The sequence below is a fragment of the Dermacentor andersoni genome, chromosome 11 (genome assembly GCF_023375885.2).
Source record: "Dermacentor andersoni chromosome 11, qqDerAnde1_hic_scaffold, whole genome shotgun sequence".
Taxonomy (NCBI): domain Eukaryota; kingdom Metazoa; phylum Arthropoda; class Arachnida; order Ixodida; family Ixodidae; genus Dermacentor; species Dermacentor andersoni.
This window is the reverse complement of record NC_092824.1, coordinates 28,324,009-28,468,187: the sequence shown is the minus strand read 5'-3', so window position 1 is coordinate 28,468,187 and position 144,179 is coordinate 28,324,009. Positions and strand designations below refer to the sequence as shown.

Here is a 144,179-nt window from a genome sequence, read left to right as displayed (position 1 = left end):
CAGCCAACAGCTCTTCTATCAACCCATATGGCCAGCGCTCTCTTAACATTGACTCGGGCCTTCGGCGCACCTTCCGATGTGTGAATTGTTGCACACGTGCGCAAGGCCATATCGGCGGCGGATTTTCTAACTTACCTCACCTTTACTGTTGACTTTCGCGCTCGTCACCTCGCGGACACGACGACTAGGCTGTCTATACAAGGCATTCTCGCGCCTATGACATAAACGACTAGAATGGTACGCCATATACGCCTCGTTCACCGCCTATAGAGGCGCCACTGAAAGCCACCTAGCGGACGCTTCCAACAGTACACGCGGGAGCAGTAGCAGACGACAACCCTTTGCAGCAAGGATGGCTGAAGTTCGCAGCTGCGATTTCTCCTTTGTTCGGGTGCCAGGCTGCTTCTTCTGCGGTGACAGCTGTAGGGAAGATTCTGACATCTGTGCGAGCGGGTAGGAACATGATGTTACCGGTGTTTGGGACAACATGGTCCACATACGTGCAAGGTGTGTCTCGCAGACAAACGCCATTAACCCCATTTACATGACGTGGAGCTCATGTTCACTAGCCGATAAATTTTGTTGAGTGATGCGATCTCTCGATGTTTTTTTTTAATTTTTATTCTACCCTTGCCGCACTGCTACTTCTGTAACTGAATAAAAAGCACCCGTTGTTAGTGCAGAATTATATCAAACAAATCCGCACCGTGCAATCTCTGCATCTGCCGTTGTGATTTTTCTGCCGATGAATACATGTGACATCGCCGAATAAGTGCAGTCGAAGTCGCCTCAAGAAGAGTAATTGCCAATTTATAGATGGAAACGCGTACACTAGTCAACGAAGTCACCAAACACACCGGTTAATAAAAGCGCGTGTTAGTGCTGTACCTTGTTTTGTTATAGTGCAAGCTTGACACGGACAACAGAAGGCACATCTGACACACACAGCGCTGTATGACGGGTCGAGGGTGTATATATAGCAACGAGAACGAGAAATAAATCTGTCGTTGAAAGTAGCGCTGTGTGTGTCAGATGTACCTTCTGTTGTCCGTGTCAAGCTTGCGCTATAACAAAATAAGATATGCCGTACCAACAAGCCCCTATTGCTATCCTCATCGAGTGCTGTACCGCCGATGCAATTCTGCTGCATACGCCGATGAACTACCGTTCCCGCTACAGTTTGTGCAATTTTAAATTCCCCAAGGGAGCTGCTTGGAAACGTACAAAGCTAAAGACTGACTGACCTTTCAGTACTTTTTTGTATTACTAGAGAGAGGTGGCACATGATATATTTAAGGGCAGAGCAGCGCCAGTCAAAGTAGATGAGCGCTGGCGGCAAGGCCCGGTTTAGTCGTCTGCAGCGTAAGTATAAGAAAGAATTCAGTTGAGTACAAAACTCACATGCAAGAAGGGACTACGTTGTGAAACAAACAAATCACTCGGCGTGTTAAGTTTGCTCAGGCAGCATCGAGGTGTGATGACTTCCCAAACGGGACGCGAACTTTTCAGCGAGAAATGGAACAAAAATACCGTATGCAGCAGCTATTAGCGATTCTCGCCCTGAACTACCTATTTTCTAAACACATTTCCGAAAAACGCAAACAATATCTAAGAGGCCCTCGGGCGAAAAGAATAAAGCTGTTAAAGAAGCACTTCCTTGGTATCATTCCGATGAGACACAGCGTGATTTATACCCTTTACAAACAAGGCAGTGTGAAAACTTCGCAGCTCAAAAGCATCGACGAGAGTTACGCATGGAGCAACTAACAACAGTTAAACATGTGCGAAACCAAGCATAAAATAGATGTAAAAACATGAAGTGCGCGACAACTGGTGCGAGGATTTACCGCGCCACATGAAACCAACAATTTCGTTCTTGCAAACTTCAGTAGCTTTAACATGCAACGCAATGCGCTCGTGCAGTCGTGCTGCCTAGCTAGCGCGATGCGGTAAAGAAGCGGAAAACAATATAAGCGGCAAACAGCATTCCGAACTTTAGCGAAATGCCTTTAAACCTCATGCTGCACTGCAGATAAATTTCCTTGCTCACGCGTCTAACTACGATCGAGTGGAAAAAACACCGCCGAGACAAATGAAAGGATGAGAACAAGAAAATTCCCTTCAAAGCGACGATCCATTTTTGCTAGCGTTGCTCCCGCTGATGAGGCTTTGCCGGGAATGATTAGAACCGTATCGCCGGCACGTTTTCACCTGTATTTGAGCCCCCCACCTTGCAACAATTCTTCTTCGACATCCCCTGAAGCTTTGGCCACCCCACACGTGCGAATGGTGTTGCTTATCTTGCTCTGAAAACGTGAATAAAACAGAGAAGCACGATTAACGACACAACAAACTACAGCGCGCGCCAGGCTCCTCTCCCGCGTATTCTGCGCAAGGCCGCCACCAGTGGCGCGTCCGTCGGCGTGCAGGGCGCGTATACCATTATCTGCGTTCGCCTCTAATCTGTCAGACTCCCCAGCCACCGTCCAATCTTGCGCTACCAGTGCGTCACAACGTCACGCATCATGTTGTCACCGCAGCCCCGCAGTGTTCTGTCAGCCTAGACGCCTGGCTGCTGACCACCTTGCAGTCGCAAGTAGAGAAACCGACTACATATTGCAACTGCGAAACATCCGTTCTTCGTCGAGCAGTTGGTCTCCAGCCCTCCACGTGGTACAAAAGCGTGACGCGGGGGATCGGCGCCTGTCCGGCGACGGCCGTGCCCTCAACACGCGCACCATCCCTGATTACCATGCACTACCACACATTCTTGACTTCATAGTCAACCTAGCTGGAACGTATTATTCAGAAAGATAGATTTAGTGAAGACCTACCATAAAATTCCTGTTGCGCCAGTGGACATCCCACAAACAGCAACTGCGACAATATTTGGTTTTTTCGAGTACGTCCGCATGCCGCTCGGGCTGAGATACGCTGCTCAGCCGTTCCACAGGTTTATCAGCGAGGTCACCCGGGCTCTTTGCTTACCGTGATGTCTTCCTGGTGGTTAGTATTTCGCCCGAGCAGCGTAGCAACCTTTAGCGCCTGCCAACACGGCTTCTCATCAACCCTGCAAAGTGTGTCTTTCATGTCCACGACATTAGTTCCTCGGATACCGCATTGCTTCCAGAGGAATCAGACTGTTGGAAACGAAAGTTCAAAGCTTGCATGGCTTCCCTCGCTCAACGGCACGTCGAAAACTCCCTGAGTTCCTTAGGCTGCTCAACTTCCACCGCCGTGTTCTTGCCAGCATCACAGGGCATGCAAGCCTACTTCTTGGCCACCGCTGCTCTTCTCCTAATCAGGAAGAGGGAGGGGGCCTAGCCTTCATCGTCATTCTCATCGGCTGCGTATTATATACAGCGCGCTCCGGCGCGTGTGTCTCGTGCATCGTGCGGCGGGCTGCAAGGTCAGAAGAAGAAAAAGCGTTTACGTTGGCTCCTGCCAGCGGTCCGAACGGTCCTCAGGCGTTTCGTGCACTGACCCCCACTTTGTTGTAGGGGACCCAACCTCAATTCGCATAGTGTATAGAGAGAACATATTTGCAAAGCAAGGCGCATAGCCCTTCAGCCATTTATGCCTAGCACATGGACGCCATATACAATACCCGCTGGCGGAAGAAGACCGCCCCGGTGCAATCGGGGCTCAGGGTGTGACTGATACGGTTTAAGGTTGAAGAGATGGACCATGTCACTCGTGATTTCTGCAGATGTTCACTTAGATTTAGCGGAGCCGCCTTACGGGTCACATTAGTGACTTCGCGTATGACGCGGTTGCGGCAAGCATAATGTTAAACGAGTTTTCCGCATAGGCCAACGCCACATGACGGTAGCCACAGGAAGGTTCGCTAACCTGGAGGGGAGCTAACCTCCTGGTGTCCGCACTCATAATGATAGAATTAGCTAACCTGTTAAGCCGATAAAGGTCGCGAGTAACGTGGCAGCCAATTTCGGCACGGGCAATAGCATCCCGAGCATAGGCAGTGGGTGCATCTGCATGAGCATGGAGTACAGTGTCCTGCGCAATGGAGGGTAATAGGCAAACAGTAGATACAAAAGTGACAGCTATGTCGTACCCGAAAGAGTTGCAGACGAAGATCACAATCGGTAGCATGATTCCGAATGTCCGCGTGGTCCTCAGTCACGTATATAGCAAGCGTATATCTGAGGGTACGGTTAAGCCGTTCAGTAAGGCCTTTGTTTGTGAATGGTACGCTGTGGAGAACTTGTGATTGGAACGAAAAATGTCATCGAATACTCAGATAGGACGCAGCTGCCATGGTGCGTTATTAACTGACCGGGAATACCGAGACGTATGAATACATAATCGAGAATGAAATCGGCTACATCACAGCTGGTTACAGGTGCTCGTGTCGCTACGTACCGCGCTGCGTAGTGAGCAGCGACTGCGACCCGTTCACTGCCAATGGTCGAGACATGGGAAGGCACTTGAAGACCAACTTCACCCGAAAAGAATTATTCATCAGAGATTTTAACGCGCTGAAGGCTGCCTGCAGGCCGTAGCCAGCGGTCATGCATCTCCGGCAGAAGTAACAAGCCGCAACATACTGCCGAATAGAACAAGAGAGACCCGGCCAAATGAAGTGCCTACGGATGCGATCGCACGTGCATGATGCGCCTAGGTGTCCGTTGGCCATTGCACTCTTAAGCTTGTCCAGAACAGCCGAGTGAAGATGCGCGGGAACAGACAAAATCTCAGCACCGTTAAAAAGGGTGCTGTAGCGGTGTAAGGTCGTGAGGCCCAAACATCCGCAGGAAAGGGTCAGGCTGTGGAGTGTTATGATCGTCTATAATAAGCCCAAAAGATGAGTTGCGGCGCTGTTTGGCAGCTATATGGACAAACTCCGTAACGGAGAGAATGAAGGCTTCAGGCTCATCTTGTAGTATATCTTGCATTGCCAACAAGGTAGCCGATTATCTAGATTTGACCCTGCCCAAAGCGACATTTGGATGAGTTACGCTGAATGCGAGCAGGGCGAAAAGCGTGAAGTACTGTCAACAGGCGAGTGACTTGGTTGCCAAAATAGTTTACGCAGACATCGCTCAGGAAACAAAGGCTCATGGACCACTTGGCAGAAGAGACCATTACACCGTTGACAGTAGCCCGAGCTTTACATAGGCCAAAAGGCATTACCTTAAAGTGGTACAGGCCTTCAGGCGCAGCCAAGGGGCTCTCTAGGCGGTGTGGGTAGTGTACAATGATTGGCCAGTATCCTGAGCACAGGTCGACTGAAGATAAAAATCTGGCGCCATTCATGCAGTCAAGAACGCCATCAATACGCGGGATAGGATACAGATCTGTCTTGGTAATATGGTCGAGATGGTGTTGGAGTACAATATGTTCAGCTAATGTCCTTCTTTTGAACAGCACGACGGGTGAAGCCGAAGGACTGCACGATGGCGTAATCTTGCCGTTGCCAAACATTTCGTCGACATCCTGTTGCATGACAGTACGCTCCGGAGCTAATACACGGTAAGGCCCTTGGCGTAGGGGACTCGCATCGTCAGTATTAATGCGATGGGCGAAGACACATGTCTGCTCCAGAGGACAGTAGCCAAAGTCAAAGATATCTTGGTAGGGAAACAACTGCGCGGCGAAGGGAAGCGGCCTCTGCCAGAGCGAGGTCTCCTGATATCCTGCGTCTGACGTGGTCGCTGGACAACAGCGACGGCGGTGGCGCCGCTTAAAATACGGTGGGGCTTCTGTGGTAAGGGCAGAAATCGTGTAGCCGGCCAATGGGGTCAGATCAGCGAGTAATATTCCGCTATCAGCTTCGTCCAGAAGCTAAAATTGAAGATGATGAAAGGGGTTCGCTGGGTTGGAACTGTCCCCACCGCGTTGGGTTGCACTATGTGGCGTGTCACGACTATTAAGGAAATAGGCAAGGCAACATTGTCGCGATTGAGTAGGGGGTAAAGGATGTGAGCTGGACGTACAGTGCTGCTTGCAGCACCAGTCGAAGAAACTTGACGGAACGTAGGCGGGATGGGCTGGCAGCGACATTGTCGGAGAAGTATGGTAGTTCTAGCGGGAGAAGTTAAATTCAGAAATTCAGTTCCAAGGATGATATAATTAGGGCAATGTATTAGGACAGCAAAACGAACAGATGTGTGGTGAACACAAATGATTATGCATGCAGCGCGCATTACAACCACGACAGGTGTACTACCGTCGTCTACTCGGTCGGTAGATGAAGCCACGGGCGTCAGGATTTCTCGAAGCGGTGGCGGAGTTTCGAGCTCACTACAGAGATTTGTGTGGTGGTATAAAAAAAACAGTACCTGCCACACCATCAACCAGAACTTCAATGAAGTTGCCTCGTGTGCGAGGGACAATCAGACAATATTCAGGCTGCGTCGTAAATGCAACGTACCCTGCGGGGGCTGCACTTGCCAGTTCACCGAGAGGGCAGCGAAGGGAGACCAAGAACGGTGAGGTTGGTGTGAGCAGGACTGACGATGCTGGGGCGATGGCGAATGACTGGTCCGCTGTAGAGATAAGCTGTTTACGTGTTGCCCCAGTATGCATCGTCTTTGTGCGCTTCCAGGGAAGTGCCCTGTGCGGCTTACTCCTGTATCATAGCACACGGCGCATGGACAGGAATGGAGAGGGGTAGCGGACGGGGGGCAATAGTGTGGTAACAGCGCTGCAGCAATGGAGACAGGTAGAGGGAGGGGGAATGACTGTGGCGACGGTGCCTGTGCACGGGGTCAACGCGTCTGTGGTTATACCGTCACGTACTTCAGAGGTGCGGCTGCAGTAGCAGTTGAGGCAGATGCGTGGGATGTGCGGTGACGGCGGCGGCACTTGTGTCGCCGTAGTGAGGTGTCGTATGAAATAAATGTTTGATTTCACAATGTATGCGGTCCATGTATGTAGCCTAAACAGCTTCGCTGGCAATCCATGCCCATATGAATGTTGCGGTCCCACGAAATGTTTTCCTCTGAAGGACGTATAACACACCCCGCCTCAGGACGTAAAGATGGAACATATGGTGCTCTTGAGGAAGACACCGATTTTAGAGATTTGGTTGGTATGACGGTGACGAACGACTGCTGCCATGGCGAGCGATGTGTCCAATCATAACACCTGTGAAGCAGAGGTCATTAGGCGTGCCGCAATCGGCTGGATTTCGAGAACGTGGCTTAAATGTTGTTTCGGTGAAGCAGTAGCGACAAATGGGGAGTCAGAGTTTGGAGCAGCCTCACTGTTAGAAAATTAGGGTATAGGGTACAATACTCATATTGGTGACTTCTTAGTGAACCATGGCCTGGTTTAGGGAAATAGTAGGCTGGTTGTAACCTTCCCTACCATCATAAGGAGTTACGGGGGCTATGGCTTAGAGTTCTGAACGAACCATCCTGGCGACTTTTTCTGTAAGTCGTGATTGATGTAGCGTGGGTAAACCTTCGTATGGGAACGTGGTGCCCATATTGGGGATCCGGAAGAAGCGGTGAGTGATACGCTGACTTTCTAACTGCTGAAAACGAAGACATTCTGCGATGACCGACTCCACTCTGGGGCAATTCTTTTACAGCAGGGCATTGAAGGCGTCATCGGCTATGCCTTTTCAGTACGTATCCTACTTTGGCCACTTTAGGCACGTACTTGCCGACCTTGCGGCACAGGATGAACACGTCCTGAATATACGCGATGTACAACTTGTGGACGTTAGGACACGAATTGCGAGTTCTTTCTTGGCCACAAGTCATCTGATAGGTTTCCCACATAGACCGCGTAATTTCTGCTTACACACGTCCCAACTTGTCAAATCTTCCTCGCTCGTCTGGAACCAGAGTCGCACATCCTCCAGAAAATGGAAGATTGCATTTGCCGTCATTATGTACGGTCCCACTGGTTATTGTTACTGGCGCGCTCTCACTTAACCGCCACTCACCACGTCCACGCCGCTTGTGCGCTTGAATGTCCCGGGATCACGAGGGCGCAAGAAATTAATTTTTAATGTTGAAAACCAGGACGCAGAGCCGAGGTAGAGAACGTCTCATTATTCGACGCTTGTAAAAACAACTAAATAAATACAGGCGCGCGCTCGGCTCTACGCTAGTTTCTAACTTCGGCTTCACTTCTTTTTCGGAGCATGATATTTACCAGCTCCCGGCCAAACGATTTGCGTGTGCTTGTTTCTCTTCAAGACGGAGCTTGGCCGGCAGCTTCTAAGTGCTACAGCATCTGTACCGGTCTCCGCAACGTGTTGCCCTTGGAACTGCGTACTTTGCATGAGCGAACTGTGCCGTTGCTGCCCGGAAATAGTTCAGTCGCTTGACCAATCTGCCACAACAGTCTTGGCGAGCCTAATTCTTTTATGAGTACTGACTCCAAGCTTCGCTAATTCTGAGTGTCTAATCTCATTAATGTGACCTGAACGAAGTTCTTGGAGGTACTCTCGTCGCCACCAGTTCCAGAGATTGTTTAACACATGTTCTCTGTGTTTCCATCTATGCGAAGGTTGTGGGTTCGGTTCCCACCTGCGGCAAGTAGTTATTTCATCCACTTTAATTTCCATTAATTTGTCGTTTCATTATTTCTTTTATAAAGCACAAGTAATTTCCCCGATGTTGTCCTTCGTGTCAGTGTTTGTTGGCTTCTTATGATATGACTAATAAAAATCGGGCCCCTCGGTCAACTCCATTTGTTCACGTTTATTACATAACGAGGGTCTCGAATCCGGCTACATTGTTGCCTTCAGGTAGCATATGTGGGTTTACTGACCAGTCGCCTTCACCCAAAAAAGATCACGTTCTCGTGACGCCTGAGGCAAAAAGGACGTTCCACGTCCGTTGTCATGGTCTGTGAGTGGTGGCGCTGGTTACCATTCCCAGTGTTCTACTAGGACACATAAATACCCAAGAAAGTGGATGGGGAAAAAGCGCCGCGGTAGACCAATTGGTCGAGCGTCGCACGCGAAATGCGAAGGTTGTGGGTTCGGTTCCCACCTGCGGCAAGCTGTTTTTTCATCCACTTTAATTGACATTACATTTGTCGTTTCATTATTTCATTTATTAAGCACAATTTCCCCTATGTTGTCCTCGGTGTCAGTATTTGTTGGCTTCTTATGATACATCTTCACTGAAGTAATTGGCGTCAGGACGGCGTCTTTTTTGATGCTGTGCTCAACAAGTCTGGAGGAAGCATAGTCAATCTTTGGCCTATGACGAAATGGCTTGGCATGAGCGGCATTGGTTCAGAGGTTTCTGCATGCACAAATGTTATCGGTCGTGAATTTATCATCGTTTCTACTTGATAGAGCGGGGTCGAAAGTTCTTCATAGGTAAAGAAACTGTTTCCGAATGTTTTGTTCAATGTCGACTTCACAGATGGAATCAATCGTTCCCAAAATCCTCCCCACCAGGAAGCTTGTTCGGTGATAAATTTCCAAATAATTCTGCGACTTCAGAAATGCGATTGTACTTCCTGTGATTTCAATAACTCATAAAGTCGCTGGATCTTCCTTGAGGCCTTTCTAAATGTCTTGGCTTTGTCGGAATATAAAGTCGTCCCACAAGTCGTTTAAATGCTAGCAGGAATTTGCCGTAAGTAAGGCAGGTGACAAGCTGCAGATGAACCGCTCTGACGACTGCATGTGTGAAGATGAGTATGTAACACTTCTTCGTTGGTCCTCCATTAGTTTTGTGTAGAAGCGGTCCGGCAAAATCGATACCACTGACTTCGAAACGTGCAGAGGGTTGAACATGTTCAGCTGTCAGAGGCGCGAATGACTCCGGTATGGCTTACAGGAATATCGTTGGCAGACTGTGCATTCATGAATGACTTTCTTTACAACCTGCCTGGCCATCAATATCCAAATGTTTTCTCTCAGTTCAGTCAAAAGAAAACTGAGTCCAGCGTGCAAAAGTCGTTGGTGTTCTTTCTTGACCAACAGCTTTGTGAATGTGTCTGACGCAGGAAGCAGAATAGGGTGCTTGGAACTTTCCCGGAGGTTGCTGAACTGAAGACGACCTCCCAGGCGAAGAAGCCCTAGTTTGTCGTGATATGGTCTGAACCGCTGGCGCGTAATGTCCATTCTGCTGACATCCGGTACAAATGCTATATCTTGTGTTCAACGTATCCAATAAATATCAGCCTCTTGTACTTCAGTTGCCTCTAAAGGTCCCTTCTTCCAGATTTCTGCGTACATGCAATTTCTAGGAAATCGTTGTATTCACGCAATTATACGCATCAGTCGGTTATAACAGCTGTAGTTGTTGATGTTTACAGTTGTAAGCACTGGTCCAGCAGCTGCCTTCAAACACGCACTTTCCTCTTCTAGGCCGACTGTATCCTGAATTGCTGCTGTTGTGCAGGTAGTTTCTTCTATTTCGACTGTATCCTCGATGTAGCAGGGCTCGTTGATTTTTGTCTCAGTGTAGAGAAAGGTTGGTGCTTTCCACCAAACAGAACTTTGTAAGAGTTGCTCCGCAATGGATCCTCCTGACAGTAAATCGACTGGATGTTGATCACTCGGACAATGTCGCCATATGTTCAAATCATTTAGGGAGAGTATCTCTGTAACTCGGTTTGCTACGAACTGTCCCCACGGCTTCGCTGACCTGCGCAGCCAATGAATCACGATCGTAGAATCTGTCCACATAACTGTTTTAACGCCGTCGAGATTTAGGGCACGTTTTACTGTTGCAGCTAGGGCTCCCATCAGTTCTAATCCTGGCACAGTTAGCTTTTTTATAGGTGCGACTCATGAATCGGCTAGTAGTAGCTGAACTGTTGTGGCTCCCTTGAAATCTCGTATCTGAAGGTAAAGCACAGCGCCGTACGCAACTGGGCTAGCGTCACTAAGAGCGTGTGTTGTAACCTGCACATTCTTGCCCAGGACTGTTTCACCAAAATATCTCTTGACTTCTAGCTGATTAACAGTTCTGAGGCCTTTAGTCCGCGCTGTCCACGCTATAAGAATAGACTCAGGAAGTGGCGCATCCCAGGTGTATTTCTCTAGCCACAGTCTTTGTATAAGTAACTTGACTACCAGCACAAACGGCGCTGAGAATCCAAATGGATCGTACATGAGTGAGGCGAAGCTTAAGATCTGTCTCTTTGTAACCCTTTGTTCGCTCGATGATTCAAGCATCTTCGTTAGTAATGGCTTTAAGATGTCTTTGTCGGTATCCCAAACGAGACCACGAATCTTCTTTTCTTTTTCTACATCGAACTGTACCTTTAAGTCTCTACTATTTTAAAAGTTTCGTAAGTGTCCATCATTTGTCATCCACTTTGTGAGATGCATTCCTGCTTCTTTCAAGATACTGAAAGAATAACTAACGACTTGCTGCGCTTCTTTTTTGTTCTGTGCCCCGATAACCAAGTCATCTACATAGAAATGATCTTTCAATAGTTTGGCAGTAGAAGGGTATTTGTCTTCTACCAGTTGGAAGTGGGGTCGCAGAGTTGCAGCAAGGAGAAATGAACTGCAGCAGGCGCAAAAAGGACCCTTCTCATGCGCACTTCTTCAGTATTGGAAGACCCTTCTTCAAACCAGAAGTAACGAAACGCGTCTCGGTCTTGTTCAGCCAGCAATATTCGAAGAAACGCTTTTTCGATGTCGGCGGAAATTCCAATCTTGAAGAAGCGAAAATTCAGCCTCAAGTCGAGGATGTTGGGTTTCGAATTTAGCCCTGTCCACAAGACGTCGTTAAGTGAAGGCCAGTCCGAAGCATGAAAAGAGGCGTCGAATACCACCCGTACTTTAGTCGTAGTTCTCTCGCTTCGCACTACTGCTCAGTGTGGCATATAGTACGTGATGTGTTCACTCATATGGTCCATTGTGACCTTCTCAGCGAAGTCTTTGTTATAGTAGCTCCTAATGGCAGTGTCATATTCCTTCTCAAACTATGGTTCTCGATGTAGCGTTCTCTGCAAAGACTCCAGTCTCTTTAGCGCGACATCCCGATTATTGTTAAGCTGGGAACATTTGCTGCGAACCGGCAGTTCAACTTGATAGCGACCATTGTTTCTAACAGTTGTTTACACGAAGTTCTTCAGGACGTATTCGTCATCTTTTGAAAGTTTGTCTTCATTAGTCAGTCCTAGGTGTTCTACTTCCCAGAAAGACCTCAGTTGCTGGGAAACGTTGGCTTCCATTAGGCATATAGTGAAGTTCCTTATAGTTTCTGGCTTGTAGAACTTAGGTGGACTTCTCCTATCTCCATTAAGTGTCCATCCTATGATAGTTTCGATAGCGGCCAAGGTTCGTCCAGTCGACGAATTCTACCGCTGACGAGCTGCCAGTAATACTCTGCACCTATAAGGACGCTTATTCTAGGCTCAGGCGAGACTTGAACTGAGCTGACGTCAGCCAAACGTAAGTTCTTGCTTTTCAACTTTGCGAGTACAATTGGCTCTGTTAATGCTGACAAGTCACTGCATATTTCGGGAACTTCGATAGCCTCTACTTCAAGTGAGCTTGAGTTGTAGTGGCTATGCAGCGTGACTCGTACTCACCGATAATATTTCTGCGGTGCTGAAACACTTCCAAATCCCGAGATGGTGATCTGCTGTTCGGCTAACACATTGGCTTTCAGCTTCCCAGACAATTCTTCCGTGATGAAGCTGCGTTGACTGCCACCATCAATCAACATTCTTACAAAGGATTTGCTTCCAGTGCCTAGAGCCCAAACTACTGCGGTCTGCAGAAGAACTGTGTAATTTAGCGAGTCTGTTGACGAGCCGGCAACGGCGAGCGGAGACCTGCGCCGAGTAACGGCAACTTCGAGGGTGACGTAGGCCCTCGTCGGGGCGCGCGAGCGCCCAACTGCAAGCATAAATAAAGTTTCTCCAATCCAATCCAATTGACGAGCTGGAAACAGTTGCCTGCGTTTCCGTATCCTTCTGCTTTCATTTTGGGTCAGACATCGTGGTGATATGTCACCACTGGCATTTCGCACAGCTTAGTCTCTTCCAGTTCCGGCATTCCTTGGCTTCGTGAAATTGTCTAGCGCAGCGGAAACAACATCCTAATTTGCGTAGTTTCCCTTTCTTCTCGTGTAATGTTAGTTTCGTTGGGCAGACATCCACCGAGCGATCTTTCTCTCCGCATAATATACATCTCTCTGGACTCAGTTTCACGGTTAGCATAGAAGCAGAACCTTGGAAATACTCATTAGATTGTCGTTTTGCGGTTGAGGCTTGTTCTCTCTTGTAAGAAGTTATCATTATAGTCTGTTCCCGGCTTCTTACATCAAGGATCAAGAAGTCTAGAAGAACAGACATTTCATTTAGCCTGTCACTAGCAACGGCTGTATTTGTCGAAGACAAGATACGGTGAGTATAACGGAGTGCCACTTCTTGTGGAAGATTTTGCATTATAGCACTTTTGAGAAGCACTCCATATTCTTTTTCTTCTACGTTAAGGTTGTGCATGCAGGGATCTCAATCATGCGCGTCTGCACTTCTTTATGCAACCTTTGAAACCCTTCTAAATCTTTGCATGAACGAACTTTACGTAGGCTTAGAAGATGACGCATGTGGTCATCAACAATCAGTGACTTCTGACCGAATCTTTCTTTGAGAAGTTCCATAGCTGTGCTATAGCTTTCGTTAGTTGTCGACAGGCCGCTGATGACACCTTCCGCTTTACCCATCAGGTAGCCCCGAAGATATTTCAATTTGTCTACGTCCGTGATATACCGTTTCTGGTGAACAGTAGACTCAAATGGATCCCAATATTCTGGCCATTTAATGAGGTCACCATGAAAATTCGGCACATCGAGCTTAGGTAGCTTAACGAGAGCGCGTGCTTGATGCAAGTCATCGTGAGATGCATGCGTAGTCGTTGTTTGCTGAGCGGATAAAATGCGTTAAGCGCGGAATTTCACGAGGACGATAGATTCTTGATTATGTCCGACGCTTTGAAGCTCATCCTCAATATTAGCATCGGCAACATGCTCTCCTACTTGGTTATCAAGGGCCGTAAGCATAGTTTCATTTATCTTTAATAGGTTAAGATGGTCGGTCAGCTCACCAGATGGTGTTGGTTCCGTCTGCATAAGAGTTGTCACGTCGTTGATGATCCTGGTGACCGCCGCTCGAACTGTAGCACGCTTCCGTCGTAGTCTTTCAATGTCGTCACGTTGGGAAAGGTAGGCCTCGTGATGACGTTGATAGTTTGTCGATTCTGTCGCAGCGTCGTCGCGTTGATCCCGTCGGTCGGTCGTCCTCTTCAGGTAGCTCGCTTCATCGTCCGGGGTCTTCAACTATACTTCTGATATCCTGGTCACGGCACCATATCTTGAAAACCAGGAAGCGGAGCCGAAGTTGAGAACGTCTTCTTTATTCGACGCTTGTAACAAAACAAAAAAACTAAATAAATGCAGGAGTGCGCTCGCCTCCACGCTCGTTTCCAAATTCGGCTTCTTCACTTCTTTTTCGGAGCATAATGTTTACCATTTAAAGCGCCGTGTTCCCAGTGGGCCGCTTCGTCTTTCATCGTGGTGGCAGCAACGTGCCGTCATCGGCTGCGAAGATTCATTTCTGATGTTGCAGCGGCTTCACCTTGCACCTGCAGTAAAGTTGTAAGCGGGAGAAATATATACAGAGGATATAGTTACAACGCAAGGTGCACAACGCTACAGTGGTAGTGGGGTTATTGCGTGCAGACCAGATAGATGGACTATCATCGTCATCATCGTCTAAGCACCGATTTCAGGATCGCCGCTCCTGACAATATGAAATACATTATTTCAAGGGACATTAATACCTCAACGCTGTAGATTAAGTGAAGTAGCCTTTCAGAACAGGGCGCGTTTTTGTTTCACTGCCCTCAATTAGGATTTTCTTTTCATGAATGCCTTGATTAGTAACGACTAGAGCTGAATGATTGCTTAACCACAATATATAATCCCACTAAAATGGCAAATAAAACTACATGACGATCGTGCCTTTCTGTTAACTATTGAAAAATATTACTTTTCGTTAAATGTTAGAAATTTTTATACACAGATCAGATGCCATTTCATTACCCGGACTTAAGTGTGTAAAGAAGGACTTCGCTCAACGTTAAGTGAATGTTGAATACGCCTGTTCTAACGCCTTATGGTATTACTCACCAAATTGTAAAGTCAGCTCGTAGGAATTTTCACTCAGAACCCAGAGCTTCATTATCTCATGTACAGAGCATTTAGACGCCATAAAGCACATGGAATTATGCTGATGATGTCAAATGCAGCCGGTGTAGCTTCCTTTCAAAAATAATTTCTTTACTTTGGTAGTGGCGCTGTGAGCGAAATGAAAAATTTGGTGCAGTAATTTTGAAAATTATGTGGCATGCGGTGATTATTACACATCGCAGCTCTTAAAAGGAGCGTATAAAAATGCACAGTGTTTTTGAGCTACTGCTCGGAAGAAAGCGTGTTACTATTTAAAAACTGTCTCGCCAAGTTATGAACTCTTCTAGGACGAGCGTGTAAATTCGATTAGGTTAGAAAAGTGATTCTAGGGGCATCAGCCTATGTTGCTGTTTTCATTTCCGTTAGGAAACCCGATAGCCCTTTTTTTTCAGAACAGATGAGCAAGTGGAACTTCATTACATTCACTAGAGCACGAGATCCGATGAAACATAATAGAAAAGGGTGTCAAATTGCGTACTGAGTAAACCTTGTATCAGCAAGTGCACGAAAGGCACCGTACACTCCTGGAGGAAAGAATTTAAATAAAACAGTGATTTGAAGTGGCATCAAGGATGTTTAGGTAGAGATCGCTGTAGTTTAGTTTTTTAACAGGGTGACATAGAGAAAATGAAAAGACTAAATCACGTTCAACGTATCTCCGATACGCGACTTCTAATGCAAGTATATAATAAATAAGCAAATAATACTAAACGCTCACGAAAGGACAGAGAATGGAATGGCATAGAATGGAAAAACTTTATTGCTGTATATCTCAGAGAGATTGGCGGTGGGCCGGTGTCTTCATGTCTTGAGTCCTGGCCGCTTCACAAGGTCGGCGCCCCTATTCCAGGGCACCGCTTAGCCTTGAGCCTCGCACGCGTGCTGCACAATTGCCCCTTGGGCTGTTAGCTCGCTGCTGGTGAGCGGACCCTCCCATCGTTCCACAATTGGGTTATTTACTTTATGGAATGCGAAATTACGCTTCCATTCTCACGTGATGTAGTATAACGAGGGGGTCGCCCCGCACCACGGACATGTATCCCTGTACTGGGTAGGGAACATTTTGTGTATTGTGTGCAGGTTGAAGAACGTACTTGCTTGCAGTCTTCGCCAGCTGACTGCCTTGTGTCGTGTGAGCGAGGTGTGGGTGCGGTGTATTTAAGTCTCCTTTTTCTATAGTGGTTAAGTATTTCTGCATACGTCGGCTCCACGGTTAAGGAGGCCTCTAGGGCTTCCGACTGCCCTGCTCGGTGCGTGAGTTCGCGAACCAGGCTCTCCACCCTTGAGTTGCCCTCTATCCCGGTGTGTTCCGGTATCCAGAAGATCCTATGTTTTATGTTTTTGTTAGGAGGCTCTGTTTCGAGGAGGATTCTCAGTGCTTTCTTACTAACTCGGCCTGTATGTAGTTCTTGCATGTTGCTTTGGAGTCTGTTAGAATTATCAGAGCTTTATTCCTGCGGTAACCTTTAGCCGCCGCTAGAGCTACGGCGACTTCTTCCCCCTCCGTTACCGTGCAGTTTCTCAGGGTCGCGCAGCTAATTGGTTCTCCCTTGTGGTTTACCACTGCTGCCGCAAGTCTAAACAATCTAGTGTTGCGGTCCCGTGGGTATACGGCCGCGTCGGTGTACACTGCGTTTTCTAGTGTGGCTAGGTTAAGTTCCACGTAATCTGCTTGTGCCTGCCTTCTGGCGGCATGGAGATTCGGGACCATGTTTCTCGGTAGGGGGCTAATCTCCAGTGTCTTGCGAACGCTGTCTGGGATGCTAGCTGCCCGATCCTCTATTCCGTCTGTGTTATGCCCTATCCTTTTTAGGAGCTTGCGGCCGGTAGCAGTCTGCTGGAGCCTCGCGATCTGTGCATTGTGCTGCGCATCCGCGAGTTTTCCGAAGGTGTTGCTTAGGCAGTTTACGATAGGTAGCCAGGCACTGGAAGTGGTAAAGGAATACATCTACTTAGGACAGGTAGTGACCGCGGATCCAGATCATGAGACTGAAATTATGAGAAGAATAAGAGTGGGCTGGGTTGCGTTTGGCAGGCATTCTTAGATCATGAACAGCAGATTGCCATTATACCTCAAGAGAAAAGGGTATAACAGCTGCGTCCTACCGGTACTCACGTATGGGGAAGAAACCTGGAGGCTTACTAAGAGGGTTCTACCTAAACTGAGGACGACGCCACGAGCTATGGAAAGAAGATTGATAGGTGTAGCGTTAAAGGATAAGAAAAGAGCAGACTGGGTGAGGGAACAAACGCGAGTTAGCGTCATCCTTGTTGAAATCAAGAAAAAGAAATGGGCATGGGCAGGACATGTAATGAGGACGGAAGATAACCGGTGGTCATTAAGGGTTCCGAACTGGATTCCAATGGAAGGGAAGCGTAGCAGGGGACGGCAGAAAGTGAGGTGGCGGATGAGATTAAGAAGTTTGGAGGGACAACATGGCCACAATTAGTACACGACCGGGGTAGTTGGAGAAGTATGGGAGAGGCCTTTGCCCTGCAGTAGGCGTAAACAGGCTGATGATCATGATGATGACGATGATGATGATGATGATGTTGCTTAGGCCCATCTGTAACAGTTTGTCATTAGGCGTGTTTCTTGGCAGATATAGCGCCGTCTTATACGCTTTCCTTAGTAGCGTTTCCGTCTTTTCGTTTTCGTGCTTGGCCATCTTGTGGTACGGGAGCGAGTACGTGGCTCTGCTGACCAGCAGGCTTCTGACAAGCTTGATTTTGTCTCCTTCTCTCATTCCGCTTCTTCTTTGAGATACCCTCGTTATCATTCGGCTTACTTGTTTTGTCGATTTTTTGAGTAATCTGATTGTGTGGCTGCATTTCTTGGTTAATTGAATCCACATGCCTAGGATGCGTATCATGCTCCTTCGAGGTATGTTTTGTCCCTCTAGTTTTAATATTAGTTCTTCATTGGTGGAGTTTGTTGCCAATCTCAGGATTTCTGATTTTTCGGTGGAGCACGCCAGGCCCCTCTCTCTGACATATTCTTCCACGCAGTTGGCCGCTTCCTGCATTTTTTCTTGCTTCTGCCCTGGGGAGCCTCGATTGAATAGACCGTGATGTTGTCAGCATATATTGCACGCTGGATGCCATCAATCTTGCTGAGTCTTCGAGGCAGTCCGATCATAGCGATGTTGAAGTGTATTGGTGATATCACGGAGCCCTGCGGCATGCCTTTGCGTGGCGTGGTAATGATGTCACTTCACAGATCCTCCAATCCCACCGTTGCTGTGCGTTTGGTCAGAAAGGCCCTCACATAGTCGTGGATTCTCAGCAGCAGTTGGTGTTGTTCAGTCTTTCCAGGATGGCTTCGTGGCTAACGTTGTCGAAGGCCCCTTTGATATCTAGGGCCATGATAACGTTTTCGCCTGCTCTGGGTGAAGTTTTTATGATTTCTTCTTTTATCTGTAGCAGGACGTCCTGTGTTGACAGGTTCAGCCGGGAGCCAAACATGCTTTGCGGGTATAGCTCTTTGTCCTCCAGGTGGTGTTGGATTTTTCTGTTGAGTATTCTTTCGTAGAGTGTACCGAGGCACGAGGTCAGGGAGATGGGCCTCAGGTTTTCAAGCTGAAGGTTTTTGCCGTGTTTAGGTATCATCACCACGACAGCGTGCTTCCATTCCTTCGCTATCGTGCCCTCTGCCCACCGTGTGTTGAGGTATGCTGTGAGCTGATCTATCGCCTCGAAGCTGAGGTGGCGATTTGGGGGTTTCTTATCGTGTCAGCGTCCGTGGCTGTGTTTTTGGTTGTCACTCTAATTGCCGCGTAAACTTCCTCTCTTGTAATCGGTCTATCCATGTCGGGGTTCTCTGTTCCCAGATACTCCCCGTCGAATCCTTTGGGATTGTCTTTGCCGTGGCATTTTACACGCTCTGCCTTCAGTAGTTCCTCGTCGGAGCCTTCGTGCTGGGGAACGAGATTCTGGATCGCTTTGCCGCTTTCTGTTATCGTTTTTGTTGGGTTTATGAGGGCTTTTAGTATGCGCCACGTCTTGGCTGTGCTGAGCGTGCAGTTCAGTGAGCTGCAGAACTGCTGCAAACCTTGCCTGGCCAGCTGTGTTGCATAATCGTCTGGCTTCATTGTGATCTCTGCGATCTTCTTCTTGAGTTTCCTGTTTAGCTTCTGTCTTTTCCAGCGTTTTGTGAGCCCGCGTCCTGCCTCCCATAACCCGAGTAGTCGCTGGTCCACCTCCGGTGTTTGTTCTGTTCTCTCTATTTCCTGTGTGTAGAGTTGGTGTATCTGTTTTAGTTGTTGGCTCCATTTCTCTATAGAGGTGATCTCCGTTTTTAGTTTTGCGCTGTGATTGTGGAAGGCGTCCCAATCTGATAAATGGGCTGTGTCGATTTTTCTTTTTACGTTCTCCGCTTCGATAGTGGTTTTCAGTACATAATGATCGATGCCTACGTTCTCTAGTAGGTTCTCCCACTCGGCCTGCTTTGCTCCTTTAACAAATGTTAGATCTGGGCATATGTCTGGGCTAACGCTATTACCCTGTCGCGTTGGCTGATTTTCGTCCTCTAAGAGGTCGCAGCCTATGTTTTTTGCCGCAATGCATATTTTCTGCCCCTTCTTTTCGATGTTCTGGTATCCTCAGCTCGGGCTTTTAGCATTGAAATCGACCGCAATTATTAGGGGTTTGACTTGGCTAGCTTGTTCGCTTCTGCAAAGGATTCGCCGAAGTAGCCGTCTTTCTGCCTCGGGGGACTGTATAGATTGACTATGAATGTGCTTTTAGCTTTTTGCTTCATTTTGGGTATTATCTCTGTTATTATGTGTTCGATTTTCGTGTCCTTAATTCCTTTGTGTGCTATGATGACTATCTTGTTGTTAATGAGGGTTGCGCTGCGTCCGCTCTCCTGGAACGTGTATCCTTTTAGGGTGGATGTTGTATTAGTTTCTGGTAACGTAATAATGTGTGGCGGTTTGTCTCTAGTGTTTATGTACTGCTGTAGGAGTCCCTGCTTTCGCCGGTATCCCCTAGAGTTCCATTGCCATATTTATAGTTTGTTTTGTCCTGCCATGATGTATTGTTGTTTTTACTTTGGCTTTCTGGTCCGACTCTTCTTTCGTTAAAGAGCCTCTCTCTGGCGTCATTTGTGGTTCTCAGTGTGTTTTGTTTTTTACGTAACTGCGGAAATTTAGGTCTTGCAACGCTATATTCTGTTGCATTTGTGACACTTGATTCTGCATTGTATGCATGACGCTTTTAGTTCGTTTCTAAGACTCTGCTCCTTTGATTGTTGTGTGGTCTGCTCTACTGGTGGGCTCGGCGTTCGCGCCGGTGAGTTCCCGCCTTGCCTCTGCAACTGCATTTCTCTTATTAGGTCACCTATTCTCTTTAGCTACCGTGTTTCTTCTCGGCAGAGCTCAAGTTCTTTTTTGAGTGCTCTATTTTCCTCAGCTAGTTTCTTTTCGTTGTTTGTCTGGTTGTTTTCACCCGAGTGCGGAAACAATGACTTGGGACGTCAACGGGTAAGGTCATTGTATGGGCTGTTACCATGAACAATGGCACCTAACTCTGGTGAACGGTTTCTTGTCACATAAGTGAATTTCATCAGCAGCACTACTTTGAACCAGTGCTTGGGGGGCAGGCTACCAGGAAGCGGCTCCTCTTCGTTGATCTCATTGAGTGAGGTAACTACGCAGACTGCGGTAGATGTCCCCTCTACTATCACTACAAACATTTTTTGCTATGTCTCATAAACAAATATCTTTTTCAGTGATTGACTAATGTAATTCAAGAAGAGTTGCGGTCGCATTTGCTATAAAAAAGGTGATATACGTTGTTTTTCACAAACGGAACATGTCCCAGTATACGGCAACAATTCTTATCGCTCGAGTCTATACTTTTCTTATGAGTTACGTCTCATGACTTACCATCTTTCGAATAGGGTTGGCGGGGCGCGGCTCATACTACCGATGAAGTGAGCGCGGCATAACGGAAGGCATCGGATTGATTCCCTATCATATTAACGGACAGCGTTAAGGAGCTCGTGCCCCAAAAAAAGCCGGTGTCGTCGGCGTTGGCCGTGAGCGAAAGATGGCGGAAGGCCATTCACAAATAAAAACAACTTGCAAAATGGGCTAGGTGGAAATCGCACCATGGTCTCCGGAGTGTGATACGGAGACGCTACCGCTCATCCATGAGTTCGATGCTTCAAAGCGGGACAAAAGCGCCTCTAGTGAATGGGGTGTTGCCTTAAAACGTGCAGTAGAAAGTTACACTGCAGTGTGTATCGGTAATTATGAGCATGTAAACTACAGAAGTCACTGTTAAACGCGTAGCGAAGTACGTTTCCGCTACATTCCTTCTGCGCTTAGGGCGCACGCAAAGCCGTCTTGCGGCAAGCACAGAAGACCGCCTCATAGCAGTGTACCGCGCGGCCCCGACAGGTGGTGCGCCACTCACCCATGCGATGCGGCTTCTTTTTCCGCTCACAGCGCGATTCCTAGGTGCAGCGTCCGATGCGGGACGCCTCTGACGTGATCGCTGCGCCGTAGCGTGTCAGGTGGGAAAGGGTCTCTTCCGATGTGTGGCGTGCTGCTGGCAAGAAGTCATGCGTCTGCCTGGTGCTCCGAAGCGAAATAGAAGACGATCCCTTCAAGGCGTCCGCCACATGATTGAGTCCGCTTCATGGCGCGTCGCGGCCCGGCTGTCCGTGCCGATTAACACGTTTGGCTCGCGTAGATCGTTTCTCCCTCCAAGACACCGAGTCCTTTCCTTCGTTCCGCTTGCTCAGGCGCACGTTTCGTCTTTGTCTAACTCGAGAGCATGCCGAGCGAATGAGTGGGCAGTGCGAACGGAGTGCGATAACGCTATCGCGGTCCACTCTTGAAGGCGAAGCTTAAGCATCCTCCGATTTTTTTCAGAATTTAATGTCATCACTGTGATACAGGTGATCGGTGCCAGGCTGGCTTGTTTATTAGTTCTGGCAGTTTTCTTAACCAACCCACAGAAAGTGCTTTTCCCCTACATTGAGCGATTTTCCGCCTGAAGCGGATATTACATTTATCTATTTATTTATTTATTTACTTGTCTATTTATTTATTTATTGGTACTTCAAATACGCCATTTGGAGTTTCACATGTGGGGTGGGCATATTTAGATCATATTTTCAATGAATGCCTTGAACGATGAATGACTGGAATGGTGCACCGCTTCCGCAGGTAGATGATTCCAGTCTTTCGCTGTTTGAACGAAGAAAGAGTTAAGATGAGTGGAGGTGCGGACTGGAGGGGGACAAAGAGCCTTTGAATGGCTATGTCGGTATAAAGTGCGATGCGCAGGCGTGATGTCGGTCTGATGAAGTGGTGAGTGATAAAATTTGTAAAAGAGGCACAGTCTTGCTGTTTCGCGGCGCTGCTCGAGGGTTGGAAGGTTCAGAGATGACTTAAGAGGAAGCTTTAGCTCGGGCCCAACTCCAACGCGGCCTATTCAAATACATGTAAAACGCAAAAACGTTTTTATGAGATAACCCCTGGACCGATTTTGATGAAATTTGTTGCATTTGAAAGAGAAAGTCAAATTCTAGTGACTGTTGGAAGCGGAATTTCGATTTAGGGCTTGAATTTCCTTAAATCGATTTTCAAATATTTGACCGTTTGAAAAAAATGGAAGCACGAAGTTCACAAATTCATAGCTCGGCATCAAGAACTGATATCGCGGTTCTGTCAACGGCATCCATTAGATCATTCAAAGCGGACAAATTCAATATGTCAGTTTACATCTTACGTGAATTTGTTACGTCGCTTACAACGGTTTTGCATAAGTTGTATTTCCCTATGATTAAATATTTTTTATATTCATGTGTAACACATCAATTTTGTCCGCTTTAGATGTACTATTATATGCAATTCACAGAATTGTATTATCATGTTTAGTGGTTGAGTTACAGAGTTGTAAACTTGATAGTTTCGTTTTCTGAAAATTTTAAATTTTTTGCAATTTTTAATAAAAAATTCACGACCTAACTCAAAAATTCGAAACCAACAGTCACTAGACTTTAAGTTTGTCTTTTAAATGCAACAAACCTCGTCAAATTTGGTGCAGTGGTTGCCGAGAAAAACGAATTCTCCTTTTACAGGTATTTAGATAGGGGCACTCGAGCTAAAGCTTCCTCTTGTTTAGTAACGCTAGTGTGGTAAGAGTAGTCAGAATGAATGAACCTCGCTGCGCGATTCTGTATGGATTCTAGTGCTGTTGCCAGGTTAGATTGGTGTGGGTTCCACACTGAGCATGCGTATTACAGCTTGGGTTGAACGATTGTTAAGTATGCGAGTAGTTTTACTGAGGCGGAACAAGACGTATATTATGGCGCAGGTAGCATAGTACACGATTGGCATCATTTCTAATGCGAGGACCAACTGAGGTTATTGACAAGTTAATCCCTAGGTACTTATAAGAAGTCACAGCACACATTTCTGAACCGGCGATAATGTAATTAGCTGAAATAAATGACTGCTGGCGATGGAAAGTAAGTAGCGACGTTTTTTTTTTTTGACGTTGAGAGACATTAGCCAATTATTACACGAAATTTCTGTGACGTTAAGGTCGGACTGGAGAGCGCGAAAATCAGCGTCGTTAGTAATAGGACGATAGATTACACATTCATCAGCAAATAAACGAATTTTGAGAGAACAACCTATCGGTAAGTCGTTAATGTATATTAAGAAGAGTAGTGGCCCCATGACTGAGCCTTGTGGCACGCCGGAGATAATGGCTGACAAATTAGACGAGCATTGTTTAGCGTAAGCGAACTGTTGACCGTTAGTCAGAAAGTTGTGTATCCATTGAAGAACACAAGGGTTAAGATTAAGACATGATAGTTTTAGAAAGAGCCGTTTTTGAGAAACCTTGTTGAAAGCCTATTGGAAATCTTGGAACAGGGCGTCTATGGGTATGTTTTGATCAAGATGCGAGCTGATGTCATTAACAAATAGAGCTAGTTCAGTCTCACACGACATGACTTTCTGAAAAACGCGTTGATTAGGATAAAAGAAATTAGCGGATGTTGGGTAGTTCACAATATGAGAATAAAAATATATGCTCCATTAGTTTAGAACAAACACCGATGAGGGAAATTGGATGGTAATTGTGGCGCGATGACGATGATTTTTTTTTAGTACTGGAATTATCTTACCTATTCTCCAGTGTTGCGGCACCACTCCAGGTGCTAATGATTGCTAAAAGGTGTGGCATAAATGTACACTAGAGATGTGCTCAGTGCTCTTAGCATTTTGGAATTGATTCCATCAATGCCAGCTGAGGATGTTACTTTCAGAGATTCAATTAGCTTGGTGATACCATGTGCTTCGATTGTTATGTCTGGCATCGTTGGGTTGTTGAGGTGAGGACCGCCTGGGAGGTCAGTGTTAAGGTCAGAAGTGAACACGGAAGAGAAGACAGAGTTTAGTACTTCTGCAATAAGTCGCGAAGTCCTGCTGGTTAATTCAATATGTCGAATAAATTGCTTAGTAATTATACGCTTTACTACAGACTTTGCGTTTGCGAAATTAAAAACGAGCCACGATTCAAAGGTGTCAAACCCGAACTTAACACCAGCACAACTTTCAGGGCATCCGGCCTTACATTATTTGACTAAATGCATTGGCGCAGCAGTTAATTGCCAGAGCATGCGTCAAATAATTTTTAAATGTAATACGAACGCAATGTTGAGGATAAATGTACTGCAAGCTACACAAGCGTTCGCATTCTTTTTTAAACGGACATGATTTTATTACTACTGCACTTAAATTTTGTGTTTGTAAAATATCCTGCGCTGAAGCATTGCAGAATTTCATTAGTGAACTTGCTCAATTGGTGACCTGGATATTGCGTGGGATGGTGCATGTAATCTTCACTATACTTCACCTAGAGTCCATCTTAAGCAATTGAATTGCGCAATGTAACCCATGCCATTGAAATGTTGTTATAAATAAAGAATACAGCTACTGTCACCTATAGGCCGCAAAACTACTTATATATGAATAATTTACTGCCGCGTTGAAACATTAACCGTTGGTAGTATTGTTCTTGTGCTCCTACTTAGTAGCTCGCATTTCTTTAGCATTAGTTACCTTAACTGTGACCTAAACCTCACACCTTTCTTCACGACACACGGCTTCTCTTGCCAGAGACTGCACTCCGAAGCTATAGTGGTAAGTGACCCTTCCTGATGTTTTTACGCCATACTTCCTGCACAAAAGCTCACCGCATGCGCTCGCAGCGAGTCTTCGTCGTTTTGTCACCAATAAATCAGCGAGTTGCTCATGCCTAAATATTTACCATCTCATTGCTTTTTCTACATACAATAGAAATGTGAGCGCTATTTTCGAAGGCAGGCTGTGTAGTCATGTGTGCTTTTTCTTTATTTTATTACAGCCAACGCTGTATATGACTAACCTTCCGTAGTTTTTGGCGTCCGGCAACGGAAACGTGCTTGGCGTTTACTTACAAACCCATACCGGTGCAATGCGGCGTCGCAGATGTCAAAATGCGGAACAGGTTAGAACACTCGCCCTGAACAATACCGTGACGTCTAGGTTATCGCCGTATAGAAGCAGGAGAAGTATCGGTGCTAAAAACAGCTCCTTTATTGATGAGGCGGGCACATTTAGTTCGTACACCTGACGAACAACAAGCGTATGAGGAGAGCCCGAAGGAACAACAACGAGAATGGAAACATCGCCGGAGCGAAATGACCACCGACGAAGAACGTTCCCGCGATGCTGACTGAAAACCGCAATCCCGAGCCGGAGCACTTCCGAACGACCAAGGACGCCAGATTCGCAACGCAAAAAGAGAAATGACAACCATTTCACTCTGTGAAGATGGATTGGCAGCGAAAGCACTTTGCTTTTCGTTTGAAAGCTTTGTCTTTCGTCAGCTTTCGCTACCATTCCATCTTCACAGAGTCAAATTATTGTCAATTTCTTTTACTATATGGCTTCTACATACACCGCCGCCACAGAATTTAGTATTGGGCACCGCTTTATTAACACTATGGATTCGAGGTCCGAATATCCTGCGTTGAGGCACAGCCTTGCTTGCACCAGCATCTTCCAAACTGCAGGTCGTCTTTGCGAAGAACAAAGCTGTTAAGTAGTGTAATTTTGACGACTAACTTCACTTACTTTTTCGGTACAGCGCCTAGCTGAATTTGACAATTTTCGTAACCTGGATTGTTTCCCTCGTAACATTCGCTGTGGAAACAACGACTCCGAATGGCCAGGAACGTTGCTGAAAGCCAGTACAGCGAGAAATAAATGATATAATAACGTACTGAAAAACTTTAACAAATTTCCGCTGAATTCTTCAAGTTTTCACCGGGGAGGATTGTTGCTTATTACGTCATTTGCAATATAGTCTACAACATTTAAAAGAACTCGCTTTCTCGCCCAAACGGCGAAGCGTCGATCTCGATAGCAAATTACAGACCGCTGTGTACGATGTTAGGACATTCGTTTTGTTGCCGTATGAACGTGGGAGCATTCGCTTACTGACTCAATTAACAAGCATGGTATCACGCACTCAGCAGTAAGCATCAGCACATCTCATTCGATGACCGCGCACATTCGATCTCCAAACACTCAAGTGACAAAGCGCGAAGCAGCAGCGAGGAAAGTGACTTACGTGCTGCCCCTCGCTTCAACGCGATCAAAGCGGTGAGTAGAGAGAGGAAACGAGGCTGTTAGCACTCTGTACTCATCGCAGATCGCTTTCAAGGTAGGACCTGGCGGCGGCCATACGCAGCCGCCGACGGAGTAGAACGCCACTCCCTTCCTCGCTTCCTCAACTACGTCACGCGCGGCGGAACACGGCGCACTTCCTTTCTGCTTTCCTGCTTTGCGGGCGAGATTGAGCCACGATCTTCAGCTCGCACTCTCACGCTTTGATGCGCGAAGAGAAACATGGCAAGCGGCGAAGATCTTCTGGTCCTTGCACTTTAGACTGAAGATCACGGTGACCGCGCCTTCAGAAGTGCTCCTGGAGCGCCCATATGATGGATAACGCAATAAAAATGCAAGCCTATTAGATGCAACTCACATGCACGCGATGTATCAGGTTGCACAGATGCGTGGTGGTTAGACATCGCATGCTACTCCATTTAGTCAATAAGCCACGACATATTGAAGAGTGTGTTGCACTAAAAATTTTAGTGCCTGGTGCGGATATCAGCCTCATTTCTTTTACGGGCCTCTCTCTGAAAATGCAAATATAGGTTAAACAGAAATAAACGATCTTCTTCACTCCATTTCACCAAATAGTATTTTTCGCCTGATTGAGGACACAGCAACAACGAGAATGGAAACATCGCCGTCGCGAAACGACCACCGACGAAGAACGTTCCCGCCATGCTGAATAAAAACCGCAAACGCGACCCCGAGCACTTCGGCGTAGCCACTGCTAGGCGCCTGCTACACGCCCAATGCGCCTGCTACGTCTGAGCGAATGATGCACAATATGTTGCGGGGCCTCAAATGGAGCACGTGTTTATGCTACCTCGACGACATCGTTGTGTTCGCCTCTGATTTCCGCACGCATCTTCTTCACCTTAGGCAAGTGTTGACGTCCTTGACCAACGCAGGCCTGCAACTGAACCTGAAAAAGTGCCAGTTCGGTGCGCGCAAGCTCATGATTCTAGGTCGCGTCCTATCACAAGACTGCATTTGCCCCGAACGATCAAAACTTTGCGCTGTGGCAGAGTTTCCTAAACCTAAGACACTCAAAGAAGGCCGCGGCTTCATTGGCCTATGTTCTTACTTCAGATGCTTTATTCGCAATTTTACCTTGATTATGTCACCTCTGACACAACTCTTATGTGGCGCCAACGACCTATCCTTCTGGTCTCCTGTATGCGACACCGTGTTCGTGATCTTACGCCGTCTCCTGACGTCGCCGCGTATACTGCGACACTACGACCCCAACGCCCCAACTGAAGCGCATACCGATGTCAGTGGTATTAGCCTTGGCGCTGTGCTTGCGCAGCGCGAGCCTGGCTACTCCGAGTACGTCGTTGCTTACGCCAGTCATGCTCTGACTAAAGCTGAACGCAATTAGAGCGTCACAGAAAAAGAATACCTGGCCATAGTTTGGACAATCGGGAAGCTACGCAATTATTTATGCGGCAAGCCTTTCAATCTGGTTGCGCCCTTGGTGGTTACGCATGACGCCCTTAATTGGTTATCCTGTTTAAAACACCCATCCGGATGCTTTCCCTGCTGGGCTCTGCGCATTCAAGAATACTACATACACGTCATCTACCGCTCAGGTCGCAAGCACACTGACGCTGACGATCTGTGCCGCTCTCAGCTGCCAGCCGATACGGCCTCCCTCTCCACCACTGAGGCGGTATCCTCGGTCGACATCGACACCTTCGCATCAGAACAGCGCAAGTATCCTTGGGTGGCCTCTCTTTTGGATCTCCTTTTTGGCTCGCCTGCATCTCCCGTCTCCCGCTCACTGCGTCGCCAGGCTGCCCATTTTGCTGTCCGGGATAACCTTTTGTATCGACGCAACTACCAGCTCCATGGACGCAAGTAGCTCCTGGTTATCCTTAGGACTTTGCGTTCCGACATGTGCGCGTCTTTCCATACTGACCCACAATGTGCACGCGCAGGTGTTTTGAAGACGTATGAGCGCCTGCGGCAGCGTTACTTCTGGTGAGCAATGTTTACTTTTGTCCAAAACTTTCTCCGCTCATGCCCGCAATGCCGACGCCGCAAATCTCCTCCTCATCCGGCCCACGGTTTACTACAGCCACTTCCGTGCACTGCTCGTGCGTTCCACCATGTGGGAATTGACCTGTACTGGCGGCTACCACTAGCGCCCGCTGGCGAACGATGGATTATTGTCGCAGTTGATCACCTTACACGCTATGCTGAAACCGCTGCTCTAAGTGCAGCGACCACCAGTGACGTTGAATCTTTCTGCTGCATCGTTTCATTCTTCGTCATGGCCCTCCTCGGGAGCTGCTAACTGATAAAGGCCGTGTGCTTTCGTCGCAGGTGGTTGAAGCTCTGCTTGCTCAATGCCGCATAGTTCACCGGACCACCACGGCGTACCATCGTCAAACTAACGGGCTTAATGAGCGTTTCAATTGCACCCTCGGTGATATGATTGTCATGTACATTTCATTAGAGCATACAAACTGGGACATCATCCTATAATTTGTCACGTACGCATATAATACGCCTGCACAAAGTACTACAGAATTTTCTTCATGCTTTCTTCTTTACGGTCCTGATCATTCTCATACCATCGACACGGTTTTGCCTTATACACCAGACACGTCAGACTGTGCTCCCGTTGCTATCAATGCCGTCCAATAGCCCGAAAGTTTACCTCCGCCGACCAACAACGACACAAAGCCAATCATGATGGCGACGCTACGCATCCGAGCTTTGCTCCCGGCACACTTGTGTTGTTGTCCGTGCCTTCTAGCACGCCTGGACTTTCGACAAAACTTCTCTCGCACTATGATGGACCATACCGCATTGTCGACCGCACCTCTCCGGTCAACTATGTCATAGAGCCGCTTACATCGACATCCGATAAGCGCCGCCGTGGATGGGATGTTTTTCACGTTCACCGCCTAAAACAATCCTATGACCCGCTCGTCTCCACGTCGTAAGTCGCCAGGATGGCTCCGCTTTAGCACCGGGGGTAATTGTAATCAAGAAGAAGAGCACAAGGACAAGGCCAGCCAGATCGTCTGTTCCATGCCTGCAGTGCAACTAGTGGGCCAGCTGGATCGCCAGTGCTTAGTACGAGTGTGACCCGTTCGGGGAACCAGCTGTTCCTGCTCGGCGTCACCTGCTTTCTCACTCATGAACAGACGCTACCATCTGAACTGTTCAATACACCTCCGTATACCCCTAATAATAATCTATTTTCCTTTTTGCAGTTGCCCTCATTGGACGCATTATTTTTCGAAATTGTGTGGATAAAAAATCTTTGGAACAGTGATTTTCTTTTTCCTTTGGTTCCTATGAGACCACTGAGACACCATAATACGTTCACTACCCCGTGGTGTTATATCCGTTTTGTTCGTTATACCAGAAAATATTATGTTCCTAACGTTTTTAATTCTTTACCCACAGAACTGTACTCGATCTCATCAAAACGGACACTGAAACTGTTCCTCAAAACAAGTTATTCTTCTGTTTAGTTCTCATTAGAGCCCATGCTACATTTTCGATTATTTCAGTATGGTTTGGATTGGTGCGGATCCTTCTCTGTTTCACTTTGTAACTTTTGAAGCTTGCTTTTCTCGTAGATCGAGTTCTTTCTTTGGTACTTTGCTTTGGTATTGTAGCCTCCTCTTGTGTTATAGTTTGCTTTTCTCTTTGTAGCTTGCTTCGGTTTATAGCTTGCTAACCTTTCTTTCTTTTAATAATTGCAGCTGACTGCCGGGTACAGCCTGAAAAGCCTTCACGCCTTGGGCTGACTAGTTTTTGAATTTATAATTAGATGAATTATTATTATTATTAATTATTATTAACGGGTCGAACAAAGAGAATCACACAACCAACATGGGCAGATAAACACCAACACTACATTGGGCAATTTGCAGCGATGCTTTTACAAGAATTGCAGCACAGTTCTTGTGCAACGCAGCTGAAGGCCGGTGTATGGTGTGCGGCGGTGTGATCAGTATCAAACGCATACCAATACCGTCAGTTATCCTCAGTTATCGCTGACATACGAACAAAGATTTACGACGCGATGTTCGAAGCACCGCAGACCCTAAATTTAGCTTGTAAAGACCGTCTTCAACCATTACGCTTAGCACTGACCTTCTTTTCTCTCTGTCTCTCTTGCGCGGTACGACACGGACAGCGACAGAGCATCACCTTCCTGCCGGTAAGTGCTTGTTATTATGACACACTTTAAGAGTTGCATGCCACATGTTGTAAGTACGGATATCGAGCTTAAATTATATGCAAATGCGCCGCGTTTGCCAGGTTACAATGGCATTGTACTGTTGAACGCTAGATCGCTGACTCTATTCTGGCCAACGCGACCACTCTCCATGGGGATGGAATGCCGAAACCATTGTGCACCATGCAGTGGGGTTGAAGGTAAAGAACCCTAGGTGGTAGAAAATTATTCTGAGTCTCCGTTCCTCCAAATCAGATCACAGTTTCGGTACGTTAAAGCATTAATTTATTTACCAAGAGCATTTCCACCTTTTTATTCTTCCGTCACCTCTGCTTTCTAATTAAAACAAAAAACAAATTAGGGCCGTGAATGTAATTTCTGAATATCCGATTTGAGGCCCAACGTATGGTCTGATTTTACGACATTTTGCTTACTATTTTTCCGTCGTATCAAGTTCTTGGAGTGAAAGTAGTGTTGGTTGTTAACCGTTAGAGAACCGAGAAGGGGTGGCGTAATGGGCTATTCACATGAAAATAAATTCCGCGCCCCAGTCCAACAAGTGCGCCGAAGGCAGCTTATCTACTTTGTCCTTGTGCGCGGTAGCATTCAGTGGTACTGAGCCCCGTAGCGTTTGTCCGCGGATTTTGGTCCGTCTTGTGAATAGCCCAAAAGGCATGCTCACGCAGAAGTGCAGGGAGTTTAGGCAATATACATTTCACTTGGAACGACATTTCTTCAGCGCAGTACGTGCAGTAACTTCGCCTAAAAATTTTGTATTTGACACGGCGTACAGGTTCAGTGGTTCAGCATGTTATCGAACCTCCGAGACCAGAGTTATTCATGAAACCAACACGCTCTGCAACTTTAGTGGTCAAGGCGTTGCGCTGCAAGACTTGATGCCGCTAGTTCAATCACGGCCGTAGGAGGCGCTATTCGATATTGGCAGCACGCCAAAAGAAAAGAAAAAATAAACACCTAACAGAGCCCATTTCACAATGACTGTCGACTTCATTGCGATTAGCAATGAAACGAGGTTTCTTATAGCCCTGTTACATGGGCGACCTTAACCGTGGTTAACGTAACTACGGTTATCACCAAGCGCGGTTAGTGCATTTAGATTACATGTGCAACGGTGGTTAAGCCGCTAACCACGGTTGATCGCCAACGGAACTTGGCAACTTCGGTGTAGTGTAATCGACGTTGCGGAAACGTTCAATATGGCGGACGGTACCTCTCCCGAGTGCAGCGTGGGCGCTGCCCAGATATCTTCCAACATGCTTATAATTTGGCCTGATGCGATAACGGAGGCGCTGATACGCATCAGCGAAGATAATCTGGCCATCCTGCGCTCAAGTAGTGGAAGCACGCGCCTCTACACCGATATGAGCGTTGGGCTCGACGCCATTGTTTCCGGCTTCGAAGGACCATACTCGTGCAAGGCATTAACCGCGAACAGGATAGCCCGTGTAACTCCGGCGCACTACGGTTTGCGGTAACCAAGGTTGAACGAGTTAACCACGGTCGACTTGCCCGTGTAACTAGGGTATTACACACCGTATTGTCACCCCCGAAATGTGTCATGAATGAGGCGTGCACTGAAGCCGTCCTTCTGTCTCACGATTCTCACTAGACACGCTGCACAATTTAGCGGCGTCGCAGCTATGTCCGCGAGTGGCATATTTGTGACTGTGTATTCAGATAAGAGTGTCTGAATATATATGGAGCGGTTTCCATTCCGCCCAGGCCTGGGTAACTTTTATGTGGTTTCTTACATTCATGAGCGACAAATACCCCGTGGCTCACACGCAGTGACACAAGATAATATCAAAGAGCTTCATTGAAAAAACGAATATATCTTGTGGCACATAACAAGCGACGAAGGATGGCGTCAAAGAGGTTTGTTTAAGAGAGACACGTACCCAATGTCTCGTACGCATAACCCAAGTTGGTGGAACGATTCACTTCGGACTATATTCATCTGTGTAGCCGTCCAATGCTCGACCCATAGAGAATGAAATGCCCAGCGACCGAGAGATAGACAGACAAAGACAGACAGAGAGACATACAGACACATATATATAGTTAGCTCTCGGATAACGTAGGATGTTTACTAAGAATGAAGATGCTAATTGTTACAAAATTTCTGTAGCCAGAACCTCACTTGAGCCGACATAATGCGAAGCATTCTTGGAGTACTCCTTGCACTTTCTGTGCTATGTCTGACTGTCTCTCTGTCTGTTGTCTGTCTTTAACTGTTTTCATGCCAGCTTGGGTCACTGGGATTCAATGATCTAATGGTTACAGCAAAGGGCAGCTGCGATCAGGAAATCGGGCTCGAAACCAATCGCTGGGAAAACATATGCCAATTTTGTCACCACACTTAGTGTAATTGGACATGTGCGACTGCTTTTGTGTCGCTGTTCAAGTAAGTTCAGTCGCAAAAAATTGGATTACTAGGTAATAAAACTCGCTATTCTACCACACATGAGCGAGCCTCTTAGATGTCAGTTCTGGCCGCTGGGAATGGCCGCAGGGTATGTGCCACTCTATTTCACCTGTTTCCCGCCAAGTTAGGCCTCTTGGTATGTTTGCCTGAGTAGACGCTGCTGTATAATAAACCGCTTTTACGCCAGCTTGGGTCACTATATATGAATATGGGTATGTGCCGCTCTTCAATGAACCTCGCTGACGCTAACTCCCTTCATCGGGAAGGCGCCATATGTTATGTACCTGGTTGTTGTTGGTCCTTGCTGCGGTGGCGTTAGATGGCGCAGTGTGCCCAGAGGAAAGCGCAAGATGGAAGCCTGGCGTCATACACGCATCGCACCTTGGTGTTACAATAGTTGCTTCAATGCAATTGCATTACACTCTGCATTGATCGTGAGATTGGTTCTGCTCAATTTTTTGAGTGCAAGGAGGATGCCAGAAAGTCATCTTAATATTCTGGGCTAAATGGCCGCCGCAACTTAAGGTCTGAGCGAACAGGTGTTATTTTTGCGGCATTGACACAGTAGTTATTGAAGATGAAATATCTATGGCATTTCAGTATTAGAGATGACTACGTACATCATTTGCATAATGTTTACGTCAAGCAACTTGTGTGTGTTTCAGTAGGACAGCGCGGATCTCAGTCGTTTGAGTCGCTTAACCACGACGAGTTGCCTCGGAGCGCTTGCCTTTACCTAGTTCGATCTCCACTATAGCCAGAAGCTCCTCGGGGTCAAGCATTCGTGGCGGAGAGTGCTAAAAAGTGGGGCTGTTGTGCTTGAGGAATGCATGTAAGGGGTTTCAGAATGCGAAGGACTCCGGTACCCTGCACTATAGATATTTGAAGGCTTTTAATGCCAAGCACATTGTGGAATGTTGGCAGAATTTTCAGCAATCTGTCAGACCCTCTTGTGAGGTACTTTTGAAGGCAATGCTGCACAAAATATTGGCCTAAGCTGTTTCATAGCGCTCTTCAATGAAAATGCTGAAATTTATCCGGTGTTGACGGTACCGAACACACATCGCTCATGTTCCTCATGCACAGTAGCGCAACGCTTGCGCGGACATTCCCACGAATGCTTCGCTCGCCGAAAATACTCACCATTGTTGAGCTGAACATTCCCATTGGTAATTACATAGTCACCCAAGTTGATGTCATACATTTTCATTGAAGAGCAAAAGACGCCAGCTGGTACCTACACAGGGAAACAAGTTGATTTCAAAGAAGACACTGAACACCAGCAAAGAACAAGTCACACATAGTATTCCAAGTCGGCGTGAAAGAGGACCATTGTACAGCGGTGCATGTACAGTGCCACATACCCAAATCCGCATCCCGAGTGGCCCACGTCTGCGTCAGAGAAGTTCGCTAATGAGTCCCATGTAGGTACGCAGTGATGCATACCCAGTAAACCAAGTTGGTCTGGTTGGTTTCGAATATTCCTCCTTCAGCACAGCAGCTCGACGACCAACCCATTCGTCCATGGACAACTCAGAGAACGAGCGTAGATAGATGGATGGATAGATAGATACATAGATAAATAATTAGATAAATAGATAGATAGATAGATAAATAGATAGATAGATAGATAGATAGATAGATAGATAGATAGATAGATAGATAGATAGATAGATAGATAGATAGATAGATAGATAGATAGATAGATAGATAGATAGATAGATAGATAGATAGATAGATAGATAGATGAAAGCGTGTGAAGTGTCCCAAATATGTTAAACGTGTTAGAACTTTTGTATACCCAATTTATCTGTACGGTAAATAGTGCCAGGTGGAAAATTATTCCGAATGCCCCCATTACGCCATGCTCAATTTCTGAGATAAAATCCGACAAATATTACTCAATATTCTTGTAATTTCTGAGACCCTTATATGAGACCCTTAAATGTGTGTGAAAATTCGAACGTTCAAACCCATATTTAGGAATACTTGAAGTGTAAATTTACCAGGATTGCATTTTTTTCGAAAAAGGCTCCCTATTCGTAGATAAATTTACCTGCGTCAGAGTTCAGGCTGTCGTTTTGAGCCATTACCATTTATACATAACCCGTTTATGTGAAGCCAACTTTCAAACTAGGTCCAAAGCTCCTCTAGCCCGTTCTGTAGGAAGAAAGCGTGCGTCCACTTCCAGGATTTACGCTGTGCAGTGAAAAATTAAACCTACACACTGCAGCTGCTCATGAGTGAACATGCTTTGTCTAAAGCAGGGTGTATGAAAATATATTGAGGTGTTGACACTGCGCGCGCGAGAACGTCCGGAGTATGTTTGCCAACGGCAGGGGGACACTGGGACCGCATTTTGCCGTGCGCCGACCGAGATGTAGCCGAGCCGAGCCTAATCTGTCCGCGAGCTGGCAGCGCTTTCGCAAATGTTCGGGGGAGAGTGTCAGCACTTCTCTATATTGTTCTTACAGCGTGGTCTAAACTAATCCACTTCCTCCTACCTAGAAAATTTGGTGGAACCCATCTCACGGTGTCTGTCAATGGTAATGCATTTAGTATGGCATCAATATTGCGGCACAACGTGTTGTCGCAGTCGAAACAAGTTACGACTAACGCCTGTACTGCAGCAGGACACTTCTTTTGCGCTTCCATAAGAACAGCTGGTGTCATCTAGCGGGGCCGCCGTGAAGCCAGCGCGTTGCCTCCGAAATGCATTATGCGACGCAAAGAAACGTACTACGTTTCTTTGCGTGTAAGGACTTGTGTAAGCTGGTACAGGCGTTTGTGCTCAGTAGAATACTGTATGCGAAACGTAAACGCAGCTTCGTACTACGTCGGCGGCGCGTCCAGACGGGGTTACTAATAAAATGCTGAGGAACCTGGATTTCAAGTCAGTTGGGGGCGCTCACGGACTTGATGAAATATTGAGCGGCCGGGGAGATCCCGGCATAGTGGAAGCATGCAAGGATTACACTTATTCCTAATCCAGGGAAGAAGATCAGTATTGACACGTGTACTTATCTTTATCGGGCGACCACGGTTCGGCGCCTAACAAATGTTATTGCCCAACGCGGGACGCGCCTGCTGGAAAGTTATCGATACTTCTATCCGCTGTCTGTTGGCGCCGAACCTTGTCTTATCTGATTTCATCGCCTGATGCGAATGGTGTCGAACTTTGTCGAAGGCACTCGGGTCCCAACGATTAGTCTGGAACATTCGACGATTGATGTATAAAAGCCGACGCGCTTGACCCGTTGATCAGATTTTGACGATCGCCGACTGTGTTCGCCGTTGTCGCCGTTCTTTAAGTGTACTCTGTTTTTGTGGGCACAGGTTCGCCCAATAAAAGTTAGTTTCGTCTTCCACAGTATTCCTACTGTGTTCTTCACATGGTCACTCCACGTGACAGTGTTGAGAATCTGCGTCCCATCTCGCTGACGTCCTGCTTAGCCAAATTGATGCAACATGTGGCCCTCAACAGGCTTTAGAGTTATGTGGAGGACAAGGAGTTGATACTTAAAACTGGTACTGACGGGCACCAAAGGCTATCATGATGCTCAACCTCACAAAGGCCTTTGACAATGTCACCAATGAGGCAATATTAAGGAAACTATCGGACATAGCACCGGGGGGTAGAACCTTCCGATACATCAGATCATTTCCGGTAGATAGGACTGCGGAGATTGTAGTCGGAGAATTTAAATCGGATCCTTTCCCGTTGTGAGGCAGGGGGACACCGCAAGGGTCGGTTTTATCGGCGTTCTTGTTTAATCTCGCCTTGATCAAGATACCGCCGAGGCTGGCTAGGATATCTGGAATTAAACATACATGTTAGGTGGATGACATTACTCTATGGGTAACATGGGGAAGCGACGCACAATTGGAGGAAACCCTACAACAGGCAGTGGATATTGTGGAGGAGCTAGCCAAGGAGGCAGGACTATCGTGCTCTCCGCCCAAGTCCGAGCTTTTTGTGCTTAGGGATAAAACAAGAGGGATACATGGGAGGCACTATGTGCCGCCACCATCGCTGAAGGTGAAAATGGGGGGTGCACCGGTAACTGAGGCCCAAACAATCAGTATCCTGGGTCTGTAACTGCAGACTAACAGGAAGAATATGGAGGCCTTGGAAAGGCTTAAAAATATGGTCAATGCTACCGTGAGACTAGTCAGCAGAGTCGCCAATCGTAAGTGAGGGGTCAAGGCAAAGGACTTGTGTAAGCTGGTACAGGCGTTTGTGCTCAGTAGAATACTGTATGCGACGCGTCATATGAAGATGGACGCGACGGAGAAAGGCAAGGTGGAGGCTATGATTAGGCAAGCGTATGAGGCGGCCCTTTGGTTGCATAAGAATACGTCTACCGAAAGGCTCCTGGGATTAGGCATGCACAACACCCTGGAAGAACTGCGGGAGGCACGCTTGGTGATGCGACTTAGTAGGCTTTCCGAAACGAGAGTAGGATGGGATATATTGGAGAGGATCGGCATTGGAGTTGATCTTCCAGCCGGGGCATGAAAATTCAGGTGAAGCGAGAAATACACAAGGGTTTGTGCATAAAACGATTGCCCAAAAATATGCGTCCGATACATCACGAGAACCGCAGGAAGGCAAGAGCCAGAGCTTTACATGCTAAGTACGGGAAGTACAGCGGGGCAGTCTACGTAGATATCGCCGAGTATAAGAACAAGGACACATTTGCAGTTGCGGTGATGGACGGGAGGGGACGCTTAGTCGCCTGTGGATCAGTGAAAACCCGCTCCTCTGAAACTAAAGAGGAGGCGGCGACAGCGCTAGGTATAGGTAATACTAAAGCTGACTTGATTTTTAGTCACTCTAAAACAGCCATACGAAATTTCGCGAGAGTAGAATCTCTGTCACAGCGGCAGAATCGCTAAATCGGACCACGGGGTGAGGGAATACGGAGGTGTAAATTGTCTGGTTACCTGCACACTGCTCGAGGTTTCGTCAGCCGAGCAGGTGAGCCGGATGTTTCGGGGAGGTCCACGAAAGATGGGCTGGTGTCCTTTCACGACATTACTAACCATTATAAACTTGAGCGGAGAATTTACCCGCCCCCGGACAAGCAATTGAAGGCGCAGGAAAGCGTCTGGCAAAGATTGCAGACGAGATCTTTCTATAACCCATACGTGTTGAATAAAATCTACCCGGACATTCTGCCGGAATGCAAATGGTACCAGGAACTGGCCAGCTACGACCACATATTATGGAGATGTAGCATGGCGCCGCCACAGGTGGATATTATGCGTGATTCTTCTCTCGAGTAGTAGAACCAACTTACTTCAGCATAGCATTCCGATGCGCTCACCATTCGACCCAATAACCCATGTAGGTAGAAAAACGTTTTCATACAGAAAACAGACGCACATAGCTGCAAACATACAAGGTTTGATGAGATAGATAGATAGATAGATAGATAGATAGATAGATAGATAGATAGATAGATAGATAGATAGATAGATAGATAGATAGATAGATAGATAGATAGATAGATAGATAGATAGATAGACGACAGACAGACAGACAGACAGTACTGCTGTAATTCACACACTGTTGATAATTGCATTTTTGTTTTTCCTTCACTCGCACTCTGATAGTATGACTCTTCTGGTTTTCATGTTATTGTAGTAGTCCCCCCTCCCTGTTTAATGCCCTCTCGGCGGGCCCTTACAGATAATTTGAATACAAAATAATACAAATCAATCGTTATCACTTGGAAAGTGCATAAAGTACCCTGAAATGCCAATGCATATAAGCTTTTTTTTTATTTCTGCAATGCTGTGATGAATCGAACCCATCTCACAAGGCTTCATAAAGGATCGCAACCCGACGCATTAGTAAGCTGCGTGGGAAGTTGGATTCGGTATGTGGCATTTTTCAATACCACCTTACGCCAACGTTTTAGTGAGCTTTGTCATGAATCCGCTGGATATGTGCCGCTCTTCAATGAACCTCTCGTCAACTTGGGTCAAAGCGAATGTGCCACTGAGTGTGCGGCAAGCACGGGAAAAATTCTCTGCATTCGCAGGCACAGGTGATCCACGCTTTTAGTCAAGGAGGCCACGCGCGTACTTCTAGGCAGTGTCGCTAGATGGCGCAGTGTGTCCAGCAAGATGCCCCACTGAGGAGCCCAATATCTGCCTGACGCCTTTCTGAGCGTTCGCACCCGCCGACGAGCCATGGATTTCGGGAGCCACGCGCACGCTCAACTGTGGCGGCGCTAAATGGCCCCAAGGTTGTTAGGGAAGCGTGAAGGCACAAACCCTATTCAGTACATTCCTCATACATATCTGGTTTCGACAGTAGGAATACGTTGTGTCGCCATATTGAATCAATACCCGCCGTGCATGCTTAGTGGCTGTGGTGTTGGTCTGCTAAGCACGGGGTTACGGGATCGAATCCCCACCACGGCGGTCGGAATCAATGGGGGCGAAATGCAAAAACACACGTGTACTTAAATTAGGCGCGCGTTAAGAAACCCCAGGTGTTCCATATCTCTGAAGTCCCCACTACGACATGCCTGAAATTCAGATCACGGTTTTGGAACGTAAAACCGCATAAATAATTACAAATATACTGAATCAATGCTAAACGCACTGCCGCCGACAGTTGTCGTGAGATGGGTTCCGCAGACTGAATTTTGCCGCTAGGAGAGTCTGAATTCATTTACATAAAGCAAGTTTGCTCACAGCAGCTGCAGCGTGTAGGCTTTTGTAAACTAAGGGAAGAAATGGCTTTGAAAAGAAAATTTCGTGCATTTCATTGTGGGAGGGAATCAAAACGGGGCCTCCTGGGTGCGAGACGAGCACTCGTCTTCGACGCTGAGGCGGCTCCACGGATCTGGCTAACTAAGGGTGTGCCTTGTGCGTGCGTGTGGTTGGTTGCCCAAGCCACGTCACAGCCAAGTGGCCGACTAAACTTGTGGCCTATTGTGGGTGTCATTGGGCAAGTGACAGTGCACGCAAACGGGTGTAATCGACGGCACGTCACAAGTGCGCAAAATGAGCGCGTTTATGACGTTTTGAGGTCCCCAAGTGGTGTAATATTTTCGCATTCCCACGCGTAAGCAGTCTGAAGTCTTTTTGCCGCAGTTTTTCATTGCGCAGTTGAAATCTTATTAACCGGACGCTGTCTTCGTACTGAATTAGTTATATGAGCTGTGGACCTCCCTTGTAGGTTGGCTTCACTTATACGAAGTATTTATGAATTTTCAGAGTACAAAACATTTGCCTGAATACTGACACAGGCCACAGTGAACAGCAAATTATACGGGACGCCGTTTTGGAGGTATCTGGACTAACAAGAGAACTGAAAGAACATTTTGGTGTTTTGTCTGACAAACTGACGACGTACTTATCAAGCATTGCCTAGGTGACGTCTCCGCTGGCGTGTACCTCCTATATCGGCGTGTGTGTACTCCATCTAACAAGTCGTTTGCAGCAATTTCACAGGTGTGATATGTGCACAGACAATATCATTGCGTGGCAGTACACAGTGCCGGCCGTAACTGTCGGAACATTGGCGAGGCGATACACCTTGTTCTAGCTGTGTTTACGACGGGAATCATTGTAACTATATATGACAGGTTATGACATATGCACAAGTGCGTGGTCCACCTTGAATTGAGAAGCCGCTGAGCAAACTACGCAGCGCGAATGAACAAATTACGTGGGCCATTAAGTCTTTCTATTTTCATAGGAGTTAGCAGTTTGCACAGTACTGCAAATAACTTACGAGATGCAGTATATGTCTTCGTATCCACATATCTGTGCCTCGTTATCGCGCCAACTTGGAAGACTGGGAATTACATGGTCTATGAGCAGAACATGGGGCTAGTGCGCTGAGTGAACCGGGTTAAACACGAACCACCGGACCATCTTCGTCACCGGATTTCCGACCCGGGGAATGTGTCGCTTGTCACTAATATACTTGAAATCAACTTGTGGCAGTTGCCACTGCTTATGTGGTGCTCTTCAGTGAACCTCCTTGACGCCAGCTTAGATCACTATTTATGCGCCACTGTGGATGCAGCACTCTTCACTGTACCCCTCTGACAAAAATTTTTCTCACTGGGCATGTGCATCTGCGCATGTGCCGCTCTTCAATGAACCTCTTTGCTGCCAACTTGGGTCTCTGGATATGATGTGCCACTGGGTAAGGGTCGCTCTTCATTAACCCCCTAAGGTGCCAAATCGGTCACGGGGCTTGTGCATTTGCGCATGAGCCGCTCTCTAATGAACCTCGTTGCTGCCAACTTGGGTCACTGGATATGATATGCCACTGGGTAGGGGTCGTTCTTCATTAACCCCCTAAGGTGCCGAATCAGCCACGGGGCTTTTGCATTTGCGCATGTGCCGCTCTTCAATGAACCTCCTTGCTGCCAACTTGTGTCACTGGATATGATGTGCCACTGGCCATGGGTCGCTCTTCATTAACCCCTAAGGTGCCGAATTGGGTCACGGGGCTTGTGCATAAGCACATGTGCCACTCTTTAATGAACTCCTTAGACGCTAACTTGGGTCACTGGGTATGTGTCACTTCGTTTGTGTCACTAGGTATGGACCCTTCTTCATTAACCCTCTTTGAGGCTAACTTGGGTCACAGGGGATGTGCCACTGGTTAGGTGCCGTTGTTCAATGAACACGTTTGACGCTAACATGGGTCATTGGGTACGTGTCACTGGTTATGTGCCACCCTTCATTAGGTACATTAGGCACTCTTCATTAGGCACTCCCTACTACCCAGTGGTACATAATGATATGTGCCACTGGGTATGCTGCATCGTGTGAGAGGGTAACCATACTGCATCGTGTGAGAGGGTAATCAGAGCCCGGACCTACCACCATTCAGCTGACATCGAAGGAAAAAAGAGCAAACCTTCCTTGGCGCATTATTGTAATATGTTACTAGCTGCGCCGTGTGTTCTTATCTTTATTTTTTGGAGGCAAAAGATGCTCCGCGACATAACCTTCGCTTTCGTCAGTTCATGTCAACCGCTATTGAGTCGGTTTAAGTTCACCCATGCTACCTCACTCTGATTTATTGCCCACTGTCACTTATATAGTGCCATATACTTAACCTTTACTTTCATTGACTTGGGTGCTTTCGTGTTTCAAGGAAATGCGTTCGGGTTCAGTCAAGGTTTTTGTTGATTATGTCATGCTCCAATGTTAGGCGTGCACACTTTCAACAAATGCTTCTAGGTTTCATTCTATGCCGCACTAAGAAAACTCACTAAATAAGCCACTTTTACATAATTTTTCTTTCAGTTTGACCCCATAAAAAGCAAATAAAAGTAAAAATTAATAAATAAATATTCACCTACTCCGAAATTTTCGCTCCACTTTTGAGAGCAGCCTCTTTATCATATATGTCAGGAAGCATTCGCTTGCCTGTGTGCACTTATCAACACTCCATTTTCCCAGTATTGTCAAGTAAGGTACTTTGTCATTGCACATGGTATATAAGTTTAATATTCTTCAGCTAAGCACGTTCTACAATTTTTGTAGGAAATAATCTATTCTTCCTAGTAATGCAGCTGATGTGGCAGAATTGCAAACTAACAGGATATCTTTTGTAGATATGAGGGTGCACTGAAAAGTTCCTGGCTTTGTACAGAAAGAATGGAGTAAACGTTTTGAAAGTACACATTTATTCCACCTATTCTCCCTGAGGACGATACACTTGTTACATTGTTATTTCAGCTTTCCTTATTCATGTGCACAAAAACATTGTGATAGGTTGTCAAACAAGGTCTCTGCAGCATGTTTGACATCAACAATGCCGTCATAATTGCGGCTTTTCAGGTGCTTCTTCAAGTTAGGAAACAGATGATAGTCAGCAGGCGCCAGGACCGGTGAATACAGGGATGGTAGACCCAGGCTATTTAGTTTGGCAGAGGTACCTTTCCACGTGTCCAAAGGGGCTTTGTCCTCCATAAAAAAATATTCCTTTGGTCAACTACCTACGGCGTTTCGTCCTTACTGCCTCCATCAATTGCTCCAAGAGGCTGGCGTAGTACTCTCCGGTTATACGAGAACACTGAGGCAGGTAGCCCGCCAAAAGAACATCGCCTTTGTCTCAGAAAATAGTCGCCATGACTTTTTTGGTCTTTTTTTGGGTGCGGAACTTTTTCAATCGTAGCACTGTGATGCCATTCCTTCAACTCTTGCTTGGTTTATGGGTCATGAGTGTGGAGACTCGTTTCAACCTCGTCACTAACCTTTCTAAAAAAATTCTTCGTATCATCAAAATGGGCCGAAACAGCTCTGGATGCCTCAACTCGTGCCTCTTTCTGTTCACTATACAAACATTTTGGCACCCATTTCATTGAAAGCTTGCGCTTCAGTAAAATGATGCTAGTAATGAAACCAACACGCTCACGGGAGATTTATAGTAACTGGGCTATCTTTCTGGCGGATATTTGCCTATAGTCAAGAAATAGCTAATGGAAAGCATCGCTTCTTGCCAGATCTGTTGAGGTTTTGGGACGCCTACTGCGGCGTCCATCTTCAAGGGTAAAATACCCGGTATTGAAATGAAAAACCCAGGTTGTTACTGTGTTGTAAGAAGGATATTTCTCCCCTAATATTTCTGACATTTAAGTGTCATTGTTCGTTGAAGATTTTCCCAGAAGGAAGAAGTTCATGATGCCCCGTAACTCTGAAGGCGGGAAACGAGTTTCTGCCTCTGCCATCTCAGGTTCTGTATGAAATAAAATAGTTCCAGAAATCAGACACATCTCGTTTTCGCCATTGCCTAACAAGACATCAGGCTTTTATATGGTGCCAAGTTTATGTTTTTATTCTACATGCAAGTTGCCAAAGCCAGAATCTTTCCAGCTCCCCCTCGTTCGTGCCTATGGAAACATAGCCCACTATATAACGTCTTTAATGAAGTCCGACATTGAGGTCACGGTTTAAGAGACGAAAAGAGATGGGCCTTATTGGAACCACGTGTTAAAAGTGTTGTAACGGAAGTGCGTGATAGCTGTTAGTCGAAATTGTCATTGCTCACAAATTAGTCGATCTGCGGCCTTGTCTGTACAGCCTTTCCAGAACATTGTGAACTTTATGAGGATTCTACGTTCACAAACACCATATCATCTATCCGCACAAAACATCCCGGATTCTTCAAGAGGCACTGTAGAAAAATATTCGGTCAACCCAGAGTGGCAGGCTGTTTGTCCAGAAGTCTATAATAGCTTTCTGCAAGTTTTCCTAGTTTCAATCCGGAAAGAATAATTGCCGAATGCTACACTGCTGCTCCTCATTTTCAGTGGAGGAGTTGACGTTATCTTCGCGCAAACTCACTCTATGCTGCTCTCTCTGAATCAGTCATTGCTGAGATCACATCAAAAATGAGATGATTCACAACGGAAGGGTCCGCTTCGATGTTTAATATACATCATTTTCTTCTTTACAATGGCCTTCTTCACGCTAAGAATGGTCAAATGGTTACTACTGAAGTGTAATCTTTCAATTCATCTTAAGTGGGAGCTCACAATGAAAAGTCAGTTTTTCGCCTAAGATTTCCTTTTTTTTGTTTTTTTTTACATTTGATGTGCGCCTAAAGATTGAGTAACATGTTACCAAGGAATTATCTTCCTATTTCCATTAGCTTGGGAGCAAAAGTGAGTTTTTCAACCCACGCCCTCGCTTTGCGAAACCAAAAGCACATTGCAATGATTCCGAAAAACGCTACTATTTCGTTCATTTAAATATCATTCAAAATACTCTTTCCTTTTCATTTTTTGCTGTCTGTAAGAGTAACCGGTATTTTTGTACCAAATATACACTTGCTCTTCTTCTAAAATGTCTACAAGCGGCCGCCGGGCTTCTATGATCAAGATGTGTTGTTTCTGACATTTTGGATAGGGTTTGAAACATCTTTGAATGTTTTCCTCAAAGAAAGGTTTTGCTCCACCACTTGTTGCGCAAGTGTTGATAACTTTGTTCTAAAGGACTATAATAAAAATAAAGTCGCACACTCATCCACATAGAGATGCGTGCAAGGAATCAGAAGAAAAGAAACAGGCGCCATATATTCTTTTTTTTTTCATTTGCGGCGCACTTTGCAAATAAATTTGGTCGAAGTGGGCAGTATTTCTTCCCTTTGCTGAGTTCTTCAGCCATTACTTCCTTAACATTATTCATGTTACATTTATCTCGGCTTACTTTATATGTCCCACACATGCTACACAAATGCCGAAGCTTTACTCAATTCAGTAATACATTACCTAGTTGTGATTGCTGGCGCGATTATCACTCTAAGCTGATTTTAGGAAAAAAATATCGTGCCCGAAATTGAACCATTCTTTTGCTCTTATTAAATATTTTGGTAAACTAAATGAGACAGGCTAATTCTGAAACATATTCAATCCTTGTTTCTGATTGAAAAAGTTTGTGTGTGTCGCCTGCAACCTTATTACTTTCTTTTAGTTTACATTGACGCGAATTTAGTACAGCAGTCATAGGGTTGTGGATGTGTTCAGAAATCTGTTCTCAATTCAAAGGGCATACGGTTAAGCAGTGTAGAGCACACTAAATTTAGCATGCTGAAATCATTGCCTATATTTTTCGCAATCGCGCTGACCATACATTCCTTCCTCTCGCACGCTGCGTCTTGGCCAACAACAGGGCCCGAACTTGCTGGCGGTAAGCAAAGTTATTATTACAAGCATTCAGTATTATGTACAACATTGCGTATCAGGTGTTATGACAGGTGTTCACAATAAAACGACAACATGCGATCAGCAGCGATCTAACAATGAATGTCTCTGGAGCCACGTTTCAACGGTGACTGTTATAGCAACAACTCTTCACTTGAACGTTCATCAGTTGAACTTTAAGGTTCTTTAGGGTTTCCTCTATTCACGACGGAAAAAAACTAAAGGAAAATAAATAAGGAAGGCTGCTTTCCTTGCTTGCATCTATAGCTGAAGTTTTTTACAAGTTCTAAATTTTTACAAGTAGCTTTTGGCAAATAGCACAATTCTAATCTTTCATCTAAGTTACCCAATGAAGCGGCTATTACTTCTACGAGAAAGCAAAGCGCCTAAGTAGGTACATAACCTAAATACCCTAAGTAACTTTTTGTTTCTGTGTTTGACGACATTTTTTGATCTACGAAATGCAGCTAGTGAAAGCGCACGAGTATCGACTTGGAACGAATTTCCGAAATGCAACAGTACTGAGAATTCCTTCAAATGGATACGCCTTGCGAACAATCGGTACATATAAATATGTGTCACAAAGTAAGTAAATAAAACGTTGATTATCCTAATTATAATAATTTAGCAATAAAGCATTTTCATTTCCCTTAGAGTAATAGCCACCTCATCGAGTAATATAGATCAAGGGTTAGAAAGATGCCCTCTGCCACAGGTAACTTCGAAAATGCAAAAAGAGCAATTGTGCATATTGCCTTTTGCTTTACTAAATCTATTTTAGCATTAGTTGAAAGTTTCGCCTCATGTCGATGCCAACAAATGCATTGGATCTGCATCATAATTATTTTAATACTCCTGGCCACCTTGGGCAGCTGTGAGTGGCCAATTTTCTGCCTTTCAACAGAACCTTGAACAAATTACTACGCCGCAATACATAAATAAACATATGATACCATAAATTCAAGTACAACTTTCAAAACAATATATAAACGCAGGGTAAGATAAAACATATGGTAAGCACATGAAAAGATAGACCCGAATGCTAAATACATGTAGAGACGGTATCTCACTTCGCTGATTTGGTGGCCTTCCGTCACCAAAAAAAGGACGTTGACAGTCACATAAGTACCCTTAGATGATTTAAGAGGAAAGGATGAGGACGTGTCCGAGTTGTCATCTTAACTGAAAGCTCCACCTCAGAGCTCCCCTCCGCCTTGCTCTAATTTGGACCGAGCTTAACCCATCGTAATCCACCTTAATCCATGACAGTTCATCCTAATCAACTTTATTCAACCTTAAGCTACTTGAATCCGCCTTATTATACTTTATTTCACCTCACTGAAATTTTGGGATTGGGCTAGGTCGGTTTTTTATGTGTTGGCCACGACGCCGTGGCTGTCCACCTTGGGATTTCGCAGTGCGAGCAGCAGCAGATCCAGCACAGGGAGGATGACGTCGTCACATGGTCACGTGGGTTTTGCTACCATCTGACGATAGCGCCGGACTGAAATGGGACACCAGATTTTTTGCTTTATGGGGCATATAAGGCTTTCACCTTAAAATTGCATAGACCAACACTTCAATGAGACCACGCATGGCCATGCCTCTTGCCGTGTCGATGCTCTCTAGGAGAAACATAGGTCGAACATAGCAGATATCACCAGGTAGCAGGTACGGACGCTGACACAGTCTGAAGCCGGCCTCTCCCCACCCACTAGATCAGTCTATCAAATCCGTACGTGTATTTAGGCGTACTTCTGAAACTTCTTTAGGCGTACGTTCTGAAACTTAAAAGGTAAGCGGTTTTATTCCATGTTAATAACGGAGAAACCACATGTAAAAGCTTGGAGATATTGTCAATGTTTACCATTTTCTGCCCGAACAATGTAGTATACTATTGACAGTCAAGCAGATTTCGGAAAGGAAGAAAATGTATGGGTCTCAACTATTTTGGGCATTAGTTCAATGCAGGCGTAAAATTTTGCAAGTACAATCCGTTCAGAGATACCACACCATGTTATAACTTGATGCTTTCCTCGCACTTTCTTATTTTGGTCGATTAAGGTAGTTTGAAGCGGATCTTATTAGTATGCTCGAAGATTGATCTTGTAGTGACCGTCCGTCACTTCCGCCACGTGAGTCGCTGCCCCTTGCTCCGAAAATACAGTTTGCCTCGTCGTTAGGGTCATTGCCCCCTGCTCGAACCGAAGCGCCTGTCCGACTAGGGCGCCACCGCCACCGCTCAGCAAACCTGGTTTTACTTTTGAGCAAAGGCACTCGCGTCTCCTTTCTCAAGCTGTCTGATCGTGTATTCCTTGCTTCCGCTAAACCTACCTCCCAACAAGTGGAGACCTGGACGTGGTTCGAACAGGCAGCCTTCTGATACCAGCGCCCACATCATCGGTTTCCGGGACTTTCTACGCAGGACGCCATGCTGCAGATCAAGGAACAGGGCGTGAACGCTCAGAGCAAGCACGTGCGCGCCCTGCTCGGGCTAGACCTCAAGAGCGCCTCCGACACTGTGAAGCACATGACCATACTGGACAAGATCAGCCGACTCAATCTCGGGGCGAGGGTCCACCGATATGTCAGCAGCTTCCTGAATGGGCGCGAGGCGACAGTCAAGATCGACGGGGCCCCGCCACGAACGGTCGGAATGGGGGGTGCGGGGACGCCGCAGGGCTCCGTACTCTCTCCCATGCTTTTCAAGCTCGTCATGATCGGCCTGCGGGAGCGTCTTGACGCGATAGAGGGCATAAATTATTCGATATACGCAGATGACGTGACGGTGTGGACCACGGAGAACACGAGCGTTGGCGAAATGCAAGACCGACTGCAGCGGGCCGTCCGGGAGGTGGAGCGGCACCTCGAAGACACGGGACTCATCATCTCAACCCACAAGTCGGTGATCCTGCTCAACAGGCCGCGCAAGAAAGGACCCCTTCCGCAGTGCGTGCTAGACGCCCGTCGTTTGGGCGTCCACGTCACGACAACGGAGGGGACCCGAATACCGACGGTGTACAAGTAGCGAGTGCTCGGCCTGTGGCTGGAAGAGAGCGGTGCCAACCTCGAGCTGGTTGCCCGACTGCAGAAGAAAGTGGCCGCCGCCACACAACTGGTGCGGCGGGTCGCGAACAAGAAGAAAGGAATGAAGGAACACAACGTTACGAGGCTGATACAGGTTTACGCACTGAGCCCCATAGCGTACGTCGCCGCGTACGCCGACTGGAATAGGAGCGAAACCAACAAGCTGAACGTGGCGATCCGCAAGGGCGTTCAAGGCCACCCTGGGAGTACCCCAGTACGCGCCAACCCACAGGCTCCTCGAGTTGGCGTGCACAACACGCTCAGGGAGATCGCCGAGGCGCAGGGAATCGCGCAGCTGCAGAGGCTGTCGAGCACCGTAACAGGAAGACGAATCCTAGACTTTCTCGGGATTCGATATCACGAGGCACGTGGACTGAAGAAATCACGGCTACCGGAAGTCAGGGACGCTATACCGACGGAAAACATGCCGAAGAATATGCACCCGGTGCATGACGTGCAAAGACGTATACGCAGGGCGGTAGCAATGCTCGAGAAGCATGGAAGACGAGAAGGCGTCCTCTTCGTTGATGCAGCCAGGTACCCGCGGCCAGTCGCTGACTCTGATGGCGACGAGAGAAGTCGACCACCACCGCCGCTCCAAGGAAATGTGCGAGACGAACCGCAGTTACCAGCACCACCATCACTACTACTACTACTAAGACAAAAACGGCAGCAGCAACAGCGGCAACATCGACACGCCAGGCCAACGGTGGCGGCGCCCGCCTTCTCCATGGCAGTCATAGTTACAAATGGAGTGATCTGAGTCACGGCATCAGTCAAGCTGCCATCGGCCGAATCAGCGGAAGAGATGGCCATAGCCCTCGCGGTACTCCACGGAGGTGCGGAGGATAACCCGATCATCAGTGACTCCAAATCAGCGATTCGGAACTACACGAAAGGTTTGGTGTCCGCGGATGTGGCGCGCATGCTCAGCGCCCGGGCCGGGGACTTCGGATCTGGCACGATTACAAACAAGTCCCTCAAGTGGTTCCCCGCGCACGTCGGGCAGCTTGGCAGTAACAGCAACAGCTGTGACAATAATGACAACAACAATGCTAACGGCCGAAGACGCACTGACACTCCACCCAACCACAACGAGCGCGCCCACCTCGTCGCGAGGCAGCTTACCCACCACAACGCGGTCAGCCAGAGCGCAGCCGCTGCCGTTGTTCGGCGGGACCACAGCGGAGGAGTGACGGCGACGGCGACGGCCACCGTGTCCGGCGCCGCCGCTGTCGTTACAGCACAACACAAATCGCAGCGGACCGAGCTGGGGATCCCGCGGATGCCGACTGCGATTTCAAGGAGTTTCCGGGAACGTACAGAGAGGTGCTTTGCCACTATAGGAAAGAACGGAGAAAATATCCACAACCCCACGGGCGCCAGGACAGGTCCCAGGATGTCGAGCTGAGACGGTTGCAGACGGGCACTTTCACCAACCCCTACCAGCTTCACCGCCTTTGGCCGGTGCTGCACCCGTCGCCCGGCTGCCCGTGGTGCGAGCACGAACGGGCCGATATGGCCCATGTGCTTTGGGAATGCCAACGCCATGAGGAAGAAGGAAAAGGAGGACGGCGGAAGGCAACAGCAGGACCCTCTGAAGCGGGGCGCCTCGCTGAGAGATGGCAAGCCGCCCTCCTCAGCGAGGCACCCGAAGACCAGGAGTGGATCTTCCAGGGGGCCAGGGCCGTTGCCGAGGATCTCGAATAATTCCCCTCGGGCGATTGACCGTGGGCAGTATAGCCCCGGGCACCAATATCAATAACCGTTGGAAAAATAAAGTTCATTCCTATCCTATCCTATCCTATTCGTATAGATATATTATACTGTGCCCGTGGCACATCCAAGTTGCACAGGCCGCTACTGTGGCAGTTCTAATACATGCTTAGCCTAGAAACTAATCATTACGTGCGTTAGGTTCAATCGATCATTTGTTTACCCAAGGGGAGGGGGGCGTTATGCACTCTATGTGCTTTATTATTATATTCACTGTTGCCACTAGTTTATTATTTTACTTGAGTGATCACTAGAATGTCCTCCTGGTTTCTTTTCTCAAGATTTACCTTTTGCTTGTGGTTGCTCTTCTGATCCTTCTGATCCTTCGTTATAAACTGTGGGATCGGGTGGTGAGTATTTTGACCAGATGACAATGTTTCTTTCGACCCATTTGCAGTTTACCTTAAAGTATTGCACCTATCAAACCGTTGTCCTCCTTGAGAAGGACAAGGAATTTAAAAGCAATTTTTTACTTCCAGCAAACGTCTCGAATTTCTCGTCACTGATTATGTTGCGCAGTTTCGATTGCGCGTTAGTCATTCAAGACACCTGGTTTACAAGCCTATGAAGCGAGCCGAATAAAATGTGCAAGTCTTTGATTGGTTGTGCTCGTTCTTATTCATGTAGCACTTTAACTGATTCGGCTAATAAATGAGCCTTTCCTTGATTTCTTTCACGATGGTCCGTGCTTTTTGCAGTACTTCTGAGCCTGCTGCAGCTTCGCCCTTGATTGCAAAAAAAATGGTGTTCAATATTCTGTCGCAGAAACTGCAAGTACACGGATGGGTAATGTTAAGATGTATACTTATACCAAGATTTGTGGCTGTGATCATGGCAGACTTCCAGGGTATCTATGTCCAGACTATACATATGAAACGCCTTAAGGGACCCTCACATACACCAAATCTTTGCAGAGCTCAGGTTTGCCTTTTATGCTTTTGAGGTACATACGATGTCGTTGACAGCCTGGATCAAGCACTGTCACGTTCGTTGTTCGTCGTCCGTTGGGACTGACGTTGTCACTACACCTTCGTAGGCATAATTGCAATCCTTTAAAATTGGACGTTCCATCTTATATAATTTGTGAAAAAAATCAGTTGCTCTATTTACAAGCAGGAGCAAGGCTGCTTTAAATGCGTGCAATGGAGCTGTATCAAAAATACCGCACACACTCTCCATCTGCACGGAAGGACCAAACAATTCCAAGTCTACTACTTCTTCTGGTAGTAGCATAGTACCTCTACGCTACCCCTGGTAGAGTGCATTTGCTCAAGAAGAAGCGTCATACATATGGCATGCAATAACTCCACCGACAGAGTAAACTTTAAAACTTTTTGACACCTTTAGTTCTTAAGTGTACGACGCAGACTGTACTCCAAGTTGCATCATGCCGAGAGACCCTAACTTTCTTTGAGATATTAGATATACTTTCCCTGGCTAACTTTTGTCGCTGCGTATACTGTCGAAGGGCTGAAGCTTCCCAGGTTGTTCCTACTGTGAATGCCAACGAGCAACACAACCGAAAGTGCCGAATTAATACAGCCTCAGGAATTTTCTCAGGCACTGCTTGATACGCAATTCAGTGATGGGGGAGCACGTAGCTGCTTTTCCCCAGCGCTACCTGTGGCAGGAGGCGCGTAGTAGCTCATGGCGGTTGTTCTTTACAGAAAACATCAGGGTGACGCCTATGTTCACGTGCATTGTTGGCGTGAATGGAATATTGCAATAAAAAACAACCTTTTCTAATTCTAGCCTAATGGAGCAAATTCTATTATACCTTAGTGTTATTAGAACTTGGCCTACAAATCGTTGTATGCTAGGCCTGCAAAATTGTGTTGTTACAAATACAAATTTCCTTCTGCATTGTAAGCGGTTCTCCCAATGACAAATAACCAACCTTATTAACACGAGGAGCCGTCTCAAGCTCGTACTGGGATTTGAGATCGCCACTGCGTCTACGCTCACACACACACGCACACAAACACACACACACACAGATATATACATATATATATATATATATATTTATATTTTGGCACGTGTACTCATCTTTATCGGGGACCACGTTTCGCCGCTTAACTGTAATCGCACAGCGCGGGACGTGCCTGCATGTATCCGACGTTTCTGGAAAGTTATCGATGCTTCTACCCGGCTGTCTGTTGTCGCCGAACCTCGCGTTATCTGATTTCATCGTTTGACTCGAATTGTGTAGAACTTTGTAGAAGGCATGCGGGTCCCAACGATTAGTCTGGAACATTCGATGACTCCTGTATAAAAGCCGACGCGCTTGACCCGCTGATCAGATTTTCGACGTTCGCCGACTGCGTTCGCCGCTGTCGTTGTGCTTTAAGTGTAGCCCGTTTTGTGGGCACAGGTTCGCGCAATAAAAGCTAGTTTTTGCCTTTCACAGCATTGCTACTGTGTTCTTTGACGTCACGACCACGTGACAATATATATATATATATATATATATATATATATATATATATATATATATATATATATATATATATAAATTTCAGCACTTTAATAAATAGTGGACCGCACTGGGAATATATACATGTATACAGTGCCGTCCACTGTTTAATGACATGGCATGGTATGGCAAGAACTTTATTTTACTCCAGAGAAACTAGGGTCCGAGGGCACAAGCCCCAGGCTAAGTCGGTGGCTCCACCCACGTAGGCACCGGCAGGCCAAAGGCTTTCCCGATGTCGTGAGCTCTCCGGACGGCCAGGAGTTGATCTTGGAGGACTTCGCTGGATATGCGCCGACTCCAGTACTCCTCACTGTTGAGATCCGAAGCCCTTTGGTTGGGGCACAGCCAGAACATATGATCAAATAGACGCGGAGTGTGTCCACAACTTTTACATTCCGCGGGATATCCCTGTCAATTTTGTTAAGCACAAAAGGTGTGGGATAAGATTTAGTTTGAATCATTCTTAATGTGACTGCCTGAGCTCGGTTGAGCTTCTGATGGGGGGGAGGAAAAAACCTCCTGCCGTCCCTATAGTGTGAGGTGATCTAATAATGATAATGATAAGGATATAATGTGAGGTTATCTAATCATGATAATGATAAAGATATATTGTGAGGTGTAATGACAGACTGAAATTTTCTCCTCTCACTTTGCTGGCATTCTAGATGCAAGTAGTGGTGGACTGTAAGAATGAAAAAGCAGAGTAGGCTACGAACCACTTATCTCCTGCAAATCTAGGTGATTGTATTGTTACCATAGAGAAAGATTCGGACACGGCTGCGTCCAAGCGATCCTTTAGCAGTGGACACTCTGTACCTTTTAATTAAGAAAACGTCAATGAACTTCTGGTTCTTCTTATAAATTATCAAGCTTAAAATTTCAGGGTCTACTGTCCTTGCCGAAATTTACGCCAGTGCTATCTAGTGCCAACTCCTCCAGGAAGACTGTGTATTAACAGAAGCTGGGCGAGTTGGTGACTGAACAAACTCCTAAGTGTGTGCGCGCAACCCAGACGAAAGAAAAAAGAAAGTGCACGATAAGAGCGCTTACTGTGAATAAATATACAAAGATTGGGATCATGTGATGACGTGACGCGTACAAGTGGTGAAAGGGTGTCAGCCTACCTTGCCATTCAAAAACTCCGTTTCTTTATCATGCAGAGAGATAGAAGTCTGGCTGAAGCATGCGCCAGAGTTGACATGCGTGAAGTAGGCTTCCAAAATCTCGCGGTTGAATTGATTTTCTAATTTATACAATCTTTCGGTTTTTTTCTAACAAAGGTTTGCATGGGCAATTTCGACAATGCGCGGCCTTAGGAAGCACAAAGGAGCGATTACCAATGCAACATGCTCGAATCTGGCCACGTATTATCTAAATTGCCCACGGAAACCTTTGTTCGAAAAAACCGAAGTAAATTACAAGAATGGCAATCAAATCAACCGCGAGATTTTGGAAGCCTATTTCATGGGTGTCAACTCAGGCGCATGAGTCAGTTAAGCTTCTATATCTCTGCATGAGGAAGCACGGAGTTTTTGCATAGCAAGATAGGCGGACACCGTTTCCCCACTTGTATGCGTCACTTCATCACCATGAGCCCATTCTCTGTATATTTATTCACTTGTTTGACAAAATAAACCAGTTTCTAGTCGGCGGTCGCATCGTGCACTTGCTTTTGTCCTTTCTCCGGCTTGTCTTGCCCACCGCTAAGTATACGTAAAAACTGTGAAGTTGCACCCCTCTAACGGTATGCTAACGCATGCAGCCTTCACTAACGTTAGAGAGAAACGGATGGAGTTAGAAGCACTCGTGACTAGTATAGCAGCTTATGATAGCCTCTCCAGGTACTCTGTTAAAATAGGTTTTTTGTAATCTTTTCTAGATGGCTCTGACCAATCCGGCCGGCAAGAATAAAGACAAAGTTCCCGACAAGAGGAACGACGACCTTGATGAAAAGACTAAAAAGAGAATTCAAAAGGTAGGTTAACTTTGTATGCTCTCCGCTAAAGCACTCTGTCACAAGCATTCTGAGGATGAATGTGAACGCTAATGCGATTAGCATTGCAGCAATGTGGCCAGACACCGTATTGGCACTGCCGAAACACATCCTCTATTAGACATCTCTTCAGACGCCCCGACTTTTCTTGCTCTTCGAGTTCCTGTTGCTGCTTGTGGCGGAGAACAGTTTGTCAATGTAAGATTGTTGAAATTGCTCACATTCTCGAACCTTATTTTTACGGTGCGGTAGAATGTGACAGCCTGTAATGCTGACTGCAATAACGTAATCAGTCATCTCCGTCTTTGAGCTCCCAAGTGCGGTTTTTGGAGGAAGCAACTGGCTCTCCAAGATTTTAGGTTGCTTGAAAAAATATTCCGCACTTTAGTTATCAAGAAAATTATAGATTGCTATATTTAAATGCCCATGATTGAGCAATCTGCAGAGTATAGTAACCAGGTTGTTGCATTTGGCTCATTTTAACTTAGTGCTTGTAAAATTAGGCGGTGATTGAAATACACTAGGCAAAGAAAAATTGTGCGTGAAAAGTAAACATTTCGGAAGGATAAAGAAGGAGAATTCAAATGGAAAGTTCCTGAACATGCTTTTTTACTTTTTCTGATGATTTGCATATTAATTTGCATGAAATGTGAAAAAAATGAGAACAGCTTCTCCAGGAGACACTAAAAGTTATTTTTTTCCTGTTGCCTAAGGTTTACCCTCGGATTGCTTGCACGCTTCTTACTTCGTGCGGAATTTTTCTGCTGCACTGTGACAGCGACAATTAGTTTCAGACATGCACGTTCTATGGATTATATTCAACTTCCCTCGGATGAGGGTGATCAAGACAAAATCGCTTAGGACGACTGACACGTGTAGAAGCTGTCCAAAGTCATTGTAGTGGTTGTGTAACCACAGTATTCCTATACATGAGGTCATCTCTACAATAGTGTGTGAATAGTGTGCGAAGGAATTGTTTGGAACCACAACAAGCAGAGCTTGCGGCTGGGTGCCTAGGTCAATTTTGGGTCTGCCCATAACCTATTAGCACCAAAGGCTCTTACCCGATCACCTCTCATATGAAGGGAGCATACCCTACGTCTGGACTCTTGTAGGAATTGGAGATTGAGCTGATGGGCGTGCCCAAAAGCTCGATTGTAGTTAAATCAGGCAGCCTCATCATATAATACGGAGTTGTCGTTGTGAACATCAGCTGTAATGTGTCAATCCAAAAATAAAGCCAATAAAAGTACCAGGTCCTTTCTTGAATAATTTTCCAATTTTTCTACTTGGGAGGGGCTCCATCAATTTTTCTGCCCTTAAATTTAATAAACACAGAAACCTTCTCGCGAAGGAGTTACTTGTTAGGTAAAGAAAAAAAAAGAGCTTAGAGAGTTACAGTAATGCAGCAAGTTGGGCGAACTCGTTTACCTGCGTCAAATATGTGACAAGCGGAAAAAGGAAATGAGTAGTATCACTCCCAACCTTGCTCTCTTGGGCTAATCACATGCTACACACACTCACATACATGTGTGTATTTTAAATATGGCATATCAGTTCTCCCAGGGAGAATCACGATATCAAACTTGCCCTTCACCCAAAAGTCAAACCAAGCGACAAATGAAACCCGTGCGGGTTTCTTAGCAATAAAAGCATTGTGGTGCATGAAAAATTTGTCCTCGATTTGATCTCGGGACCATCGCCCTACCGCGGGGGTCGCTCGGCCCTCTGATCTAACAAAAGGGCTAGCATACCGCAGCGCCAACGCTTAGTATTCTACAACTCTACGTATATTTTTCGATATTGTAAATCAATTCTGCGGAATCTCGCAACAAGGAAGTGTCAGGAAATCAAAAGTTTTATTCACCCAAATGCAGCATGAAGCAACAAACAAAACCCATACCGACCAACGCTCTTACGGGCAACATTTGCCACCCTCACACCTAACGAGGAGGTTAGCAAATCGCAGCGCAAATGCGAAGTATTCTACAGCCCGAGGCATATATGCATATGGTAAATCAGTTCTGCGAAATCTCGCAAGGTGAAGGAAGTGTTACGATAGGAAAATTGTCATTCAACCCAAATGTTCCACACAGCGACACACGAAACTCCTATGGTATTCGTAGAAAAATGTTTCGCAGATGAAGAAAATTGCATGGTCGTAGGGGATTTGAGCTCTGGAGCAACGCGTTTTCATGGCGGTCGCTCTACCACCTGAGCAAACCAGGATGCTAGGAGATTGTACCTTCCGAGGAGGATAGCAAACGTGTTCTATTGTAATCTTGTTTGGTTGGCAGTCATCGAAACAGAATTGAATGGAGCCATCTCTACCGCTCACTAGAACGACAGGTGATGACCAAAAACATCGCGAAGGCGGAATGACGCTGTGCTGCAGCATGTAGTCGGTTTGTTCACTGCTAACTTGGCGCTGTTTTACGGAAAGACGATGCCGATGCTGTCACAAGAGGGCATTTAACCCATTGTCAATAGTATGATACCAACTTGTGCGACCCAAAGATGGTTGTTTAGAGCCGATCGCAGAAACGAACTCCTTAATGAGAGTAAAAAGCGGGGTGCGATGAGGTGGGGGAAAGGCTGCGGCGAAGGCGCAGTCGCCAACAGCTTATGGCGGCGTTGATTAGACAAAAGTTATAGCGTTAAGAGGTAAACGGGTGCTGCCATCGTGAGCCTTCAATGCCCATGAGAGCTCCCATATATCCTATGGTCTGATCACGCCCTGTGGTCACTGCGTACTGGTGCAGACTATATATGGGCCTTAAATCGGGTTCTGGCCTAATAGCGAGGACGGCGACCGGGAGACCTAAGTGTTTTCTGTGAGCAAGCATGTTAGATGGCGTAAACACCAATGTGTAATTTCGCATGGCAGCACACGGCAGGGCCACAAACGCCGGAATCCCCGAAAGTAAATCATTATCAGCATCAACGAACACTGCGAACACGGAGGTCGGCGACGACCAAGTGTTAGTCACCTAACGACGAACACGCCACCTGCGCGTGAGAACAATTGATCGTTGTACTATGACGTGACAGCAAGTCCTATCCGACGATGAGATCACGGGAACTAGATGGCAATACGAAGTATTTGCGGATTTGGACATTCCCTATTGCGAAATTTGGGCGCCGCTCTATGCGTTTTCATTTCTATATAAGTGGGCTGGCGCGGAAAATATGCCTCGCATGGCAGGTTGCAAGCGAAGCGCAGTGTGGTGCGACTGCCTCACTAATCTGTAGATCGCACTAGGCAGCACGTGCGAGACGCCTGGGAGCGATTCACCGCAGGCGCAGCTACATCTCCCAGACGACGCGCGCTAGTCTGGCGCCCTCTCGTCGCCATGGTCGCCACGCTACACTTTTGTTCTCGCGCTTTCACCGTACCCTCTTGATCCGTATACCTCGTCGCGTCTTTCATTCCCCGCGGCGCTCCACGCACGCTCTTTCATCATTTGCTGTGCTCGTTGGCTCGGTTACGCCGACGCCAAAACTCGCTGCAAGAACGCGCTACACCAAAACGTAGCTCTAAAACTCGGTGATCGAGAAAACAATTTAGACGATGACTACATGAACTGTGCACACACCTGCAAAATGAATGCCTTGCACGTGAGCAGTGCAGAGCGCCGTGCCAGAGAGAGAGGCCGTGACTTACTAAGGCACAGCTTTCTTTGCCTCTGCGTTGGACTTTCCCACTGCTGTTGCAACTGTCTGTCACGCCACGGCGGGGGTGCTTCAGAGCATGCATATATATATGCATATATATATATATATATATATATGTGGCAGAGAAGAAAGGAGAGACGAGAAACCCACTTGCTCCTTTTCACTGCGTTGCGCGTGCACAATGCCCTACGCAGCTCCCTCGGCGTCGCCACATTAGCTTCTCGAAATTATCGCTTGACCACACGCCAAAGGCTTGCAGAAGCTGCAGCGCTTAACTTTCTACTAACTTGTAAGTCTAGAGCGAAGCTTGACAGAGTGGGAGAGGGGGCATAAAAGGGGCAGAACCAACTCACTCGCGAGACGAGTGAATTACAGTCTTCCTACCTTCTTATTTCGAAAAGGGGAGGGGGCATAGAGAAGGATGACGTGAGAATGGAAGGAAAAGGCTACAACTATAAGCACTACAGGAATTTTCGATAAACTGGATAAATTTAGGTTAAAGTACATGACGGCAAGTTTCAGCTATTTCTGGAAAATAAACACCATGCAAATATCTCAAGTGGACATCTCACGGAGTGCGCGCAGAAGCAGACCCGAATTAATTACAGCCACCGTAGGATTTACGCGGCACTACGAAAGCGGACACACGTCAAATGAACACTTCTGTGTCCGCCGCTGTGGCGTTGCGGCAATGACGTTGCTCGAGGTCGAGGGTTTCATCCCCACCACAGCAGCGGCATTTTGATGTCGGCGAAATAAAAAAAATGGTTCGCGCACTTAGTGTTTGGAACTCGCTAATGAATACGGCGGTGTAAAAATTAATCCGGAGTCCACCATTAAAGTGTGCCTCTTAATCCGATTGTTGTTTTGGCAGGTACAGCCGCATAATTCAATTGAAAAGTAATATTCCTGCCAAGATGCGATGTGTATTTAAAACAACAGTGCACAACCTTCATCGGAGGTTGTAAAATAGGGCGCACTACAACGCCTAAAGCAAACACCTCTCCCTGTGTGTTCTGTCTACTATGCCAACAAACAACCGTACAGGTTGTAAATTACGGTGCACAACAACGCCTCAAACAAACACCTCTCCCTGTGTGTTCTGTGTACTATGCAAACAAACAACCGTAGTGTACGCAAGGTAACGTTCAACGTACACTCACTACTCATGTTCGACTAAACGTTGAAGACATTAAATATTCATCGCGAACATCACAGCTAATTACCGTCAATCAAACCAAACAGCGCAGAAAGCTTCGCTTAGATCAATTTCATCAGTGCGTGCGATCCACATACCTTTTTTGTATTACGACACATTTTCATGAAGTGTTGATTGTTTTCCATCTCTGAACAAGTAACTTAGCACAATAAAAACCACAGACACAAGAGAGGTGGGCGAAGACAAGCGCTTGCCTTCATCCACCGTTCTTATGTTTTTGATTTTATATGCGCTATGATCTTCACAAATCACAGGACCGGGAGATGGCGGCCCGGTATTGACAAGAGCTTGTACAGTTGCTGCCTCAACAGGGGCATCAATGACATTTTGTGGTCACAAATGAGGTTTTACAAAGTTCGACCAGCCTGCAGGTTTTGCCTCCGAAATTTCGCTGATCAGTTTCCTTCGGCAGAAGGTGGCCGACGACGCATAGGCGACAGCAACAATCGACATTGAGATGGAGAGCAGCGCTTGTTTGAATAGGGGTCGGGATCAAAGTGCACCGGATCTTGGCAACAAATTTCAGCGGCATGCTGCGGCGCGTAGAGATACTGGTCGAAAACGACACATTTAGAGGACATATTACGACGACAGAAGTACACAATGTGACCAGAAATTCCTCAGGCGAAGCAAAAAAGTCTGGGGCGCGATCGGGCGCGGCTGAGGGCTCTGCACTGCCAAGGCCAATCGCGTGAGGCGAAAGTGAACACAAACCGATCGTGTGTTTAGAAGGACGACTCCTGTGGTCTGGCGTGTGGCATCTGTCCGCTGGACGAAGAAGCTGGGGTGACTGCCGGGGAACGCGAACGCGGAGAGCACAATGAGTTGGTGGAGGGAAGGATTATGACAGTGGAAGTGGTCGTGCGATCGCGGCAGCGTATTTCAGCGACAGAGTTGTGACGACGCGTAGTCGGGATAATAGAGCGGTGCCGTTAGAGATGTGAATAGAAGAAAGTAGTCGGCATAGCAGAAAGGCGCCGTCATGAACTCTAGTGGGGAAATGGGAGAAGTGCTTCAGATACCTTAGCACGGACGGCTTGTAACACTTCCGGAGACAGGGTTAGGGTGGCTCGTGGCTATGACGGAGCAGAGCAAGCAGGTGGGCGACTGCCTCTCGAATTAAATCCTTCAGCTGAAGTACGAGAGCAAAAGAATGGACATGACCAGCATGAACTGCAATGGCCAAGACGGAGTCAGCCTTTGTTACGTACTGTGGGAGAAGTTACGTTGTTGGCGCTATTCGGTAAAGCTGGCACAGGTTGAACAGTACCACGACAATGTTTCCACCCTCGGCAAGCAGCATTGGAAACGCGTTGACCCCAATGTCCTTGATAATATCGTTGATTTTGTGATCTGTGATTGCTGGATTACCACTGCTGGAGAAGTTCCATGCATCCTAATATAGCTGGGAAAAAGTACGTCCAGGCTGCTTGGTTCGCTGGCGTCAACGCTCTTCGGAGCATTTCTTGCCGGTCGGACGGCGGCCAAACATTTCGGTGAAATGTGTCCTGTAGACAGATCAACTGATTCTCAAACTACAGGTTCGCGGTGTTAGCAAAGTAAATATGTCGTTAAGTTTCGTCTGGTGATCCCGCTTATTGTGAGCGCTTACATGTTCATAGGAGGACAGCCAGTCTTTCACGCCTCTTCGCTGGTTCCGGTCAAGATCGCCGGGTCGGGTTGACGAAGAACGCCGGCAGAAGGGTTTGTGCCATGGGATCAGTAGGTGCGTTGGCAGCTTCCGTAATAGCGGTGGCGGGCACCAACGTACAAGTTGGTGGGCAAGGTATATATATATATATATATATATATATATATATATATATATATATATATATATATATATATATATATATATATATATATATATATACACACAAAGAACTTGAGTGGTGCTACAAGGTAAACAGAACGAGTGTTTAATTGCAACAGTTTCGATCGGTGGACCAATCTCCATCAGGGTTTACAAAAAAATGGCAGTTCGGCCCTGGTAGTGAAGACGCCAGAGCGGGAGCCCGGTCGTTCTCAGATATATCAAACCAAGAGGGACAGTTGTGACAGTGATTCATTTTCGGCGCTTTGCCAGATTTACAGCTGCCTTTGGCAGCTATGCAGAGCAAGAGGAAGGCGGAGTCCCATGTATGTAGAGCAAGGAGGTCAGAGAAAAAAAAAAGAAACGTAAAAGAAAGAGAAAAGAGCACACAGGAGGAGGGAGACGTAGGTCGGAGAGTGAGGGGTGCGGAAAGTAGCGACAGCTAGGTTCCCGTTCACCTGAGGCAAGGAGGGAGAAAACGGTCGCTCCGCAGCACCAGTGCACGTGCTGCCGTTCTAGCGGGAGAGAGGGCAAGTTTAATCAGGCTGGGGGCACAATAGAGAAGGGGCCCAGGCACGTTTGGCTGCCAGATCACTCCTTTGAACGCGTGAGCGTTCTGCTCTTGCAATCTCGTTTCCAACACACCCGTGCACGCGAGCAGAGGGAATCTTTTTTCATCCATAAATTTGGAACGTACACTAAAGGAATTAATGAGAGTCCGGGGTGGCTGACGTGCCTCCGGGATATGCAGTGAGACTGCATGGGAAACGAGAATAAATTTTCTGTACTCTAAAATTGAGACGCTGGCTGTTCACAGCTTGATCACCCCTCCGCATGTTCCTCAAGGGGGCGAACGGAAAACCAATAAATTCAGTTTCCTGCACCCTGCCACTGAACTGGTCATTCTGAGTGACCTATTGCCCTTCTTGGAATACGCACGAGCTGTCTTGATGTCAGTTGTGTGTTAAACGTTCAAAAACTGGACCACAAGGAGGCTACATAACTCGGCTCCCTAAATCTAAGCCCAGCGGCGCACTTGCTTTGCGAATCCCACGCATATATTCTTTTTGGAAATATATATATTTTCTTCGCACCGTAGCTGGACCACAGAGTTGCCGGAACGGGCCGTGCCTTGTATATGTGTACTGTGACATTGTGTTTCTTTCCGCAGGTTGCCCATCTTCTGTCTTCCTTCTGGGCCCCTTCTCTATTGTGCCCCCCGACGCCCGATTCAACTTGCCCTCTCTCCCGCTACAACCGCAGAACGCGCACTGGTGCTGCGGAACGACCGTTTTCTCCCTCCTTGCTTCAGGTGAACGGAAAGCTAGCTGCCGCTACTTTCCGCCCCACTCACTCTCCGACTTACGTCTCCCTCCTCCTGTGTGCTCTTTTCTCTTTCTTTTTCTTTCCTTTTTTTTCACTGACCTCCTTGCTCTACATACATGGGACTCCGCCTTCCTCTTGCCAAAGGCAGCTGTAAATCTGCCAAAGCGCCGGAAATCAATCACTGTCACAACTGTCCCTCTCGGTTTGATGTATCTGAGAACGACCGGGCACCCGCTCTGGTGTCTTCACTACCAGGGCCGAAGTGCCATTTTTTTGTAAACACTGAGGAAGATCGGTCCACCGATTGAAACTGTTGAAATTAACAACCTGCTCTGTTTACCTTCTAGCACCACTCCAATTCTTTACGTTTGAAAGGTAGCCTGAGGAATTCCGCTTTGCCTACTATATATATATATATATATATATATATATATATATATATATATATATATATATATATATATGTTAACATATAGGTCGGGTACCTTTCAAACGTGAACAATTTGAGCAATGCTTCAAGGTAAACAGAAGTCTTTTATTTCAACACTCCGACTGGCAGAAACATGTTCATCAGTGTGTGAAAAAGCGACACTTCCGCACTGATAGTGCGAACAGCAGATCACTTGCCCGCTCGTTCTCACATACATCAAACAGAAAGGCACAATGGTCACAGTGATTGACGCTTTCTAGGCTCCTTGAGAGATTTACAGCTTATTGGCAACGATTCACGGCATGAGGTAGTCGGAGTCACATTTAAGTAGGGCAAGGGGGTCAGTGAGAACGAAAGAAAGAAAGACATAAAGAAAGAAAGAAAAAAAGAAGGAAACAAAGAAGGAAAGAAAGGAGGGATACGTAGGTCGGAGAAGGGCAGATGGGCCGAGATTAGCGGAAGCTAGGTTTCCGTAGACACGAGGCAGGGAGGGAGAAAACGGTCGCTGCGCAACACCAGTGTGCGTGTCGCCGTTGTAGCGGGCGAGAGGGCAAGTTGAATAGGGCGGTGGGGGCAAGATAGAGAAGGGGCGCCCTGAACTGCGACAGAAAAGCGGCAACTTATCGAAAGTAACAGAGTGTCACTGTAGACAGGGTCTAGGCACAGCTCTTTCGGCGATCTCCCTCTCTCTCTCTCTCTGTATATATATATATATATATATATATATATATATATATATATATATATATATATATATATATATATATAGTTGTTTATCTTAATCAGGCAACCAGGTTTCACCACCGAACAAATGTTATCGCGCAGCGCAGGACGCGCTTGCATGTATCATGTACGCTTGCATGTTCTGCATGTACGGGGATCTTGACCCCGCACCTCCACCAGAATGTTCCGTGTGGAAAAACAAGTATATGAAATAGGCTATATACAGGTCATTTACACTGGAGCCCGACCACGAGGCCGACACTCGCCCGCGCCAAGGCCACAGACCCACTTTGTCTTCGTTCTCGCGGCGGCCCGTCCCTTGAGCATCGCTCCATGATATCGTAAGAATAGGATGCAAATCTAGGAGATCGTATCGTTGGAATAGACAAAAATTTACACATGCCTGCGCACGCGTCATCCCTTTAATAGTGGACCATCCACTCTGTGCCTATATAAGAACAAAACATCAATAAACATGCGGTTCTCCTTATAAATAATCCAGCTTATATATTCAGGGTCTGCTCTCCTTACCGCAGACATCATTGTTTTTTACCGCCATTTCCCCCCGGAACATTGAAGTTGCACCCGTCTAGTGGTACGCTAACGCATGCTGTCTTCACTCATGTCAGACAAAAACGGATGAAGTTAGAAGCACTAGCGACTAGTGTAGCAGTTTATGATAGCCTCTCGAGGTAGTCTGTTAAAATCGTTTTTGTAATTTTTTTCTAGTCGGCTCTAACAACTCCGGCCGACAACGACAAGGATGAAAATGTTGAAAAGAGGAAGGACGCTCTTGATGAAAAGACTGAAAAGAGCACTGACAAGGTACGTTCGCTTTGTATGCTCTCTGATAACACATTCTGTAACAAGCCTTCCCAGAATGAATGTGGATGCTAATGCAATTTGCATTGACACAATGTAGCCAGACACCGTATTGGCACTGGGGAAGCGCATCATCTATGAGACATATTTTTAGACACCCGTCTTTTCTTCCTCTTCGAGATCCTACTGCTGTTTGTGGCGGTGAACAGTTGTAAATATACTTTTGTTTAAGTTGCTAATCTTCTCGAACCTTACTTTTACGATGCGGTAGAATGTTACAGCCTGTAATGCTGATTGCAATAACGTAGGCAGTCATCTCCGTCTTTGACGTCCCACTTGTGTTTTCGGAGGCAAGCAGCCCTTATGAAAATGACTGTTGAAAAGTTGTTGGCATATTGTTGACGAATTGTTGACTCAATAGCCTTTCAACAATACCTCAACAATTATTGAAACCACAGGCAATAATTCAACAGTAAAGTTGTTGGGCAGTTCACAACAAAAAAGTCGTTGACTAAATTTTGTTGGTATATTGTTGAATAGTATTGAGTATTATTGAGCCATTGTTGAGCAGTTTTCAACAATAAAGTCATTGACTAAATTCTCTTGATATATTGTTGAATAGTATTGAGTATTATTGAGCCATTGTTGAGTAGTTTCCAACAATAAAGTCGTTGACTAAATTCTGTTGATATATTGTTGAATAGTATTGAGTATTATTGAGCCAATATTGAGTAGTTTTCAACAATAAAGTCGTTGACTAAATTCTCTTGACATATTGTTGAATAGTATTGACTATTGAACCATTGTTGAGTAGTTTCCAACAATAAAGTCGTTGACTAAATGTTGTTAACTTATTGTTGAATAAAATTGAGTCACGAGCAATATTGAGTTTCGAAGTACATGTGAAAAACACACGCACATATGTATGTGTGCGTCTTTTGCACATATATGTTGCTTTACTGATCACTTGATCACCATTGCATATATACAGGGTGTTGTTTCACGTTACTTGAACCATAGACGTATATACACGTGTTTCAGCTAACTTTACTCAGAGTTTAAAAATATGCCGATGCACCATAAGACGATGCGACCAAATGCATGTTGCTCACTCTTGTACGTGTCACGCTATTCTTGTATTTTTCCTAAGTAGTTAATTAGTCAAGAAAATTTGTCATTCTGAAGGAACAAAGTTAGGCGAAAAATTCTAATTAGAAAGCTCTAGAGCACTTTGCAAAACGTCCTATTAGGCAATTTCACTTTCTATCTATTAAGTGTTAGTGTTTTTCAGCTTACTGCGGATGCCCGTGAAATAGAAAAAATATCACCTGACATATCCGCTTGCGCGCCGTGCTTGCAGCGCTCCCAAACGAGCATACCATCGAGCAGGGTGTGTTGCCGCTTAAAAGGCGACAGGGCAGTGACGAAGGCGTCAATTGGCTGTGGTATTGACGCCAGCGACGTGCTTCCCTCGCTGCGGTTCATGATGGCGATAAGCAGACGGGTGTTCACACCGGTTAAATGGTATGTTTTCGTTTGTGCGCAGAAGGCTTAGGAGCAGTGCAATCACGACTCGCAGGCGGGCATATGTCACGTGGTGCTTTTTCTATTTCGCGAGCATCCGCAGTAAGCTGAAAAACAATAACACTTAACAGATAGAAAGACAGAAACTGTTTATTCGGACGTGTTGCCAACAGCTCTGCAACTTTCTAATTGGAATTTCTTTCCTAACTTCCTTGCTTCAGAAGTTGGTTAATTATGCTTGACTAATTCGCCAATTAAGCAAAAATACACAAATAGCGCGACACGCTACATACCAAAGGGAGCAACATGCATTTAGTCGCGTCGTCATAGAGTTTACACTCGGCCTAAAGTTAGCAGAAACACCCTGCATATATATATATATATATATATATATATATATATATATGCAGTTTGAGAAGACAAACGTCCCTACAAGCAGTGACAAACAACCGATGATTGGACGCATCCTGCATTTCCATCGGCGTCCATTATAAGGGGCCAGTGCCCTGGCTGTGTGTTAGGAAACGGCATTGCATGCCTCCATGTTAAATATGGTCAAGGTGGCGGAGAACGTTAACAAAATTCAAGTCTGGGGTTTGACGTGCCACAACCACGCTTTGATTATGAGCCGCACCGTAGTAAGAAACGCCATATTTATTTTTGCCATCTGGGGTCCTTTAACCTGCACCGAACGCACAGTACACGGTCGTTTTTGCATTTCACCCCAATCGAAATGCGGCCGCCGCGGCCGGCATTAGATCCCAAGCACTCGGGTTAGTAGAGCAACACCTCAGCCACTATGCCACCATGGTGGGTGCGGCGGAGAAAGGAGTGAACATCGTTTTTACAGAGTGCGTTTCGCTTACCCGTTAGCGCGCTATACAGAACGAAACGAAAAGCTTGGCCGATATGTACGACATGGTGCTCATATTTCACATGGAGGCCAAATTCTTTTCTGTGACCTAGACGGGGTGCTGGCGAATGTGTTCGGAATCTGCTCGGCCACCAAGCACAATCTGCGCTGCTATACGTTCTCGGTGACAAATCGCACAGCGCAGAGCACACGCACAAATGTTTAAAGAATGGGACGACAGACTGCCCGCAGTTTGCCATGACGTCGAAATAAGAAGCACAAACAGCGACGTTCCTGTACTTTTCTGGTCAATAGTTCAGTTTGCATGGTTGCGGCACGCATTACTTTTCTTTTTTAAATCCAAACGACGAAAACTGTGCGCGCACAAATTAGCGCGGCGTTTGTGACGTTTGAATTTGGCGCCTTTTCCCGCGCATGCCATTAGCTCCGGCCGGTGCACTGCGTTACTGCGCTAAAGAAAGTAGTTCATCAAAGAAGCGAAGCAAAAAACTTTTATACACTTGCAAATCGCAACAATTGTTCAGTAATAACATGAAATTACATAATTTGTTATCCAATGGTACAATTTATGATAATATAAGCGTGTATTTGTATGAGTGTACATGTATGATTGCGCGTTTGCGCTGTTGATGCTTGACGCATTCCGGCGAGTTCGTGCACGCCGTATGCTTGAGAGTTTCCTGCGTTTTCTGTGTTCTTTGTGTGCTTCGCTGTGACATCTTTGGAATATTCCTGCGTGTTGCTCGCTTTTTATGGACTTGTTGCCTCGAAGAACGCCATGATCGCCTCCGACTCAGCGACATCAAGGGTGAGTGAGTGTTTCGAATTCCCCTTGTTCGTCCATTGCGACGCGGTGAACGGAAGCGGGGAAATGATTTCAGCGCTTGTGCGTGTCTTCCGCGCGCCTCTTTTCTAGTTTTCATTCCTAGTACTATCCTTCCGTTGCGAGAATGGGTTGTACAGCACTAGATTTGTGGTAGATAACGTGGAGTTTTGTCCTGGTTTAACTTTACACTGCGCTTGTGGTAACGTAAGGCAGCTATGTGGTGCCACCTAAAACAGGGCATGTTGTACGCCATGATTTCTGATACGGTGTTCGAGCACCGATTGAGTTAGCCTTATTAATGAGCGCAAAACAATGCGACGTGAAACCATCCGATCTGTACTGTAATCGAAGATATTTCGTTTGCGCCACGCTAGTACAAGGCGTGTGAGCGAGCTTTCAGCAAAAGGAGGGGGGGGGGGTGCGGTGGGATTGGCGAAAGTGTATTCTGTTGCGCTGTTCCCTTCAGGATCGAGTGACTCCGCGGTGCTTCAAGGCCACTATCTGACACGCCGTGCGGCCGATGTTCGCGCGATCTGAAATCACAGAGGAGGCTGTCGCGCAATAATAATAAAGAATTTCAAGGGTGTACATGCGATACGTGAGATACAATAGGGGTGATGCCACAGAGTGCTGCGAAATCATCGAGTTATACGCCTTGCCAACCGCGTGCGTTTTGTTTTCCCCCAGGTCGCGCGCATTCAACTTTATTTTTACATCTTCTCCGTTCGTCGCCATCGAGTGCTTCGCCCAAACGGCTTCGCGTAGGCGCTCTTTGCATTCACGGAAAGGCAGATTTCATGGCACTCGAGGTCCTACAACATTCAAAATAATGTAATTTCGTGAAATTGCAGCTTTTCGCACTTCAGTAACTGATTTAACAATAGTTTTAAAATCAGTAAAGGAACGAGATGCCTGGTATATCTGCGTTGTCGTCCCACTGTGTTTCGAGGCGTCTTGTATACGTTATCGGCAACATAAACATCAATAATTAGCATTGTTTCTTGTGACCATAGAAGTAGCTAGTTATGTCGAAAAGCTATTTTTGCTTTGAATCAGAGCACTATAGAGTGAACAGATGGAAAGGGGAGCGCATCGTTGTGAACTAAATCACGACGCTTTGCCACAAGCTTGGAATAATGCTTTGCCGAAAGAGCAGTTCTGTGAAATTCTTTCTTTGAGAGTAAGCAAAACTTCAGTAGCATCAGGTAGACGAGGAGTAAAAGAATGTAACACTGGTTTCATATGAAGGAGCGGCCTTTAATATGTGGCCATAACAGTTAAGTAGATGCGTGGAAATAATGTTTAAAGTAACTAGAGGAATGTGAAATAAATTTTTTGACAAGCTCATACTGCCATTGGCAAGAGCGGCCACACTTTAGTGTGTTCAATGACTAGTCATTTGTATCCGTCCATTTATGTCAGCCTAATGGTCCATGTAGCTCTTTTGATTGTCGCTTTTGCTGCATCGTGGCTTCTCGTTTTAATAGTGACATCTTTTTTCAGATTCAAAATGACCTGGGAGAGGCCCCGGCTGGAACGGTAAAAGTGAATTCTTTGGCCATCCATTCTGTAGCATCACGATGATCAAATACAGTGATACCGTGAAAATGTATTGCAGGAAGCAGAAAAAACAACAACATTGCTGATGCAACTGCAACGCATTTGCTCCAGTGATCAATTGGTGCAGAGTGCCTTCATTAGGAGACATGGTGCCTTTAAGCACTCAGCTTAAAGACTTTGCAACTGCACCGGGACTGGGAGTAAATTTCATTGTCACTTGTGAACATATTAAACGCGGAATGTGCCTTTTTCAGTGTATATGCCTGATATGAGAGGGGCGTTCAGAAACTTGGTGTGGACATTAGTGGTCTGCATGAGTGCACATCTTTCTAGTTTTACCAGAACAAAGGTATTATGACCTATGTCATACAGCAGTGCACAGCTAGAGGTATCAAACCAGAACAGCAGCAACCTTTGAGAAACTTGGCTGAAGAACGAGCAGTGATCGGGGCTTTCTGCATTTCAAGGGCTAAATTCCAAAAAGATTGATGCCGAGCTGGACGGTGTGAAGTGCCAGTCACCACATGCTGTAGCCAGCATGGCATTTTTAATCTCCTTGGCATTATGTCTCGTTAGGATACAGAAATTGCATCACTGCTCATAAAGAAATTGGAAATTGGGAGGTTGAGGGGAAGTGGAAGGGCTCCCCACTGGAGCAGCCAGTGCATGCCCTTTGCTATACTGATAATCCTACCTTAATGAGAACCAGTGATGCATGTTAACCTATTACGCAGCCAAGTGCATTCCTTGTTTTGTATTAAGGGGACACTAATGACACCTTAAATGAATTTAAAATAAAGCATCGTGTTAAATAACTACTTCTGTAACTTTCTTGGTAGTTTGATTATTAGAGAAAATAAAGCTCAAAGTTCAATTTTCTGAGTATCGTCCCAAAATCTTTGTGCTGACACCTCATTGTCACATCATGGATTCCAAGTATTTTTTCAAACTTGGGCTGTATTGGTTCTGTAAAAGTTCCTGACACTTCTTATTTTGGGTTTTTGGAATACGATGAAGAACATCTTTATTTGTAAAAAAAATTGCTACACCTCAACAGACATCATCAAAATCCATGACGTCACAGCAAGCGGGTGTGGTAACTTCAAGGCAGCACTGCCACCAATCTTTCCTCTTGCTGCTTTTACAGTTTACTCAGCCTCTTGTCACGGTATGAGTGAATCTCTTGAATTGTAGGAAGGTCATGTACAGATACATCTGAAATAATTTTTCTCTTTAGTGCTTTCATGCCGTAGTTGCTTAGGGGTGTTGGCACAGCTCCGCTAAGCACGAGGTCACAGGATCAAACAGCCGCATTTTGATGGAGGTGAAATACAAAACTGCCCAGGTACCTTGCAGCCTGATTTGGTAAAAATTAGTCGAGAGTTCCCCACTAAGGCGTGCCTAAACATCAGACTGTCGTTTTGGCACTTAAAACGCCAGAATTTAATTAATTTAATTTTGCTTTAGTGCTCTTTTAAGCTGTAGAATTCATGATCTTTGCAAAAACTCATGCTCAAAGTATTCTCCATAAAGATTAAATAAACAGTAGATATAAGTGTCTATTTATATTTTGAATTGTGGTGATACGTGATGACTATTAGAACGGTGGTACAACGAGACAGACAGAATTGTAATACAATGTATGACGGCACGATGATGCACATCGAGGAAATGACTGAGTTTCCCTAGAGGTCCCTGACATGGACATCAACTGACTGTCCACAAACTTCTGAGTTCACTCCGTGATCTGGTGCAGCCTGTGCTTTGCGAGTCGATTAATTTAATTGAGGTGGTGGTTGGCACATACTGTCCTCGTAGCTTATGTACATTTCATACAGTGGAGTGGAATCTCGCATATTACTTCTGCAGCACAGCAAGCTAACGTGACGTGTAGTGGTAATCTTAGTAATGATCGACAATCATGTCCCTCTTTGAGTTCCTAATGCTGCTTGCCAACACAAGCAGCAGCAGTTGCCCAAGATAGCGTGAAGGAGATTCATTGAAAAGTGGCATATGCCCAGGGTCGCATACCCAGTCATCCAAGCTGTTCCGACGGTTGATTTTGAACTCTTCCCTCAACATAGAAGCCCAATCTCCCCATTAGACCATGGGCTACCTATTGACACAAATGGATGGGACAATCGAGACAAACACCTGAAAATATGAAGTATCCTAAGAATGTTAATCACAATAAATAGTACTAGATGTGCATTAGCGCAAGCTCTTGGGCGAGTTGGTGCATGATGAACTTGTAAAGGGGGGGTACCAGCAAAACAAAGGACGCGCACACACGTAAAAGGCGTTAGACAGGGACGGACGCTGGTCCATCCCAACGTCCGTCCGTGTCTAATGCGGTGTCCTTGTGTGCGTGTCATTTGTGTTTCGCTGGTACTCCCCTTTTTCAAGTACTAGATGTTTGGATACCTTGGTTTATTATTCTTGTTTGTGCTCGATTGTTTTTCTGAAACATGTGGCGTCCAGACAGCATAAGAAGCTTGTAAGAAGTCAAGTTTAGCAATCTAGATTTGCAACAGGTACTTTTGTAATTTTTTTGCAGTAGGGCTGTTGTGTGAATGTGCTTGAAAGGCTTAAAACTGTATTGCTAACATTTACTTAAACATGCAGGTTCACATAGGTTGAAGGAGTGCACATTGAGAAGGTTATCCTGGCACAGTTTACCATGGCCTGCCATGGTGGACCAGGAAAGTTTGCAAGGGCCTTGCTTCACCATGTGTTCACAGAGGAGGAGCTCATGGGCCATTTGCGCTTTGGAAATAACACCAAGGGGCAAAAAAGGCTCTTGACCCCACCAGGGTCAGTGCTGTTATAGGCAAGTACCATATATCCTTTCTCGTTGCATTTTTACGTTCACATTTTTTTCTAAAATTATGAACTTGCCATTGGCATAACAAACGACTTTCAAGTAGCCCGTGCGTGCAGTTGTGTGCGACAATAGCCTACTATTTGGAATGACTGTTCGTATGATCTTAAGTGCGTAATGCCGCCATACTCAAATGCTTCTAAAATTTAAAAGCTGCCTTCACTGCTGAAAGTTTTTAGTGGCTACACCACATAAAATGAGCTGCATTTGCGCATTAGCAGTGTTGCTTGGCTGTCATTGCAAGGAATAGTTGTCTGTGAAGCACGCTCCAAATCTATTGGCATGGAGGACATGTTTAGTTAGCCTGAAAATGTTATTCTAATACGCGAATTGCGGAGAAGGTATGCTCAAGTGTGGTTACTGGTCAGCTCGAGCAGGAGCATGTTCACCAAATTGCAGAAGTCAAAACAGCTCTCCAGGTTCTGAGATGTGAAACAGTAGTTTCACCAATTTTAACAGACCACATCGAATTAAGGTTGCTCCTATATTGAAGGAGTTCCATGTGATGCCAGACAGCAGCCTTTTAGCAGAGGGAACCTGAGTGGTGTGGCAATTTTCTTTTGGTTGTTTCAATCAAAGAAACAACAGGGACAGAGTTGCAAGCATTTCTGTCAACAGTACTACGTTTAGTGGGCGCTTACTCATTCTAAGCACTTAACCTATGGCTCGTATTTATTAACGCACACTTTATCACTTTGTATTCTAAGATATGAAAAAAATATTTATGTGGCTTTTCCCCATATACTTCAATAAATTGAGAATAGGCTCTTGGGGCCTAATGTATAAAGCTTCTTACAGACCATCGGACATGTCCACTACTCCCATTCTGAAATTGTTAGAATTGATTCCTGCTTCCTTACTTCACCTACCTGTTAACAGGGTTATTATGAACCATTGCCAAGTAGATTAGGGGCTTAAAGTAATAAAAAAGATGAATGGGCTTTTCTGTCGCTCTTGTTTAGCCCGTTGAGGATCACATTTTGGGGAGAAATATGCCTCGCTAATTTAGGAGTTATATATTTTTTGCGGTGTGCAAATGCTCAAAACTTTTGAATTGAATAGTGTCCTATTCAATTTAGTCTTTGAATGGTCACTATTTGTAAATGCGAGTATTCTAATATTTCGAAACACCAATAAAACATGAAATTTGAGCCAAAGTACGGTAAATTTTCACCTCCAATAACATAGTGTAGACATAAAACGTAACAACTTGTAATAGCAGACCAGGCTACGTTACTTCAGTAGCTGTACTTTAGAGGCTGTACAGCAATCATTTATGCTTACTGAAGAGTCCTGTGCATGTGAAGAAACTTTCTCCTGCTCCATTTGTGATTTTAATAAACAGCTGTTGATAACATAACAATGACAGAAACTTGCTAACTTTAATAATACTAGGATGTGAGCCTCATCTTGCATTAATTGTGATATCAGCTGTTCATTATTGAGAAACTATCCATTATTTGATTTGCTTCTAGCATTATTCGGTTCAGCCTCAAAAATCACTTTTCGCGCACCCTTAATATTTTTATTGCAGATTTAAGTTCTTCAGAGTGACATTCCGAGAAAATAAACTGGTAAATAATATTTTTAAATAACAATAAAGTGGCAATACCATTTCAGTATTTGCAGTTTTATATGTTTTATTTTTTTATGCAGGATAAAGCAGCATAATTTTTTTGTGTAATGAAACTTACAAAAAACTTGTGGCAACACTCCCAAATTACTGCAATGACAGACACCAAGGAGCTAGGTGAAGAATCAGTTTTGGAGAAACCCAAGGAGCGACAGCACTATAAGAATATTTTCTAGAAGTCTCAGAAGGTTGCAGCACCTCCAGTGGGATGCTAGGCAACACTTTGTTCTGAAAAGGCAAATTTTTTTCAGAACGTTCCATCACAGCCACAGATGTACGGCAGTGAACCCTAAAACGGTTAAAGAAGTCAGTCCTATCGCATATGGCTCTTAAAAGACTGCATTTCTTCGTCTCTGTCACATTCTGCATGTGTCATGCTAAGCAGCTTGGTGCACTACACGGAATTCTCATTATAACAGTAATTCAGTCGTCGAGGCAGAAAACATACTTCACTGTAAGCAGTGTCTTCTTTAATGTAGAAAGTCTTAAGTCATTGTAAGGCGAGAAGTACATTCCGATTGCATGTGAACTCAGGAAACCTAACATCAAATGAAGCTACACTAAGTTGTAGTGACATGACAGTATTGTATTTGGAGCATGGAAAAGCACAGTGAAGTGCAGCAAATTTTAATTATGAAAGTTACAAGAAATAATTTTAGTTGTCATTTCAGGTTTATTTATGAACGACATGAATTTGTTTCACCATTTCGTTTCTCAGCAAGCAAAGCTCACATCTTTGACATTGAGGATATTCATAAAGTTATTTTGCTACAGTGTTTTGTTCCTCTTTGCCCTTTCCTGCATTTGACACTTAGTGGAGTCCTGTGCCGCACTGAATAAATTTAAATGGTCATGCTGTAAAGCTGTACCCGTGGAAAGTTGGACTAAAGCAACACAAATACATAAATCAATTTCGTTATAAAACGAGGGCAGATTGCATGCCATTCTTTTGCATGTGGAAGTTGCTTTTTAAAACTTGTTCTGGCTTCTTGTTTTTGCAGGCTTCACGTGTCGCAAATTGCCTGGTACCAACATGTCCTATGTAAAGAACTGTGGCCTCGCTTCTCGCATGGGACCAATAACCTCTCAAGAGCCCAAGTTGGACACCTCAAACCAAAACACAAGTGTTGTGCTTTTGTAACTCTCGACATTTTTATGTTCTGTGTTAGTCTCCTGAAGGGCCCAATTTGGCTTTCTCAAATGAGCTTACAAATGTTGTGCCTTTCTATGCCTTCACATTTTTATGTTAATTTTATTTATGTTAATTATGCTAGTCTCCTGAGAAGTCCACATTGGATTGCTCAATCCAGAATACAAGTGCTTGCTTTGTTATAGTTCACTACATTTTTATGTTAGTTTTTGATATGGTTCTAGTAAGGAAAGTGTTTCCTTATTAATATATTTTTTAGTATCTTAAGCCATTTCATGCCAAACCACCCAATTTTGTCAAGAACTGTTCCATTATGGCAAACCATTTCAAGTTTGCTTGATTTTGAGTAGGTACAATGAGAAAATTTGCTTTCGTACATACACTTGAGTCATTCCAGGGCAACCAACCAACGTTTTTTTGACCATCACAGATGTAGTTGAAGCTCCAAACTCTTGCTCCCCATTTATTTTCCTTCACAAAAATTTTTTTGAACTTTGGCAAGAATTTATTGTTCTTGCCCAGCTAAGCTAGAAGGCACTGATAAACGTTTCTTCTGAAAGGGAAATTGTATGATCCAAATATTCAGATGGTGTTCATGTCAAGAGACTGAAGTGGTGTGAGTGCCAAAAGTTGCAAAGTTTGAATTTTCTGCTAACGTAGGGAAATACAGAAGGCACAAAATAAATATAAAATCAGACTGGTTGACTTGGGATAGCTGCAAAATATTTCAAGCCTTGGAGGTTCAGTTGATCAGCTAAAAAACTGTAAAGTTCATATTTTTTGCAAAAAGCTTCGTGTTGAAGGTAAAAAAATTTGCTTTGGTGGTTGGCACAAAAGTATATGTCGCCCATCGTTACACAGCCCTACATGTCTGCTATACATGTGACAAGTAACAAAAAGGTATTATTCTTTAAGTGCGATAAATTATTTTTTATAATGTTCATTTGTGGATCACACATACAGCATAAATATATGAAGCCATGTCATCTAGTAAGGAAATATTGTTAATATAATTAGCCACAAGAACTATTCAACAAACTGACTGCCTTTTTTATCATTGCGAAGGCAGGTGACGTCTAGCGCTGCAGCTGCATTCTCAATTCGTATTTTTTTAACATGAACGCAAGTGGTTGCCAATGGTGTCTGACCACATCAGGCTAAACATGGCACATATGACTTTTATAGATGAGCATGTTCCGGCTCTGAAACAGTGGTAGCAAACACCACAAGAATTTGTTCGTACTCATGTAGGTTTTCAGTCCTAATTATGAAGGTGTTTTCTACTTTCATCGTCATTGGGCTTCAGGGAGCAGGGCACGGTGTCCTGCTCCCTCTATGTTGCATTGCACTGCGACATGCCCTTTAAAATGCTTTGTATAAACAATATCAGCGCTCTTTCTGGATTTACTGTCTACATAATAGCTGATATTTCTTCTTGTAAACTGCACGAACCATATCTTTTAGCACTGCAGGATTCCCTCACGTATTTAATACGTACGTGGTCTGTTAGAAAAGTATTTGACCTTTTTTTGCGGACACCTGATGAATATGTAACAAGTGCGTTTTCATCAGCAGCCCTTGAACCTTTGTGCGCATGCACGAATTTTTTCCTGCCTGCCAATAGCGTGACTTGCTGGGACGCAGCATTTGAATGAGGTAGTACACAGTGCTCTCGTCGGTTTTTTATTGCAAGGAAAATGGCGGAGTGACTGGAGCAGTGCTACTGCATCAAGTTTTGCCAGAAACTGGGCGACAGCCAAGTGGAAACCATTCCGAAGATTCATACTGCTTTTGGTGACTATGCTATGAGCAGCACACAGATTAAGGAGTGGTACAACCAGTTTAAAGACGGCCACGCATCGGTGGAGAGCGAGCCACGATCCAGTCGGCCATAAACATGCTGAAATGACCAGGTCATTGCCGAAGTGAACCCCGTGGTGATGCGGGACTGTCGTGTGACTATCCAAGAAATTGTGGAAGAGGTGGGCATCAGCAAATTTTATCCACATTCCATTATCGCTGAAGATTTGACCATGAAGAGAGTTGCACCGAAATTCATTCCCAAGCTGCTCATGGTGGAGCTAAAGCAACTTCGTGTTGAAGTCTCACAGACATGCTGGATTCCACAAACAGTGACCCCAACTTCATGAACACCATAAGCACTGGTGACAAGTCTTGGGGGTATGATTACGACCCGGAAACCAAATCCCAGTCATTACAGTGGAAGCATTCCACGTCACCAACCAAAGACCGCTAAGTGCGCATCAACGTTAAAGTGTTGCTGACTGCTTTCTTTGACTCCCGCAGTGTGGTACACCACGGGTACGCACCACAGGGTCAAACAATCACTAAAGACTACTACAGGGATGTCCTCCATGGCCTATGTGATGCTGTGTGGCGCAAGATACCGAAGTTGTCAACAGGAAATTGGCGCATCCATGACGACAATGCTTTTCTCGCACTTGATTCAGAATTTTTTGGCGAATAACCAGACTCCTGTAGTTCGACAGGCTCCTTACTCTCCTGATGTGTCCGCCTGCGACTTCTGGCTGTTTCCCAAAATCAAGAGGCCATTGAAAGAAGCACGATTTCAGACAAGAGAAGACATTATGGCTGCAACGACAGCTGAGCTAAACTCCGTTCGGAAAGAGGCCTTCTCGGAATGCTTCTAACAATGGCAGCACTGCTGGGAGAAGTGACTGGAGTACCAAGGAGACTACTTTGAGGGTGATTAGGTTTCCAACGCTCCAGTTATGCCAGTTTTTTTTTTCTTCAGCCAAAGGTCAGATACTTTTCTAACAGACCTCGTATTGATAGTTTATGTGCAATGGCTGTATGGTTTACCTGACCCACACCAAACACAAGCCTCGTTGCGTTAGAGCATGTGGCCCTTGGCAAAAAAATGCAGACCCTAACACCGCTTCTCTGTCATCTGTGTGGAGACAAAGCCAGCTTTGTCGTGCGCATTCCCAGCCGGCAAGCTGTGCGCACATCCGAGAAAAGTCGGTGTTGACAAAATTTCAAAAAAGAATTTCTCGCATTTAAAAATAATGCCTTCTTTAACTTCACACATGCATAGCAGACATGTAGAGCTATCCAATAATGTATCACATATTTTTTGGCCAACTACGAAAGCTGTTTTTTCCTTCAACATAAAGCTTCTTGCAAAAGATTAGAATTTGTTTGTTTTTACAGGCGATCAGCTGAACCTTCAAAGCTGCACATATTTTTTGCTATACTATGTCACCTGGGCTACCATTCTGTACTTAATTTCTGTCCTGTGAATTTTTCGTTACGAAAAAAAATCTAACGGATTGCAATTTGACATATTTTTGCCGGTGCCAAAAGCAATTGAAGTATTCAAATATTTGAAAAATTGGCTATTTTGGCAGTTGCATCACTTCACCGTATTTCCACGCACACCATTTGAAGGCCTCGATCAATACAATGTGCATTTGAAAAAGAATGTTGATTGATGTCCTCTAGCTCAGCTGAGCAGGAAAACTAAACTGTCACCAAAATGCTACAAAATATCTGGCAAAAATTAATAAAAGTGGGTAGCGAGTTTTGAACTCTAGTAAACACATGGCAATGTTTCAGCTATATGTGTGGTGTCAAAAAATCACTGGACGATTCGGCATGGAATCGCACACCTGCAAGTGCATCTGTGCCATTGTCAGAGTTCAGTAAAAACTGCATTTTACATAGCTTTGTAAACATGGTTTATTGTTATCTAAAATACATGAGTAAAAATTAATAGGTATAAGTCGGCTTAAATTTAAAATGCAACAAAAAATCTGCGGTAATGGCAATGATGTGCCTTTCATGTTTGCATGAAACCATATCTTTTTCTGAATTCTTTCGTTATTTTTTTGTGTCAGTGAATGAAATTGAACTCACAAAAGGAGTAACTTTGTTTTATTCCAGCACATCACTAATAGTTTTTTTTTTCATATAAAAATCTGAAGTAGTTAATATGAATAAGTCGCTTGATATGGAATGACCTGCGCAGGAACGTTATCATGGCAGAAAACGCAACTGTATCATGCAACAGCAATGCAGCATAATAAACTGCTCCCATAAGCATCACTTATTGTGATTGCCATATTTCAGAAGTATGTAAGGTTTACTGAAATTGGCACACACCATTCAACCAACAAATAAGGATTGTACAGTGGTCCTTTTTCAGTTTTTAAAGTTGTCTGTGCCAGGTAGCATAATTTTTGTTCTTGAGCTGGATTATTCAGAGGTGGACATTACTAGCACAAGAAATGGAAATATTAAACTGATTCTCATAAATTTATTAATTCACTTAAACATCACGGCACATATTTCAGTTTGCAAATTGTAGCCAGTGAGGTTGAAAGACATATTCACTTGAAATTAATTTCCAGGATGACACCAGTTGCGAGATTTTTTCATAAATGTGAGAGAAATACATGGGCATTCCGGTTACTTCCGTGCTTCAATGCATAACAGTGCGTTTTGTTAACAAAAAGGTGCTACAGCAGTGCATTTCTACAGCCAGTTTGATGGCATGTGTCTCGTTACTGGTGTCATTCTGGAAGCTCGTTCTTAGTGCATACACCTTGTAAAATTACCGTCTACAATTCGTAAAAACTATTAGGAACTGAGTTTTTCTTAATCAGCTGACTATGGTGTCTTGATTTCTCATGCAAGTAATGTTTGGCACTCTATGTCTAGAATTATGTTAGCTGCAACAGTCCGTGTTTAATAAATTCCATGAAACTTAAAGATAACCACCCTGCATATCAGGTCTCATTTGAGTGCTGTGGGCTCAAGCAAATCGTACCATGGTAATAGTACCCCTGGCTCCCTAACAGAGAAAGCAAGTACCTTCTTTGAGTGTTCTTATTGACAGTCATGTCAGTCTGCTTCTACATTTATTTATTTAGGTATTATTTTTTGAAATTTATTTCTTTTGGGAAATGTGTTTTACTTGAGGGCCACACAGACTACACCTTCAGTATTCAATTTTGTTATGGTGTCAAGCTGCAGGAAGTTTGTACTGTGCAATAGTTTTTAAGAAGTTTCTGATGTTCTCAAACTACAAATGGTTGTACATTTACACAGATGTTTGGTTACAAATAAACAGTTCACCTAGAAAAATGGTTTTTGTCTGCATCAGTTCAGCACTCTTGATTTTGTGGAGGACTATTCACTCTGACAATTGAAAAAAGTGGCATAACAGTACTGGTAGCAGTTTTGCAATATGTTTTATTACAGGCAATCTAGGAGCATGTTTTAAGCCCAGGGTGACAGAAGCCTGCGATACAAAACGGCTGTATTTAAATTTTATCCCTATCCTCTCACAGCAAACATACCAACGTGACATCAAAGGTAATTATATGCAACATAGCTCAGCAGTATTTTAAGGTAAGTGCAGGTTAAAACTGCTAAATACCCAGTGGGGCATAAAGGGATTTCAACATAATTTGTGTTGATGTTCAACAGATCTGCAACAATTCTTCCATGGGCTTTCAATATTGATGAACAACACATTTCAACAATACGTCAATGGGCTTTCAATTTTGAGACTGAACACATCTTCAACAATGCTTCAATGGGCTTTCAACATTGACAAACAACACATTTCAACAATACCTCAATGGGCTTTCAATTTTGAGCTTCAACAATGCTTCAATGGGCTTTCAACATTGACAAACAACACATTTCAACAATACGTCAATTGGGTTTCAACATTGACAAACAACACATCTTCAACAATGCTTCAATGGGCTTTCAGCATTGAAGTACACCATAGTTTCAACGATATGCCAATGATCTTTCAAATTGAGAGGCCACAATGATGTTTCGAGTGAATGTCGCGGGCCAATTATCAACACTTGTCAACAATTTCCTCAATGATGTTTCAACAATTCCCCAATGATCTTTCAAGGTCATTTGTTGACGTTGAACAATGATACGTCAATTACCTTTCAACAATTTTTTTTGTAAGGGAGTGGTGCTCCAAGATTTTAGCTTGCTTCGAAAAATTTTTCTCGACTTTATTTATCCTTAAGATTAGAGATTACTATACTGAAATGTGAATAATCAAACTACCTCCAAAGGATACTAACCAGTTATTTGCTTTTGGCTCATCTTTAGCCAAGCGCGTAAAATATTAAGTGGTGATTGAGATAGATTAGGCAAAGAAAAATTGCGCGCAAGAAGTAAAAATAGCGGAAGAATAAAAAAAGAGAATTCATATGGAATGTTCCTGAACATGCTTTTTACTAGTTCAAATGATTTCTATATCAGTTGGCGTGAATTGTGAAAAAAAATTGAAACCGCTTTTCCAGTAGACAGTAAACGTAAATTTTTTAACATTGCCTAAGCTTTACCATCGCATGCCTTGCACGCGTCTTACATCGTAGGGAAGTTTTCCGCTGCACTTTGACGGCCAAAATTAGTTTCAGATAGGCAAGTTGCATGGAATATATTCAGTTTCTTTAAGGTCATGGTGATCGAGAGAAAAGCCAGCAGGACGGCTCACACCTGTAGAAGCTACCCAAAGTCATTGTTGTGGTTGTTGAAACCCAGTAAGTCTTGACAGGTGGTCATCTCCACAACAGTAAGCGAATAGTGTGCGAAGAAATTGTTTGGAACCACAATAAGAAAAGTCTGCTGCTGTGTGACTCCGTCAATCTTCGGTTTGCCCCGAACCCATAAACATCAAAGGTTCTTGCTTGGTGACCTCACATATGAAAGAAGCATACGCTACGTCTGGACTCTTCTAAAATTTGGAGATTGAGCTGATGCGGTGTCCGCGAAGGCTCGATTGTATTTAAAGCAGGCAGTCTCATTATCTAAAACAAAGTTTGTGTTGTGAAAATCGGCTGTAAGGCGTCAACCTAGAAATGTAGTCTATAGACCCACCATGTATATTTTATATTTTTTCACTTGGGAAGGGCGCCATCAATTTCTCGGTCTCAAAACATTACGTCAAAGATTGATTTTTAAATTACCAATTAAAAATTATTTTTGAAGAAAACTGATATATTGAGGCACATCTTTCTTTAAATCTATAAAACACGGAAGCAATCTCCCGAAGGAGGTAATTGGAAGGTAAAGAAACGAATAACGAAATAAGTGAGTTGAAGTGATGTCGAGAGTTGGGCGGGTTCGTTTACGTGCATGTGATGTACGAAAAGAGGAAATGAGGAGTAGTGTCACTTACAAGTGACCTTTCTTGAGATAATGACCTGTCATATATATACATATATATATATATATATATATATATATATATATATATATATATATGTACAGATATTTACGCGAACTGAGCTACGCACTACAAGACCCGATCGGCAGAGAGAAGATGACGTAGGGCGTAGTTGTGCGCCAGGACTGTGGGTATCGGCCATCATTAAAGAAGGCTGTTCGCTTTCTTTGGGCCCGTCTTAGTTATCTTCGTGCCATTATCTTGGTGGCGGTGAGGGGTACATGCTAGCACTACCGGAAACAAAGCGTAATCCTGACACCTCTGCTGTGAGTAGTCCGGGAGAGATTACCCCTGCACACGTACGTACCAGCCGCCGTATACAAGGGCTTTAACCTGAGAGCGGTCTTTTGCCCGAGCCTATGCGGATGATGAACCTGAACCCACTGCCTTCTGCTGCGCATGTTGCTGGACTGAAATGGCAGACGTGTTTAGTCTGCTTAGACGACGTTGTTGTGTTTTCCAGAACATCTGATGAAAATCCTAAACGACTCAAGCACGTACTGATCGCATCAGCAAAGCAAATCTGACTATAAAGTCTCATAAATATCACTATAGCTCAAGTTTCTCGGACACGTAGTCAGCCTTCGCTGTGTTTGACAAGACCCTGAGAAGCTAGCTGCCGAACTGACAAGAAGACAGTTCAAGGCTTCTGTGGTCTCTGCGCTTACTACCGTCGTTCTGTAAAATTATTTTCAAGAATACCTGAACCACTAACGAGATTAACGCGCCAAGATTTATACTTCGAGTGGACGGACGAGCAACAAGCACCTTTTTCAAAATTGCACAAGCGATCGGAAACAGCCCCCGTACTCGGGCATTTCGACGACAAGGCTGACACAGAAATCCACACAGATGCCAGCAACCTGAGGCTCGCTGCCCGTACGCATCCACTGGCAAGACGGTGCCGAACGAGTAGTAGCATACGCGAGCCGCACTCTTACGCGAGCATACGCGAGCCTCCATATTCAGGAGTACGACGTCACAGTGGTTTATCGATCCGGAAAGAAGCGCCGCGACGCCGACTGCCTCACAGGTGTACGTATTCCACCGAAGCCAAGGGACTTAGAGGGAGGCTTCCCGTTTCTTGGTGTAGTAGACACTGTCCAGATGGCTGACCTCCAACGTGCTGACAGCACCTTGCTTTCCCTCACCGTATACTTCCCGCGAGCCGACGTTGTCGTCCCATGACCGATATTACGAGGGCTGACTTCTTACTACCTCCGCAACAATGTTCTCTTTAAAGAGAACTTCGAAGCCATCCATTAAATGCTTCTTCTAGTCGTCCCAGTTTCACTACGTGAAAAAGAGTGGTAAACGTGTCATGACGACCCGTGTGCCAGAAAAAAAAGGGTTTGCCAGGACGTTAGCGCGCAAACGCTAGAATAATTACTGGCCACAGCTGTTCTCGTTCCTTCAGCGCTGCGTGAGAAGCTGCCCTGATTGTCAGTGGCGGAAGGTTCCACGTTTGAAACCTGCTGGTGTTCTGCAATCCCTGGACCCTCCTCCACCACCGTTTCAGCAGGTTGCAATGGATCTTCTCGGTTCATGTCCTACGCCGTCGACAGACAACAAATTGATAGTCGTCGCGACCGACTACCTAATGCGGAACGCAGAAACAAAAGCTGTACCTCGTGGAACCTCTACGAAAGTCGGCATGTTCTTTGTACATGATATTGTATAACGTCACAGGGCACCATCCGTCTTAATAACCGATTGAGGGACAGCATTTACTGCTTGCCTAATACAGATGGCCGTCACACTGACCTACACGAATCATCGGAAACCTACGGCTTATTACCAAAAAACTAATGGACTTACGAAGGGCCTTAATAGAACTAACGCCGATATTATCTCGATGCATGTTGACGTAGCGCACAGGTTATGGGACCAAATTTTATTGTACGTGACATTCACTAACAATACGGCTGTTCAGGAAGCCACCCGATTCACACAATTTGAACTGGTTTATGGGCGCTACGTAACAACACCTTTAGGCGCCATGCTCGCGGTAGACAACTAAACAAGAAGCAACAATGCTCATGACATCGTCGAGAAGGCAGAAGGAACTCGACAGCTTGCTCGCAACCGCATCCGCCTCCAGCAGAGTACTAACGTCCTCGAATGCAACAGTGGCCGGAGGAACATCCAGTACGAACCCGGTGACTACGTTTAGATATGGACACGCATTCGTCGTCAGGGGCTGTAGGAAAAATTACTGCGAAGATACTTTGGCCCGTACAAGATCGTTAGGCGAGTCAGCGACGTGAACTACGAGGTCGTCCCTCAGAGTACTGCCATGAGCTCGAGGAGGCGACGGACACAAACCGAGCTTCTCCACACTCTAAAAACTAGGAAGGGTATCGCAGGAGTGAAGCTGCTAAATTGCTCTTCAAAGAGTTGTTTTACTCTCGCAAAATGTCGTGGAGAGTGAAATGCATTGTTCACTCTGTCACCAAGGAGAGAGTGAAATGTGCTTTTCACTTTCCCCTTCAGAGAGAGAGAGTAGAATGCCCGTTCTACTCTTGCGGCAATACAGCACAAAACTTGGTGCAATCTTCTGCTTCAACTGTAGGTGGCTGGCCCCGAACGTGGCAATGTATCACTCATTCACGCTGAGCAAAGAACACATCGTTTTGCTTCTAAGAGAACAGGCCGCCGCAGTTCAAAGGAACGCGCATCCAGCGCTCTACTTTTTCACTCGGAGTTGCTCCACCGCGCGCGCGCGCTCAAGATCGCGGAACAACACAGCACCGGAGAAAGGTGATCCGTCCTGCGAGCTACAACGAAGGCCATCCAAGGGAGATCGTGTGGCAGCCATCTCGCGTCGCCGCGAAAACACGACAGTCGTTCGTCATGCCTCGGATATAACAAGAAATCCTCCACGGTAAGTGAATTCTAACTTAGGTGCACATTCTCCGTATATGACATGCTATCGCCAGGAAGTCGTCGCTGCGCTTAGCCGACGCGATTGACAACGGACTAGGCATACGCGCGGCGTCTCTCGATGTCAATCGAAAAAGCCAGTCGTCGCGATAACTGCATGCGATTCTATCACTCTGCCGTTATCCGTAAGAGCTTTGAAAATCGCAAACGCTGCCAGAACTATGGTATGTACAATAAGACGCCAGGCGAGAGGACGCTTAAAATGGTTTGTTCACCAGCCCGTGATTCCGAGCCTATGCGGAGCGTGATTAGCGTGCGTTTTGTGTGTTTGAATTTCTTCACTTTGGCAGTCTGCTGTGTACGGAGCGCTGTTGAAATAATGGATCACATAACAGAAGGCGTCATTTTTCTGGCTGCATACTTTTGTTATAAATAAGCCGCGCGCTTGACGGTGTCTCGCCAAGGGCGAATCTGCGACCACTGAACTTACGTGCAGCACCAGTACTAGTTAGAAACATTGTTGCAGGCATTCAGCTGCATGCCGCAAGAGGTCAATTAGGCGCGTTATCTTGAACTTACTGAAAACGCATGAGGAATCCATGTTTTATGCTGAAAAAAGTTTAAACCCCATATAAGCGATCTTGCGCGCGGCAGCTACAAGCGACGCGATGGAGATGGCTGTCCCGTTCGCTCGTCGCCTACAATTCGTACTCCGTGGGAGCGACGATTTTGAGCGACGCCTCCCTAGTGTTGCCAGTATGAGGGCTGTAATCACGCGTGACGCGTGCTTTAGTAATTTACGTTGATGTATTTTACTGTAAAAAGTAGCATAAAATATTCCCGGAGGTATTGGAGTAGGTTTTTATCCTTGCACGTATAAATATTGAATCATGTGTTCGTTCCGCGCGATAATCGGTAGTATTTGAGCGATGTACATCCAGTTCCGGCTTCGCACTATTGGCTAGTCGCTCATAGCACTTCCGGGTGAGGAGCGACGATTTCTAGATTTCCAGAACCGAGCCATCTGTTCAAGCGACGGCCCGTTTTGTCGCTCGAAGCCGTCGCTCGTCGCCGTCGCGCACTAAATTGCTCTCACAGTGTTTATCCCTAAGACTGAACTGTTTTTGCTCATGTATTGAAATGGTGTGATTATAGGTCTTGTTTTGCCTCCTGTTGCGGATTTCGAGCACGGTGCGAAACTGAAAGGATGCTTATGTCTACGAACTCTGTGAATTCTCGAGCAGCTAGTTATGCATCGGCATCGAATATAACGGCTGCTATGTGGAATTACAATTGCAGGGGCGCTTTGCGTACGCCTATTCTTTTGGACATGCCTGTGCATTTGCTAATACGAGTTGGCGTGTCAGAGTTATGTCATATGAACAGCTAAATCAGCCTTTCTCTGGGGGCTATAAGCGTCATGTGTGCATTTTGCTACTGCATGGAAGATCAAAATGTGTTTATCGCTTGAATATTTTTAGTGGAGAAATAAAATATCAAAATAAAATGTTGCTTTAATTCCATGTTACCAGTCGTCTGTCATACACAGAACAATAAGTTGTTCTAATAAACTAATAAACGCGGTTTAATTGCAACTTTTACATGCCTTCAAGAATTTAAAATGCTAGATTTCAAACTGCAGCAGTAGTCGAGTCTGTCAAAAATGAACTCCATCGCGCACCTCATAAATGAAAATAAGTTCATGCCTTGTAGTAAGCTTAGATGCAGGCCGCAGTGAACTTACTTGTTAGTATTGAAATGGGGATAAGCTTGCCATAATAAGCCTCTTTGCCATTTTGATAGGCACATCCGTATATCCATTGAACTGAAGGACAACACTTTCATGCCTACTGAGCATCACATTTGCAGCTATGATCCTCAAATATGGGTTCAGCAGTGGCACAACCAGGGATGGTGTGGGGGGCACACTGGGCACGTGCTTAGGATGTGTCACAAGTGGTGTTTGCGATACACCAGACTTATGACAGACCTATGACGTCTGAAAATGACTAATATTCTATTTATTAGCAGGAGTATTCTAACATTGGTGACAAACAAGGATGAACTTTTGGTTATTTGTTTTTTGTTTAAATGTAAAAATTGAAGTTAGTTTAGCAGTTTACTGTTAGTCATATGGAGGTTTTGCATGCATTTCACTAGGAAGACTAAGAGCTAAGACTTCCTTTTATTGCCATGGCCTTGACTGTCTTGATGTTGTTTTGCACCATGCCCTTGTGTTGACTTTTGCACACGATATTTTTCAGGCACCCGCTTTATATAATGCAAGAAGGCAGCTGCAAGGACACGAGGATGTGAAAGAGCCAGTGCAGTGCGGCTTCACGTAGTGCAGAGGAGCGAATGCCAAGAAATCAAAATACATTGGCATGCAATTTGGACACAAAAACTAGTATGTGAGTATATTGGGTGTACCATTTGACCAAATGTCAAAGAAATCGATATATAGTATGTTACACCAAGATGAAAATTCTCACGTGCTCTAGGCAGTTATCTTAACATGGTATACTTATGTAATGTCTCCGATTGGAAAGTCAAATCAAGTATGCTCTCTGGAGACAAACACGGAGCAGCAAGTGTCATTGAAAAGTTAGAAATGTGTTTTAAAAAAGCTGATTAGTTCTGAGAAGTGACTGCTTTTTGTCTTACCTCTCAACAGGTACATCCATGTGATAAAAAAATAGTGGTACAATGAAATTGCATGTTTGCTTAGTGACATGATACATACTTGCAATGATCACGGTGCCTATGTTTACTATAAAAAGCAACAGCCCATGCTTGGTTTGGTTAGGCCCAGTACAACATGGAGGCATGGGTGATTGGTGCTTCTTTTTTTTTTCTTTCTGTGTCGTGAGGTTTACTGACGTCCGTATAGGTGCAGTGGCACGCAGTATGGCGAGTACAAAAAAAAAGGCGGGGGGGGGGGGGGGCAGATATATGTAGCTCACTGTACACGACACAGGGCAAAGGAAATACGTGTTCAGCAACTATGTTAAATGCCATGTACGTAAATTTTACAACGTTACTCATTCGAAGCGCGCACAGGTGCATGTTGAAGAAAAGTTTTCCAGGGTACATAATTTAGTGCGTAATTTACAGTAATTTACCTCTAATCACGAGACATAATAATTTGAATATATTATAATGAACGGAAAACCCTAGAGCAAATTAAATTGTGTGTCAGCTTCGTGTGTATACATATAGCCTTTCCTATGCATTAGGTTTTTCGCATAATTCATTACCAGTAGACAGCCTATCTAATGATGTGTAGTCTGTTTACATTACAGTTGTTTATTAGGTTACTCGTTTGTTTTGCGACTTATGAAATGCCGGCATATGTATATTTTCAACATTTGACATAACCCTGTATGTTTTGTAGGGACAACCCAGGACGTGCATTTCTCAGCATCCAGTCAACTGCCAGAAGTGACTCAAACACAGGCCACCAGTAAGTGGACATCAGTTGCAATTTCGCATTATACAGTTGGCTGCTGCCTTGTACTGAGGCTTTCTTTTTTTAATGAGATGGTGATGTCATTCTAATGTACATTTTGACCACAAAGGTGCGATCATGTCTCACAGAGGCATATATGGTTGCTATTCTCTGCGAGGGACGTGTTCTCGTGTTCGTGAAGCATTTGTGTTTGGCAGTATTGTCGCCCAATGAGTCGGATATAAACACTAACTCGCCACTGCCTGCAAGTAGTTGCGAGAAACGCAATATACTATGACGCTGTAAAGTTATTTCATTAATTCGAAGGAAAGTTTTGCAGCAGGAAAAATGGTTGTTATTCCAGGTAAACATGACTTTTTCACACAAGTTATTGAGCCAAACTGTGGATGCATGAAATTCATGACTTATGAATAGATTTTAATTTCTCCTTTAGTAATGCTTCTAAAAGAGACTAGAAATAGCATGTGACTACCTCTCCAATCAGCAGATCATACACTTACAGTCATAAGTGGTAGTTCCATGCAGTCTCGCACTCTATATGACCTTTCCTTTCAGCAGCATTGGAACTGGCGGCTGCGTTTTCAGAAGTGCACTTGGCACTGTATATGTATGTTTGAATTCGGTTTTCTTTTTATGTGTCGGCTCACTGACACAAACAGTGCAAAAATCAGTTCTACCATGAGGCTAACGACGCTTTCGGCGGCTAGAAATGCAGCACTTCATATTTTATAGTACTGCATGACATTTAAGTCAAAGCTACAACATAAAATGATCAAGAAAACTAACCGCTGTTTTAGCTGTTCTCCTCAAAGAAAGCTTGTCCTTTATGGGCTATGTTAATCTGAGCTCTCCACCGATGTTTCAGTAGTATTATCCCTTAGTGAGTGAGAGATTGGAGGCAGTTAATCGTGTTAGTGTTTAAATGGTGTCCTAATTATGTGCATTCGTTCCAACAAAGTTGTCCAGATTACTTTATTGTGTAGTGCAAAGCTTATGAAACCATCAGCAACTACTGAGTTGCTAACATGCATATGCATTTGTCACTATACAGGTGGAACTCGGCTGTACCACTGCAGTGCTGCGGAAATTGCCAGCACCAGCGCCTTTGCAACAGCTGTTTCGCAGCATGTCGGTATGTGCAAATTTATAGTTATGTTGGGATGGGCTAGTATTATGGACCACTGCTACTCTGTATTGTGACGGATCCATATGATAAGGGATGTAATGGGCACAGCGAAAACCTTTGAATGTTTTGCCATGGTACATAAACAGGCTCTCCTTTTCGTCACTGGAGCAGGGGAGAAGAGCATGCAGGCACTCCTGAATGTCCATATATTTCAAAACATGATATATATATATATATATATATATATATATATATATATATATATATATATATATATATATATATATATATATATATATATGTATATATATACACACATACCATTAAACTAAAGGCAGGGACGTTCCATCTTTCATCTTAAATTGACTTGTACAGCGCAAAAATACAACACAGACCACAGAGAAGCACACATGTTAACAGGTTTGATACACACGTTAGTTCAAGAGATTTGATACTTCAGGTGTGCTATTTTACACAAGGGAGAAGGGAAAGAGGAGAAAACCAGAAAAAAGAGTAGAGTGGAAAAGAAAGGAATCATGCCAAAAGCATGAGAAGCATCGTGCAGCCAGGATCGCCAGCAGGATATCTAAAAAGCACTCTGATAGAATTACATACAGGACAACCTTACGTATAGTTTATTTCAACCAACTCAGATCACATGCAGCCATTACTGCAATCAAGTTCTTTCCTTATGTCATATGAGGGAATGATGTGGGCCCAAAAAACTGTTTAGAGCTGAAGGATTATGTTCCATGCTAGCCTCATTGCCTGCTTTTTTATCATATTGTTATCAGCTGCTTATGTTAGGGACAAAAAGTAAGCGTACGAGCTGTTTCCTGATTTGCCATTCCACACAACATGTCTTTGTGACTATATGTACATGCAGATGATCCATAGATGAAAAATATTCAGTACAATAGAATCTCATTACCAGATAGACTTGGTTGTAAGAGATATCTGAAAATGGTTTGGTTGGTTTTCCGATGTTTGCCACGTTAACAATACTGTATACAAGAGACACCTTTGTTACTAAGGATGACTTTTTAAGTATTCACTACTTCGAAGGGACACAGCCCAGACACATTCACTTCGTGCACCTTGTGTGCTCCGAAGGGCGTAAAGGTCACGCAATCCTCACACAAGTCAATTGCGCATGTCTTTTTTAGCATGGACTAGAAAAGGAGGGTAATGAGGACAGTGCAGGGCAGAAAGTGTCGGCAGTTGAAGCTGACGAGCGTCTAAGAGCACCTCAAAGGTACTGCGAGCAACAAGGCTTGCAAAGTGAAGTGGTTAAATTCCAGAAGTTGGAAAGGAAGCTAACACAATGTACAGTCACTAAAAAGCTGTGAATGTTCTTTAAAGGGCCCCTGAACCACCGAGGTTGAAATTTAGTTGCGGTGTTGCAGTTGTACACGATAAGGCAATGAACAGGTAGCCACGAGAATTTTTCGAAACGGTGCAGTAATAGTGGAGCTACGTGTGTTTGATTATCGAAAAGTAGTCCCCACTCATTTTACTCTTTCATCTGGTACACGCCATCTGGACAGTATCATCTTTTCGTCGCCTATTACACCTCCAAATGTTACGGGACAGGCCATCACCAACGAGCTCTGTTGCTGCCGCGCTGGCCCGTCGTCCTGCGAGGGGTGGCGCTAATGACCTCGCCAATACAATGGAACTGTATGATGACTCGTGTTGAAGAGCCTCATAGGGAGACTCTTCTGTTGGCGTTTCTGTTCTTTGCCCCCTTTGGCTGTCCACAATGGCATCGCGAGCACGCGACGAGGAAGAAGGGGTGTGTATATTTGCTTGCAGGCCTTGCCGGCAGTCGTACACTTTCGTTCGACCAATCGACAGCACCGGAAACTGGTGACATCATCAGAGACAGCCTCGTGACGTCAGGACAAACTGGGGGGTGCAGGATAGGTCCAGAGAGGCGCACTGGGTTGTTTGGCTTCGTCGATTGTGACGGCATTCTGATTTTGATACGCGTGTTTACTTGAAATGTTCAAAAAATGTCGAGAAGTGGTTTAGGGGCCCTTTAGGCCACCGTGAGCAATTATTCCTTCAGATATATCTAAACATACTTTAGTGATGATGCATAATAAAGTGATCTAGTCTGGCTCCTCAGTGGTTTAAAATTTTTGATTTCAAGAGACATGTTTCCCGTGCCTCTTGAGTATCTCTTCGAATGAGGCTTTACTGTAATATACACACACAATGGTGTAACTCCTCCTGCAAGTATTATTCATTAGGCCCCGTCACTGATGTGCAGAGCTTGTGGTTAAGTTTTGATGTCCGTACTTTTTAGAGCTATGTTAATAAGTCAGGCCAGTCGCATCAGATGCCTTATCTGCAAAAGAGCCCTATATTCAAGAAATTTGAATTAAAATAGTTACGTTAGAGACGCAGTCTTTCAGCACTTTATTGCCTGTGGTTTAAGCATCGCTCAATACTTTTGTGGATGGCAGTTTTAACCGGCACAGCACTGCGCTTTGCCATAGTCACATGTGTCTTCAAAGTGGTATTTACCATTTGTGTTGATCTGTTTGTGCATGCATAGAGCAAATTCTTAATTTATATTTTTCCGCATTCTTGTGCTTGCACTAAGTTTGTATAAGGCAGTTACAAAATGTGCGTCACTATTACGAACTATTTTGTTGAGCTTACGCTTGCAAATAATCGTGTTCAGATGGCCGCACTTCTATGTAGGTGCACCGCTAGATTTGTGTATGTTCTCATGTTTGTATAAAGTTTGTATAAGCTAGTTAGAAAATGTATGTCACTAAGCATTGTGACATTTTTTTAAAGAACTGCTTGGTTGGTTTTACACTTGTGAATTAGTATTGAGGCGGTGGTATTCCCATGTAGGCCCACTGCTAGCTTTCTGTGTCCTCACGTGTTTGTATTAAGTTTCTACAAGGGAGTTACAGCATGTACGTCACTAAGCGCTGTGATATTTTTTAAAGAACTGCTTTTTTGGTTTTACACCTGTGAGTAATAGTGCTCGGGTGGCACTAGTCATGTGTAGGTACACAGGGACCATTTGTATACATTATGCCCATGTAAAGCAGTTACAAAGTGTATGTGACTAATCACTGTGATATTTGTTGAAGAATTGCTGTGATGGTTTTACACATGTGAATAATAGTGGTCAGGACACAGTACTTGCGATGTATTGTTGAATTTATACAGTGCCAAGACATGGGCTGTATACGTACCGAAAGAAATGTATGTCATTATATTGTTGTGATTATTACTGTTTGGATTTTATTAAACTGTAATAAAATTGTTTCTTGTATCTATTGAGGTATGGCAATTTGTCATGCAACCAAACTAAGGACCTCAAGTTGTGCATACAAATAAACAGCTAATTTAAGAGTATACTGCTCATATTCTGCTAAACCAGTTTAACAAATCTTGTACTACAATGCTGGAAAAATGACAGAGCTGACTGGGATGTACAGAAAGAGTTCTGCACTGTCTGAAGGACTGCCCCACACTGGAGTTGGTAATGTTGCGTTTATTGGAGTAGAACAGAAAGTGCACTTCTATTAAAAATGCGACAGTCGGTGCAGAAACATAAGGCAGACTAGCAGATGTGGCACATTTTTTTCAGGGCCCTCCATGCCTACTACTGCATTTCTAGTCTTCCTGTGCTCTGCGTATAAGCCCCTGTTCAGCCAAGGTTTTTACTCCATGACAGTTGTTCTACTGGGTTCGTAGCAATATTGAAGAAAGAAATTCAATGGATTTCAAGGACTTTCAAGGCCCCAACACAGTAACTTCAAGGACCTCGTGCGATGTGTGTAGTAGTTTGGACAGGCACTAACTTGTTCAACAACATCGTTAACTTTAATGCAAACAAAAAAAAACAAATCGCATTTCACTGATTTCAAACATTTAAAAGGCTGTTGATTTGCCTTTCACCGCCCACCACTAAACGCACACAAGGAAGCATTTCAAGAAAGCGCTCAAAGTTTTTCTGCAATTGTACAATTAACTACTTGGACCTCCAACATTTGCAGTTTTTGAATACTGTTTGCTTTGACAGTGTATCTCATGTCATCTGTTGCCTCAGCTTTTCACTATCAAATAAGCAATCGTCATTTCTAATTTCTTTTTATTGTGTCTGTAGCTCTCGATTTACTCTTCACGGCTTCTCTTCGAATGCCTCAACTGTTGAGCTTCTACATTTGTCGCCAGTTCCATGTGCATAAAACTGGTATCTGCAGCTCCTTTGTAATTTCAACTTTAAGGATGTCGCTTTCCTTTTATTGCCTCCAGAGACAATTTTCTGTGACATGCGAGAGAGTGTCACAGAAGGGAAAAAAATCGCTTGGCAATATCTGCTAAGTCTAGCCAAGTGTACAAGTTTAAGGACTTTCCAGTACTTCTAATAATTCAAGGGTTTTCAATGCCTTGAAAATGGCATTTTAGAAATAAAGGATTTTCGAGGATCGCTACAAACCCTGGATTCTAGCACCTAAATAATTTTACAAGCTTATTTTTTCATGGAGTTGAGAAATTCATGCTTTTTAGCTAACGCTGCACTATCTCTGTACATTGAAGCCACGAGAGCGCAACTATTTTGGAGTAAAGAAAAATACTGAAAGCTTTTAATACCACTCTTCTTGTTTTCTATGGAGCTTCATATTGCCAAGTTAAGTTCACGAATGTGCCTGGTTTTGGCGGGCGTTTCTTCGACATTTTCTGGAAGAAGCAGATGTCTAGCCCCCGTATTCAGAAATGTATCTTAATACAAAGCTCATGCTTTACTTGATATAAACGACACCTGGTGCGAACGTCCCCCAAGACGCTCACTGCCTTTCTTTTGGTGCGTTCACGACTTAAAAATTAAATTAAATTATGGGGCTTTACGTGCCAAAACCACTTTCTGATTATGAGGCACGCCGTAGTGGAGGACTCCGGAAATTTCGACCACCTGGGGTTCTTTAACGTGCACCTAAATCTAAATACACGGGTGTTTTCGCATTTCGCCCCCATCGAAATGCGGCCGCCGTGGCCGGGATTCGATCCCGCGACCTCGTGCTCAGCAGCCTAACACCATAGCCACTGAGCAACCACGGCGGGTCGTTCACGACTTGCGTCGTTTAGATCAAGTCAAGCATGGGCTTCAAGTTATGATGCATTTCTGCATATGGGGGTAAGCGTGCACTATTCCGGGCAACGCACTGTGCCATTGAACACTGAGAGGAAACGGGGAAAACAGAGTTAACCACTTATGCTCTTAAACTTTCGTGTACCTGTGGTGTGCATGTATTGTGGAACAAGAAACGGCGCAAACAAAAGGACGAAAAAAAGCATCAACCACACCAGCGCTTCGTGGTGTGGTCCATGTTTTTGCGTCGTCCTTGTGTTGCGCTGTTTCTTCTTCTAAAATGCTCAACCAACTAGCTGGCAAGTCCATCCTGTGCATACATATATTCAACACACGCATGAGTGTAGATGGTCTTCGAAGCTTTTAAAACGAGCATTGCCACAGGATACGAGCAGTGAACGCGTAACAAGTGGACACGTCAGTTATTTAAACATGTGTGCCAATGCATTTGACGCGGCTATCGGCATAAACAGTCTCCAAATGCTGGAATGCATGCGCTTCAAAACGCTAACGATCCGCTGCTAATGCAGGACAACAGCTCACAGCGGACTGAACCAAACTCTAAACTAATGCACTTGAAAAGAACGCCTACACGGCAGCGTGAGGCACGTCGAAATGCCTAGTACTGGCGTCGCAGTCGACCATATACAAATGGAACTGGCGGAAAAAATAAATAAACAGAAGTGCTCACCACAATACGCGCGCCTTAAATTCACATACGTGGATGGTTGGCGCAATACTTTGTGTCCGCGTATTTTCGGAGAACATGGACTGGAGAAGCAGTCGATCGTGAGCTGAACGGCACATTTGTTATTTTCCTGCGGTGACGACAAGCCGTGAATAGTTCTCACGTTGTCGTCTACGTTGTCTTCATTCGTTAGTCGTAGCAAAGAATGGAAATGATGCAAACGCAAACGTATTCCAGTACACAACAGCACAGCACACTGCAGAGAAACCCCCCCACCGCAGCCGCCGATTCCTCAAATACATTTGGTATATATATAACCTCTAAAATAACACGACTAGGCGTGGCGGCGATGTGGGGGGCCCGATTTCATTAGTCATATCATAAGAAGCCAACAAACACTCACACCAAGGACTACATAGGGGGAATTAAATGAAAGTGGATGGGGAAACAGCGCCGGGGTAGCTCAATTGGTAGATCATCGCACGCGAAATGCGAAGGTTGTGGGTTCGGTTCCCACGTACGGCAAGTTGTTTTTTCATCCACTTTAATTTCCATTAATTTATCGTTTCTTTATTTCCTTCATCAAGCACAAGTAATTTCTCCTATGTTGTCCTTAGAGTCTGTTTGCTGGCATCTTAGGATATGACTAATAAAAATCGGGCCCCTCTGCTAACCCCCTTTCTTCATGTTTATTACATAACGAGGGTCTCGAATCTGGCTACATTGGTGCCTTCAGGTAGCATATGTAGGTTTATTGACCAGTTGCCTTCACCCATAAAGATGACATTCTCGTGACGTCTGCAGCAATAAGGGCGCTTCACGTCCACCGCCAAGGTCTGTGAGTGGTGGCACTGGCTAACACTCCTAGCGTTCTACTAGTACACATAAATACCCTAGAAACTGGATGGGGAAACAGCGCTGCGGTAATTCAATTGGTAGAGCATCGCACGCGAAATGCGAAGGTTCTGGGTTTGGTTCCCACCTGCGGCAAGTTGTTTTTTCTTCCACTTTAATTTTCATTAATGTATCGTTTATTTATTTCATTTATTAAGCGCAAGTAATTTCCCCTATGTTGTGCTTGGTGTCAGTGTTTGTTGGCTGCTTATGATATGACTAATTAAAATCGGGCCCCTCTGCTAACCCCCTTTTCTCTCATATATATATATATATATATATATATATATATATATATATATATATATATATATATACATATATCATTACAATCAATTAAACATAAACTCCAAGGCCAACATAGGGGAATTTACTTGTACAGACCGCAGGTAGGGAACGATTCTACGTCTTTGTTTTACACGTCACATGCTCTAACCAATTGAACTACATCGGCGTCATTATCGCTTTAACGTTCTTGGGTATTTAAGTTTTACTACTAGAAGTAACCTTGGGAGTTTTAGCCAGCGCCGCTACTCACAAGCCTTGGCGGCGGATGTGAAACGTCCTTTCTGTCACAGGTGTCAGGACTACGTGATCTTTTTTTGGGTGAAGGTAACTTTCAGTAAGCCCACACATACCTGAGTGCAGCAATTATGCTGGATTCGAGACGCTGGTGTCACGAATCCGGCAACATTGCGCAATTGAAAAGCGGAACAGGAAATTACAGTCTGCCGTATTTTGAGACTTTGTTTCTGTCGTTCTGTTGTTGTGTTGTCGGATGTTCTGTTGTCTGTAGTGTGGCTTCCTGTAGTAGAAAGTTCTGTAGTCGTTGATCAATATTTAATTAAAAATTTACAGAAGCCTCTTTAAGGCTATGTAAATTTTTAGTACAAAACAGAAAATATCGAAGTAAAAAAATAACTTGCCCGCTGCGGATTCGAACTTGGAACGTGAAGACTGCACCACGCCGAACATGTCTCTAAGTGTACATTTGGATATGTCAACAGTAAGAATCTCTTGTCTGCATTGATGTTTGCATTTTAAGAGCCAAGGTGCGCTATCACCCTACCGCGTCAACTGCCGCATCTCTCGAAGAGCAAAAGTGTTGTTACCATCGACAGGTACATCGTGGAGTGCTAGAACGTCGACTTCGCTGTACGATATCCATATTAAATTAGAAATTCAGAAATAGACAAGGGTTAACAGGGGCACTGTTAGGCTAGTTATTGCTTATTTCGACAGTTATCTCTCGCTGTTTACACATTTGAGTGGGCACATAATTCGTGTGTTCAGTGCAATATAGCAACATAAACATTCTTGGGTGCGTCTTCATTCTGACAGCATACTGGCTTCTCACGGCAGCGCTGTGCTAGAATAATGAGACCCGAGGAAGACAGCTTTTCCCACAACTTTGTGAAACAACGCAAAACTTCTTTTTCGCTTCGCAAAGCTTATGCAATATTTCTGGGAAACTAACTAATGTGTCAGTGTAACGGCACAGGTGTGTCCACAGGTCTGTGTGCCACACCTTACCAAAAAAAAAGCGGATACGTAGCCATTCGCGCAGACGGTATGATTTCGATCAGCGGCCGATTTTGAGGAGGCCGGTAGGGCATTGCCGGTGCCTCCTCGTCACGGCACGATTATAACAATTGACCATGTCCACTTTAATATCGGTGTCGGTGCTATTAGCATTGCCGGCTTCAGAAAAGCACGATTCAATATCGCGCAAGAGAAAAGTACAGTGTACACCACCGATGCGAAACTGACATACAATTTTAAAGCATCGCGACAGAAAGCGCTTCTGTCGCGGCGCAAGAACTGACTGCGACAGAAAGTGGCACATTTCTAACGCCATGACAGAAAATGTGTAGTCCCGACAGAGAGTTCTTGTTGAGGCGTCAGAATCGCTTTGCGATAGAAAGTTGTTGTTGAGACTTCATAAACTGTTGTTGTCGCGACAGAACGTTTCTGTTGCGATTTGAAAACTCTTGGTCGTTGCGACCGAACTTTTCTATTGCGACGACAGAATTTCTGTCGTAACGTCAGAATCGCTGTTACGATAGAAAGCTGTTGTCATGACTTCAGAACACTTGTTTTCGCGACAGAATATTTCTGTTGCGACATCAGAATTGCTGTCGTAACGTCAGAGTCTCTGTCAGGATAGAAAGCTCTTGTTGTGACTACAGAACTCTTGTTGTCGCGACAGAACGTTTCTGTTGCGACTTCAGAACTCTTCATCGTTACGACAGAATCTTTCTGCTGCGATGACAGAATTTCTGTCATAATGTCAGAATCGCTGTCAAGATAGAAAACTGTTCTAATGACTTCATAACTATTGTTTCCGTTGCGACTTCCGAACTCTTTGTCTTTGCGTCAGAATATTTCTGTTGCGACTTGAGAATTTTTGTCGTAACGTCAGAAATGTCTGTCGCAACTACAGACACGCCAGGAACTTCTGTCGTGCAACAGAAATTTTTGTAGTTGCAACAGCAATTCGCGTAGTTTTTTTCAACTGGGTGATGCTGAACTTTAGCAACGTTGATGCCTCAACATTGAATATCATGTAGTCTGAGACTCCAGCGTACGAGGTGACCTCATGGGTCCTTTTGGCTTGCTGCCAACATAGCGCGTGGGGGTGGCTAAACACTTTTAACGGTCTGCCTTATAGTAACGCCGCAACTTTGGTGCAGTACAAATGATTTCAAGATGCTTTTCTGCCACCATAGTATGAACGACTCCAGCTTTCAAGAGCAAGTGAAGAGCCTAGGCTGTCACCCTTTCAAACCTGGCTTTATTGGAAAGGCCTCCGCGGCGAGTTCTACACCACTTACGTCGAACTGCATTTCCGTATTGGCCTCTTTATCGAAGTTTGTAGCCGTGGCAAGTTCTGGCATCATTCCAGGTTTTGAAATATTCATAACTCTTTTGATTTCCACTTGAACTCGACGGCTGGTTCACTCAGATGTGTAAGCGCCGTGGTTATGCTAGAGAAGTCATTTACTACACGCCTATAGTAATCGCAAAGTACAGGACATCGGTGTACTGGCTTCTTCTAGGTGGGTTGCGTAAGCTATGCGATGGCAGCGGTCTACAATAGGCCAGAATATACTGCAGACTTGCTGACGGTTGCCCAGGAAGAGGGAGTTTTCAGACACCAGCGGCACTTTTGTACTTTCATGGTGAGCCCTGATGACTTGATTGCATCAAGTACTCTTCGAAGTCACCATTGAGGGTTGTGGAAGTCACAGCAAGGACGATGACAACATTCAAATACACGAGAGGTCGGCTAATAAAAGACGCACAACGCCGTGTGCTTCACACACTTTAAGTTGTGGATATTGAACAAAGCATCTTTGACATGACCTTGAAAATAGACCAGGCCATTTGGCGTGAGAGACGAGGCGCAGTTTTTGCTTCAAGTATTCCTCCTAGGGCGCGGTGTCGCTGCTACGTTGTAGATATGATTATTGTGTTGCCTTTGTCAACGAGGTGGGTCCTCGGCATTTTGACGAAAACCAACTGAACCTCAATTGGTACCTGTTTTCACATTTGAAGACGAGCGCTACCGTACCGTCCAGGGTTTGGCCAGGGTATGCTCGGGGCGGTGGTGATATGTACTGACCTGACGACGGCGAAAGGAAAACTGTAAAACTCTCAACTTTCTTGGCGACAGGTATCTGGTAAAGCCTGCACGACGTTCTTCCTGGCGTACAAGGGTGTTTTGCGCCGAAGCTTCGCAGTCCCATTTCGCTGGCCTGGATGGCCCCTGTTGGTAGACGTGACTCGTTCCTTCGCAGTGATAGCATAGTGACTTATGGCCAGGCTCATCAAAGACCCGTCTTACTTGGGAAGTCGCGCAAGGCGACGCACGGAAGCAGTGGCGGTGGCAGTATGAAACTCTGTGACTCGGTCCGTGTCATTCAGGCAAAAATATGTCACTTTGCTCTAAACGTCTGAGAGCAGGTTTTCGTTTCCTCTGTAATGTTGGCGTGCCGAGAGAGACCCATCATTTTTCCGTTCATATCGCGACGTTCTCATTATTTAGTTGTACTCGGGCGATAGGAAGAGTTAGGGCCCGGTCTCCTTGTATCACTTATCTGAATGCCTTGAAGAACAAGCTGCGCAATCGCTTCTCGGTCTTTAACGCAGACTCTCAATCTTCGATCCATTTGCTGATAGCATTCGTATGAAATAAAGTTGGAGCGCATCTCGTCCTCAGAGCTTCAGCTATTGAATGTTCAGACGCTCTCCAATGACTCAAGCCAGGTTTGGGTCATCCCATGAACTTCAATTTAATGTAGTTGGTTCCGTCGGCTGTAGACGCCCGACCGTTGATGCTGACAATGAAACTGCCATCATCATTGTTCGTTTGAGCATTAGGTTCCTTGTCATTCCAGGTAAGCACCCGTTTTGCGGCAGCTGCCCTTAGAACATGAAGCTAGATCATTAATTCATGGCGATTCATAGCTTTGTGGTGCACAGGGTGCCAAGTACGAAAGTAAGGAGCACTTCCACCAGATGTCTTTTTGTATTCACGGTAAAAAAATAAATTGTTACATTTGTTACATAGATGTTTTTCCTGCGAATTGGGCGAAGTACATCATAGAATAGTAAACATCACTGAAAGCAAAACAATAATAGAGAGCACAGTCTTCCGCTGTTCAAATTTGAATTATGGGTCAAGCGCCGCCTATTTATAAGGGATCGCATAAAGCCTACAAAGGTGTGCTGTATTCAGTCAGCGTTGCTTTACGGCCGCTATTCTGAGGCGTAGAGAGGGGCAGGCTCTCATAGGCGTTTACTTGTCCTAGTGCGTGTTGTATTATTTGTTATCCTTCTCCAGTGTTCATTCACTGAAATTTGACATGACAACGTACAGGTACTGTTGCTGTATTAGAACTGCGCCCAGGAAGCAGTTCCGGATGTAGGGTTAACATACAGCGGGAACTTCAATACGGAGCTCAATACACTGTAATTCAGCGGTGAACTAAGCCGCTTCGGAGCCGTTTCAGCCATTGGTCCGTATTTCATGCTCATTGTAACAGTTATATGCAGGGTCTTTGAATCATAAATCAATTAGTGTATTCAAGTGGTCTGTGGATTTCACATAGGGCTAGTTATCCGTGTTACATACTCATTAGTTATATCACCATCTAAATGTGCAATGTCACTCGCCTAAATCCACGGAAGCGATAGCAGTCCCGTTTTTTGACTCAATGATAATAGGCCGGGTAACAGAGTGGTTGCAAGTACGAAAGTGACTCGATTATTTGGTCTTGCAGTAGCCAGGCCGATTCGACCGTACTAGATGACCGAGAGGAATCGCAACACCAATACACAATATGTATCTGCCAAGTTTTTTGTGCTCATTGAATTATCAGAATAGAATTAGATAGCACCCGAAAAAAAAAGCCCATGCGCTCGTGCAGTTGATCCCCTGTCGTTGCATTCCCTTTTTATTATAGCCATGCTCGTGGTGCTCGTGTGGGAGCTTTCAAAGATATTCCGCGTATCCACTTTCAGGCAGTCATGCTTGCGCTCTCAGGGCCACGTCTTAAGGCGAACATGTTTTCCGTACGTCAAAACCTCACAGCAAGATCAGATACATGTGGCAGAGCGCGTGCGGCCCACAACGTTTTTTCAAGGGTGTACTCCGCTCGATCCCATGCCCATCCTTCCCAATGGTGACTGTAATCTAAGGGCTACTGGTACCTTCGACTATCTCCACTGTGTTGCTGCAAGGTACCTGGTAAATCGCTGGGGACGTTAGCCTTGCTGTGGACGCGGCGCCACCATTCATCTGGATTGCGCATTCTGATTGGAGAAACCAATCTCACTAAAGAGCGGCAACATCATCCGGGCGCAATTTGCACCTATCTACATATTTGTAACACTGGTCAACGGGGGGAAAACGGTCATAGAAAAAAAACAATGAAATATGTGCGTCAATATTTCCACCTTATGTTCATGTTATTAAATGTAACCATTTGCGTGAGGCATACAAACGGCTCCCTAGTAAGCTTGGGTTACACAATATATGGATTATTACAATCATGAGATGCATCTATTTCTTCGTTTTCATTTTCAGTTATTCGAGCTGACACTGACGGCTGTGACCTTCATAGTTGGGCTTTCTATTGAGGTGAGTAACCACGAGTACTCTGACAGAAGCCTACGTAAGCTGCTTGATTTCATAGGAGGCACTTCCCTATAAGGTTTCGAACATCACTGTTGAATTACCTTATTTTAAAATAACGAAAACTACAATAATGCAGCTAGAAAACACAGTCGCACTAGCTGCAATCGTAAGCAACATAATATTTTAGCAATGAAAACATGTGATAGCTTCCATAAGTAAGTGAAGTGAATCATTCTTACTATGTCCACTGTAATGATGTAATAGGCATACCATAAGCTGCTTTTTTGCAAAATTCGTAAGCAATCAATAGAAGCAATGGAAACATAAAGAAAGAAGTAGGGGGGCCAAAGCCTTAACTTCCAAATAGGTTTTCTTTCTCTGACGCAATCCAGCTATATTCGTGCGCGCCTTTCCACATCTGTGTGTATGTGTGTGTGTGTGCGTGCGTGTGTGTGTGAGCTAAAAAAAAGGAGCGATATAAACACAACATCACCGACAATTACGACACGCCCTAAGGCAAAAATTTGCGCAAATCTATAGGTGTTTTAATTTCGCAATATAGGGGCTGGCGCGGACAATCTTTCTCGTGCGGCACGTTGCAAAAGGGGCGAAGTGCGGCGCTGCTGCCTCGCTAATCTGGAGATTGCGAGAGCCAGCGGGTTTGTGACGCGTCTGCGTGATTCCCAGCAGCCGGCGTCCACAGAACTCCCACACGACGCCCGCCACTCTGGCACCATCTCGCAGCCGTCTTCGCCGCTCTAGGCTTTCCTTTTCATGCTTTTGCCATACCCTCCTCCATTTTCCATGTAACGGTTTCGCCGCACCCTCCTTTCCGCTTTCCTCGTCGCGTCTTTTAAATCCTCATTCGCTTTCATACTTCGCTCGGTCACGCCGAGGCAGAACTAGGGTGGCTGCTTGAGGTAGTTGGTAATTCATGATCAAAAATAACGTACAGCATGAAGCACAATGACTGCGAAGACGACATACACACCGACGCAGGAACGCCGACGCAGGAACGGGAGTCTAAGAGCTGCGCTCTAAAACATGACCCTTTTACGCACTGTCGGCAGTATCGTAGCTGTCAGCAAATCTAATAGCTCGGGTGCCCCAAGTGTGAATGGTTGCTTATGGGAAACGCCGTAGGGCGGGACTGCTGGATCATTTTGAGCATCCGGCGATAGGTAATGTCTATGTCGCAATGAAGGGTACGGATGATTCTTTCGCATTGCGCCCCCATAGAAATGTGACTGTCATTGATAGGCTCTTGTAAAAATTGTACGATGAACAATTCATTTCTAGAGAGATTTTCATAGGAGAGAATTGAAATCGTCGCTTCGTGCTCAGCAGCACAAGGCTATCGCAAGTAAGGCACTGCGGCATGTACATCAGCAGATTCATCATCAGCAGCAGCAGTAGCCTATTTTTTTTGTTCACTGCGGCACAAAGGCCTCTTCCAGCAATCTCCAATTACAAATGATTTGCGCTAGCTGATTCCAACTTGCGCCAGTGTATTTCTTTATTTCTTCACCCCTCCTAATTCCATCGCCTTTCACAACTTCAGTTTGTTTCTTTTGGTACCTATTTTGTAACTCTAATGGGCCGTCATATATCCTCCCAGCGCATTAAATGGCCTGCCCATCTCCATTCTGTTTTCTCTTGGTGTCAATGGAAATATCGGCACCTTGCTCTTTTGTCCAACTCTAAAGAAGGTTAAATCTGCGCGAACAAAAGGAAACGAAGCCAAGCGAAAGCAACCCATTACACACCACGATGGCTCACGGTATGTTGTGCATGTCTTTCGCTTGCAGCCGTTTATTTTTCTTCGCGCAGTTTTAACCTTTTTTCAAGTATGAAACAACAAGCCATCATGGACATCCTACTAAAATCCTTGATCCCACGCGCTTCTTTTTCTGTCTCAACGCTACGCAATAACATCTTTAGTTTCATCGTTCTTTGCAAGATCATTACCTTGTTCTCTACTTGTTTTATAACCTCCGAAATGGTACCCCTTATGTTCGCACCATAGATTGCAATGGTTGTACACTTTTACAGCGTACGCTGTTCTGGACTCATTAAAATGGCCGTTTCGGTTGGCGATGGGGTCCGCTGCCGCCGGTGTCCGTAGTAGCTCTCCCGGGGACGGAGAAAAAAGTGCCCAGTTCGCGGCGGGATCGAACAGTGGCCCGCTCTGTGGGAAGCAACTACTCAACTGCTGAGCCACGCCAGTGCTTGCTAGCATGCAGCGAAAATATTCCCTGTAAACGCGTCCTAGCATCCGAATATATACGTGATGTGACGTGCGGGCCGCGTTGCGTCGATACATACAAATATTGCGCAGCAGTTACATATTACAACGCCAGACAGAAGGCCGTATATCAGATGCACAGGTAGCGGTATAAGGAAATTAAAGATACGAGGTAAAATAGATGTTTAAGTAGATGTATTCATGAATGCTAGAAAATTATGCATTGTGTGCCTGAATAAACTAGCTGGCTAGGCGACTATGTCACAGCCTCGTTTGAAAAGCGATGGCAATAAATCAACATCATCAACATCATTAGCATCGTTTCCTACCACTTCTCATATCAGAGGACAACATTCTAGGGGACCATGTCGCCGCCGAGTTCCCAATATGACAGCCAATAAATCATCATCATTAGCATCCTACTGTGTCACTTGCCTTGCGATGTGAGATGCGCAGCGAGTAGCATCAATACGTGCGCCGTGTGCATTACAGATGCATATTATAACAGCAGCTGGTACGTCATGTAGCAGTTGCATAGGTGGTGGTACAACGTAGATAGAAAAGTATTGAGGAGGGAAAAGCAAATCATGGAGATGTGCAAATGTTGAGGCAATGCAAAACATGTATGGCATACCTGATGAATTTGAGCAGGCTACATGACTGTTTGTCACCGCTTCGCTTGAAAGGCGATGTCAATAAATTATCTTCTTGATTGGCGTGGTATCGTACCATTTCACACGCCATGTGACATCGCGCCACATTGCGTAGATGTGTACAAACATAAAATTGCAGTTCTCCGTTATATTCCACTAGGTGTCCTGGCATGTAGCAGTTGCGTAGAGCATTTGTATGCTGCATGTCCTGGATCTGGTTAACTCAAGCAGGCTAGGTGACCATGTATCACCAGCCTGCTTGGAAGGGGATGCCAATAAAACATGTTCTCTACCAACAGCCAGCCGATGCATGGCTTTCGTGGCCTGTAATTTCCTTGTCGCTAAGCTAGGCAAGAAATGTGACTCCCAAAGTTTTAATTTCTTCACAGGCAATGCTTTTCCGTTGACGAGGGAATAAAAACAATTTAACCATTGTCTGGGAATTCATTTCACATGCTTTCTTTTTTTGTGTGGACACTCATGTCAGCTAACGCAAGATGCGAACCCTAGTTCTTGACGTGTTTCCTGTTGCCACTTTTGGTCAAGTGCCCTCTCTTGTTCAATGTATTTCTTGTGGCTGTATTTGAAAAGTACACTGAGCGTAATGGAAGAAGGTAAACTTTCTTTGCCTCCCTTCCGGAGGTCTGGCTCGTCTACTGCATTGGTTTCTCAACAAGTAATGAGGCCCGATCCGGGAGAGTTTCTGGCTGCTTTGTGGGCAGTGTAAGAGTATACCGGGCCGAACACGCAACAGTTGTACAAGTTAGCAGCGCTAATCACGGAGGCAGTGTAATAGTAATCTCGATGGCAATAGAGGCAGCTGTTATTGCAAGCAGGGCCGATCACTGAGACAGAGCAACAGAAAGCTGCCCTGAATGCAGAGACAGCTGTTAAAGCAAACAGGGCTGATCATTAAGCTGGATCATCGAGCTGTTATGGTAAAGAGGGCCGGTAATGATACAGCATAATGAAAAACCAGCACGATCACGAAGACAGTGTAACGGTAAACTGAGCGTATCGCGGAAGCAGTGTAATAGTAAACGTTGCTGATCCCGAAAGCAGTGTAAGAGCAAACTCATCCAATCATTACGATACGATAGCCAACTCATCCGATCAAGGAGGCAGTACCAAAGTAAAGTTTACCGATATTGCGGACAGTGTAGCAATAAACTCGAATGATAACGGATTCCATGTAATAGCAAACAGGGCCTAAATTGAAGACAGCCTGAAGCTAACAGGGCGGACCACGGAAACAGTGCAGTAGTAAAGTGGGCTGATCCAAAACACAGTTCCTCAGCAAAAAAGCCCGATCACGGAAACAGTGTAATAGCAAGCTGACCAGGTCACTGCAACTGTATTAGTGAACTGTACTGACGACGGAGAGAGTGCGCGAGTAAACGAGGCCGACTACTACACGGTGTAATATAAAGCTTGGCAGATCGTGCGGCCAGTGCATTCGTTAATTGCGCCGATCACAGAGACAGCTCCTATACTAAAAATGCCGATCACGAAGGCAGTGTAATGTGAAGCTGGGAAGATCATCCAGATACTGTAATAGTAAACTGAGCTGATCACGTAGACCGCTCTTATACTAATATTCCGATCTCTGACACAGTGTATTATTGGGCTTTGCAGATCACGCAGAGTAATATTAATGTGGGTATATGAGGGAAAAAGTAATAAAAGATCTCCTCCCAATCACTCCATACAGGTGGTAACTAGTGAAGCTGAAACGTGCCGCCCCGGTGTTTATCAGCGGCTTAATCCCAACGGCTCATTAAACGCCGACTTGGTAGGATGCGGGATCCTCGGTACGCAGTTGCTGCTTGCGCTCGTCTGCACGGGCCTACTCTTATGACCGGGCTGCAGCATCAGCACGGCATAGACGAGCTCTTTCCCGGTTCTGCTCGTAACATTGCTGATCGAAAGCTGCCTGCTCCTAACGAATACGTATGACGATTGGCCTACCCATTTCAGAGCCGGGGCGAATCTGCTCCGCGCGCTCGGCTGCGACGGACAGCAACGACGTCTATATTGCCCAGCTAATCCAACAACACATAGATAACACAACGCTTTTCACTCCGATCCACGACGTCAGGTTACCTGGCTTGACTGCCATGGAATGTAGTGTGGATCTAGATTGCCAGTTCTGGCGATAATTCACACGTCCCCATTTACCTTCTATTGCGTTCTATGCTCAATTAGATCATATGACATAGCAACGGCAGAAAATCCTATTGCTTGCTCAAAAAGCTTCCCACGAGCACTACCACGCCGCAGTGGTCTGCCACGCCTTTCAAAGGAAGTACCCTTTTCTCATAACGCGTCACCGAGTTTGCCAAGCCCTGTAACGCAATACGCACGCTGCGCAATTTCACACATGCAGGACGAAACGTTGCCCAAACATCGAGTGCGCATTCTGGTAGCAAACAAGACTTACAGATTATAGTTCTCGCTTTCAGTCGCAAGAGTTAGCCTTGGATACATACATTGACTAGTAATATTTAAGGCCACAAAATACAGCTATGCGTCACTGCAGCTGGAAAGTGCAAACAAATGCGCAACTACTCATTCACCACAGCAGATCAAATTTCTCATAATATACCAGGCGAAGTCGATAGATAGAAAAAGAAAATAAATATTAGTTTAATTACTCTACCAATGTCGCTGCTCAAGTGCGCTAGAGATTCCATTCTGTGGTATCTCCGCAGCCCTTTGTAGACAGCCTGCTTGTCTAATAATAGGGCAAATCATACCGTGTCGCTGGACGACACCGCTGTTATTGCGTAGGCAAGTAACACGTGAGGCTTTCGAAATTCCACATATTAGCGTCTCATTTAAGCAGAGGGTTTCCGTAGCAGGAAAATATTTCCGTTCCCAATACACTCGTCTTCGCGAATAACGTATTTGATATCGACATACGTTTAACGGGATTAACAATTCTCGGTACTTTCATTGTGCGCAGATAAGGTACCGCTGGGCTGAGTACCTAACTTTTCCCGCTAACTTGGGCCGCGTGGTAATGTGGGTCCCATGGTCTGACGGGTAAAGCGTTGGGCTGCTGTTCTCAGGGAAGCCGTTTCGGGACCAATTGCTGGACCCACTTTGCTCACTCGGTGCGTGACGTTCGGTGTGTGCTGTCTTTTTTTTTTTTTAATGAGCGTCTTTATACTACCTTGGGCCAATGGGTGTATGTCGCTGAGTAAGTTCCGCTCTGAATTAAGAAAAATATCCTTTAAATTTATCCGGTACAGAGCGGAATCAAGCCTTCGTCACATACATCCAGAAAACCTTCTCCAATTATATATTTACACAAGCGCCACCGGCGAGCTTAGTGGTGGTGCCGCTATATGGGACAGCCTGTACGCGGGGGCAGAGCGAAAGAGGAGCCGGGCTACATACACGCGTCCGCATGATGCGTTTCGGTGGTCGCATTCATTACGGTGTGTCCGTGCATAGCTTCCGTGGTGATTGCGTTCGATGCTGTTTATGCGTCAGTCACTGAACCTTCCGGCGCAATCGCTAGTGCTTCGCGTAAGTTCTAAAATGCACAGCGCTATTGTCGTCACGCACGCCTTTCTTTTTCTATTTTTTTATTACGCAGTGCTCAGTAGAAACACAAACAACAGACAAAATCAGCGTTAACGTTCCAGGAATGTACCGGAAATACATCACGCATACTAAAAAGTGGTCCAGCATATGACGCATAGAGTTTCTCTCTTTGTGTGCATATTTAATGATGCTGTCACATTCCCATCCTTAAGAACAGCGGCAAAACATGCGTACTAGGTTATTATAGTGTCTTCAGTCGCAGAATAAGTAATTTATTGCAAGCACTGCTATTAAACGAGACAGTTTGAACACATTATCCGCATGTGTCCTACAACATGACCTTATTTAGGAGTGATTTATGCTTCCTGGTACATTGGTCATCCCAGTTCACGGAGAAATCATGAGTATAACGTATTCAAGGGATGATGCGAAGCTTTACAGTGTACAACAAATCACCGCAGCGGTGCGGGACTGCTTTCAAGAACATTGATATTGTGAGCCTGAACGACGGGTTTTCTTTGCATGTATCAAGACAAAAACTGTTCTTGCCAGCCTGCGCGAAACGATTGATTTCTTTCCATAAAAATAAATGTAGGTATTAGAACCTTACTGATACCATTGTGATGGAATTTACAATCGTCTTCTTCTGTTGTCACTGATAGAGGTTTTAGCAAACGATACACACGATACAGCTTCGGCCATATTTTATTTTGCACAAACAAATTTTCCGTAGTAGAAAATACTAGCCGTCATTCACCATAGTTATACCCCCCCCTCTTTTTACCCACCCCCAACCTCACAACTTCGGCTTTGTTTCTTCGGTGCCGTGAAGTATGTTGCAGCGGACATCAGAGACAGAATAAGGCGGGAAAACAATCGGGGTAATAGACAGAAGTTCCATGATAAACGTCTTGCCTAATGCTCTTAAGTGCCTGATCGCAATAAATTGACTTCACCTGTCTGTACATGCTACATCATCATTGAGATTACGATTATTGCTTTTCCGTCGCATTTTTAGGGCGGCCAGTCTATATATCAGTGCGAAACAAGTTCAAACACGCACCTAACACTGCGCATTTCTGCTCGCACATCCATGCACGCACACAAACATAAACGTAGTTATTGACACGCACACTCATGGACACACACACGAACATACGTAATCACAAACACAGGCTCACGCACGTACGCACACACAGGCATAAACACACACATACACAGAAACGCACGAACACACACAGGCAATTTCACTTAAAAACATGAACACCCATATACCTGCACGCACGCATCTTCACGCAAACACACAATCGCACAGACACAACCACAGATCGACGTACACGGACGCAAGAACGCGTATACACAGATGCACATACAAAGAAACACTGACTGCACGTGCTTGTTTGACCCCGCCCATACATACACATACACACAGATGCTCGCAGTTACAATAGAACACGCACGAAAGCCGCAGACGCCTCCGCGCAAACCCTCAAAACACGCACACGCCTCGAAGCTGCCAGAAAAATTTGGAGGACGCTTAAGCTTCGCCTTTATGAGGAAGCTTTAGCTCGGTTGCTCCTATCTAAATACTTGTAGAAGGAGAATTCATTGTTCTCGGTAACCGCTGCGCCAAACATGACAAGTTTTGTTGAATATAAAGAAAAACATAAATTCTAGTGACCGATGTTTATCATTTTTTGTTTAGGTCGTGAATGTTAAATGAAAATTGGCAAAAAGCGAAAATTTTCAGAAAGCGATACTATTAACTGTGAAAACTCTGTAACTCAGCAAAGAAAAATGACACCACAGTTCTGTAAATAGCATCTTATATACATGAAAAGCGGGCAAAGTCGATATGTGGCATATGAATCTGAAAAGAAGTAATGATATGGAAATACCGCTTTTGCAGGACCCTTGTACACAGATTAACAGATTCACATGACATCGTCACAGTCGGTAATGTGGGTAGAGGACGCTGATGGTGGCCTTGGAGACGAAGAAGAAGAGTTCGCTGTTCTGCGCTTGTTGGCTCAGCCATTAAAAGCCATCTGTTAATAGGCGCACGCTTCTTCCTTCCCGTAACAATATAGAGACATCGAATTCGTCCGGTTGAATGATCTAATGGATCCCGTTTACAGAATCCCGATATATATTGTTGATGGACAGCTATATATTTGTAAACTGTTTGCTTCTATTTTTCTTACTTCCGAAATTTTGAACGTTTGAAATTTTGAAACAAAAAGCAGACCGTAAATCGAAATTACGTTTCCAGCATTCACTAAAATTGTCCGTAACATGTCTGTCCGTAACATGTCTTCCCATCCGAAGTTTCGGACAGTGCCTACAAGTACTTCCTCGAGGCATGTCTCTTACCACATTGTCACCATCGCACGAGTGCCACACGTCCGTTCTATCTGTTGCGCCTTCTTCGACCAATGCTTATTCTGCTCCTTTTGCATCTGCTCCGACCGACGACCTTACGATGATTCCACCGGACCTCCCAACCCAACAAGCCGCAGAGCTCCGTGGCCTCCTCGAGTCGTACTCCGAAAATTTCGACCTGAACGATCGCCCTTTGTGTCAAACTACAGTGGTGAAGCAACATATAAATACCCGCGATGCAGTACCTGTTCGCCGACGCCCATATCGGATGTCACCCTCTGAGCGACAAGTTATCCACGGCGAGGTAAACAAGATGCTGTTCTCGTCAAAAAGAAGGATAACATCTGGCGATTCTGCGTTGACTATCGTCACCTAAACACGATCACCAAGAAAATTGTATAGCCACTTCCCCGCATTGACGATGCTCTGGATTGTCTCCACGGTGCCACTTATTTTTCAGCGATAGACATTCGGTCTGGATATTGGCAAATTGCCGTGGATGAAACTGACCGTGAAAAGGCCGCATTCCTCACACGAGACGGCCTATGTCAGCTCCGGGTAATGCCTTGTGGCTTGTGCAATGCTCCGGCGACTTTTGAACGGATAATGGACATGCTCTTGCGTGGTTTGAAATGGTCCATCTCTTTGTGCTACTTGGAAGACGTCATCGTATTCGCTTCCATTTTTGCGACTCATCTTGAGAGACTTTCATCTGTTCTTTCTGTTTTTCGCGCCGCTGGCTTGCAGCTCAACTCATCCAAGTGCCTCTTCGATCACCACAAGATAACCATGCTCGTACATCTCGCCGATTCGCCAGGCATTCGCCCCAACCCCGCTAAAGTTCATGCTGTGCAGAATTTTTCCATACCAACTTGTGCCAAAGATGTTCGCAGCTTTGCTGGCTTTTGCTCTTATTTTCGCATGTTTGTGGAAAATTTCGCCCCTGTTGCCCGTCCCCTGACTGACCTCCTGAAGAGAGACGTTCTTTTCTGTCGGGGCTCTGAACAAGCGCCTGCTTTCTCACAGCTCATCACATTGCTCACCATACCTCCTGTCCTCGCCGATTTTGACGCCTCTGCTCCGACAGAAATCCGCACTGATGCCAGTGGCTACGGCATCGGCGCAGTTTTCGCTCAACGCCAATCTGGGCGCAACCACGTTATCGCCTACGCCAGCCGCCTCCTCCCTCCCGCTCGATTACTGAGCGCGAGTGTCACCCTCATTTGGGCGGTGGGCAAGTCCCGACCCTACATTCACAGTTACCACCATTCTACCATTCACAGTTACCACCGGTCACCACGGCCTTTGTTGGCTTTCCCCCCTCAAGGATCCCACTGGATGCCTCGTTCGCTGGGTCCTACGGCTGCAGGAATACACATACACTGTGGTCTACAAGTCGGGTCGTCTTCATCATGACGCCGACTGCCTGTCTCGCCATCCCGTCGATATACCGGACGGTTTAACGGATGTCGCGCCGACCTGCGTTTTTTCGCTCTCTGCCTTGCAAGACATTGGCACTGAACAACAACGCGATGAATCGCTACGGCACATTATCGGACGCCTGCTCTCTGATCCGCCTGATCCATTCCTCCACATGTTCGTGCTAGAAAATGGCATCCTGTATCGCCGCAACATGCACCCCGACGGGCCCGAGCTCCTAACCGTCATTCCCTCTCATCTTTGACAGATTGTACTGCAGCAACTGCACGACGTTCCCACCGCTGGACACCTTGGCGTCACGCAGACCTATGCCCTAATACGGCGACGGTTTTTCTGGCCCTGGCTACACTACTCCGTCCGGCGCTATGTTGCCGCGTGTGAGTCGTGTCAACATCGGAAAGGCCAGCTTTGCCTCCTGCCGGTCTGCTGCAGCATTTGGATATACCGACCGTTCCTTTTTTTTTTCGCGTTGGCGTTGATCTTATCGGACCATTTCCTATATCGAATGACGGAGACAGGTGGATTGCCTTCCGCTACGGACTATAGAACTCACTATGCCGTTACTAGAGCCCTACCGACCAGTTGCGCTACAGACGTCGCTGATTTTTTGCTTCATGACGTTATCTTACACCACTGCGCACCTCGTCAACTTCTCACCGATCGCGGAAGATATTAGCTTGCCAAATTCATAGATGACCTACTTTGATCATGTGCTACTAAACACACACTTACTACCGCTTACCATCCTGAAACTAACGGTCTTACGGAACGCCTGCACTGCACATTAACTGACATGCTAGCAATGTATGTTTTCTGCGATCACCGCGACAGAGACATTGCCCTACCATTTGTCACGTTCGCCTACAATTCCTCGCGCCACGACACAACTGGCTATGCTCCCTTTTATATCCTCTTCGGCCGTGAGCCGACTTTGCCTTTCGAGACTCTCCTTCCGACCACACTCGGGATGTCATAGCCACAGCGACGCAAGCACACCAGATTGCCTCGCGTTCGTTTTTCTGCTTCAGAGACACGCCAGAAGTGCTGTTACGACCAGCGCCATCAGGACGTAGACTACAAACCAGGTGCTCTTTTACTACTTTGGTATCCAACTCGGCGTGTTGGTCTTTCTGAGAAATTGCTATCGCGATACTATGGCCCTTACCGCATCCTTCACCAGGTGACCCCTGTCCCATATGAAGTGTCTCCGCTGGATGCCACGGTACTTTCACCTCTCTCTGACATCATCCACGTCAGCCGTCTCAAACCTTACCTCTCTCGGACCGATGAGCCGCATCAATAAGGTACTTTTTCCGACGGGGTGACGTCACAGTCGGTAATATGGGAAGAAGAGGATGCTGATGGTGGCCTTGGCGACGAAGAAGAAGAGTTCGCTGTTCTGCGCTTGTTGGCTCAGCCATTAAAAGCCATCTGTTAATAGGCGCACGCTTCTTCCTTCCCGTAACAATATAGAGACATCGAATTCGTCCGGTTGAATGATCTAATGGATCCCGTTTACAGAATCCCGATATATATTGTTGATGGACAGCTATATATTTGTAAACTGTTTGCTTCTATTTTTCTTACTTTCGAAATTTTGAACGTTTGAAATTTTGAAACAAAAAGCAGACCGTAAATCGAAATTACGTTTCCAGCATTCACTAAAATTCAACTTTCCCTCTCAAATGCAACAAAGTTCTTTAGAATCGGTGAAGAGGTTATCTCAGAAAAGCGTTCTTGCTTTTTACTTGTATTTGAGTTGAGTCCGAGCTTCGGAGTTGCATCGGAGCTAAAGGTTCCTCTTAAGAGGAAGCTACAGCTTGGGCACTATTCCAACGTGGCCTATGTGGCAGAGGCCACATAGGCTTCACATGTGGCTAAGGCTATCGCCATCTGGAGGTGTTGCAAGGAACCCGAAGCGCCGTTTCGTGGCCTCCAAGATATTCGTGAGCCAGCAGGCAAACGGTGGATGCCGTGGCCTGTCAGTGTAATGTAGTATCGTTGGAGAAGGGATTTGTTTGAGTGTTCGCGTAACATAATTCTGTTTCCTCGTGTATTTAAATTGCAATTCTGCGCTATCATCTCTGTAGGTTGCGTGTGTGTCATACCTCATGATTTTTCTATGCATTTTAACTAGAGAAATTCTACTTCTTCAATAACTTTCTTGCACCACATAGAAGGTCTGTGTATGAGTGGTTCGCAAATCTGGGTGCTTCGCGCATTTCTGTCAGTGGGACTCCTAGCATTGGGCGCTCACGTAAAGACAAAAAATGACGCTGTGCAGGGTGATATGGGCTGAACAAGATTTGAAGTGTGGAAAGCTAGCAGGAAAATTGATTATGAAGAGCAACTGCGCAATATGGAAGAAAGTAAATGGGCAGAGAGAGTCTTGAGGTATTTGTACACAACAAAACATCGATTCACAGGGGAGGAAAAGAACTAGGAAGCTAGTTCTTTTCGTCAAGCGGAAAGTCAGAGAGGTTAAATATTTCTCATGGGTGGCGGCAATGGAATAAAAAACCGGCCATGAGTAACTGTTTAAGATGACAAATACGAAATAAGGAAAGAAACAATTTATGATAATTATAAGGGAAGCTGATTACTTTTCGAAGCGAGATCAGGATGCCTTAGAACGCACACCTAAAAAGCGAGACATAAGAAGGAAAAATTAGCGTATGCTTGCTGCGGTAAAGCTAGGGAAATGATGGCGCATATTTTATTAGAATGAAATTATGTCTGCCCAGCGGTCGAATCAGGCACCACTGGACTCCTTGAGTCCCTTGGGTTCAGCGAGATTAGGGGGCATGCAAACATGCCCGCAAAAGAGATTAGTAGGAGGCGATTGGAAAATTGGTGTAATTAAAGTAGGGAAACTACAGAAAACGCAGAAATTCAAAAACAAAGTTCACAAAGGGGGTCAGAAAATTTGGTTATGGGAATTCATCCTGAGTTTTTTTTTTTACTTCTTTAGCCTAAGTAGGACATTAGGCACTATAATAGCAAGGGTTTGGTGTCGCAACCCACCATCTCCTTCCAAAGGTGACACTCATAACATCCATCCATGCATCAATCCACAAACTGCTCAGTAAAGACGAGGTAAGCTCTTTTTGCCAATATAATGGAATGGAATTGTGCTACGCACGTTTGCGCATGCTGCCTCTGAAGCCATGATGCGTTCAAGGTGTCCATCGTAGACACTCGTAAACATCAACTCCGCTTAATTGAGGGACTCGTATAAATTGTGTGTCTCTCCATGTGCTCGTGTTTCGACTCTTGGTGCACTCACACAGAGCTTCGCCGCCTACATATTTCAACTAGTTGGATCTGCTCCCTCATTTTTCCTTTTTTTTTCTCTTTAACGTATCATAACATGAGAAAAACATTTCGGTGTATAAAGAATGCAATGTAAAAATGCACTTGAAATTCACGGAGCCGTCACATGATAGTTGCAGTGGCTGTCGAAAAACTACATAAACGTGGTCTCCCTTAGAAAAGAATGATTTATTTTTTGATGATAAAAAAATTTTGGATAGTGCGTTAAGCCGGGAAATATACGAAAATACAGAAAGATCCACCACTAAGGTCTGTGAGTGGTGGCCCTGGCTAACAGTCCCAGGGTTTTACTAGGAAACATAAATGCCCAATAAAGTGGATGGGGAAACGGCGCCGCGGTAGCTCAAATGGTGTAACATCGCACGCAAAATGTGAAGGTTGTGGGATTACTCCCACCTGCGGCAACTTGTTTTTTCGTTCACTTTCATTTCCATTATTTCAGTCTCACGATCCGGATCTGCGGTCACCCTACCTGCCCTAAGCAGACGTATTCCCTTACCTTTTCCAGTGCCTCGCTACCAATCGTAAACGGTTGTTCTTTTCCGAGACTGTTGAAGATTACTTTAGTTTTCTGCAGATTAAATTGAAGACGCATCCTTCTGCTCTGGCTCTCCAGGCCAGTGAGCATGCATTGCAATTGGTCCACTGAGTTTCTGAACAATGAAATATCATCAGCAAATAGCGAATTACTAAGGTATTCTCCATAAACTCTTATCCTCAATTCTTCCCCATCCAGGTCTCTGAATACCTCCTGTAAGCACGCTGTGAATAGCAATTGAGAGATCGTATCTCTCTGCCAGACGCCTTTCTTCATTGGAATTTTCTTGCTTTCTTTATGGAGTACTACAGTGGCTGTGGAGCCGCTATAGATATCTATCCGTATTTATACAGACTGCTCGTCTACAGCCTGATTCCGTAATGCCTCCATGACTGCTGTGGTTTCTACAGAACCAAACGCTTTCTCGTAATCAATGAAAGCAATATATAAGGGTTCGTTATATTCAGCACAGTTCTCTATAACCTGATTGATAGTGTGAATAGGGTCTATTGTTGAGTAGCCTTTACGGAATCCTGCCTGGTCCTTTGGATTCTATTTGCGATTGCCTTAGTAAATACATTGTAGGTAACGCACAGTAAGCTGATCAGTCTATATTTTTCAAGTCTTTGGTGTCCCCTTTTTTATGGATTAGGATTAGGTTAGCGTTCTTCCAAGATTCCAGTGCGCTCGAGGTCATGAGGCATTGTGTATACAGGGTGGCCAGTTTTTCTAGAACCATCTGCCCACCATTCTTCAACAAATCTGCTGTTACCTGATCCTCCCCAGCTGCCTTCCCCAATTGCATAGCTCCCAAGGCTTTCTTTACTTCTTCCGGCTTTGCTTGTGAGATTTCAAATTCCACTAGACTATTCTCGCTCCGTTATCGTCGTGGCTGCCGCTGGTACTGCATAAATCTCTATAGAAATCCTCAGGCACTTCAACTATCTCATTCATATTAGTAATGATATTGCCGGCTTTGTCTTACATACGCATACATCTGATTCTTGCCTATTCGGATTTTCTTCTTCACTGCTTTTAGGCTTCCTCCATTCCTGAGAGCATGTTCAATTCCATCCATACTATCATTCCTTATGTCAGGTGTCTTACGTTTCTTGATCGACTTGGAAAGTTCTGCCAGTTCTATTCTAGCTGTAGGGTTAGAGGCTTTCATACATTGGCATTTCTTGATCAGATCTTTCTTCACCTGCGATAGCTTACTAGTATCCTGTCTAACGGACTTACCTCCCACTTCTATTGCACACTCATAATATGCCCATAAGACTGTCGTTCATTGCTTCAACACTAAGGTCCTCTTCCTGAGTTAAAGCCTAATACATATTCGGTAGCTTGATCCGGAATTCCTCCATTTTCCCTTTTACCGCTAAGTCATTGATCGGTTTCTTATGTACGAGTGTCTTATGTTCCCTCTTCAAGTCTAGGCTAATTCGAGTTCTTAGCATCCTATGGTCACTGCAGCGCTCCTTGCCGAGCACGTCAACATCTGGTATGATGCCGGGCTCCTCCAGGTCCACTTTCGGCTAACCCTCTTGTGGAAGAAGGTATTCATTCTTCGCATTATATTCTGTTCTGCAAACTCTACTAATAAATATCCACTGCTATTCTTAGAGCCTACGTCACATTCCGCTCCTGACTTGTCTCCAGCCTGCTTCTGGCCTACCCTGGCTTTGAAGTCGCCCATCAGTGTGGTGTATTTTGTTTTGACTTTACGCATCGCCGATTCCACGTCTTTAGAGAAGCTTTCCTCTTCCTGGTCATCATGACTATGTAGAGGCGTAGACCTGTACGACCTTCAATTTGTACGTCTTATTAAGTTTCACAACAAGACCTGTCACCCTCTTGTTAATGCTATAGAATTTCTGTATGGTACCAGCTATATCCTTATTAATCTTTTTATGATTTGAATTCTTATGATACGACTAATACAAGAATGGGGCCGCTTGTTAAATCCTCTTTCTTCTCGATTATTGCCTCATTCTTGTTGTGGCACCCCGGTAAACTGCCGGAGTTCCTGCATGAAACTTCATCCGACCGTATCAGCTGAAGAAAAGTAAATTGCAGGCACGTGCCTTTTTGGTATTTGAATCTTATAGTTAAACTACATGTAGAGGCAAAACGTGCGAAAGTAATAAGTTTCCGACATCACAAACAAAGGTAATTCGCTTTTACAAATATGGCATTGAAAAAAAGTTACCTGGCAAAAAATTTATATAATTTCCAAGCACTGCCCCATTCCCAGGCCTTATTTCCTGTTTTTTTTTTAAAGATTTCCCGTTGAAGCGTAATTTGACCTCCATTCACGCGCTGAGACGTCTCGTGTGCAGATATGGCTGCAACACAGGCTCCATGCCAGACATTCGCAGAATGCCTTCTAGAAATGTGAGACTACAAAGCGTGTTTCAATCAATCAGAATACGTAATTTTTCAACGTTCAAGTTCTTTTTATTGAGCTCATCCGCGTTATCTTTCGGTCGGCTCTCTGCCCGCGCAAGTATCAATCTCCCGTGTTATCTCTCCTAAGGAACACTCGTCCCTTTTTCGTCAGGTGTGAGTGCCCAAAGAAGCTCGGTGCAATTGCGGGGCTACAAAAACGTTGCGAACGTCATCCCGTAAGATTCAGTAAACTTGAAAATAACCGCACGACAACGATAGACTTACCTTTCTTTAACTGACGCAAAGTGGAATCAGCTAGCGCAAGGCAGGAGCAGTTGGAGATCGCGGGCACAAGCCTTCGTCCTGCAGCTGCCATCAAAAATAGGCTGCTGCTGCTGATGATGATGACATACGTCACATCTGCCGCTGCGGCCAGCGTGCCCTAAACGTCCCGAAATAAGCTACATACTGCTGGCTCCCACAAAAAATGCCACAACGTTTTGCCCTATGAGATTCAGTACACTCCAAACTAACTGCGCTAAAGCGGCCGACCTGTTTTCCGGTAACTTCGTCACAGCGACTTTTGGGGCCAACGTCTCCTATACATACACTGCTTCAAATGTAGCGCACTATGCCAAACAAAACCTTGCCCTTGTTAAATAAAAAAACAAACATGCCCAGCAAACTGTTGGCGCAAGCTACACAGAAAATGGATACACAGCACGCCGGACCGCCAAACGCTCGGATGTGCAGCCGCCCTGTGGTCTGGCCTCGGTGGCGCGTCGTTTCGTTGTCCCTGAGTAAGGCAATAAAGAAAGGTCGCGTACCATAACTTCCTTTATACGCAAAACGTTTCCGATTACGCGGGAATAAAAAAAAATAAACGTTTATATGTTACCTACATTTCACATTCTTTTCCTAATGCTCGCGTCACTTAACGGATGGTACGAATATTAGGTCGTGACGTGTTGCCTCCTGGTAGTTTTCGCCGAGTAAACTCTTGTGCTAAATTTGTTTCCACATGTATTTACTTTAGTAGGAACACAAAGCGTAATGGATTAGGGCGAGTGTTTAACTTTCTTCCGGGGATCTGGATCGTCTGCTGCATCGGTCTCACACCGGCTATTAAGGGCCGATCGAGGCGCCTGTGTAATAGTAAACAGGTCAATCACTTAGACAGTGTAACAGTAAACGGGCTGAAGACGGAGACATTTGCATAAGTAATGAGGCCCGATCATGGAGACAATGTAATAGTAACCTCGATGATGTCGAAGACAACTGTTATTGTAAACAAGGCCGATCGCGGAAACAATGCAGCAGTAAACTGCGCCGATTTCGGAGGCAACCCTTTTAGCAAACCGGGCTGATCAGGCAGGCAGCAGTCACAGTACAGAGGGCCAATAACGTAGGCAGTGTAATAACAATTTTTTTCGATCATGACGGCAGGGTAAGAGAAAACTGAGTCGAGCATGGAGACGATGTTATAGTCAACTCGGTTGAGTTGACTATAACATCGTCTCCATGATCGACTCAGTTTTCTCTTACCCTGCTGTCATGATCGACAAAAATCGACACGTGTACGGCTGTACACGGAGACAGCGTAAAAGTAAACTTTACCGATGATGGAGCACAGCAGCGAACTGAGCCGATCACGGTGATAGTGAAACAGTGAAGTTTTCCGACCATAGAAAGAATGTAACAGAAAACACCGTCGATCATGCAACATGTGTAATTGTAAACATGGCTGATCACAGATACAATGTCAAAGTAAATTTTGCCGATAAAGGAGAGAATGTGATGCAAACTGGGTCCATCACGGTGGCAGTGTAAAATAAGCCGGGCCGATCGCGGAGATAGTACAATTGAAAACAGAGGCGATCAAGTAGTTAGGGTAACATGAATCTAGGTTAATCATGAAGACAGTGCAACACTTAACTGGGCCGATCACGAGATAGTGCAATAACAAACTAGGCAAATCGCGGAGACAGTATCATTGTAAACTGCGCCCATCACAGAGAAAGCTCCCTTAGTAAAACGGCGGATCATGCAGACAATTTAATATGAAGCTGAGCAGATCAGGCTGAAAATGTAAATTCCTCTGATCACGTAGACAACTCTTGAAGTAAAAGACCGATCACGAAGGTTGTGTACTAGCACGCTGGGCTGATAACCTAAACAATGCGCCTCTTTGATTATCCTGTCCCTGACTGTTCGCAAACTGTCTACGGCTTCCGGTCTGACTAGACCTGAATAAAAGGTACGTCACAGCCACGTGATCCAGCTGTCAGGGACTGTCGCAGGTTTCGCTCGAAAGCTTTATGACCGGAAGTCTCCCTCCTGGCTGCCGTCGACTGCTATTAGCTAACCGCACTACCCAGCGAATTCATTAGCGTGGCCTCCAAGATGGTCACACTAATGACCATCTCGGCACTCTCGCTATTCGTGCCGTTTAACAACAGTAATTACGCTAGCTCAGTGTCTGTAAAATTTATAGCGGAATTCCCGCGAACGCAGAAAGCACCCGCCGTTATGCTCCAAGCTCGTCAGACCGTCTACGATACGGGATATGGGTATCTACGACAGAGCATGTCTGCACCATCTACAAATCCTACACGCCTAAATGCACACATTTTAAATTGAAAGCAGAAGGACTAATCGGCGAAGGTACGATTGTGTACCAATGCCGCTACTACAAGCGAGAAAAATCCGATATGCGATACATGCTTCTTCGTAAATAAACTTCACTCGCTTTAAAAGAGAAATCCACAATACACATGCAGCAATGAGCATGGCAGATTTTGCGAAACTCATGAAGGAAAGCATGACTGTGGGGCTCAGTGTTGTGCTTACCTTCTAAAGTACGAAGACTAACAGTGCAGCATTTTCACGGTTCATGAAAAGCACGAATGAAGGCACTCAAAGCACCGACGTAACAGACGCGATAGCTGCTGAGTGCACAATACATGCCACCTGGAACTCGCAAAATCCGCAGAAGTACACGGCAACTTTGAAAACATGGCAGGAAACGCCACGAGCATCTTTTTCACACAGCCTTTCACTCTTAGCTTCTTGGGATGGCCCAAGCAAAAATCTGACCACTACGCGGACAACAAACGCAATTCTGGCAGCTCTTAGAGTGCAGGTTAAACCTTCCGAAGCTGTACGAACAAAATCTTATGCCCCATAACAGTCTCAAGCAGTCCAGCGCTGTCAGAGGCTCGTAATCGCAGAAGCTCAGTCAGGCTGTAAACTTCGCCGATCACGGAGATATATCTTATAGTAAAAAGGCCGATTATGGAAACAGTGTAATACCAAGCTCGGCAGAAGGCGGAGACAGTGCAATTGTAAATTGCGCCAATTACAAAGAAGTTCTAAATGTAAAAACTTATGAGCCAATCCACTCTGCGAAGGTGTTTTACCAGCGAAGCTGTTCAGCACATGACACGCAGGTGATACATAATTTTGAAGAAAGCTACGAACTCATTGATTCTCTTCATCGGTGGTCATTATTTCAATCACAACTGCAATCACATTGTCTCATAATGACCAATCGATGCACGTGGGCCGATGGTTGGTTGGGTGAGCCGGATTGGTGGAGCTTCGCAAGGGATGTCTGCAGCACGGAACGCGTAAATCGCTCCCTATTCGGTAACAACTCATCCACATTGAAATAACCGACAACGACAACAGGGGTAGTGTCATCGCAGCTAATTATCGCAAAGTGAGCAGCCATGAACATTACAGGACTATGAGTCATTTGCTTGTTTTTTACCTGCTTACATGGGTATGAGTGATTCCTCACGGCGGTCATTGATGAATCTGTTTTCAATCATTCATTATTAGCCATTGATGATGACAGTCTTGGACATGCTGTTCTCTATGTAGTATGCGGGATTAGAAAGAATTTAAGCCCTGTTCGCTTCACATTGTTGAGTGTTTGTAGCCTCTGCCTTACGGGGCTATGGGCCATTGCACAGTTGCTTACCTACGGAAGTATGAATGCTTACGCGTGTATGAGTCGTTGATGATGACATTTTTTGTTTACGTAGAAAAGAATTGTACGGAAGTCCAGCCATATACGGCTTCGCTATAAAAGGCAATCGCGAAGACAATGTAATAGCAAACTGGGCAGATCATGCACAGAGTGTATTGGTAAACTGAACCGATGACGGGTACAGCTCTCATACTACACAGCTTATCACGGAATCAGTTTTATATCAATCTGGGGACATCACGCAGAGAATGTTTATGTAAAGTGGGCCGAGCACTGAAACAGTAATAAAGACTGGAGTGATTCCAGTGATGATGTCATCATAATTAGATAGATTCTGCAACGAGTGACCTTCGTGGTTGCGTGTGTAAATTGCCGGGGATTCTCTTCGTCTTTCCGTGTAGGAAATCGTTCAATACTCTGCTAAATGCCGCGCAGAATACGAACACTTAAGTACTCATTACTAAGAAGCGAAGTGTCAGAAAACATCTGGCGTTGTAGAACCTGAGCTGTTGCTCGGGTGTACTTGCACATCAATCGAAATCGCATGCGGGGTGTGGTTGTAGGAATAACATTTCTTTTTACTTGTTGCAAACAAAATTAAGGCTCCGCCTAACATTCCAGCAAGTGTGTTGACACGGCCGTAATATTTGTTCTTACGTTTCCTACAGGTGGTCGTCGTTTACACTTTGGACCAATTCGTCAAACGCTTACCCGAGTAACTGCAGAACGGCTTTCTGAGGGCGCGCCTCGCACACAGCGCGGAACGATCTCCTACTCGCCAGCAAAAGCCAGGATTTTGCATCTAAATAACAAATTCAAGGGCGCACAACGTCCTTACGATTCCTTTTGTGTGTGTGTCCTCGTTCTTGGGGGAGGGGGGATAGTGGGCTAGTTTGAGAGTGCTATGACGGGAGTATCTTTTGCCCCATTTTTCTTATAAACGGAGTGGATGTATACAGGACTCACGACCCTGCGGTGCTTTATTTTCAGTAGAATTCGGATACTTAAGTTTAACCCAGCAAAGCCGAAAGAAAATGCACACCAACTGGAAAAATTGCCCACTCTTCTGAAAACTTCTGATCTATACTTCCCACAAGTGTCCCCTCAAGACCTCAATGCTAATATTCCTAACCAGCGCTGCAAAACCTGCAGCTAATGCGCCACTAGAAGTGCGCCATTTTATTCCTTAGGCGTAAGTATAGAGGTTTGCACTGTATAGCGCTTACATTCCAGGTATTTACGCCCCGGCACTACAGACCTGTACCTAGCGGGTTCCGAAATTGCTTGCCGATTCCACTCCTGTGTGCAGGATTTTCCTGCTTTCTATCACATATGCGCTTTACTATAAATACTTTGCTCTTTAACAGAAGTGTGCAGACAATCGAAACTTTCAATACAGAATCAAATGAGCTCATATTCAATTGGCTCTAAGTATCGCACAGTCACTATTCTGAAATATGAATATTTTAATTGTGATAGGAATTATAAGGACACTCCAGGTGCATTTTTTCCATCGTCCTGGCCGTGATGTTCCGTATAATGCCCAAGTGCGGTAACACCGTGGTCACGTGGGGTATGCAGCCTGACTTCATCTCGCGCACGCAAGGGAGCAAGGCGGGAAGGAAACACGCAGTCTTCCACTCCGTATGATGTGGCCGCACGAGCATTATCTTGAAAGCGATCTGGAGCAAGTAGTGAGCCGAGTGGTAGTGCGGGCCCTACCTCGAAAGCGATCTTTATTGAGTGCAGAGTCTAGGCCTCCGAAGACCCATAGCTTCGTGTACGCCGTGTTGTCGCCGCATAGTTCCCGTTGAAGCGACAGGCAGCACGCAGGTCAATTCGCTCGCTGTTGCTGTCGCTCTTCCCCACGTCCTCGTTTTGACAGCGAGGGCTTGCACTCATCGAGTAAGATTTATTTCTGTCTGCCAGCATTGCGCGAAAAATTGCCCTTCTATTACGGCAAAACTTGCTGTTATTTTTGACTGAACACTCTTCTGTAAATAAAAAGCAGTCATTTCTATAGCACAGACAGCCATAAGACAGAGACCGTACTACAATATGAGAGTGCTTTCGTCTTTAGAAAACGGATGGTTCTCTATTCTGAATCTGTACGATGCGGTTCAACCGTTACAATAAAGGTGCTTCCCGTATTTGGAAAACGGAAGAATGCTTTCTGAATCAGTGCTATGCGGTCGAACAGTTAAAACACCGGTGTTGCTTGCAATACGTTTCAGATCATATTCATTGTTTGGAGAAGTTACTTACGGGAACGAATGTGCCGGAGACGCGTGAGTGTGAGCCAAATTTTATCGCTGCGCTCTCTGCCGAGATCAGCCACGCTGACCTCTGCATTCGGAAAATGCATGCGTGATCCACGCTTTCCGGTGGTCTTGAACGCAAATGATAGCGTGGCGGAACCCTGCTGATAGCGCAGAGATACAATTTGGCCGACGCTCTCACGTGCTGTGAACTTTTGAATTCGATAGTACATGTCCTATAATGCAAATGTCATGAAGACAGTTAATACCAGTAGCAAGAGGTCGCTAGTGAGGAAATTGTCTGGCCTACACCTTTACATAGCTGAAAAGGTACAATACTTTTCATTTTGTGCTATGCGTGAATTGCACATATGTAAAAATAGGTGCAAAATTTAGTCAAGTTATTTAGATCGAGAAGCAATTTTATGTTGTTCAACCACTCGCCTTACACTCTTTGCTGGTGAAAGTTGGTATTGACTCCACGTGCCTTACATGTATAAAATTGCCCCTAATAAAAGAAACAAATTGTACTAGTAAATTTTCATGCAAACGAAAGCGGCGAGAAAGATAATCACAGAACACAACAATGCGATAAGTCCTGCATTAGAAAACATGAGCCTGGATCAAGAGTGTTGGAACAGGGGATCTTGATGCAGCCGACATTTCAAAAAGGCCACTTGTCTTCAGAGCAGCAACTAATTTTCTTGGCAGCGTTTTTATGTGTGCATAGCTCATTTACCCCTACGCTCATTCGCGGAGAAGAAGCTGGTGCATATAGTAGGTGAAATAAAGGCAGGAAGGGTGTGATTAGCAGTTATTCTGTCCGAGTGACTAGGGGCCCTGCATTCAGTTCTTACCAAAGTTGGAACAGCCAAATCAGACAAGGATCTACATACGTAAGCAAGTATTAATCCAGTTGAACTAGTCTTCTCAGAAATCTAAATAAGAATTAACCTAGTTTGGACATGTGGAAGACAAGTAATGAAGAATTAAGGAATACAAACCTTGCATCAAGATGCGTTTCATTAAAAGAGCCCTGAACGACCTTTGTCGAAGTAAAGAGGTGCAGTTGAAGTTAAAATGGGCTTGTTCAGAAGTACCCTGCCGCAAAAAGTATTTCGATGCGTTCAGCAGAAGCGGAGCTACTCGCCGTCAACCACCCTCTTCGCTGCGCTGCCGTTCCTTGTTCAATGCCTTGAACTGCGAAGGACATATACGGCTGAAGGTGACGCGCGCACAACGCGCCTTGTATATCTCACCGTGGTGCGCAGTTCAAATTAACTTTTGGACGTCAAGGTAGACGGCACTCCTCGCAATTTACGCGCCTACTACGCGCCAGACTTAAGCCAAGCACGGTTGTCCTCAGCGAGCTGCATTGCGCTTAGCCAGAGGACTCGTGGCGGCACACCGTGGGACCGCGGTATCTGCGCTACGTAAAAGACCGCATCTACATGCTACTGTAGCGCGCATGCGCAACGTTTGATTTCTGTACGACAGGGCTTGAGTGCGTATTCGTGCTCATATGCTACAGTTAGAGTGATCCTAGTTCACTCTACTACAAGATGACCATGCTAGGTGGTGCAGACCACCATTCTCCTTGACCTGCTTCACTGACGGATAGTAGCGGCATCCAGCTTGCGCATTTTTGACGCGCTGTCAATTAGGATCAGCAACGAGTGATCGCCCGCTGGTTAGCGTGCCTGTCGTCTAACCTTATGTTTCGCGTGGTTCGAGGCCAGTTGAGCGTTAAAAACTAGTCGAAATTAGCGAGGCCCGCCGGCAGAGTGCCCATAGTTTAATTCCTACGCGGGCGGCCTTGGCAGAGCGTACTTAGGCAGGCGATAGTCGACTTCGTCCGGAAACACGTATGTATCCTCTAAGCTCGATAGCAAATTTTCGTTTACTGCAGCCAGCTTTGGGAATTAAGCAATAAATGTACCCAGTAACAGTAGTATAAAGTGCGCTCGTATAACTGGTCTTCTTGATCGACGTGAGCTATTGGCCAATAGCAACCGCGCATGGGGCTCCGCTTTCTTATGAAATAAAGCGCCCACAAGAGAGTGTGAGGATTAGGCATTACGATTTACTATTATTTACTGCAATACATTAGTAGTAATTAGGATTAGGCCCCTTTATTATCAGAGGAAATGGCAAATGAAGGCAGATTATGATTACACATATTGTTGTAAGCCGATGAAAAAAAAATACATATTGACCAAGTAATTATAGATGAGGACACAAAAATTAATCTGAGTATGAATGCGAAATAGCAAAGGACAGCCCCTGAAAAAAGTGGGGCGGCCAATATAATAACCAGGTACAGGATTGCGAATAGTCGAACGCTGTTCATATTGATGCCACTGCTGAGGACTTCACCTTTGTTTTTTTTTTATTTTTTTGTTGAGCTTGTCTTACATCAACAAGGAAATGGGTCTATTTCCAAACATGTCTCAGTTCAAATGCTCTTAAAAACTTCGATTTTATTTGAATGGAAGAGAAGGTTATGGGCAGTTATGCTGGGTGAGTGTTTCTTCAGCGGCACCATACACAGGTGCAAGCGTAAATTTAATGATCTCGATGGACCTTTGTTCCTGGGACATCATTATTTGCTTTATATAGACACAGATGCCTTCACATTATGTAGTTTGGCAGGGGTGCCAGCAAGCTACAATATATTTCTTGGAACAATCAAAAGTGAAGTTTGGTAACAATGAGTGAAAGAAACGAACAACATTCTACAATACCAATTCAAGTCCTCCAAAAATCTGATAAATTAATACACGCCCCCGCCAATGCAGAAAAAAAGTACGCAACCACATTCTCGCTTATGGTGTCAATCTTGCTATTATAACACTAGGCATTAAGTGAGTAGAAAAAGATCAGAGGGCTCGGTTCATTTTGTGAGAACATCAAGTGTTCAATCATGGGGTTTTACGTGCCAAAACCACTTTCTGATTATGAGGCACGCCGTAGTGGAGGACTCCGGAAATTTCGACCACCTGGAGTTCTTTAACGTGCACCTAAATCTAAGTACACGGGTGTTTTCGCATTTCGCCCCCATCGAAATGCGGCCGCCGTGGCCGGGATTCGATCCCGCGACCTCGTGCTCAGCAGCCCAACACCATAGCCACTGAGCAACCACGGCGGGTAACATCAAGTGTTCTTTGCAATTATGTTGGATTGCAATTCTAATAGGCGCAGTTCCTGAGATGGTTACCAATGCATAAGAAAACAGGTGACATTCTGTGCAGCAGAACATTGCCGACGAAGTGTCATGCACACAAATGCCCTTTTTCATTTAAAATGACATGCTGCTGTAAAATCTTGCGCAGAAGCGTCAACCTTGGAATTAGAAAAAAAAACGCCACAGTTGAAAGCAACAGGGGTTAACTTCATGGGAAAATGCTGAAGATTATTTGGTTATTCAGTTTATTTAGCATACAATAAAGATTCAGATTTTTTCTCTACATGTGGTCTAAACAGGCACCCTTCTTTTACCGTCATAGAAAATAATGATCTGTGCCTAAGAAGAGGAGAATTATCCGGACGTTTATGAAGAAGTATACCCCACATTGGGACGTCTCACTTCAAATTCCAATCTCGTGGAGGATACAAACTGATTGCTAGTGCTAAGGCCTCTGCACTAGCAGCTGCACATAACATGGCGGTTGTAATCTGGTTTCCACTAGCTGTGATTACTATAATCTGTCTTCAATGCACAAAAACGTAGGTAGAATTTATTTAGGCAAGTTAAACTGTCTAATGCCACAGTTGAAAGCAACAGGGGTTAACTTCATGGGAAAATGCTGAAGATTATTTGGTTATTCAGTTTATTTAGCATACAATAAAGATTCAGATTTTTTCTCTACATGTGGTCTAAACAGGCACCCTTCTTTTACCGTCATAGAAAATAATGATCTGTGCCTAAGAAGAGGAGAATTATCCGGACGTTTATGAAGAAGTACACCCCACATTGGGACGTCTCACTTCAAATTCCAATCTCGTGGAGGATACAAACTGATTGCTAGTGCTAAGGCCTCTGCACTAGCAGCTGCACATAACATGGCGGTTGTAATCTGGTTTCCACTAGCTGTGATTACTATAATCTGTCTTCAATGCACAAAAACGTAGGTAGAATTTATTTAGGCAAGTTAAACTGTCTAATTATTTTTTCTCATGTGACGGCATTGTATTTGAATATCCTGCAATTAAGTGAAGTGCTATGTGCCGTTCGATAGACTGAAACACTTTGACAAACCTTAATCTGCACCTAGGTCATGACGAGAGGTAAATAGCTCATTCTCTGTGAACTAGAGAACCTGTCAAGTGTAAAGCTTCGGAAAGCGCAGTTTTGTATCAGTTGCGAAAGTTTTCATTTTAAACTGCAGACAGGTAATTCCTAGGCAGATTTTGAAAAAACGCAAAAGCCTTTCTTTCGTTGAAAGGTGCCGAAACCTATGGCCATAACAAGTGCGGTATGACCTTCATTCCCAAATGAAGCAAGCACCACCACCCTAGGAGTATGTGCCTTCTCTCTTAACTTCGCTGCGAAAGAACGTTAGTGTGGGATGGTTCGGTCGGCAGAGAAAATGATATCTAGAGCAATACAGAATCGTAAACACTCTGATCTCGTTGCTTCCTCTGCTGTTTAACCATCATCACGTTTTATAGTAAGAAGATGCGGAATAAATGCAACGTGCATAATCCACGGCACCACCCCTTTGGAGACATTTAGTAGCCCGAGTTATCGAAGATTCCAGATTTAGATGACACGACCGATTTTATTCCACTGCGAGAATGGCACCATCCCAATCATTCTGGCGTTTGGTACTATATTGTTATGGGTCATCGACTATTGGGTACTATATCGTCTTCGGCTTTGCGACAAATCGCGAGTACGCCCTGGATGTACGTCACATAGGACCCGGTGGAAGTCTGAACTGCTTAACGCATGCTTCACCTCCACCGCGGGTCGTCCCGATCATGCACATCTATTTTGGGGATGGGCCCACGTATCGGGAGTGCCTAACACCTTCTTCACCTCTCCCGCTGGTCGGCTCGGCATTGTACTATTTTCTGGATCGGACCACGTATGCAGAATGCTTAAAGGCTGCATCACCTACGCCGCGAGTTGGCCCGATATTGCACATCTTTAAGCTCCTTCTTGAGGATGAAGAGAAAACAATCAACTGAAAACAAACTCTTTTATGCATGAGAATTTGACAAAGAGAAACAAGGAGTTGCTTAAAGACGCAAAGAAGTGGGTGAAGAACAACTTTAACTATGTGGGGCACAGAAATAGGAGAATTATTTTCTGAAAGCGAGAGGGAATAAACGCGGTTCGCTTTGCTTGCATAGCTGATTTGAATAAGATGGTATAGTTTGTTCTCTCATCCTTGTTTGTCAGTTTTCCAAGTTACCATGCAAAGTGCACTTTGGTGATTGCACAGGGCGATAAATGCTTCTTGTTGTGTAATGCCACGTGATCTTTTCGATGTTTGTGGGTTTCAGAATTTACAATCTTTCAGTGTGTTTTATTTAAATACTCGGTCTGCGGTATCTAAGAAAACCAATCTGGAGTTGCTTTTTACGCAACTAGGTTTTTCTTTTGATGTGGTCATGGTGACTGAAACCTGATATAGTGAGCGTAGCAGTTTAGTCAAGCTTCTGTTATATGAGACGTTTGTTCTGAACAGCACGAATAGTCTTGGTGGTGGCATACTATTCGTCGTAAAAAAGCGCTTTCACTGTGATGTCTTGTCTGAATTTTCTGTAATCAACCCTGATTATGAAATTCTCTCCCCTCCTATCAAAAACAAGGTTGTGGCCATCATTTATCGCCCGACAAACTGAAATTTGAAATCCTTCTTCGCTATTCTTGACCTTCTCTTCTCCTTCATAAGTGAAAACAAATACGACGTGATTGGTGACTTCAATATTAATTTCCTTGGAGATTACCCCACAAAAGAAGAATTCGAAAATCTATCCAGACATTTTGCCCTCTTAAAAGTGATATGCAATCCTACACGTGTTACAGTGCAGAGTGAATGACTTATTGATATACTGATAACCAATATGCACATGCCTATTCTGAAAGGAGGCGTAATAAATACTGATATAAGTGACCACCGCGGCGTTTTTATGTGTGTTCAGAAAAGTAGATATCCTGATACAATAAAGATATCAAAGGTATTTCAATGTATCTAAAAAAAAAAAAACATGAACAATTTCAGAGAGCATGCTGGTAATCATGACTGCAGCGATGTTCTTAAAAAAACAAGTGCCAAAGGGATTATGCTTCGTTTTTAATGGCTTTTTATTGCGTATACAACGAGTTCCCTTATAAAGATGCATAGGAACAAAGGAACATTAGGAAGCAATCGATCGCGCCTGAATTACCGAAGAAAATTTACAAAAGGATAGGCTTTATAAGAAGTTTGAAGAAACTCTAGACCCTGAGATGCTTAAAGCTTTGAAGTGTTTAGATATAAACTGACGGCAGAAATACAAAGTACACGTCATCGATATTTCTGTAACCAATTTTTCTGCGTGTTGAATAAGTCGGATGCATTACGGAGGAAGCTGAGGGGACTTCTAAACAGACCAACAGGCCCAAGCCCAGTAACAAAAATGCAGACTCAAGATAAGGAACTCACAGGCACTGATTTACCTAACGCATTCAACCGTTACTTTACACAGATAATTAGCAATTTCGTTGATTCTAATACTTTTCTTATAAGAAACGAGAAGTGAGTGTTCTTAACGCCAATATCAGAATCCGAGGTCACGTTGTGTTTTCATGGGGCTAAATAATAACAAATGTGGTGGCGCAGACGCCATTGTAATGAAACCAGCGTATTTTGTGACAGGAGACAAAGAAGAGTGTGTAGCTCAAATATATAATCTTTGCGTATCTTAAGGAACATTTCCGGGCAACTGCGACTCGCCAAAGTGAGCGTAATGCACCAAAAAGGAAGTAATATAGATTTTATAAATTTTACACCCGTGTCCATACTACCCGTTTTCTCAAAAGGATATGAAAAATGGTTCTTACCAAAATAACAAATTTTAGCGAACAATGCATGGTCATTCACCGTGGACAGTATGGCTTCCGGGATTATCGATCAACAGAAATGGCACTGCTAGAACAAAAAAAAAATTATTCCGCAACCGCTCGAAAATAAAGAAGTAGCCGCTGGAATATACGAGCATTTTGCAAAAGCTTTCGAATATTTCAATCACTCCATCCTGATTAAAAAAGGTGAAATGTACGGACTTCGCAGAACGGTTCTACCACTTCTGACGTTCTACCCTAGTGAGCACAAGCAGTACGTGTCTTTTAATAGCTACTCTTCTAATATACTGCCCATTTCTGCTGGCGTACCTCAAGGGAGTATTCTGGGCCCATTCCTGTTTAACTTACACTTGATTGACATTGTTAACGGCGATCCGATGGTAAAATTTGTCGTTTACGCTAATGATGTGACACTGTTATTCTCTGCAGGAATACGGATGAGCTCATTATGAGAGCGAACAGAAAGCTTGTGGAACTAGATACATGAGCGCAACCTAACTAATTGAAAATAAAGCTTATTAAAACGAAGGCTGTCATATACCGTGCGAAAAACAAGAAGATTATCATTATCTTGCACATTATTCTGCACAGCGCAAATATAAAAACACTAAGCTTAATTAAAATGCTTCGTGGCTTTTTAAGTGAAAATATGACCTGGGACATTCGTATCGACCACGTTGTGCCAGAATTGTCTCACATCGTTGGACTGACGTTCGCCAACACATATATTCTACCGCCCAAGGTTAAGCTTCTACTGTACAATGCGCTATTCTACTCATTAATGAAATATTTCTAATTAGTTTGGGGGAACACAAGAAAAGGTAATTTCCAAAGAATCATGATAGTGCAGCAAAAGATGTTAAGAAATCTTTAAAACGTTCCCAAGAGTCCCCCTTCCGTTCTTGAAGTACTGTATAATAAAAATAGACGAGCTATATATCTATTCCTTGCGCTCGCGTTATAAGCTTGAAGTAAAAAAATGAGCAGCTATTGCCAACTACGGTTGGCATCGCTTTCTCAAAGGACCACGCATTATGAGAGTCGAAGCACACAGCCATGGCTAATCAAAGCGTCCAGAACCGGATATGGGCTACAAACGACAAACAAAATGCTACCGCATTTGCTAAATTTCTTCCCTAACAACGGATTCAGTCCCGAAACAGCGTCGAAGCAGGAACTCAAATTGTTGTTCTGTTGGAAAACTCCTTTCTCATGAGAGAATTTCATGTGGTTTTTGATCAATGCGCATCTACGCTATACGCACTGCAAAGTAACGATATGCTGTTCATACTACACAGCGCGTTTTCTTTCTCGTCAATTCCTTGATTATGTAGCACTTTCTGCTTGCACTTTCTTCATGTTTGTAAGTTTCCTTTCACATTGGTTTGGACGCAGTTCAAAAGCTTTTTATTTTTATAGTCCGTTATTCACGCTGTTGTGGGTTAGTTATTGATTCATTACTATTTGTTTGTGGTTTTTATGTTGCTATGCCAAAAATGTTCTGTTTCTTGTATTTTGTACTCTGGGGAGCTGGGAACTAGTCAAGCTTACTTGTCAGCCTTTTCCCGCACTTCCTCAATTCATGATTGAAATAAAGGATATTACTATTATTATAACTATAGACGCTGTTGTTATCGCCAACGTGACGTAACGTGTGGGTGCGTTAACGCTACGGCTGACTATATCTGAGCCATAAGAAGCACATTGACGCCGGTTTGGAGCCATGGGTATGCGCCACTTGGTCTGAGGTACACTCTTAAAAAAAAGGTAGTTTCAACTGACTCTCTTCGCGGTGTATCTGCTCGTCGCACGTATGATGACCTTTTGGGTGGTAACACGGACTCTCTTGGACATACAGTACCGGCGACTTCCTCACAGTACCGGTGACTCTCTGCCACAAGACCTACTGAGGTGTATGTATTACTCCCAAAGCAGGAGTTGATGCGACTACCTCAGTGGTCCATGCAAGCACCCCTTGGTAGTCAGAGAACCCCTTTGGAATGGCAACAATGACCCTTCCTAGGGCAGTCATCTGCAGACTGACAATAGTGGTGTACATGACTACCATCGCAAGAGTTGGTGAAACTCCCCCTTGGTATTTATCGGAACCCCTTTGGAATGGCAACAATGACCCTTCCTAGGGTAGTCATCTGCAGACTGACAATAGTGGTGTACATGACTACCATCGCAAGAGTTGGTGAAACTACCCCTTGGTAGTTAGCGGAACCCCTTTGGGATGGCAACAATGACCTTCCTAGGGTAGTCATCTGCAGACTGACAATGGTGGTGTACGTGAATACCATCGCAAGGATTGGTGAAACTACCCCTTGGTAGTTAACGGAACCGCTTTGGAATGGCAACAATGACCCTTCCTAGGGTAGTCATCTGAAGACTGACAATAGTGGTGTACATGACTACCACCGCAAGGGTTGGTGAAAATACCCCTTGGTAGTCAGAGAACCCCTTTGGAATGGCAACAATGACCCTTCCTAGGGCAGTCATCTGCAGACTGACAATAGTGGTGTACATGACTACCATCGCAAGAGTTGGTGAAACTACCCCTTGGTAGTTAGCGGAACCCCTTTGGGATGGCAACAATGACCTTCCTAGGGTAGTCATCTGCAGACTGAGAATGGTGGTGTACGTGAATACCATCGCAAGGATTGGTGAAACTACCCCTTGGTAGTTAACGGAACCGCTTTGGAATGGCAACAATGACCCTTCCTAGGGTAGTCATCTGAAGACTGACAATAGTGGTGTACATGACTACCACCGCAAGGGTTGGTGAAAATACCCCTTGGTACTCAGCCGAACCCCTTTTTAATGGCAACAATGACCTTCCTAGGGTAGTCATCTGAAGACTGACAATGGTGGTGTATATGACTACCATCGCAAAGGTTGGTGAAACTACCTCCTGCTACTTAACCAGACCCTTTGCCCCAACTGCTGTGACCTCTGCCTAGGTAGTCAATAGACTGTCTCTACGCTAAGATGGAAGCTCACAACATAATATATTTTAGTTTGCACGTGCAACAACTGCCTATTTATTCAGCCGCACTTTGATGGTATGATAAACTGCAACACTATAAACAACTAAAAAAAACTTAGCACATAGCACTAGAGTGAGTGAAATAACAAGATCAAATATTTCACTACTATCACTGTATTAACCTCAAATGCATCAATGTACTATACATGGCGAAAACAGAAGACAACAGTCTGATTTGCTAAATTGGAATAAATGGCCAACCTTGAGGAACACTGTTTCAGTTTACAAGGCATAATAAACAGCTGCAATATGTCCAAGCCTATCAGGTAATGTAGCATTGCAGGCATTTAAACAAGGATTTAATCTTTTGCCACAACAAAGGCTCAGTTATTTCAATATGCCATTCAGGCATACGTGGAGAGAGTAATTAAAATTAAATATTGACATTAACCGACAAATTTACAATCTCACCAAATCAAAGCAATCATACAGCATCGATGCTAATGGAAGAAAACAAATATACATAAAGACCACATAAATGCAAAACCGCTCATTATAAATAGCGTCAGTTCAATATCCCCGTGGTGCCTGCATAGTAAGTACATCCCATAATGTTGCAAAAGTGCAACTTCGTGGCCATCCGTTCATCCAATTTGTCAAAAAAGACTGTTGTCTCACCTCCTAAATGTTTCCGTTAGCACTGCCTTCATGTTTGCGTCAGATGCTGCCTGCTCCGGTTAATGATCGGAAAGAACAGCACAAATGTTACAACTTGGTCAAAATTTTATTCATTAAGAATATCCACACATCATAGCAAACTTTAGCAAGAGCACATATAGCGATCAGAAGCAACACTTAATTCTTATAAGCAGAGCATCCAGCTTACAGCAGGATGAGAAGAGCCTGAGAATAGCTATGATGCATCCGTTGATGTTCTCTTAGAACGAACCACAAATGGCCTTGCCATCAGTGTATATATTGAGCCCACACATGTCTATACACAATAGGCAGAACATATTCAAATAAGTATAAGGATATGAGCATAAGTTTACTTTCTTGATTCAATTCGAGGGTAGGGTTTTGGCAAAATACTGCCTGCCCAGCTTGACTGTGTCCAGAAAACCCCTACAAGCAGTAGCACACGAGTGGTAGAGGAAATATTCAACAGACACACATAGAATAGTCACATTCAATAAAGAGAATCATTCACCATTTATTCATACAGTCTACTAATCTTTACACAAAATTTGAACAATAAAATCGAAACGCTTAAATGGTCATACATATGTTCAGAAATAATAAAAGTAATTATCAAGCAAACATGCGGCATCTGATAGCAAAGACATAAAGTCCCATTTCAAGAAAATACTTCCGCAGCTCAGCTTTGGTATATCCTTTTGTATTTTATACGTGTTTAGAACATGTGGCAGGTTACAAGACAAAATTTGTAATTTATAATTACCACGAAAACATGGTATATTCAAAGTATTAATAGGTCTTGTGTGAATGTTACCATGACGCATGTCCAAAGATGCCAGAGTAGAATGAAAATCGGCGGTGGATGCTGTTGAAAAATAATTTTTCGTAATAGGCTAAAGTTATGCAAGTGATTGACGCGGACAATATTATGTGCTTCAAAAGCATACTTAGAGGTAGTTGTATTATCAACTTCGGCGATTATTCAAACAATTTTCTTTTGCAATACGAGAACTTTATGTTTGTTTTGTTCATTGTGGCCCATACTAAACTGCAGTAGTTAAGGTGAGGATATACATGGCTTCACTTTGCTGTGTGTAATTTGAGACAACAGCTGTCTTCCAATAATGAGGCCCACTGCTGTGAACTTATAGCACAATGCCCTCCAATATCACATTTTCACATGACATCTACAGAATATTTCTATTATACATGAATGAAATGCAAGCTGTGACTCTATGGGGGAATGGCGCTGAGCTAATGCTTTCTAAGCAATCTGCGTGTGAATGACAGCATCATTAACAGGACTACCCTGCTGCTTTGCAAGGAGTCACTCCATCTCAGTGACATCAAAAGCGGGTTGTGCGCATCACAAAGATGAGACAAAGTTCCAAATAAGGGCCAGAATTATGTAGTATCATTTATTGACCAAATAATGCTCACTGTGTTCTGTGAAGTTAACAACGCCACACCAAACAGCGAATTATATTGGCCGCCGGCAACTCAGTGCAGTGACATACAACGTCTAGCAACTGCCTCATAACACATGATCCTGAAGTAATACTGTACTGGCACTTTCCTTTTGCAGCAAGCAGTTAAACTATTCCAGTACCGCAATGCCCTTGCAAACCAGAGTTATTTCTCCGTAGTGGGATCAAGACCACATAATATAAAGCACACCACAGGTACAGCGTGGACGAAGTGTATTCTGCAGTACTGTATAAGTGCTGAAGCTTTCTTCTTGGAACTACTGAGTGATTTTCATGCTGCCTTGTTCCTGTATCGTGGTCTCAACAAAACTTGTGGAATGATCTAAACATTCGGACAAGAGTCACTACAGTTATATGATCACATTCATTAGAACCACTCCCTTTATTTGTTTAACCCTTTAACGACCGCGCATATAAATACAAAACAAATAATTTTATACCTAAATGTTCAAAAAACATCGAGAATAAGCATAATCGACGAAAAGAATGTTTTGTGGAAACTCTTTTAGTAATATGGGGGAAGAAGTGGGCTTCTCCCCAAGTGACATATGGATGCGTTTAGAATTTGTACAGATAGCTCTTTGCATATGTGTACTATAGGCGTACATTTCTTCGCATTGTGTGTCTGAGGTCACTAGAGCAGGAGATCTCACATCGGTCTGTCTCTGACCGTGCGTTCAAAAGAAAGCGAGTCCCATGTCTAACTATTTTTCCCATCCTGTGTTCCTGCTCTAAACCGACAAATGACACTTGCTGCCAGTCATTCAGCGTTGGCTCAAGACATTTAACAAGAAAGTTCTTACTCAATGCCAAAAATCAGCAAGAAAAATAAATATTTTTTGGTATGCTGTATGCAGAACTCATCAATAAATGGTTAAAACAACGCAAATGTCAGAGTAGCATAGCCACCCGCCTTTGACTACATCTTAGCATGTACATAAATATACATTACAGTAGGAATGCTGTATTACTAGTCTATAAATGCATCTACTACTACACGTTGAACTAATGTTTCACTCTAGGTTCAAGGTGGCGGTGCGATATGATATTTTGCTCCTTTGATCACCTACTAAATTTCTGATCATAGCGTTGCAGATATAGTTGCTATAGCCGGATTGCATATTTGCATTTGTTAAAGAAAATATGAAAATAAACGAACAAGTGTATCAAGAGAAGCAATGAAATGTTTCAACTAAGCCACATAACAAAGAAAGGAGAGTCAGGTTATCTAATGAAATGTGCTTGCAAGCTTGCAGCTGATCACCTGTCTCCGAAATCCAGATTTTGAGCACGTGTCACAACTTTCGCTTGCCTTTCTTGCTTTTACTTCTGCTTTTTCAGCACCCACTCTAGGACATCCTGGTGGCATTCACTTTCGAATGTTTTTGTATTTGTTTCTTAGGCACATATAACATAAGAACTGGAATGAAATGAAAGCAATTGACTTTACATACCTAATCAACAGTTCAATGAATTCCAGTTTTCAGGTTTTTAAAGAAACTGCCAACACAGTATACAGTTAAGCATGGAGCTACTCTAACCTTAGCTCGCTTTTTGCACTGTTTCCTTCATGTTCCAAAATGTACCATCTGAGTTATTTTAGCACACATTTCAACACAATAGCTGAGAACTTCTTTCAGTATTGGTGTTGGTTAAAACTTTAATGCATGAAAGCGGCTACAGGTACAAAAATATATTATTTAACCAAATATATATTTAGCTGAGCATGCAAATAATTTTAGAAGTGGCCGTATTGCATACCATATGCAGAGTGTGTTGTTGACATCTTCATATTTAGTTAAGCTGCAAAGCTTTAAAACCACCACATCTCTACTCAATCACAACCACACAGACCTGAACATAGGCAAGCAAGGATGGTCATAAAAATTACAAGTACTAAGAAAGGTTTTGGTGTTATGCTTAACGTAGAAATCAATTATGGGGTTTTATGCGCCAAAGCCGTGATCTGATTAAGAGGCATGGCGTAGTGGGGTACTCCAGAAATTCGGATCACATGGGGTTCTTTAACGTACACCTAAATCTAAGTACACCGGTGTTTTTGCATTATGCCCCCATCGAAATGCGGCCGCCTTGGCCAGGATATGCTTAACATGTAAAAGTGCAAAAGAAATCAAAAGAAAAGAAGGTGTGAGAAAACGCTCCTACATGGCCAGGGTCCGATATGTCCCTCAGTGCTGGGTACTGGTTTCCGAGGCTCCTTGCAGCAACATTGCACAATTTATTTGGGTACTTGATGTTTAGTAAAGCATACATCGACCTTCCGCATAAAACAATACTCAAAAAACAATATGCAACAGGACTGTAGTGCAACCATTTCCATGAAATAATATCAAACAGTGGAACTGTGATTCATCAGATGGGAGAACTTAGGTAAACTGCACCATGAAAGCATTAGGTGCGTGACGAGACCAAGGTTAGAAAATTGATCGGATCGATTTGACACAGGACTCGGGTAACATTTAATCCTTTGTTCCTGCAATAGCCAAGATAAACTGATGATCATTACCCGAGTTCAAAAACTCTTAAAATACTTTACCCAGACAAGATGTTATAACAGATTTTATTTATTATTTCAAATTAGCTTATTACTAAAACATGCACAAAAGAGAAAATTATCCATCAATACAAACTTGAAGGAGATGTGCTATAAGAATTTAGCAGTGCAGCTTATTAAGCTAGTTGTTGATCGATTATCGTGAGTGTACAGCGCAAAGGTTAAACGAGGACGTATTCACAAGCACTGACTACAAATTGAGGTTTTATAGCCCAATTCTCACAATAGTGATATAGCTATCTGAAAAATACCTCCTAAAATGGTGAACAAAGCAGACCATCAAGAGGCACACGAAGAAACGTAGAGTTGCGTAAAATATGCTGGCCGTAGGTTTGACTTCCCTGAAACTGGAGCTCTCTTTTTAATGAGGCAATAGATGGCTTGCTGATGCATGCACTCTGTTCTCATGCCAATTGTGCTGCTTCAAGTATGATATGGGTATGACCATCCGTGTGCTTGTGAATAACTGACATTCTTTCAAACTAAGGAGTGAAGCCACGCATGCTAGTATGATCTGCTAAAAAACTTTCTCTGCCATTGCGCACATTATATGCATGTTCACACAACCTCTCATGAAGGCATCTGGCTGTCTGCCCCATGTGACAAGCGCCGCATGAAAGAGAAATTTCGTACACAACCTTTTATGTGAAGTAAACATGCCAATTCTTACGCTTGACCTTGCAGATGCCTTTCTGACTGCCCTATCAGAAAAAGAGTTATAGTTTTTTTGGAAGTCACGTGAACGGCCTGCATTTGTGACGCAATTTAGCATTTTTTTGTGTATCTCGATTTCCTGCGTAGTTCATTTCTTGCCCACTCATCTGCTTTTCTTGTTTCATTTCTTTAGAAGTTTATGTTTTCAGATAGCTCTTTCACTTGCTTGTGTAAATTTGGCACATTGAATTAGTGGATGAATGATGAATGATGTTTTTATTTCTTTTCACATTGAAAAAGAGGAGACAGGACTAAAAGCTGGGGTATAGCTTGACGAGGGTCCCGCCCCCTTATACATTAGACAGCAGAGGACTGCAGAAACATCACAAAAGATGCAACACTTACAACAAAGTAATATTAGAAACAAGATGCACTTTTAACAAAGGAAAAACCTAGTATAAAATTACACAAAATACATACATACTCATATACACATGCAATTTCGCATTTGTGCATATATACACACATTCAGATACATATTATATGCACAAGCAATGCACACAGATCTATATACACATATGGACAGGTGTGCTAACATGCACTCATGACTGTTATATGTGAATAAAATATTATGACATTCTAGTCTATTTGGCATACCTGACAAAATAGTCTTATTTCTTTATTGGAGTCGCATAGAGGATCAAAGTCTTCTTGTGCGAGTTGATTAAGTAGAATGGGTACTGTAAGTGTTAATGATTGTTTATCGTAATTGGTCCGAGGTGTGCGTACGTGCCATTCCTCTTTATGCCTAGTATCACGGATGCTACGGTTAGGTTTTAAATCAGCCATGGTAAACACAATAGAGTTATTAGACTTCAAGTATGACCTGTAGTTCAAAATTAAACAATAATTGTATAAAGAGAATACAGGCAAGATTTCAAACTTTGAGAACAGATTTGCCCTAGAAAATAAACGAGGGACATTGGCAATGTATCGGACGACTCTTTTCTGGAGCAAATGCAATTTCGTAAGGTTTACCTTGCTAGTAGTGCCCCAAACGAGGTTACAATCTTGCAGAACTGACAATACTAAAGTATTATAAAGTAAAATTTTATATTGACAGGAATAAAGGATTTCAATCGACCTATTATACCCACAAGAGAAGATAGCTTTTTACATACATTTTCCACGTGATCATTCCAACTATAGTCTTTAGCGAATGTTACGCCTAAGACAGAGACCGTGTTAACAATTTCTAATTGATCCGTATCTATTTTCATGTTTATTGTGCTTCGTAACTTCTTGCCTCTTTGCATATAGACAACTACTTTTGTCTTGCTGGCTTTTATTCGCAAACAGTTTCCATCGGCCCAATCTTTAAATTGCTCTGGTCCCCTGCAGCTGTAGTTCAGTTTCTGAGGTAGCAGTGATAAACATTGGTGTATCATCAGCATAAGAAATAAATTTTGCCCGTTTTGAACTTTGTGGCATATCGTCTACAAACATTATGTACAGGAGTGGTCCAAGGATGCTTCGCTGAGGCACTCCAGCTCTTACAGCCTGAAGACTGCACTTTTCTCTTTCCGACTCTACATATTGTACTCGATGCGGTGAATAAGATTCAAAGCGCTCCAAAGCGATACCACGGATACCATGGGCTAGCAGCTGAGAAAGTAAGATGTTATGATTTATAAGATCGAATGCTTTGGAAAAATCTATATATATATATATTCTCATAAGTAATATTTTATTGTTTAACGCTTGTAGAATGGTTTCTTTATGAATTAAAAGAGCTGTTTCTGTGGAGCGATGCTTCGTAGAGCCATGTTGGAAATCGCCTATCAAATTATTTTTGTCAAGATATGATAATATTTTAGCGTGGATTATTTTTTCAATGCCTTTCGAGAATACTGGTAGGACCGAAATTGGACGATAATTGGCTAGCGAATTTTTGTCAGCTCTTTTAAACACAGGTTGAACTCGAGCAATTTGCTTGTCTTTCGGAAATTGGCCAGACGACAGAATCAAGTTGTAAATGTGAGTAAGAACAGGACAAATGATGTCAAGGACATGCTTTATAGGTCCAATTGGAATACCATCTGTGTCCTGCGATTTACTGTTTTTAACAGAGCATCTAAAAGAAAAAAACCTCAGCACAATTCGTAGGAGTGAAGAAAAATGATTTTGCACTCATGTTTTAATGGGCAGGGCATCATAATGACTACTCTGTAGATCACCACAGGGGGGTTAACTTGTTGGATAAAGAAATCGTTGAACGAATCTGCTAGTGCTGCGCCAGATAGCTGTTTGCCTTGATGTATAAAGTTATCGGGAATAATGTGACGTTTACAAGGGCCTAGCAG

At 44.7% G+C, this 144,179-nt stretch overlaps 2 long non-coding RNA genes across 2 annotated transcripts; both read left to right on the top strand.

Moving 5' to 3' along the window:
- The first annotated feature begins 55,424 nt into the window (after window positions 1-55,424).
- Window positions 55,425-124,834, top strand: LOC140214116 (uncharacterized). Its single transcript, XR_011891047.1, has 4 exons — window positions 55,425-55,504; window positions 65,438-65,533; window positions 103,501-103,554; window positions 124,748-124,834. It is a non-coding gene; the product is annotated as an uncharacterized lncRNA (long non-coding RNA).
- LOC129387589 (uncharacterized) lies at window positions 86,025-90,814 on the top strand. Its single transcript, XR_008614730.2, has 4 exons — window positions 86,025-86,111; window positions 88,375-88,521; window positions 89,505-89,573; window positions 90,631-90,814. It is a non-coding gene; the product is annotated as an uncharacterized lncRNA (long non-coding RNA).
- Window positions 124,835-144,179: the final 19,345 nt, after the last annotated feature.